The 124,677-nt window shown below is 33.8% G+C and overlaps 6 protein-coding genes, 2 long non-coding RNA genes, 1 other non-coding gene and 1 pseudogene across 9 annotated transcripts; 4 read left to right on the forward strand and 6 right to left on the reverse strand.

Moving 5' to 3' along the window:
• Positions 1–17,080: 17,080 nt before the first annotated feature.
• Positions 17,081–20,395, forward strand: LOC113771071. Its single transcript, XM_027315695.1, has 2 exons — positions 17,081–17,673; positions 19,903–20,395. Exons 1-2 carry the CDS (start codon positions 17,081–17,083, stop codon positions 20,393–20,395), a joined length of 1,086 nt encoding a protein of 361 aa, XP_027171496.1.
• A 9,621-nt stretch (positions 20,396–30,016) lies between these two features.
• LOC113771072 (putative disease resistance protein RGA3) lies at positions 30,017–32,386 on the reverse strand. The gene has a single exon (XM_027315696.1). It carries the CDS (start codon positions 32,384–32,386, stop codon positions 30,017–30,019), a length of 2,370 nt encoding a protein of 789 aa, XP_027171497.1.
• Positions 32,387–44,671: 12,285 nt separating this feature from the next.
• Positions 44,672–47,527, forward strand: LOC113772244. The gene is made up of 3 exons (XR_003468506.1): positions 44,672–44,978; positions 46,451–46,528; positions 47,259–47,527. It is a non-coding gene; the product is annotated as an uncharacterized LOC113772244 (long non-coding RNA).
• Positions 47,528–55,878: 8,351 nt separating this feature from the next.
• LOC113772643 lies at positions 55,879–55,986 on the reverse strand. Its single transcript, XR_003468609.1, has one exon. It is a non-coding gene; the product is annotated as a small nucleolar RNA R71 (small nucleolar RNA).
• A 3,639-nt stretch (positions 55,987–59,625) lies between these two features.
• On the forward strand, positions 59,626–70,378 carry LOC113771073 (annotated as a pseudogene).
• Positions 70,379–75,447: 5,069 nt separating this feature from the next.
• Positions 75,448–78,324, reverse strand: LOC113771074 (putative disease resistance protein RGA3). The gene has a single exon (XM_027315697.1). The coding sequence runs from the start codon at positions 78,322–78,324 to the stop codon at positions 75,448–75,450; it is 2,877 nt and encodes a 958-aa protein (XP_027171498.1).
• A 7,903-nt stretch (positions 78,325–86,227) lies between these two features.
• LOC113770975 lies at positions 86,228–90,260 on the reverse strand. The gene is made up of 9 exons (XR_003468446.1): positions 89,968–90,260; positions 89,763–89,836; positions 89,596–89,669; positions 89,167–89,451; positions 88,706–88,791; positions 88,544–88,606; positions 88,023–88,126; positions 86,763–87,822; positions 86,228–86,653 (listed from the first exon to the last, which is right to left on the reverse strand). It is a non-coding gene; the product is annotated as an uncharacterized LOC113770975 (long non-coding RNA).
• Positions 90,261–102,524: 12,264 nt separating this feature from the next.
• Positions 102,525–103,730, reverse strand: LOC113772546 (putative disease resistance protein RGA4). The gene is made up of 2 exons (XM_027317172.1): positions 103,012–103,730; positions 102,525–102,671 (listed from the first exon to the last, which is right to left on the reverse strand). Exon 1 carries the CDS (start codon positions 103,702–103,704, stop codon positions 103,021–103,023), a length of 684 nt encoding a protein of 227 aa, XP_027172973.1. The 5' UTR covers positions 103,705–103,730; the 3' UTR covers positions 102,525–102,671; positions 103,012–103,020.
• A 60-nt stretch (positions 103,731–103,790) lies between these two features.
• On the reverse strand, positions 103,791–105,906 carry LOC113771075 (putative disease resistance protein RGA3). Its single transcript, XM_027315698.1, has 2 exons — positions 103,916–105,906; positions 103,791–103,830 (listed from the first exon to the last, which is right to left on the reverse strand). The coding sequence occupies exons 1-2, from the start codon at positions 105,904–105,906 to the stop codon at positions 103,791–103,793; spliced, it is 2,031 nt and encodes a 676-aa protein (XP_027171499.1).
• Positions 105,907–115,214: 9,308 nt separating this feature from the next.
• Positions 115,215–116,838, forward strand: LOC113772317 (xyloglucan galactosyltransferase XLT2-like). The gene has a single exon (XM_027316910.1). It carries the CDS (start codon positions 115,241–115,243, stop codon positions 116,723–116,725), a length of 1,485 nt encoding a protein of 494 aa, XP_027172711.1. The 5' UTR covers positions 115,215–115,240; the 3' UTR covers positions 116,726–116,838.
• Positions 116,839–124,677: the final 7,839 nt, after the last annotated feature.

Raw genomic sequence — 124,677 nt, forward strand, 5'->3', positions numbered from 1 at the left:
CTTCATCAATCATTAGCCCTTAGCATCCAACAATTATTTCTCATAGTAATTAAAGCTATCATTTTTGGACTCAACATTCGCCACAAGAAATCTGGAAAATTCCTTTACTACTTCTATCAATTCAACTTGGAAATTTTCCAGGTTTACTCTTCCACATTCTTAGTTCAAACTTCCATCATATCAAATGATTCATGGTTAAACGACTTATGCAGCTCAAAACACATATTTCTGGTGCATTTCAAAACCATGACACTCTAAGGAAAAATCCAGAAACAAATTAAAATTCCAAAAAGAGCAAACTGGAATTTCTGTTCAAGCCTCTCGGCTATCCAGAATTTTTTTCCAACACTTAGGTGTTTAGAAATCCATTTTTTTTCCTCGGTTAAAACATGGTTCTAAGTCCTTAAATTTTCCATACATCAACTTATCCGACCAATTAACATTTCCCAGTTCAAAATGGAGTTCAAACAACAGTCATAAACTTCATAATTTCCAGGTTCAAACCTTGCGGCAGTTCACAAAATTTTCCAGTAATAAGATGTTCTTAAACCAGCTTTTTCCTTGGCTAAAACAGCGTGTTAAGGGCTCAAATTCAATATGCCATCACTTAGCTAGCTAATTAATATTTCTGGTTCATAATCAGCTTCGAATAACAACTACATACATCCCAAAAATCCAGAAATTTGTCCAGCTAGTCACTGATGAGCATGCATGAAGAAATTTTCTGTTTTCATATTATTTTCTTGGTTAGCCGGGTTACTTAGCCTCATGCAAGACTTAATTACTTTCTTATTAGTGAGGTAATCACCTTCATCAGATCAAATTTGTTACCAAGTGAACAGTTTAGTGCTGCATTTCAACTCAGCTACTCGGCAGTCCAATTCCTTCCAAATCAAGGTTTCTTATGCTTCTAATTTAATCATTCAAACGCACAACTCAACATGCAAGGCCTTAATTGTATAAATCATCCAAGTTTCAATTAACTAATCATAATCTCGGTTGCTGATCATCACAACAAAGCAGATTACCTCATGCAATTCTTAAATCAATTTTCGGCCGACCATTTTCTTATCAAAACAGAATTTTCTTAAGCCTTAACACCATCATCCGAATCTAGCTTCCACATGCAACACCCTAATCAACTTAATCATTCACTTTTTATTTAACTAATCATGACCTCAACCTCGGATCATTAGAACTGGACGGATTAGAAACTGCATTACTTTATTAACCTCTCGGCCGAACCATTTAGCCATCCAGTCAGATTTTCTTTTTCTAATGTCTCATCCGATGGTTTAAAATTCAACATGCAAAGCTTAATCCTCTAGTCCTGAGATAAGTAATCATATGTCTGAGCTCAAATTACCACAAATGGGCGAGATTAAGGCTGCATTTCCAATTCAGTTTCTCGGCAGAGACATTTAATCAAAACAGATTTTTCTGAAACTTTGATTTCCTCATCCGACTGCACAACCAATACATGCATGCCCCTAGATGGCTCAATCTACCTCTGATCAACCTAAAATAGTCCAGAAAATTACCTCAGAATAGCTCAGCTCACGTACAGGAAATCTGGAAGAAAATTTCTATTCTCCCTCTCGGCTCTCAGCTCGCTCGTGACTGGAGATTGGTTTGGATTTCAGTGGTTGCGACTGGTGGAGGTTGAAGCTGGATTGCAGCTGGTTGATGATGCGGAACTGGATGGAGGTTGAAGCTGGATTGCAGCTGGTTGATGATGCGGAACTGGATGGAGCTCGCTCACGGCTTCTCCCTGGTTTCACTCTAGCTCGCAGACAGAAATTTGGAAGAGTTGCAGCTCGCGGTTTTCTCCTCCCTTGCTCTCGGATGCAGCTCACTCTCTCTACTCAATCGATACTCACGAGGTAAGTCTCTCTCTCTCGTTTGTTCTTGGACCGAAACAGAATGGAGTTGTGGAGTGGTGTTGTGGTTTTGAGGGAGGTTGAGTGTATGAGGTGATTGAGTGTGGTGGTAGTGAAGGTGCGGGTTGGCCGAATGGAGAGGTTGGCTATTATGATGTCCGGAAATGTTTTGGGTTTGCATGGTGGTTTTGTGATATTGTAAAGGGTAGTTTGGACATTTCACATTGCCCTACTAATGACCACTTAAGACCCCAATTCCAATATAACTCCAAAAATTATTCCGAACGTAAATTAAATTCCTAATGTTGCACTAATCTTGCAAGGATTTTGGTTATTGACATTCTTACGTCCTCAGAATACTTAGGGTACTTATATCATTTTTGTCTGAAATTTTATCGATTGCACATTCATTCCAAGGGTTCTATTTACTCTTAACCTTATTCGGAAATAAAGCTAGCTATCGAAATTTAAGGGATTTATTTTAAGATAGTAAAATTAATCCACTCAGGTGATATTACTCTAGCAAAATAAAACTAAGTACTTTAGTATTTTTATGTTGAGGTGCTAAAAATTATTCTATCTCTAAAAGTATTAATCTAGTCTAGCAAAACCGAGAAATTTCACGTCTTAGAAAAATTATATTATTCCTTTCATGAAAAGTGTTTTTACGCACTTATTTTGAAACAAGTGAAGGTAGTACTAGTATTTACTAATGAATTAAGAGTGCAAATGAAATATGATATGATATTTGTATTTATATTTTCGGGGTTCTCACAATAGATTTTTGTATTTATTTTAATACATAAAAAGTAGTGGGTTATAACCAACCCTATCACCAATTAAATTTAAAATTTAAAACATTCCCACTATCTACTTCATAAACGGTTTATACTTTGTTATTTATACTTTAAATTCTTTTTACTCCTTAATTAAAGACAAATGTTCATTCGTATGCTATTTTAATACGATGTTACATTTTTGTAATTAAGAAATGTTTTCCCCAAACTAACCCTATAACCACCCCTACAAATGAGTTTTGCAAATTACAATCACATTTCAAAAAAATCACAAATGTGTAACTAAATGTAAAGTTGAGGGGGTAAAGTGCAGCTAAATATAAAGTTAAGGGGTTTACTATATTTAACCCTAAAAAAAATTTCAAGAACGGAACAAGTAATGAGTTATAGATTTTTGTCTAGATTTTTGTATTTATTTTAATACATAAAAAGTAGTGGGTTATAACCAACCCTATCACCAATCAAATTTAAAATTTAAAACATTCCCACTATCTACTTCATAAACCGTTTATACTTTGTTATTTATATTTTAAATCATTTTTACTCCTTAATTAAAAACAAATGCTCATTTCGTATGCTATTTTAATACAATGTTACATTTTTATAATTAAAAAAATATTTATCCCCAAACTAACCCTATAACCACCCCTTCAAATGAGTTTTGCAAATTACAATCATGTTTCAAAAAATCACAAATTGAGAGTCCCTGCATTTCCCCTATTTTTCCACTCCAATTAAGGGTCTTCCAATTTAAGAATTCCACTCCAATTAAAATTCCTCCAAAACATAGAATTCTCATTCAACTTTCTTGTGTGCTCATTCCAATTAAAAGAACTTTCTTGCATTTTTCCCAAGAACTTATTATCTCATTTAATTTTTTTATGGTATCCATCTTAACCCTTAACATAATTTAACTATGAAACATGCCTGCCTACAAGCATTTCAACGGCAACTAAATTTCAAACTCGCAAGATTACAAAGGAGGAAACATTTGTTTAGAAAATGAAACGTACACCGCAACGATTTCACACAACAGCTCAAAAAGTTTCAGCAACTTTGCGTTGACGAAAGGAAAATCTCACATCAAATTCGACTTAGTTTGTTTGCAACTTAGTTTGGATTCTTGGATTTCGATAACTATGTATAGTATTTGATATTGTCATGATGATGGTTTCTGTATCTTTAGGCCAAAAGAGTTAATGTTTCTTATCACAAAAAGATAGTCATTATCTGATTCTTTGTCACTTTGGTCTGCATTGTAATAACATGATCGACACTGTTGTTAGGTAATTAATTTCATGTACTTTTAATTTCAACATATTTTTCTGTATTGTATATAACATTTTATTTGTCAAACAGGTACAATGTTGACATACAAATCAGAGATTCCAATGGTAACATGCATCTTAATCTACAAGACAGACATGCACGATTCGTATTTGGTCGTGATGCTTCTTATCTCAAAGAAGGTAGGTAGAATTTCTTGATATATATTTGTTTTTTATAATGCTATTTATAAACTATGTAAAAAAATACACTAATTTTGAATTTCGTACGTACTTAATTCTCAGAAAAATGGTGATAGGTTGTTCAACCAACAAATCAATTCATGCAAAGATCGTGTATTTTCATTTGTAGTACGCACTCCACAAAATTCAACTGAATTAATTAAATCACCAATTTTGGCTTTTGTACTAAAAGTTAATTTGTGTGAAGAATGTTCGCACCTTCATGCAAGATTATCAAATCGAATGCATAATATTTGTAAGTATTTCATTTTAACAACATTCAATTACATTCATTTTTGTTAATATATCATTCATTTTCTAAAATAAATTTTTATTATTTTTTTAGGACCTATCTTCTGAAAAAAGGCAGTTCTTGAATGATATGCATATTCTATCATATTTCAAACTATTGTTAGACAAATATTACATTTTAATTGTGTTGGTACAATTTTTAAACCTTTTTTATTCACCATTTTATTTTTACTTTTTCAATAATGCCAGCACCGTGCGTAGCACGGGTATTCACACTAGTGTGACCAGTAAACCTGGCAACCGTTCATTGTTTCTTTACAGAAAAAATAAAGAAATGGAAAAAAAGTTAGGTAGTGGCTAAGCAGATGAATTCTTTGTGTCAAGGGAAAAAAAAAAGGTTGGCTCTTGGCTTCTACTGATATGATTAACAAAACAAAACAATTAAAATTTTGGATCTATAGTAGGCAATGTAATTTTAATGTAGTATACAATTAAGGTTTGTTAAAAAGCTTTGGTTGGTAGGTGTCAATTCCACGGTTCAAACAAAATGTAAATGAAAATATAAAAAGTGAAAGTACAAGTTTCAATAGCCAATACCTTAGAAAATATTAAAGTACATTTTTTAATGATTGTTGTAATCCAAATAATTGCATTATTTTAACGATAATAATTTGTTGAGACAAAAATTGTTGAATTAATTGAATACTAATTTATTTATTTGATTTACAGACAGGCTCTTCAATGGAATAGAGAATTGTAGTAGATGAACATGTATTGCTCTCAGCAGAGTTTTGTTTCTCATGTGTGCAGGGTTGCTTTTGCATCCGTGGTGGAGCAGGAACCGGAAGGTGTTTAATAAACTACTGTATCCTCCTACTGATCATATGGTTCATATCATACTTAGGGATATTCGTCGCCTAGCAAGGCTCAAATTGCAGGACACTTATGTGGTATCACTAATTTACCCCCGCAGCCGGCAAGTCCACCACAACTTATTTAAATTTCATCTTCTTGACTCACTACAGCCAATACTTACCAGTGCCTAATTACCCAAAAAAAAAAGTACTTATTTTTTTAGAGAAAATTCTTTAAAAGAATCTGATTAGAAGTCCAGCAAGGTTTAAGGTATCTTTTCAAAATTACCTGCACCCAAATTCCAATTTCCAATTTAATCAGAAATTTAAGCAACAAATCTAATAATTCCATTGTGGTTTTTTAGCAATAGACCTGATATTTCATTTCAAAATTACCTGCCTGAGAAGTGTGCCACAGAGGATTTGATGCCTTTTTATTTTTATTTTTATTTTTTTTGGTCCGATTACTCTTCGAGTAATTAGAATAATAAATTGTTCGACCTAATCTATCGATTCATTCTAAATTGTTCAACATGGAGTCTGTAGAAAAACCACTTATACATGTTTAACAATTAATCTTTCATTTGCTAATGAAGTCATTAAGGACGTCAAGTTTTATCAAAACGTGGGCTAACCCTTTCCAAAGATAACTTCAAGTTAATCAGAATATATTTGATGTTTTATTTTTCTAACCCATTTTTCCCCTTAAACTGAAACAAACAAGTTTTTTGTGCTCAAGGTTTCCAGCTTCAAAATACAAAAGAGTTATAACCAGACTTTTCTTGGTAATCCGAAAGACAGATGACTAAATGACCAAATTTTTGTACAAACGGATGAAAATATTTCTTGCAGTTCTTGCTAGTAAAAAAAAGGAACCAAAAAAAAAAAAAAAAGCTAAAGGAAAGAGAAAATTAGATGATAAAATGTACTAATTAGGTATTTATTATATTGTTTGTTTAGTGATTGACTTTTATTAGATAAGTAGATTAATGGTGCGTTTGATAAAATTAAAAAATTTGAAATTTGAAATTTGAAATATGAAATCTGAATCCATTAATTTATTGAATTATTAAAATATTAAATTTAATACATTTGAGTTTATATCATATTTAGCGATAAGTGAATAACTTATTATTTAATTTTGGGAGTAAGTTTTGTTCAGAAAATTCAATGTTATTTAATTAATTCAGACATTCAATTTTTTTGTTATCAATGATTTGAATATGTTAAAATCTGAATCCAATAAATTTAATTGATGAATTGAGTTATCAAATAGGATTTAAAACTTGTTAAAATTCCCAAATTCCAGGCTCCAAAGCCCAAAGCCCGAAATCCTTTCCCAACATACCTATTAAACAAAGCCACCAAATTCACCAGTTTATTTTGCATCAAAAACTCATCTTTTCTCCTAAAAACCCACAACCTAGTCTTCAACGTCGTCATCATCATTGTCAAATTTGAAGCTTGAAATCAGAAGCTGCTGCTGCTGCTGCTGCTTCTTCTTCTTCTTCTGGTGAAAATTCACGTGATTGTGGGACGCATGTTTGCCGTAAAAGCTTCCACTCTTCTCAGGAGGGTTAAGACCGAGAGCAGAAATGGAAAGTAAGGTTCCCCTCTCTTTCTTTTTTCCTTTTTTTCCCACTTCGGCACCGTCCTCGGGTTAAGGGTGAGCCCTTGAAACCCTGGTGGCGCTTTTGGAGGGGCTCTCCAGGATTCAAACCCTGATGACGCTTGTGGGTTCTGTGCTGACGATGAATACAAGTTTTAAATTGGTTCAGTTTATAAGTGCTTGGGTAAGAGCCATATTGATAATTCACCGTATTAATACACTAAAACCTTTACAAGCTGTTCAATTGCTGTACACTGAAACAGAACTAATTGCTTACAATTGCTGTATAGCTTTCTTTCAATGTGGTGCAGTTGTATAGTTGTGTACAATAGAAATTTTGCATTTGCATGTGGTGTCGAAATGCAGAATTGGTATGCCCTTGTTTGTGTATATCAAATCTCAGTGGTCAGCAATGAGCTATATTATGCTTACTGAACAATGACCACATATTTTATTCCCGAATTTTGATGTCATGTTACTTTATAATAACTTATCCTATATTATAGTAATTCTTGTTTATATTCTATTTGTCCTTTTTCTGTGAGTTAAAAAAAGGCCTCAGGACCTCTAGGTATTAAGTTCAATCTGAGCCCCTTAACTTTCACCCTTCTCCTGTTAGGAAAAAATAAATTTATTTAGTCAATATTGAAATAAAAATAAATTGGTACTGATTAACTTAAATTAAATAATGAAAAATCAACTAACATTTCGGCCTACAAGTTGCACCAATTTTATGTGGGTCTTAAATCATATTAAAGGTGCAATGCCCATTTATTTAAAAATGGATTAATTGATCGACTCATAATGAATTATTTGGACTAGCACATTTGTTGAAGTTTGTTTTTAAGTGGATTTCTTGAGTTACAAACTGCTCGAGTTGAACAGGAAAATCTAAAGAATTTCTTTGAAACCCAACATATTTCACATTTTTGCACTTCGGGATGGTTTGCCAAAGAAGCTTCTGTTTGGATTGTAAGTTATTTGGGATTATTTGGGATATTTTTACTGTAGCACTTTTTGTGATATGATGTATGTGAGATAAAAAGATATTGGGAAGATAAAAAGGTGTATTGAAAATTGTAAAAATGATGTAAGCAAATAAAATTGGGGAAATATGAAGCAATCCAAACAATGGTGATTCTGTATTTTTGCACTTTTAGATGGTTTGCCAAAGACACTAGATACCTTGGCAAGGGATTCTGGCCACTGGACTAAATTCAAGTTTCAAGTTGAATCTTAAAGATTGAAGATTAACTGTTTGAGGTGACGTCATCAGACTAAATGCTTTTAATGCTCGAATTGAAGAGAACGCTTTTTTAATTGAAGAGCAAACTTTTGACCACTCGTTAGATTCTCTCTTAAAGAGAAGAATGTCAGGATTATTTTCTTAATATTTATTTATAGATTGAAACAATTTTCTCGTTAATCAATATATTGGTTTAAAAAAAAAAAACTCTCTTATGCTTGGGTGATTGGATGTGTTAACTCTCTATAGGTTGCAAACTTGCAATTTAGCCCTTACGGTTTTGAATTAAAGTGAAACATTAAATTTTCAATTATAGTTAAAAGATTAAATTGGTAAATTAATTATTGAAAAATGACATATGAAAAAAGAAATGTCTAACCACTCTCCTTCTTGATTGATACCAATAGCATGCCAAATCTACTATGTCTTTGTAATTTTTCCCATTGCCTTCCTCTGCCTTTTCTTTTACTCTTCTTCCACTGCCTCCTACTCCACTAGAGTCGGAAACCTATTGTTCCTAGGAAAAAAACCTTTAGAGAGTAGAAAAAAAAACCTTTAGTCGAAGAGAGAAGAAGAGGAATAATTAGTGGTTAATGAACATACGAAAATCAAGAAGAATATATGTAGTTGATTGATTGAGAGTATTCTAGACATTTGAAGAAAATTCATTCTAACAGAAATATTATTTGCTCCTTTTATTAAACAAAAATACACTTAAACCACTTTATTTACTTCATTAAAAACCGTCACCTTAAAACAATCTTAAGTACTACCACCACATCACAAAAGCATAACTCCTAAAAATATAAATTTCAAAAATAAAAAGATACTTGTAAATAAATACATTAGCACCAATTCAAATTTATATGATCAAAAACCAATTTTTTATGAACTCCATTTTTTTTCCAATATCTTCTCAACTCATGACCCAAGCCTTTAAGTTGTAGTAAATCATTATAAAAATGAAATCAAAATAACCAAAGAAATTGTACCTAACACTAATACAATCACACAAGAAAAAAAAGATAAGCAAAATTCACTTTACCGTAATTTACGGAAAAAATCGCATAGTCACCCAAAAATAGACAAGATAGAAAGTTGAAGAAAGCGGAAAGAGATAAAAGTGACTTTTATTTCTTTTTCTTTAATTTTTTAAGTTCCATTTATTTGGTATATCTGTTATATATGAAGTGATATAGTCATTTTGAAGCTATCAAGGGAGGGAAATGATATTTTTAAAATCTTAGAAGTACTAAGCGCTCTTAAGAGGAACCTTAAGGGAAGTTTTTGATATTATCCATATCCACACACACATATATATATAATGAAATTTAAATTTAAAATTTGAATTTGATTCTCCACACTCCACTTGTCTTCCCGTGTGCCTGTTGATACGCGGGACACTAGTCTATTTTCCCATGCGGCCGAAGCCCACCGGCCACATTGGCATGCGGAACCCACATGTCTAAAAAGATCAGATATTAGGTTAGAGAAGTATATATACATACATATATATATATATACGCGCGCGTACACATATATATAACCTCAAATTCTAGTAGTTGAGGTTGAGACCTCCCCACTTATTGAATCCTATTCCTTTTTTGGTAGAAAAAAGTTTTAAAAAAAGGATGTCCTCAAATCTTAATTTAGCTAGTAGGTACAATAGGCGGTAATTTGTCACTTTGTTAACTTTTAATCATTAGAATAGTACCATATATTTGGTGTGCCATTAATAGATTGCCAATACTACACCATAAAGATAAACACGATGTACACAATTCTTCTTTATTAAATCTACACTAACTTATAGACAACAGGACAATAATAACCTGAAGAAATAAGGGGTGGTTGTGTAACCACTAACCACTTGAAAGTCAGTTTGGTAATTGTTAAAGTTACAAACATTTTTAACAAATGATTCTAAACAAAGCATGTGGATGTGGCTCTTCAACCTTATTCACAATTATTTGAAATTTTACATGCACCTAAGTGACAAGTTGACCTAGAGATTGATCCCCCAATGCCTTTTGCCATAGTTTCAATTTGATTCATCAATGAGTATTGCCTGGGAAACAAAGGAAAAAGGCGGGAAAAAAAAGACAAGATATAAATGGGATTCCAAACTCAAGAATTTACAGTTGGGTATTGTTAGAAATTTGATGCTGTATTTGCTAGTTAATGACTTACATTTTCTCGACAAAAAAATACCCACTCTAAACTATCAATGAATATTTCCACCAATCTTACTAGTTAATGACTTCTATCTAAACCACTGTATGATCTGGAGAACCAATTCTTACTAACTTGAAATACTAAATGCATGAATTCAGCCCTAGGGAAAATAGTTGTTATAGAGCTATGGTAGATTTGATTGTAGTAACGAGATATCCAATAGCTTAGTTAAACAAGTTTTGTTAAGAAAGGAATCAACAGATTGGTTGCTGTGTATACTACTGATCCGTAGATGGTAGCTATGATGGAAATTTTTGCCTAGTTGACAGATGGCTTTTGCGTTAAAAGCACACATCTTTTGTTGTTGAAAGATGTTCGTGGTTTATTGCTACTTAGAACCACTTTGAAATTGTCTGACTCGTAATAAGTACGCTGCATAGTGGGTGTACCTGTTTTTTCCATTTTCTGCTCATAGACACAGAAGCAGAGGTTCTTATGTTCTCAAATGTCAGAAGATGAGAAATCGTTTAGTGTAGGAGCTTACGGATACATTCCTCATAAAAGATACTTGAGATGTATAGGAATCATCAACTTGCTTTGTTTTGTACACACCTATAACTTCATTTTTGTGTTTCAAATGCAGACAATTCTATCCATGGAATGCAGTCTCAAAACATTTACAGTGGCTTGATGGTGAAATATTTAATTTTCCTTTCAATGAACTCCAGGTGTTCATGTTATCATTTGGAAAAAAAAAAGAACTCCAGGTGTTCATGTTATCATTTGGAAAAAAAAAAAGAAGAACTCCAGGTGTTCCATGCATATTTGGTGTTTTGACCTGTGATGACATGGAGTAGGTAAATTCATGAAATTTCTCTTTTTCTTAATACAACTCATTGAAAACTCGTGGTTGACCTTTCTCATCTCCTATACTTTTTTTTAGGAGAGTTATTGCATCGAAAATCATAAAATAATTCATCATATAATTGTCATGTTGCTGTGTATGATTATCATCCTATTGCTAATTTTTCGTAAAATGTCTTTGCTGATGGAAATTGCCGCCCTGATCTTTATCAGTATTCTACAAGTTTCCCCATTGGTACCCCATTTCTTGAAGTTACATTATGATAAATGCAGGCTCTCAATCGACCTGGTGGTAAGTCCGGAAATAAAGGTGCTGAAGCAGCGGTGACAGCTGTAAGTCAATTTCATTTTGTTGAGTTGCTTTCTTGTCTCTTCATTTTCTTCTCTTTTTACTCCATGGAGTATTTATTTGCTGTCTGGCAAATTGTTTGCTTTGTGAATAGTATCTGGTTTGTGTTCGTTTAAATCAAATGTCATCAATAAAGAATCTTTTATGTTTTTCCTTTTGGTTTGGTTACATTGGAAAGGGGTGATTTGATGAATTTCTCCATCGCTGCTGGGTTTTGCCCTTGTAATTGGCCTTCTCTCAATATAATTTAGTATTATGCAGCCAATAGGTATGCTTGGAAAGGGCCTTCTTACTTAAGCAGTGAGGTATCGATCATCCAAAATAAATTACTTTTTGAGTTAAAAATGGGAGTTAGAAGTAGGCTTGTCAATCGGGCCTAATGAACTGGGCTTTCATAAGCTCAAGCTCAGCTCATTTAATTTGGAACATTTTCGGGTTTCGAGCTATGAGTTTCGGGTTCATAAATGTGAAACTCATACTCAACTCAAATAATCTTCGGATTGTGAACCTTAATCGGGCTTAGTTCAAACTCATTTATTACTTCTTAATTTCCTTAATATAATTACTATAACTATTAAGTTGTAAAACTAATTTAACATTTACAAAACTATAATATTAAAACTAAACATGAACAAATAATAGTTCTTAAAAAGTATATAAACCAAAACTTTTTCAACAATATTTATATTTAATTCGTTCAAAATATATGAAAAATAGTAATAAAATATGCGATCATAAGCCAATAAATCTTTAAAAGTTGAAATTTTTTTTATAATCTTGTGATTTGAATCCAAACATGCTTGATGAGTTGTGTTTGTAGATCAAAAAGAAATCAACCAATATTATGCTAACACAAAAATTTATTCAACCAATAAGAAAAGTTAGAGATTCAGTTATGCGTAACTAATATTGGCTTTCAAGAAATCTCATGGAAGAGTCTTTAGATGTATTTTTATATTTTGTAATATATATATATTTAGTATTTAATAATAATATATTTGGATATATAATTATACTTAATATCAAAATATAAATATTATATATATAATTAAAGGGCTGAGCCTATATCGAGTTTGAGCCTAATAGGGTCCAAGTTCGGCTCATATTTAATTCGGGCTTAATTTTTAGGCTTAAATTTAGATCGGCTCACTAAAATGTCGGGCTCCTCAGGCTTTTTATCGGGTCGAATGATCCGAACTCGAGTTGGCCCAACCTCATTGACAATCCTAGTTAGAAGGCAAATAAGGGGTTGAACTCCATAACGACCATTGGTGAGTCTCTCTGCGATGGTGGTGGTTTCCCAACCAGAGTCTCTCTCTGTGAAATATCTAACTTTTATTAGTTCCGAGTTGTATCTAGTTTATGACAGTGCATGTAGTTATCCGTAGGTTTCTAAATCAAATTCTGATTCATCGTTGCTCATAATATTGTCCTTCTTTAGGTCATGATCTTATGAGTAAGAAACTCTCGTGGGAAGAGTCTGTTTTTGCTTTCATAGCATATCTAATGGTATGCTGTTCATTATGTGTCCTAGCTCTGACAAAATAATGAGTTGTACTATATTTTAGAAATAAATGTTCCTGATCTGCATTTTCCTCTCGAATAATGTCTATTCATGATCCGGTACCAATGATGAATTTGTTTCCTTGTTTGAGTTGTATTGCAGATTGAAATGGCTTCTTTGTTTGAACACCATCTGAAATTCTAGGAAGCAGACGCTGTCCGCCAACACTAGAGCTTTGTACTGTTGTAATTCTCAGCAGGTAATAGTGAGACAATTGTGCATTTTATTTGATGGTATTTGATCTCAATTTTGACCACTTATTATGCAAAGTAATAGGCTTCTGCTCATAATTGGTATTTGTGTCAGTTGCAGGCGATTGGTGTCGAAAGTGGTGAAAAGAGGCTAAATTCCAGAAGACTATTTATTTCAGAGCATGCCCATGTCAGAAAACACAGAGTTATGTCCAAAAGACGGACTGCAGGATTTATCCCTAGAAGCCGCCACTATTTTTGGCAGACATGTTCTGAAGTTACGTGGGATCAGGAGACATTTTCAGAGAATCTTTTGGCAACAAGTCAAGGAGAAAAATAAGGAAAGCTATCCTTTATAGAAACAAAGACTCGAATGGCTAAAGGGGCGGCACAAACACTTTAAAGAGGACAGCAATAGACTTGGAGTTTTCATCTTTGGCCTTTGATCTCTTTCTTCCCTTCTTAACAAGAATTAGAGACTAGCAGTTGTACTGCTTTTACTTCTTTTCAAATCAACAAATTTCCAAAAAGCTTTCAATTTGCATCATCATTATGAGGGAAAGCTAGATTCTTTTATCTAGTTGAGGAATAATCAAGACCCGGTGCACGGACAATTGTGAGATGTTTTTAATTGTTCTGCTCTATTCTAAATTCTGCATTTGTGGATAGTTAATTATTCTTTATTTGAATAGACTATTATTGTTTAGATTTATTAGATTAATGTGACCAGTTGTTCAATTGTCCAAATAGTATACTACCAATTAGGATAGGAGTGCGTATCACTTGATTGTCTTAAAATTAGTGACAAACGGCACAATTAATTGCCTCGCAAGTAATTTAATCTGTGTTGTACGAATAGTTAATCTGGTTTAAATGAGCTCGCACGTGTGTTTGTTAACTAAAATTTGGTCTCTCTAATTTTTAAAACTGTGAATAGATTAAATCATTCGAGCGTCTCTGAAGTTATCTATTTTACAAGGGGGTAGTTTAAGAGCGTCTATGGACTACCATATAATTAAGGAAAGATTGGTAGTTTGGAGGTTGTCAAATTGCTAGAACCAATTTATTTGCACCGCATGAATTACTATAGGTATCTATGATCAATTGCGTGAGCCGGTGCCGATATTATCTCCTTTACTACAGGGTGTCAATTAATTATTTATTATATTCTTTAGCTACTGGATTTCTTGAGATTGAAAATTCAATAACCTTACATTGTTAATTTATTCTTTTTATCTCCCTTCCAAAAATCTCCCAAATTCTCAGTGTGTAATAAATCTACCAGTTCTCTGAGAAGACGACCCTACTCACCACTATACTCGTTCAATTTTGGGAGTAGGTCTTGATATAAATTTTATTTTTGGTAGTTTGACAGTCACCAAATTTTGACGCCGTTGCCGGGGATCTAGCGTTTGAAGTTATTGATTGCACAGGCTTTATTTAGCCTACGTTTTATGCATCGATCATCCCGTATAGAAAGACTCGAATTTGATCAAGAGATTGAGAAAATAGCAAAGAGGTTGACGAAGGAGACTAAGTTGCAAAAGCAACAATCTTCAGCGGCAATACCCCGGACTGGAACAAAATTCTGACTTAAGTGATTCATCAGTTGAACTGGAAATAAAGTTGCCTGGACCTAACGAATTAATGGCAGCCCAAAGGATTTTGAGAGAGTTTGCAATCTCGAATGTTAACCAACAGCCTCTGTGCATTACGTATCCTGACACTAGGGCTGCAAACGAGCCGAGTCGAGTCGAGTTTTGGCCTAATCGAGCCGAGTCTCGACAGAATTTCATTGAACTCGAACTCGAGCTCGAGCTCGATGAGCTGACAATTCAAACTCGAGCTCGAGCTTGAAAAAAATAAAAAATAATTATTTTATTTTTTAAAAAATAAATAAAATAATATTTTTTCTTAATAAATAATAAAATATTAAGGATATATATAATTTTACTATTAAAATTAAAAAAATATAAAATATATATACTTAAAATAAAAAATAAAAAATATATATATACTTAAAATAAAAAATAAAAAATATATATATACTTAAAATAAAATATATATATATATATATACTCGAGCTCACGAGCCGCTCGTGAGCTAACGAACTTAATATTTTGAGCTCGAGTTCGAGCTCGATTTTGACTCGAGCCAGCTCGAACTCGACTCGAGCTCAATATTGATCGAGCTCGAGTCGAGCATGACTCAAGCCGCTCGCGAGTTGCTCGATTCGTTTGCAGCCCTACCTGACACTGAGGAGGCTTTTGAATTAAAATCTAGGTTGATTCACTTATTGCCTACTTTTCGTGATATTGCAGGTGAGAATCTTCACAAGCACTTAAAGAAATTTCATGTAATATATTCAACCATGAAACCTCTGGGAGTTACTGAAGAACAAATCAAGCTACGTGCATTTCCTTTTTCCATAGCAGACAGGGCTAAGGACTAGTTGTTATACTTGCCATCAGGATCCATCGCTACATGGGAAGGATTGAAACGGCAATTCCTTGAGAAGTTTTTCCCAATCTCTAGGGCCGCCAACATAAGAAAGGAAATATGTGGAGTTCGGCAGGCCAATGGAGAAATTCTTTACGAATACTGGGAGCAATTCAAACAGCTGTGTGCTAGTTACCCGCACCATTAGATCCCTGACCAACTGTTGATCCAGTATTTTTATGAGGGATTGTTACCCATGGATAGAAGCATGGTAGATGCAGCGAGTGGCGGTGCTTTAGTAAATAAGACAACAAATGAAGCCAAATGGCTTATCTCGAACATGGCTGAGAACTCTCAATAGTTTGGAGTCAGATCTGAGGGAGTGACTAGAAGGGTCAATGAGGTAAATCATTCGTACCTTGCAAATAGATTAACGGAGCTGACTACATTGGTTCGTCAAATGGCTATAGGGCAAGTATAGGCAGCTAAAGCATGTGGGATATGTGCTGCTTCTGAGCATGTGACCGTTACATGCCCAACCCTTCAAGAAGACTCTCACGAGCAAGCCAACATCACGAGAGGTCTATCTGGACTACCCTAAAGGAGAAATGACCCATATAAGCCCACATACAATCCAGGGTGGCAGAACCACCCCAACTTCAGCTATGCTCCAAAACCCTCGGGTTTTCAACAATCATTCCAACAGAGATCACCAGTACAGCAACCATCCGCATATAATTCGGGGATGTCCCTTGAAGATATGGTCAAATCTCTAGCTAATAGCACTTATCAAATTCAACAGGACTCGCGGAGATTTCAACAAGAGACTCGCGCCAGTATTCGAAATTTGGAGGCGCAAATGTCACAACGGGCATCGTCAATGAGCAACTTTGAGAATGGTGAAGGGAAGCTACCATCTCAGGTAATTCCCAATCCCAAGGAGAATGCAAGTGCAATACTTTTACGAAGTGGCAAGGAGGTGTAGTCCTCAAAATCAGAAGTAGCAGCTGGTGTGGAAGATGAACAAGTGTATGGGGAGATTGAGAAGGAAAAAGTAAGCACCCTATCAGATGTTCCTAAGACCGTTGAAATTAACCTATCTTTTCCTGGCAAGTTAGCTAAAGCCAAGAAAGAGGAGTCAGAGAAGGAGATTTTGGACACCTTTCGGAAAGTGAAAATCAACATCCCTTTGCTTGATATGATTCGGCAATTACCAAAATATACTAAGTTTCTGAAGGGGCTGTGCACTAACCGGAACAAGTTGAATGTTCGAGATAAAATAAAGGTTGGCCAGAATGTGTCAGCAGTCCTTCAAAAGAAGTTGTCACAAATGCAATAATCCAAGTATGTTCATGATACCATGCATCATAGGCCAGAAGAGGATAGACAGAGATAAGCTTGATTTAGGGGCATCTATTAATATTATGCCTTTGTCCATATTTAGGGCCTTAAACTTAGGACCTCTAAAGGACACAAGGGTAATAATTCAACTAACCAATAGGTCAAATGTTTACCCAAAGGGTGGAGTTGAAGATGTCCTAGTGAAAGTTAATGAGTTTATCTTTTATGCTGATTTCTATACTGTTGGCATGAATGATAATAACTCAGCTAATTCAGCTATACTTCTACTGGGTAGACCATTCATAAGTACGGCTAGGACCAAGATATATGTGCATGAAGGTACCCTATCTGTAGAATTTGACGGGGAGACATTTACTTTTAACATTTTTAATGCGATAAAATACCCGGATGATACTGAATCTGTTAATTATGTTTGTGTCATTAATTTCATTGTGCAAGATCATTTTGAGCAGAATCTTATGGAAAACAAGATGAAATTTGTGTTACAACAGAGTAAAACGAATGAGGAAGTGGAAAGTGTGGATGATGAGGATATTGTAGAAGCAATTATGTCACTTCATTCACTGCTTGCATTTCCTGATAGGTCAGTAGACTTATTTTTACCATTGCCTACTTCTAATAAGAGAATTTTGCCCTTTGTTGAACAGGCACCGGAGTTCAAATTGAAAGAATTGTCAAAGCATTTAAAATATGCTTTCCTGGGAGATCATGGGACTCTGCCGATCATCATTACAAGTGATCTGACCCTAGTATAAGAAAAAAACTCTTACCAGTATTGCGAGAGTTTAAACCTGGAATTGGATAGACATTGGTAGATATCAAAGGTATAAATCCATCCATTTGCATGCATCATATTCTACTTGAGCCAGATGCAAGGCCCCTGAGGGAACGTCAGAGAAAGCTTAACCCAGCCATGAAAATAGTGGTAATGAAGGAGATTCTTAAACTATTGGAATTAAGAATAATTTTTCCTATTTCTAATAGTAAGTGGGCAGGCCTCGTGCATGTCGTACCTAAAAAGACTGGAATTACACTTGTGCGGAATGAGAAGAATGAGTTGGTGCCAATGAGACTCCAAAATTGGTGGAGAATGTGTATCGAGTTCAGGAAGTTGAATGTGGCCACAAGAAAAGATCATTTTCCATTACCGTTCATTGATGAGATGCTTGAGCGATTGGCAGGTAAGCGTTTCTTTTGCTTTCTTTATGTCTACTCTGAGTATTACCAAATTATTGTTACCCAAGAGGACCAGCTCAAAATCATTTTCACTTGTTCGTTTGGCACGTTTGCTTACTACCGTATGCCTTTTGGGTTGTGTAATGTCCCAGGAACGTTTCGAAGATGCATGATGAGAATGTTTTCTGATGTGATTGAAAACTGCATTGAAATATGCATTGATGATTTCACAGTTTACGGTGATTCTTTTGATTAATTTTTGCATCATCTAACAAAACTTTTGCAGCGGTGCATTGAAACTAATTTGGTCCTTAATTATGAAAAGTGTCATTTTATGATGAAGGAGGGTATTGTTTTGGATCATGTTGTTTCATCTAGGGGTATCGAAGTCGATAAAGTAAAAGTTGATTTGATTACTAGCTTGTCTTACCCCACTAATGTCAAGGAGATTCGTAATTTTCTTGGCCATGCAGGTTTCTACAGATGATTCATCAAGAATTTCTCTTGAATTGCACTGCTATTATCCCGGCTACTTCAAAAGGAGGTACCATTCGATTTTGGAGATGTGTGTAAAGTGTCCTTTGATATACTAAAGAGTATGTTGGCCACGGCACCGATCATTCAACCTCCGAATTGAAGCCTGTCGTTCGATCTTATGTGTGATGCCAGTCAGTATGCGGTAGGAGCTGTGCTCGGTCAGAAAAGCGGAAAGTGTAGCCATGTCATTTACTATGCATCAAAAACGTTGTCGCCGGCTCAATGCAACTACACCACTATCGAAAAGGAGGTTTTAGCAATTATTTTTGCTTTTGAGAAATTTAGATCGTATTTATTGGGATCGAAAATAACGATTTTCTCTGATCATGCAGCCTTGAAATACATTTTGGCAAAGAAGGAGTCCAAACCAAGACTCATTCATTGGATACTCCTGCTGCAAGAATATAATTGAAGATCAAAGATCGAAAAGGGGTGGACAATTCAGTGGCAGACCATTTGAGCCGATTGATTCGAGAAGAAGAGGGAATGCCCATATCCGAGGTATTTTCAGACGAATAATTTTTTCAGCTTAAAGGTGATGAATCCTGGTATGCTGATATTATTAACTTTCTGGTCAGTCACAAATTTCTAAGTGATATGAGTAAGAATAAGAAGGATAAAATAATACAGGACTCTCGATATTACATTTGGGATGAGCTCTATTTGTGAAAAATAGGCCCTGACCAAATCATTCGTCGATGTGTTCCCAATGAAGAAATTCCCTCTGTACTTGTTCATTGTCATGTTATGCCTGTGGTGGTCACTTTGGTCCTAAGAGAATTGCTCGAAAAATATTTGATTGTGGCTTTTATTGGCAAACCTTGTTTCGTGATGCTTACTTGTTCTGTAAAAGATGTGACAAATGTCAAAAGTTTGGGAATTTATCTCATCGGAATGAAATGCCTCAGGTTTCTATGTTATTCTGTGAAATCTTTGATATCTGGGGTATAGATTTCATGGGACCGTTTTGTAATTCTTTTGGTTGTCTTTATATTCTTTTAGCCGTAGACTATGTGTCAAAATGAGTAGAAGCAAAAGCTACCCGAACTAATAATTCACGAGTTATTGCAAGATTTCTTAAGTCCAACATTTTTAGTAGGTTTGATGTGCCAAGAACAATCGTTAGTGACCAAAGTACTCATTTCTGCAATCACACCATTGAAGCACTGGTACGTAAGTATGGAGTTCACCAGCGAGTGGATACTACCTACTATCCGCAGACCAACGGGCAAGTTGAGGTCTCTAATCGCGAGATTAAGAGTATTTTGGAGAAAACGGTCAATCCAAATCGCAAGAATTGGCATATCCGATTGGATGATGCATTGTGGGCATATCGCACGGCGTATAAAACGTCAACCAAAATGTCTCCATACAGGTTGATTTATGGTAAGATGTGTAATTCATCTGTTGCAATTGAGTATCGCGCGTTTTTGACAGTTAAGCAGTGCAATTTGAATGCGGATAGAAATGACAAGGAAAGGAAGCTCCAACTTCAAGAGTTGGAAGAAATTCGCTTGGAGGCTTACGACAATGCACGACTTTACAAAGAACGCACAAAATCCATCCATGACAAACTATTGCGTAATAAGTAATTTTCTATAGGTCAAAAGATACTTCTGTTCAACTCTCAGTTGACATTCATGTCAGGTAAGTTGCGGTCCCAATGAATTGGATCATATGTTATTGTCAACGTTTTTCCAAATGGTGTAGCTGAAATTAGAAGTTTAGAGACTCACAAAAGTTTTAAGGTTAATGGTCATCGTCTCAAGCCGTTTTTAGACTGTGGAGAAGGTCCATTTGCTCGACCCCGGTTTTAATTAATTTGTTAAATTCATAGTTATTAAACCTGGCCCGGCCCGGTCCGGCGATTGAACCGGTCAAACCGGTGGCTCGGGCATGAAACCGGGCCGGGTTACTAGTTAGATCGGAGTTGCAAAGAACCTGCTTGGACCCGCTCGACCCGGACGGTTTAATCAGGAAACCGCTAGAATCGGCGGTTATTGATAAACCCGGTGGGTTTTGGCAATTTTTTTGAAGTTACCGTTTTACCCAATTCTTTTATTTTGAGTCATTTTTGACCATTCATATTACATGGGCATTATTGTCTTTTCGCTACATTTTTAGCCAATCAGAAGAGAAAATCAGAAAAATTGAAGAGGGATTCGGTCATTCAGGCATTCGACCGTCATTGGGTATTTAGGGATTCTTTTCTTCTTTGTTTCTCTGAGAAAGTGAGAAGTGAGAACAAATTGATAAACCCAGTGAGCATTTAGGGATTAGGCAAGCAATTTTTCAATTTTTCGCCTTTCAATTTTTCACGGATTCGGCTTTCAATTTTTATTTCCTGTGCTTTGCTAGTTGCTCTGAGAGTCTGAGGCAAGCAATTGGAAGTTCGAAGCTGCCGTAGCCGCTGCCAGAATTCTTCCAGGAAGCTGCCACTGCCACCGAAGCTGCCGTTGAAGGCTTGAAGTTGAAGCTTTGTTGCCGGTAAGCCAGTGAAGCCTTGCAGCTAGGCACACACCACGGCACCTCGGGAGTTCGAAGTTGCCGCAGCCGTTGCCAGAATTCTTCCAGGAAGTTGCCGCTGCCACCGAAGCTGCCATTGAAGGCTTGAAGTTGAAGCTTTGTTGTTGGTAAGCCAGTGAAGCTTTGTTCAAATAAACTCCAATTTGATGTCTTCTATAATAACCAGAAAAGCAAGAGAATTGGGAGTTGTTTTGAAATCAGTAAATTATCTAGTGTAGAGCAGCATAATAAATCTAGATGATGTAAAAGGCCAATAATGAGTTATGTGTGGTCTAAATTGATGAAGTTATCAAGTTGAGCATTTTCAAAGTGATTCATTGGAGCTTTTTTACACGGCCGAAAATTAATGCTTGCAAAATGATTGTCCAGCAGTAACATCAAGTGACCAATAATTCGATGGCTTCTTTGGTAACTTTTCCACCAAGTGATGAAACTAATCACCTGATTGAAAGATTCTGACTGATAATTCGAAAAAGTGAGTGTGTATATTAATTCGAAAAAGTCTAGCAATATAGGAGTACAGTAAACGTGAGTGTGTGTATTTAAATATTAGTAATTTAGGTATGATTTAAAAATATTAATGAGTCCCCAATTGCCCATCTTTTAAAATAAGGTAAACTACATAGTATTTACTGCCATGTAGTATAAAAAAAATGATATGATTGTATACGAAGTCACGCGGGATTTAAGTGGATATTTTAATTTAAACAATTTCTTTATTTCATATTTTCCATGTATTTTTTAAGAACATCTAGTTCAATTTCCGTAAAGCTTTTCAGATTGGGATGTATTTAAGTAGAAACTTATAATAGAAGCATGAATTATAGTTGCACTGTGGATCTGTATTTATTAGCTTATTCAAGAAAGTAAATTGAACCTCTTACTAGCCTAGGCAGGTTGAATTCGGTAACTGAAAATAGGAGCTAAAGGAATAAAAGATCTGTTAGGATATGAAGATCTAGAGGGTAGAAAGATTTCAAATGACCCAAAAAATGCTCTTTTTCGTTTTTGAATTAGAAAGCAGATATAAGTGTCATTTTCCTAGCTACAAATGTCTTTTTTTAAATAAAAGGTATGTTTTATTACTTTTTAGATATTTGTAATGGATTCTATTGGAGAAACACCATCTCAAACACCCCTAGTACAGAACCAACACTTGTTAAGATTTAAGAATTTCTGTACTTATATTATAATTTATATGTTTATTTAATTATATTATATATTTTTTTATTATATATTGTGATCCGATGGTTCAACCCGTGACCCACCGGTTGAACCACTGACCCGTCAACCCGGTCCTCTTGCCGGGTTGGTTTTAATAACTATGGTTAAATTACTTTTGGTCTGGCCATAGATGTTAAATAGAGGAGCTACTTGGAAGGCAATTCAAGAGTTTCAATTTTTAGTCATTTTTAAGTTTTTATTTCATATTTGTGTGTTCATGATCAGGGTGTTTGGGTTCCTATTGACAGAAATTCTTTATTGCGGTCATGGATGTATTTTGTGCAGTTTTATTTTGGGATTAGAGGCATAATTTTGGGGGCAAGAGACTTTCCGTTACAAGGCGTACCTACGCTTTACAGGGATGCCCCAGGAGAGCTATACAAAAACGGGTGAACAGATGACCAGGGGTTATAAGGCGTGCCAGCGTCTTCTGTTAAATGCACATGGGCATTTTTAAAGAATAATGAACAGAAGACTTATGCTTTCAAGGCGTGCCTAGGCCGCACAGCGAATCGCATCAATCCTGTTACAACGAGGGAGGCAGATGACTTCAGCTTCCAAGGCTTGCCCGCGTTTTCCTACCATTGCGGCACCAAAAGTAAAAAGTGACCGGACCCACTCTAACCCTACTTTTCTACTTTTCTTTTTTCTTGTCTTTTCTTGTCTTTTCTCTTTTCATCTTCATCCCTCTTGGTCGCAATTCCATCGTCGCCATTGCTCAACTGCCCCTTCCATGCACACCACTGTCGCCGCCGCTCTCTCCAAGCCCCGCGATGCTCAGCCACAGCCATCCGCCAGTACCAGCCGTCGTGGCTTCTGCTTCGCTTCCTCCTCGACGCGCACCGCCACGACAGTCGCATTCAACGTAACCTAAGTTGCAGTCCTGGTTGAGGTCGTCGCCGCTGCCGTTACTGTCTGCTCGTCTCTCTCTCTCTCTCTCTCTCTCTCTCTCTCTCTCTCTCTCATGCCTATCACCACCACCACTGCTGTCGCCTCGCCATCTACAGCCCACCCGCGGCCATCCGCCACTACAGACCCTCGCATCGTCACCTCCCTTCTTGGATTCCACTCACCTTGGCTGCCCCCGCAGAGTCGAACAGTGGTACCCCTATCTACTCTCCTTTTTACCAATTGGTGACTCGAATTTCGAGTTTCTCCTATTTAATTTCATTCTTTTGTTGGGCTTGGGATATTTGTTGGTTGTGCTTGGGTGCATTTGATTGTTGACTGCGTTTCGGGAGGTCCCGTGTCTGCCTTTTATTACTTTTATTTGCCTTAGTGACGCCAGTGGGGTATCTTTGTTTTTGCACCATCAATTGTTTGTTGACTGTTGACTGTGGGTGTTGTTATTTGTGGTCCCTTGTCTCCATTTTGAGTTTTCTTGTCGGCTCTGTGCCTTTGGAATTGACATCTTTGACCCTATATGGCTCTGAAAAAGACCACTCCATCTGAGGCATCGGGTTCCAACCCTCGTAAGAGGCGGGCCCCGATTCAACCCCCCACTAGGTCTCGATTAGGTCTTTCTAGGAGTACTCTGTCTCTTGGGGTATGGGAGGAACCTATAAAGGACCTCACACCTGAGCAAAAGGAATGATTGAGCTCCTTGATGGTGCGCCCATTCGTCCTGTGCAAGTGTTTTCATCCTCTGACTCTCGACCAGTTGAATATTGTTAGGGAAGTAGAACAGTTGTTTTCTGCCATTGGGTGGGGTCAATATCTAGTTATTGACTATCTTTCGTACAAGAAGCTCTGCTATGAATTCTACGCCACCTTCCAATTTGAGAAATCTGATTCTCTAGCCTTAGACTCACCGGGGGTAATCAAGTATAGGCTGCGGGGTACCCCACAGGCACATTTCATTAATGAGTTCAACCTGATGTCGGGGTTTGTGAGTGAGGACACCATCTCCTCCGACACGTATATCAATAGTGCTTGTGACTTCACCCAACCCTTTGCGAGCAATTATATCGAGATCTGGAGGGAGTGATCCATGGACACTCAACTCTACGATCCGAGTCAATCTAGGGTCTCGTTCCTTAAGGATCTAGTGCTAAAAGTCATTCACCGATTTCTAGCCTATAACTTCTTAGGCCGGAAGGATTTCTGCGGTATTCTCGCCAAAACTGAATTCTATTTCCTCTGGTGTATGCGTAATAAGATGCAGGTCAACTTTAGCTGTGGTAGCCTCTCAGTTGCAGTCCGTCCTCCGCAAGCGCTATAAGCCCTTGAGTATGGGCTTACTTATCACACACTTAGCCATCTGCTTGGGAGTGCTTGACCTTGATAATGAGCATAAGCTCACCATGGCTCGCGAGCTTGAGCCTTTGGACCTGCGCAGTTTAGAACGGATGGGCGTCATTCTCAAGGTGAGGGATGCCTATCAGTTCACACCTTCTGGAGAGGGTGTGCCCCAACCTCGAGTTCCCTCTACTACACCCACCTCAGAGGCTGATCAGGCGAGTCCTTCCTTCTCCGCGGTTCTATCTTCTTGGGACACCCAATTCTGTACTCTACCGGACTCCATTCATGAGTTGGGCGGTCGAGTTGAGCGTCTGGATGACCGCTTCACAGTCTTACAGGTCCATTCTGCCATTCAGACAGAAAATCTGGTAGCTTTTTTTGCACACATTGGCTTTCAGCTGCCTCATTCTCCTCCCTCATAGTGCTTTCATGTACCCGTTTGGCTTTCAGGGGAACTCTAGTTCCTCTCTTTTTTATTTCTGTTTTTCTTTGCTCCATTGAGGATAATGTAGGTTTCTGGTGTGAGGAGGCATAGTTCTAGTTTTTTTTCTTTTTGTTTGATAGCTCTTTAGTTCTAGCTCTTTTGTTTGATAGGAAAAAGACAGAGGAAAAAGAAAATCCAAAAATATGTATGTGATGAATTCATTTGGCTACAGTTGAAAATGTCTAGAACTTGATGCTATTTATGATGATTGCAATTACTCTACAAGCATGAGCAGTGATATTATGTGGTTAAATGTCTTGTCTTCTTGACAATAGAATTGAATGATGAAATTTGCAAGACTTGGCTATTAATATCCTGTTGTGAGCTGTCGAGCCAATGAACGTTGCATTGATAACTACTCTATTTTCTTCCATTGAGTGATATCACATATGATTTAATTGTTCTAGAACTTGCTTTGTTATGTATGTCAAGACCACATTCCTGAATTTGATGTATTAAAATGACAAGGGCACTCAGGTTAACCATTTTTGGCTTTCTAAAGGCCGACCCTAATCAGATCTTCCCTAGTTGACCATGGTTGAGTTTAGACATTTTCTTTGTTTAATAGCTCATTTTGTCACCCCTAAACCCCTTGTATTCGAACCCTCTTTGTTTCTATCCAGTGTCAAAGGAATGCCTTGATTTCAGTGCATGATGATTTCGAATTGGGAGATATGGGAATGATTGAAGTTAGCGAGTGTGTCTATATCCCCATGTAGTTGGGCGTATTTGAAACAAAACAAAACAAGAAAAAAAAAGAAGAGAAAGAGAGAGAGAGATGGGAGAAAGAGAAGAAAAGGAGCACACAAAGAAAGAAAAAATCAAAGAAAAGAAAAACTAAAAAAGAGGTATGAAGTGCTTTTGTCCATATGTGTTCTGTTGAGATAATTGGGTGAAGTCCTTGGTTGTGCTTGTATTTGCTAATTTTTGGGAAAATTTATGGGTATGCTTTGGAATGATCATTGGAATGAAGAAGGGAATTGGAATTCATGCAGTGGGTCAACGGTATTTTCTTTGATATAATGAGCCTAAATTACCTGTTTGATCCAACCTGTGCCTGAGCTCCATTACAACCCGCATCAAAATCCTTTGATTTTTGCATTATATTTGGTTTCAGTGGTGGCGATGTGATATATTAGCAAGCATATTTATTGTGTAGTGAGAGTGACCCTTTGTGCTTCATGTCGGAGTGAGAAGTAATCATATTCCATTCTATAAGAGAGGGTTAAGTCTTGAAATTTCTGAATTTGATGACATTATTAGGAAGATGGGACACTTGAGCTCACATGACTGAACTGCTTCGTGTGTGTAGCTGTAATTGTATCTCTGAGCTGTGAGATGCTTGAAGACAAGCATTGTCTTGGTGTGAGTGGATTTGATAGTGAGATAATTGTGCATTTTATTTAATGGTATTTGGTCTCAATTTTGGCCACTTATTATGCAAAGTAATGGGTTTCTGCTCATAATTGGTATTTGTGTCAGTTGCAAGCGATTGGTGTCGAAAGTGGTGAAAAGAAACTAAATTCCAGAAGACCGTTCATTCTAGAGCATGCCCACATCAGAAAACACAGTTACGTCCAAAAGACGGACCGCAGGACTTATCCCTAGAAGCCACCACTATTTTTTGGAGACATGTTCTGAAGTTGCGTTGGATTAGGAGACATTTTCAGAGAATCTTTTGGCAACAAGTCAAGGAGAAAAATAAGGGAAGCTATCCTTTATAGAAACAAAGACTCGATTGGCTAAAGGGGTGGCGGCGCAAACACTTTAAAGAGGACAGCAATAGACTAGGAGTTTTTATCTTTGATCTTTTATCTCTTTCTTCCCTTCTTAACGTGAATTAGAGACTAGTGACTATACCGCTTTTTACTTCTTTTCAAATCAACAAAATTTCAAAAAGCTTTCTGTTTGCATCATCGTTATGAGGTAAGGCTAGATTCTGTTATCTAGTTGAGAAATAATCAAGACCCGGTGCACGGATAATTGTGAGATCTTTTTAAGTGTTCTACTCTATTCTAAATTCTGCATTCGTGGGTATTTAATTATTCTTTGTTTCAATAGGCTATTATTGTTTGGATTTATTGGATTAATGTGGCCAGTTGTTCAATTGTCCGAATAGTATACTGCCAATTAGGACAGGGGTGCGTATCACTTGATTGTCTTAAAATTAGTGATAAACGGCACAATTTAATTACCTCGCAAGTAATTTAATCTGTGTTGGGTCTCTCTAATTGGTTTAAATGAGCCCGCATGTGTGTTTGTTAACTAGAATTGGGTCTCTCTAATTCCTAAAGTTGTGAATAGATTAAATCCTTCGAGCGTCTCTAGGGTTATCTATTTTACAAAGGGGTAGATTAAGAGCGTCTCTAGACTACCATATAATTAAGCAGAGATTGGTAGTTTGGCGATTGTTAAATTGTTAGAACCAAATTATTTGCAACGTGTGAATTACTCCAGGTATCTATGATCAATTGCGTGAGCCGGTGCCAATATTATCTCCTTTACTACGTGGTGTCAATCAATTGTTTATTATATTCTACTGCACTTCTTGCGTTTGAAAATTCAGTAACCTTACATTGTTAATTTATTCTTTTTATCTCCCTTCCAAAAATCCCTCAAATTCTTTGTGTGTAATAAATCTACTAGTTCCCTGAGAAGATGACCCTACTCAACACTATACTCGATCAGTTTTGGGAGTAGGTCTTGATATAAATTTTATTTTTGGAAGTTTGACAGCCACCAGCAGGCAGAATAGGTCCATCCTATAACAATTGTAATGATTTATTCCTTGCAACATTGGGTTACATGGAGTATTTGTTCGGTTTTTTATAAACCTTATAAACATTTTCTTCTTTACTCTTATGCACTACTTTGGTTTCTACTTTGATGTTTGTGGGGATTTTTTGTTAATTTGTAAACAAACTTGTGGGTGAAATTAGTGCCAGTTTCTTGTCAAGCGTGGTAATTTAAGTAGCAATCTAGTAGCATTGGGCAAGGTTCTATTGTTTCTTTGGGAATTCTTTCATATTTCGATTTTCTAGAAGCTGAACAGGAAGTACCAATTTTGCTTCTTCAGAGATGAATTTTTGATCAGGTAATGTCTACTTGAGAGATGTGACTTCAATTATGAAAGTCATTGGGCTAGGACTGCCCAATTTCATAGTTAAAATGTGAGTTTTATGGATTAAAAAATTTAACAGCCTTTATAGAAAGAATTAAAACATAACTAACTGTTGGAGTTGAATATAAATACAATGAACGTTGATGTGTCAAAGTCTATTTTATCTTCAATCAACTTGAAGATAACTAATTGCATGTCTAAAATTTTCAATTTTAAAAATTGTTTCTATTAGGAAGGGCTATGATTAGGAAGCAGGGATGGGGAGGGCATATTTTCAACTAAGTATTGAACACGTATAATAGTGAATAAACAAAGGATGATATATTCAATTCTGGAATATGGATAGTTTGTTAAACTGGTTCACATACGTGAAGTATGCAAATAATTGATTTCCTGTGATATGTCTTACAAACTTTCAAGTTCAAAATTCTGCTAGTAGTAACTTTTGTCTTTTGAATGAAATTGTCAAGATTTATTATGATATTTTGTTCTAGTCACCTTATTCCCTCCCTGTTTCTTAAATCTCATTCCTTCCCTTCTTAAAAAAAGTGAAAAGGAAGGTAATTAGTCCATTCACTTTTAGAAGAAAGTATTATTAACAAATAATTGTCATTACTACTACTAGAACTACCACTGCTACTACTACTATAAAAGTATCATGAGTTTTGGTGCCTTTAAGTGCACATGCATTTTTGTAGTCCGAGTTTCTCCAATTATCTATGTAAACATTTTTTTTAAAGAAAGGAAACAGGATAAAGAATAATTTGTCAACTTGTTAACTTTTAACCATTAGAATAAAGATTAACTTTTTATGCACTCACAGTGTAGTGATTTCTTTTTATTACTAACAGTTTTGGATGTATGCCACATGTGTATTATTTGAATTTAAAATTTGAATTCATGTTATTCTTAGAATAATTCCATAAAATAGGTATGCTAATAATAGATTGTCAATAATACACTATATAGATAAGCACAATGTACAAGCATTCTTCTTTATTAAATCTATACAAACTTACATACAATAGGACAATAATAATTTGACAAAGTAAAGACTAGTTGTGTAACCACTTGAAATTCAATCTGGAAATTTGGTAAGGTTACAGATGCTTTCAACAAATGATTTTGAACAAGGCAAGTGGGTGTGCCTCTTCAACCATATTTACAATTATTTGAAATTTTACATGAACTCAAGTGAAACGTTGACGTAGAGGTTGATCCCCCAATGCCTTCTGCTGTAGCTTCATTTTGAGCCATCAATGAGCATTATCTGGAAAACAAAGGACAAAAGCAAAAAAAAAAAAGGATAAAAAGACAAGACATAAATGGAATTCCAAACTCAAGAGTTTACGATTAGATATTGTTAGAAATTTAGTGTTATATTTACTAGTTAATGACTCGCATCTTCTCAATAAAAACAACCATTCTAAATTATTAATGAATATTTCATATTTTCATTATACGTATGGCTCTGTTAACACTTGATTCATTATTAAGCACATGTCATATTCTACAAAGCAGGCCTTTGTTTGTTGTAATTCTATAAGTAGTAAATTATTTGACTTCAAAGATGAGTAGATACATAAAAAAATGTGTGAATAACCATACCTGAGCATATTAACATTTATCAGATATGTGAACTCGAGGAATGTATGATATCTTTATCCAGTCATCTCCTGTTTTGTCAGAATAACGATCCCTCAACTTGGAGCAACGTCGAATATCCAAAATTTTGAGAGATGGTATCTTTCTGAGGATGCGATGTGGCAGCATTTTAAGCTTTTCACTGTTCCAAATTTTTAGCTCCTCCAGGCATGGCATGATAGATACAGCAACTTTTTCATCATCTTCACTTAAGTCTTCCCAATTTGTCCAATTTAGGACGTGACGAAAATGTAATTTTCTCAAATTCGGAAATGCTACTGCTTCAGATGAGAATGATGACTCGGAGTTTGACAACGTGTCAAGAGCATCACGACTATTCTCATGCAGTGCTTTTGAAACTCCGAAGAATTCCTTGCCCAAATATTCCAGCTCTTCCACTCTGTAGAGGATAAGCTTTTCTAGGGATGATAGCTTCCACAAGGCACGCAAGGATGAGATATTGCGGGGCCTGTCGATAATTAGCTTCGTCAAGTTATTGGCGTGAGATTTCGTCACAAGCCAACTTGGTAACTGAGTTCCTGGATAGCCAATTAGTGCAAGTCGTTCCAAGTGTGGAGGTGGTTCCACGCTTTCAATGCAACTTGGAGTTTCTATAAAGTGGGCCTCGAAGCTAAAGAACAAAGACATTTTACGTATGTTGATTTTCTTTCCGAGCTCCGCACTCCCAAAATCTACTTCTCCTTCAATTACAATGTGCAATCTTTCCAGTTGGTTCAGATCCTTTAAAATTGCCAAATCATCAGAGTTGCTCCTGACAATGAACCGAGTCAAACTACAAAGTGACGTCAGCTTCCAGAGTCCTTGTGGAATTTGACGTAATTCATCGGCCACATGGTTGAAAAGGTGCCTCAGGTGCACAAGGCCTTCAATCCTTTGAGGAAGGCACGAAAGCTTTTTACAATGATTGATATCCAAAGTTTCCAAATAATATAGATCACATATAGCTTCTGGCAGTGTCACGAAAGGATTCATACTTAAGTCCAAGTGCCGAAGATGAATCAATCTTCCGATTTCGGCTGGGATTTCAACTAGCTCACAATTACATAAAACCAGAGTCCTCGCGCACTTCAAACTGCAGAACAGATTTTGGGGAACTACTACTCTTTCAAATAGAAAAGCTAAAAAGCTCCTGAGCCTTCCAAAATCAACGACTCGAGAGCTAAACATCTCCTCCTCAGTGCCTTTCAAAATTGTTAGATGACGGGCTCTTTCACTCGATGAATTCCTTCCAACTCCACCAAGTGCACGACATTCATTTTTTGTGAGAAATTGTGCAAAATCATGCACTATGTCATGCATCTTGCACTTCAGATATTCATGAAACCCATCGTAATCTTCAACATTTTGTATTTCTTGAAAAAAGGAACGCATTGCCAAATTGTTGAAGTATTCAAGGCCCACCAGCTCCAAGTGCTCCCCTCTTCGATTTGGGCGAACATAACCTTGCGCTATCCACAGCCTAATAAGCTCTTCTTCTACATCTATCTCATGATCTTTGGGAAAGACAGCACAATATGAGAAGCAACGTTTCAGCTCCGGGGACAACTCGTTATAGCTTAAATACAAATGAGGGAAAAGGTCCACAGCTGCTTCCTCCAATTGCCATATCTCACTATCCAAAACATTCTGCCACTGTTGTTCAGTATCTTTGAACCGTAACAAGCTTCCCATAGTCTTTGCAGCAAGTGGCAACCCCTTGCACTTTTCTGCAATTTTCTGCCCAATTCTTTCCACCTTCTTGCACAAGTCCCCTGATTGTTTAGCAAATGCTATCCTTTGCATTATTAGCCAACAATCAGAGTGAGAGATCATGCCTAGGCCGTGAGTATCAGTCGATCCCACCACTGTGGCCACTCTATGACTCCTTGTTGTCACCAAAATTACACTTCTAGGAGCCCCGTCCTTGAGAGCGTATTGGAAAGGCTTCCACTTTGAGTCGTCCTCTGTCCAGACATCATCTAGGACAAGCAGGAATCTCTTACCGGAAAAAGTTTCTTTCAACAGTTGGAGCAGTGGTTCCAACTCTGACAAATCAGAACTCTTTCCTGGACTCTCAAGGATTGCTCTGGCGATCCTTTTCTCATCGAAAGGATCTGATACGCAAACCCATTTTTTAAGTTCAAAATGGTTCTTCACTCTATCATCATTGAAGAGCAGCTGAGCAAGTGTGGTCTTTCCGCTACCCCCAGCCCCTACTACAGAGATAACTTGAACCTCATATCTTCCTTGACTACTACTCTCAGATAATACTTGGTTAAGTAAGGCTTCCTTATCAGATTCTCGACCATAAACCTCTGATTCGTCTATGATTGAGGTAGTCATAATTCGTTGAAAATCATGAGAATTAGGAATACCCCCACTTGTAATAAACTTGAATTGATCTGCCTCTTTCAAAGTTAATTCTAGCCGTTCATTTATTTTCTTTATTTTCTGAGCTATACCACTACGCACAGGAACTTGTTTGAGACAAGAACAAAGGGATGGGATAAAGGAACGAACCTTGTTCCGCAGTGTAGGCTGCATTCAGGCATTCTGATTAGTTCGCTCATTCTTTGCTCTGTGAATCTTGAAGTTCCATTCGTCCAGCACATCATCCATCTCATATGTTGTGTCCTCAAGCTTTTCTAGCCAAATTCCAACGCTTCTGTCCTTCAGCCTTCGTCTCTCTGCATCATGCAGCACTTTTTCAATGGTTGTCAACTTAGAGGAGATATTTGACACCTCCTCTTCAACCCCCATCACCAGGTTGACCTTCTCCCCAAACTGCTTCACGGCCACATCACCCAATACATCTATTATCTTTGGAACAAACAATTCAGCCATTGCTTCTTTTTTTTTTTTTTTTTTTTGGTACAAGGAGTATTGGCAATAAAATGTTGCGAGGATAGAATACTACTTATATGATTTGGAAAGGATATTTGGTTGCAAATAGAAGGTTGATACAAAGGCGGACAACCAGATTGGTTACTTAGGGCCACTCCTACTTGTTTATATACTACTTGTTTTCTTGACGGCTTACTTTGTGAACAGAGTCAAAGACATCCATTTGCTCAGATGGACGGCATAAACTTGTCCGTTGCGAAAACGGTTACCAAAGAAAGTTTAATGCTTATAATCACAATTATTTTCCAATCTTCTTGCATTTAGAAGAATTTGGATTAATTTTACATTTTTCAAAATCAAAGACGCGGGAACTGATTAACCAGTCCTTATAATCACAATTATATTTTCCAATCTTCTTGCATTTAGAAGAATTTGGATTAATTTTACCTTTTTCAAAATCACAGACGTGGGAAAGTCTTATTAAATATTTAATAATTGTTTTACCTTTTTATTATTATTTTTTCATAAAATATCAAGTGTAGGATTTATTTTCCCCTATCCACCGGTGACTCTTTGATCCCCGCTGTATATCACTAGTAATTTATATTAATGCGGTAAAACTTTACAACGTGTGGACAAATGTTGAAAAGATTATAAAAAGTATGCACTAAAGCATCAAGGAATAAACGAATCTATTCCTCATCATGACATGCATTTAAAGTATCAAGAAATTTGTCTAGGTCATGGTATTCGTAAACATGCTTCACAATAAAATTTTGAACACGTTAATCTACTATCTATTTATCTCACGAATTTATTTATTAATAAAGGTGCTAAAATGTAATAGTTTTCAGAAAAGCCGTGAAAACAATTATTTAAATCGAATTCTCTTTTTTTTTTCTGCAAAAATATGCACCATTTAGGCGATGTCTGATAATTTTAAGCTTTCATGTTCAGCTCACCCCCTTTCTTGATAGGATTATCTTGTGGGGAACAGATTGGAAAAACCATAAAGTATTATTATTTATCATTTGTCAAGAATTACAAATGGGACACTAATTGTTGAGTGGTCTTTAGGAGTTGGAAACATCATTAAGAAAAGATTTTCTGTATCTCTCCGTTGTGTTCTTTTGTAACTTTGCACATGGGCCTTATCTTCTTCTGAAATTCTTGGCTCCACAAAACTTATAAATGAAGTGCACTTTCTGCACTTCTAACTTGACAATGCATTTCAGTCCTTTTTTTAAAAAAAAAATTTGTTGCATTTTTTTCCAGCAAAAAGAAATGAAAAGGTTGGGAATTTTGTTTGCCTCATTAACTTCCCTCGTCAGTTTACACCTTATGCGCACCTCAAATGCCAATCGTTTACACCTTATGCCCACCTCAAATGCCATTCACTGCATGCTATGATTGAGAAGCTTAAGCAGCAACCCTTTACCTTTAATCATTCTTTAATTCACTTTTGAATTGTTTATTCAAAAAGATGGATTATCACTTTAAGATGGGTCACTGACCAATTTAGCAGATAGACCAAACATTAGAGACTAAAACTGCAACTCTCTCTGTAAATTATAAGATTGTAACACAAAATCACAAAAAAATTTCTTTGGTTTACTAATGCTTGTGCATCTTCCAAAAATTTTTTCTATGGATTTCCACGTATTGAATTTGCAGAGTCTTAATTTCTTCAATTTTTCCTATGTCCTTAATTCTTCCTAACATTTTTATCGTCAACTTGTTTGGGAATTTCTAATGAAGAAAAGTGTTGGCAAACTAAACCAAATCTAAAAGTGTTTATTTATTAGTTTTATTGGAGTTAGGTTTTAATACTTGTGCAATTTAGGAATTTATGTTTTATTTGGTAATTTCTTATGCAAGTGGTTTCTTTCCAAACAAATCTGGTAGATTATAAATAGGACATTATTTAGGGTGTTTTCTAGAGAGAATCTAGTAGAGTTTGCCACATTTTCTATTATGGGGTAACTTTCTTCAGTGTTTGAAATTTCAATAATATTGTGAGTTGATTATTTTCTTCTCTCCCACATATATTTTGAGTGTTTGTTTTATCCCTTCAATTCTATAACCTTGCACATATTGATTATTATTAGAATCTTAAAATTTTGGGTTCTACAATTGGTATTAGAGCTAGATTATGAGGTTAGTCATGGGCATTTCTACTATCAGAGAATTAGGACATAAAGTTGTCGAAAAGTATTTAGTTAATGGAATTAGACCACAAATTTAGCTCTGAAATGTGTAGTTGGTGAAGGATTTGATCATAAGATTGGCCTGAAAATTGTTAGATTGTTGCGAGTGTGAAAATAGATATCGGAGAGGAATCTTGTCAAATTTGTTGATTGCTACGGGTTGTCAGATTGAAGGATTTCATTGGTCAATCAACCAAGAAGGCCAGAAAAACTTGACAGAAGAGAGAGAAAAATTTATTCATGTATATGAATTGTTAAATAATGACAGAATATTAGAAAGATATTTGATTGATGGTCACAATTTTGCCATATTGACTCCTATAAGCACAAAGAGACATATATACATTTTGGTTGGGTTTTAGCAGTAGACAAATATCTTAAACAATGTAATTTGGATGATATTCTTTGTTGGGTTGATGCAAGTGAGTTGCCTAATATATATAAGTAATAAAAGACCTTCTAACAACTATCCTATTAAGCAAACTTATGGAAAAATCCCTTCTAATTAAGCCAGCCTACGGAAAAGCACTCTATGGTTATATTTTGCTTTTATTTATTTATTTTGTGCATAGGAATAAGGTAAGTTGTATTTGAAAGTTTTTATTTATTTATTTTGTGTATAAAAACAAGGTGAGTTTTAATGGGAAACTTTTTTTATTTATTTTATGTATAGAAATAAGGTGAGTCGTATTTGGGAGTTTTGGATTGTTTTTGAAAATTTTATGAGTTCTAAGGGGTTTAATTGGTATATTAGCTAAAAAATTTGATTTAAAAAATTATTTTCCATGTCAAGAAACCTCGAACTCTTTAATTTAAATGATTTTTGTCGATTTTTCATACTAGTTCAAACCATGAGATACTGGGTTGTATGATTTGAAATTATAAGGGACTTTTTCTATAGATTTGCTTAACCGCATGGGGTTTTTTTGTATAACAACTCTAAGGGTATAATAGGTACATCAACTAAAAATTTATTTATTTCTGAGACAAATACTCGTAAAAGAAGCGTGTATTTCAAACCCATTAATTTTGATGATTTTCATTGCTTTTTTAAATTAGTTCAAACCATAAGGTACCGGAATGTATATTTTAAAACTATAGGTGACTTTTTTGTATATTCACTTAACCTTAAGGGGCTTTTCTATATTTTATCCAAATAAAAAATCTCGTGGTCACGTGCAAAACACATGCTCCGTTACTGGCATGTAACCATAATCATATTGGAATGAGCCCAGAAAGCACTAAATTACTTTCACATCTGACACCTAATCTGCACTAAACTACGATTGCTGCATACCTTATGCTAGCTGCACCACATTGTCATCTTCTCCTGCAGTTGTATAAAATGTTTTCTTACCAATCAACTTTATTTATTATTCTTGAATTACAACCGCAAAGTCTCACCGAACTCCACCACTTGCAGATTTCCATCTCTAAAAAATGGTGTACTATTGTGTACTAATTGGCTTTCCCCGTAAGTCCACAGCAGCTTCCTCAAGTATGTCAAATTAGCCGGCTCATGTCTTTTTCCATCAAGTATCAAAAGCAACCTTATGGTTAATTTAATCTCCCTCGTTTTGATTTTAGCTCCTTAACTTGTCACAAGGGATGATGCAGATTTTCTACCTACCATTGACATCGACTGGGTGTACCTTGTTACAATCACGCTACCTAAAATCGTTAGTACTAAAATAAAACTCATCCTGTTCTCAATTCAAATCATATTTATCCGCCATGGAGAATTCTAGAAGTGAAGCCCACCGCCTATTTTATTTTATATTGAGAGCTAAATAATCTCACAACTGAAAATGGCAGAAATAGAATCTAAAGTCCTTGGAAAAAAGATATAACAAAAAGAATTAAATTAAGTAGCTCTACTCCAAAGGGCATTCAAATTGTAGTAAGATATTATTTTATGACAATTGATATCTCAAAAAAAAAAAAGAAACTAACTAAAAAAAATTCTAAATCTTTCCAAGACTCTTCCAACTTTTCTCAATCAGAGATTCATATTCTATTTCCTTCCGCAACTCTTCTATGAAGGTAATTAAATTAAAACATATTTATTTGGAAGAGAAAAAGAAAGATGCCTACCTAGTGTCCTATGCAATACCTAAGCCCAAAAACGAAAAAGCCAATGAATGAATTGAAAATCGAAAGTACTAATTACTACATCATAACTATGCCTGTAAAGTGTAAATTGTAGCCTCAAAAATCCATCAACTATCTGAAATGAATTGAACTAAATTCCTCAAAAATTCTGATGCTGGATTCTTCTCAACACTCTTTCCACAGCATCGAAAGTACTAATTACTACATCATAACTATGCCTGTAAAGTGTAAATTGTAGCCTCAAAAATCCATCAACTATCTGAAATGAATTGAACTAAATTCCTCAAAAATTCTGATGCTGGATTCTTCTCAACACTCTTTCCACAGCATCGAAAGTCTTTAATATCATTCCCCCGAACCTTTACTTGATGTTGCATATGACCAGACCATGTGAGATTTGCTTTGATGAGAGATTTGGACTGGTCTAATGACTCTTGAGCGGGGTAACGACTTCAAAGCTAAACTACTCATCCTTTCCTTTCGTTGTATGTGGGATGGATCTCTCAATGTCAGTTATTAATTCAACTTTAGCTCGCTTTGGGAATCATGTCCAATTCAATTAATTTTGACCCTAGTCATTCTAGCATGACTGGATGCTTGCTTATAAGTTTATTGGAATTGGACTGGTCTCATGAACCTTAAGCGAAGTCACGAGCTTACGCCCAAACTACTCATCCTTTACTTTTGTCCCATGTGGGACGGATCTGACGAATCTAGTTATTAACTCAACTTTAGCTTGCTTTGGAAATTATGTCCAATTTAATTAATATTGGCCTTAGTCATATTGGCATGATTGGATTATTGTTTGCAAGTTGATTGGATTTGGACTGGTCTAATGACTCTTGAGCGGAGTCACGAGTTCAAACCCAAACTATTCATCTTTTCCTTTCATCCTATGGAACGGATCTCACAATACTAGTTATTAACTCAACTTCACCTTGGGAATCATGTCCAATTCAGTTAATATTAACCTTAGTCATACAGAAATGATTGGATTCTTGCTTGTAAGTTGACTGGCAAACTAGGTAACTAGCCCAATTAAATTGCGCACCTTACATTGGTTATAAGTCAATCAAGTGAAAACACTTATAAGGTGTGTTGGGTTCTCTTTGGAGACTTAGAATTGGAATTGGAACCCAATTCCATAATATGCAGTTTGGACACTATCAATGCTAGAGAATTAGAATTTAATTCGAATTTTCTGGGCCTTCAATTCGACAGATTCAATTCTTTAGTAAGATCTAAGAATTACAATTCTAATTCCACAATTCACCCCCTAATTGGGTTCGTACGTGGATCCTAGATGAATTAAATTTGTAAAACAGGTCTCTATACAATCAATGAAGAATGAAACGAAAAAATATAAGTCCTCTCTCTCTTAGCACAGACCTACCACCATTTCTCTGCCTCTTTCTCCTCCACATCTTCCTCCTCCGCCTCCTCCCATACTTCCTCCTCTGCCTCCCCCTATATTCCCATCGCTGACTCCTCATCTCTCCTCTTACTCATCTTTCTCCTCCGCCTTTTGCCACCATTAAACATCTACTCTCATTTACGCATGTTTAGTCTTCTCAGCATTAGACGTTTGGGGCATCCCTTGTATGTAGATTCTCCATTATTGGCCTTGTCGATTTGAGTGTACTTTCTTATCATTGACGCTCTATATGTTGTGCTCAAATATTTGTATTTTTTGCCTTCCTTTGAAAGTGAAATGGTACGCTTGTGGTATTAATTTAAATATTAATTAATTGCCTGGTTGGTTTATCATCCCATGTAAAATGTCTAGATGTTTGCATCATGGTCTTTATTTCCATAAGCATGAGCCATCGTTGATTGGGTTTCTTGATGTCAACTAGTAACTATATATCCTAAATAATTTTGATGGAAGTCATAAATTTATGGTTGGAGTACAAGGAATGAGGAAGATGGATTCCTAGGTGAAGTTCTTTTACATATTGTTATGTTCTATTAACTTGAATTCCGGTAAAAAAAAAAATTGAATTTCGTTGTTATTCTAATCCTAGCCCATTTGACTCATATTTGTTTGTAGTTTTTGTTATAAGAATGTTGCTTCTACATTAGCCATAGCTCCAACCATAATTTGGGTGTCTAAATATTGATCATTCTAACTAATTCAGAGAAAGATGAAAGATAAATTGTAGTCCTTCTTTAATCTGATTAATACACTAAAGGTTGGCTCTGCAGCGGTACGTGTGCCATCTGTATAAGAATTGCATTATTTTGCTAACTTGATCTTAAATATTGCCACCTTTCCTTTGCTAATTAATGAAACGTTAGAATACTGATTTAGTTTTTTTTCTTCCAATTACTGGTTTGAGATTCTTGTCTTGTGCTTATGAAACAATAATTATGAGATAACCTAACTAATGATAGAATTTTTGAAGTTCAGTATGAATGAGCTAGTGATGAACACTTTTGGTAAGAGATCTTGAGATGGAGAGAGATAGATTGTCAGATTCTATTTATATTTGGAGTTTTATGTTAATTGTAGGGCGTTGGAGTAAAAAGTAATAAAAAGAGGTGATTTTCCAAGAATTGCTGTCAAGTCTAGAGACATGGTATTCGTGCATGCATGGCAGTTTTCCAATTCAAGTCAAAGTCCTAAAGGGCATGTTTCCAAATTGTATTGGGAGACAAATTAGATTATTAGGGAATATCTTTTTCTAGCTGGTTTTCAAGCTTGTTTGTGACATGATTGGAAGGTTTTCTTATTTTCAAAACTACAAAATAGGAAGGAAGTTGCGGTTACTAGGAGTACTTGTGAAACTACGATTTGGCCATCTCGTAGTCTATTTAGGGGATTGATTAGTTTCGGCAAAAGGGGAGGAAGGACGGCCGCTTGGCTAGTCTCTTCATTTTCTTTCTTTCGTTATTCCGTATTGTCAAATACTTGTACGAATTGCTTCAAGGGAATTTCATGGTTTATTCTCAATAATGAGTAGCTAAATCTTTTTTTCAAGTCGAAGGTCAACTTAAAAATGTGGTGCCAAACATCCGTGAGATCAAATTATTTTATTTATTTCTTTTATTCATTAGTATTCGTACTTTTTCTGGTTTACCTTCTTATGATTATTTTGTTATTTGAATGTCAAGGGTCTGATATTCGAATTAACCTAATAATCTACTATTAGATTAATTGATTAAATTCGTAATTGTTTAATCGATTAATACCAGTAGCGACTAACGTGATTGGTCTCATGTTAGGAAAATGTATGATCTAATTTAAACGAACCCTCATAGCGTGTTTGTTGGTTAGGGTTGGACTTTTCTAATTCTTAATGCAATTGAGAAATTGAATCCTATGGTCGTACCTAGGGTTATTTCTTAATTAGGCAAATAGTTAACGGTCGTACCTTGACTATAAAAAAAGCAAGGAAGAGTTGGTTGTTTATCGCGTGTATGACAACTATAACCAATCTATTAATGAATAATTGAATTTTCTTTGCATCACAAATTGAATTTTTTTATCTCACAAATTCATTTATTAATAAAGGTGCTAAAATATAATAGTTTTCAGAAAAGCCTTGAAAACAATTAGTATTTAAATCGACTTCCCATTTTTTCTTCAAAAACATACACTATTTAGGCAATGGGTGATAATTTTAAGCTTTCACGTTCAGCTCACCTCCTTCTCGATAGGATTATCTTGTGGGGAACAAATTGAAAAAACCATAAAGTATTATTATTTATCATTTATCAAGAATTACAACTGGGACACTAATTGTTGAGCTGTCTCTAGGAGTTAGAAACATCATTAAGAAAAGATTCAATTTCTGTATCTTTCCATTGTGTTCTTTCGTAACTTTGTTACATTTATTTTGACTACAACCTTGTCTATGGGCCTTATATTCTTCTGAAATTCTTGACTCCACAAAATTTTATAAATGAAGTGCATTTTTTGCTCTTTCAACTTGACATGCATTACAGTTTTGGGGGGAAAAAATTTGTTGCATTTTTTCATATAACGTTAATTCTACTTTTCACCTTTTACCTATGGTCGGATTTTTATTTTGGTTCCTAAACTTTAAAATGAGACATTTTAGTCCTTAAAATATAAATTTTGTCCCACTTAGATAAAATTAATGACGAAAGCGAGACAAATTTTATATTTAAGTGAGACAAATATTGTTCTTTAGGGATTAAAGTGGGATAGATTTTATTATTTAGAAATTAAAATAGGACAGATTTTGTACATTAAAAGACGAAAGTGAGACAAATATTATATTTTAAGAAAGTAATTTAAAGTTCAGTAGTTAAAGTAGGAATTCAGGCTTAATTGAGCGGTGTAAAGTGGAATTAATCCTTGAAATATGTAGAATAGAAAACAGCTGATACTATTTAATTTTTGGTTGAAATAAAAGGACAAAAGTGTGCAGTGTTGGAAACCAAAAGGATTACAGATTCTCAGCAACTTCTTAATCAAGTAGTGCTGGATTCTGTGATACATTACTCAACTAAGTATTGAATCTGATGTCTACCGTCTTTTTCCACTTTGCAATCTCTCTCCCACAGTGGCATTACTATAGTAGTATTTTTTGAGATGGAAATATTTGATACTCGCTCTATCCCAATAGTTTAGTAATATTTGGAATTTTTTTTTAAAAAAAATAGTGATTTGATTGTGATAGTTGCGTTTTTTTTTTAAATTTTACTCGTAAAAATTCAAATTTTAAATTTGAATGGTAACATGTATATAATTAGAAAAAAAGGATATATTGAAAAGAAAGATTAAAAGATACTTTGACTTTTCTAATATGACAAATATTTTGAAACATGCTAAAATAAAAAATATGACACTTTCAATGGTACGGAGGAAATATTTAATAGTCAAGTGCCTCTTCAGTGGATGCCGAGGGCAAACTACTTCACATGGAACTTCATTAGCCTCATAAACATTTGCTTAACTTGTTAAATTGTTGCAAATGCGGATGTCCGCTGGAAAAACATGCATAGACTGCTCTACCTGCTACTCAAGATTTTAGTTCGTCTATTGAATGGTGAATCTATTGTTTGAAATATTTGAGGAAGCTCCTCCGAACTTTCAGAGGAAGACAATAATTAGTACACTATAATCCACCATTTTCTAGATATGGAAACCTGCAAGTGGTGGAGTAGTTTAGTGAGACTTCGCTGTTGCAATCGTAGAATATCTCAGAAAGTTGTAACTTTTCTATTTCTCATAACTTCAAGATAAACCACAGTCAAAAGACATCCATTTCCTCGCAAGGGGTGTCAGACTCTCAGCTTGTCCCTAGCAAAAACGCATTACTTATGGCACTTAGTGCCTAGAAATTGTATGTGGATATTTTTGGAGAGAAATGCCTTGTGGACGCAAGCCGGAAAGTCTTATTATATATTTAATAATTGTTTTACCTCTTTTTTTTTTTTGCTTTTTTCTTTTTCTTTCAAAAAAGATCAAGTGGGGTATTTCACCTATTTATCGATGACTCAAATCGCAGATGTAGATGACTAGTAAAATATCATACGAATTAAATTGAATCTCTTTGTCATATCCGTTTTATATATTTTTTTCTTTTCAAAATGGCAAGTTATATTGATATGATAAGGCTTAATAATACATGAACAAAGGTCAAAAAGACTGTACAAAGCGTATACACTAAAGCACAAAGGAACAGAATGAATCTATTATTTCTCGTCACGACATGTGCCTCAAGTATAAAAAGTAAAATGATGTAAATCCTCACAATGTTTTTCCATTAAATCATATTTGTTTTATTTCAGAATTAAGATTTGTTTATATGTACAACGATGAAGTCTGCATAGGATCTACGAATATTTGTTAACTTCCCTCGTCAGTTTACACCTTATGCCCGCCTCAAATGCCAATCACTGCATGCTATGATTGAGAAGCTTAAGCAGCAACCCTTTACCCTTAATCATTCTTTAATTCACTTTTGAATTGTTTATTCAAAAAGATGGATTATCACTTTAAGATGGGTCCTTGACTCCACCTACGACAAAGGCTTCTTTGAATTTGTTGTAAACTTGTAATGGGTTTAGGGCGTGCAAGGAAATGAGAGCCACCTAAAACGACATTTTGGTCCTTATTGTTTCACATGGAAAATAGAGTACTAGTCTTTGAATTCAGAAAGGAAGAGTTGCAATTTTGGTGCTCAGTAATTAAGATGTGGGTTAAAATGATTTTTTTTTCTTTCACGCAAAAAAAATAAAATTTAGCCCCTAGTATTTAGAAAATTAATCACTATGGTCATTGAAATTCTATGACCATATTACTATGTTAACTAATGCTAGGATAGATAAAGGAGAGCGGAGACATTAATGCAGGATTTGGAGGCAATTATAAGCATCCCACTATCATTTTATTTATTTAATTGTAAGACAAAATTCTAATATATTAACCATGGTGCATGAAAAATCCAAACTTAAGTAAACCACTAAATAGATGAGCTATAATTCAATTGTTGTCAATAATATTAGAAACATGAATTTCTTTCAGAATGGTGCCTAAACATCACATTGTTTTTTCTATTGCAAATAATGGATTTCCGCGACAACATTAAAATTTTAAATGTTATTATAATGCACGAAATTAGGCAATTTTTAGCACCTCTAAAAAGCTATTCAATGATCACCTTTAAATAAAAAAATATTATAAGGGAATTTATTTTACCATAAATGGTGAAAATTGCAAAATATTTAGTTGGGTACAATATTAAAAAGCCCATTGTGATTAAGTGAATCTTCAATTTAGTTTTGTTGAAATTATATGGGAGCGACATTGGATCATTTTCGAGTAAAAGGGATTAAATTTGTTTTTGGTAGAACAAAAGGATCATTTTGGTCCACTGCCCAAAACCATACCACAAAGAGAGAATTGGGACTTCAAAAACAAAGAAAAAGAATTGGGATGTCATGAACCCTTGAATGGTAAAGGTTTAATGTACAAAACAAATGAAATATATTTTGTTTGAAATGATATGCCAGTAAAACTTGTGAGGACCCATAATTTTATTATTTCAAAATATTGTTAAATTGGTCATTTTAAAAATATTTCATACTCGAGTTACCCAAAAAAAAGAAATAATAATAAAATAAAATATACTAAAGTACATGAATTTCTCGAAAATAAATTTTTCCGATTGGTTCTTTACGCGCATATTATTTTAATGCCCAAAATTATTCAAGATGAATTGCTTATCGTGATTTTTATTGTTATATATATATACTTGGATTATCATATTTTAGAGTTTTAGAATCGAATAAGTTGAATTTCCAAGTTCAAACGAGAAAACCCTTAAGTTTGACCTTTATACGCGCGCGTGCCGAAAAGGCCCCGACAGGCACATTAATTTGATTAATTGGAGATTTTAAGAACATGATATTAGACTACTAGTAATGTACTAGGGAAATTACCTCAGAGGTTTAGTGCACAAAAGTTGCAAACGAGCGCGAAAATTGGACACGCAAAGACCCTAAACGGACCTAGCATGAGTTGACACTTAGACTTAACCATTAAGTCACCAATTCTCTCCACTTTCATTACAATACCTGATTTCACTCTCTCTCCTCTCGTCACTCTCTAGTTGGCCGAAGATGGGAAGAAAAAAATCTAGCCAAAATCCTCACAAACTTGCTTCAATCCACTTCCAAATTTCATCATCCATTAGAGGGCTTTGATCCTAGCTTGGAAGAGGGGGCTGTTCATCGGTTTTCTTGGAGGAATTTCGGTCAAGATTTCTGCCCTAAAGCTGTCCAACTAAGTTCTTGAGGTAACTCACTCACCCACACTTCAATCTTGCAAAATTATAGCTCAAATGGAGCAAAGGTAGCATGGGTTTGCAACCTATGGTAGAATTTGGGTTGATTGGTTGAGTAATTATGTTCTTGCAATTCCATGACATGCTCGAGGGTTTGAGGGTGTTTATTGGTGACTGATGTGATGAATTAGCATGTTGTGGTTGCTGATATTGTGCTATGTTACATGTATATAGAATGATTGATGGAATGAAGTTGGAAGAAAGTTAGAAATTTGGAGAAGGTACTGTCTGAAATTTCTGACTTGCTGCCGACTTTCTTGTTTGCTGCTGCCCTGTAATTTCGAAAATTTTCTGGTGCTAATTGAGCTTCCAAATTGGTGTAGATATGTTGTGCTATGTGTATTGTGGTTTTCTACCAAAAATCAACCCAAATGGTTGGTTAAATTTTGAGTTACAAGTAAAGAAGCAAAACTGGAACAAGCTCCAGAATTTTCTGACCAGCAACATTTGTGTAGCTATAAAGTTTTGCTCGTTAATCGAAATTGAGTGCCGTTTGCGGCATTTGAAAGTACACTCTTAGAGATTTAAAATGGTACCAAGCTCATTTTCTAGTTCGTCCCGAACGATTCGTGACGAGTTTTGAAAGTTGGCTGCCTGTTTATTACTGTTCATCCGAGACTGTCCAGAAAATCCATTTTGTTGCTTGATTTTGAACCGCTTATGTCTGGATTTTGGAAATGATTTCTTATGCATAAATGTATCCTTGTGAACCTAGTTTCTAACACCACCAACCTTTTTCAATTTCACTGAGAATCGAGTGAGATACAGCCTAATTAGCGAAGTGCATTAAATCTGGAAAATAGGCCAACAGTCCAGGAATTTTAGCGAACTTCAACTTTTTATTTCTTGAGCTAGGAACATCGGAATCGAGTTTCGTTTTTTTCATTTGAAACCTGGATTGGAACTTTACATGCATATCAAATTTCAAAGGCTGGTTTTGATTCTATGATTTTTAACGAAATTCCAAAATTATTGGAAAAACTTGGACTGTTTTGACCTATCTTCAATGAATAGTAAACTTTCTTGGAGAAATTGACTTGTTTCTGATTTGATTCTTGGAAAGTGACCTTCTACAAAGTTGTTATGCTTCGAATGAAGTTTTTGACGGTGTAAAATTTTCTATTTTAGACTTTCCGAACTTCCGGACTGATTTTTCCACGAATGACTCGAAAAGTGAAAATTTCCAATTTGGACCTAAATGTTCTTTTAAGGGCCTAGGTTACATTTTTACAACTCTTAGAGCATTTCAAACCTATTTTCATGAGTTCACCTATCACTTGAGACCTCATTTGAAAGTCGGTTCCTTATGAACTGAAATACTTTGGAAACTTGAATTGTGGAGTCAAAATTGACTATTTCTTTTCTTTACACGAATACTGTATGGCCTGGAATTTGAGATACAATGCATTATTGCATACTTTCAGGATCTCAAGAGGACTTCGAGGGAACTCCCGGCGAAGCGTCTTAGAGCTAATTTCTCAAACTTTGACTTTTGATACTTGGTGAGTATCAAGTGCATGTGAAGTGTTTAAATGAAATGATTCTTGTACTTGCTAGATAATGAGGCTAGGGCGTACTTTATCGCCCTTGTCCTCTCTTTCATGAAATTGCTTGCTTGATAAGTGATACGTGTTACATGTGAATGCAAATGAAAGTGTTTTTCGTGAGCATTGAGCGGCAGAATGTATCATGCCCTTTTAGGGTAGGAGGTACCGCTCATCCCGTCTCAATGCTATGACCAAATCTTGTCGATTGGAGCTTTGTCTCATCGACCTAAAAGTGAATGGGGGGGACGCCCCAACCCATTGGCTAGCCTTGTAACTCGAGCCGGCAAGGGCTTGGTCGAGAAACTTGGTGAACCTTGGGAAGTGTTGTAGCTTGATCCAAATAAGGGATCTTGCTAGGTATACTTGTTAAGTGATACCACCTACATGCTTGTTTGGTTACGGATCCAAGAGGGTGTCATGGTGGCTGGAGGTAGTAAGTGGAGTTCTACATGGATAACTGTGAAAGTTGACGGAGGGTCAACTACCTGAGCTTGGATCACGCGTGGATTAGCTCCTGAGAGCTTCCGTATCCTTTTATTGTGATTAAATTCCCTAGTTGCTTAACGTTTCGTAGTTACTTGTTACTCGAGTTATTGCTTTATATTGTGTCTTTGCTAGCATGCTTGCATGTTTTTCCCTTGGCCTCACTGAGCATTAGCTCACCCCAATTTGTTTTCCTTAACAGGCTTGGAAGTGGAAGTTCTGAGGCTTAATTAGTGACCCCCAAAAATAATTTTTTCCTACAGGGCTCGAGGCCAAAGAAAGCGCTTGTATTGAGTTACTAGTGCCTGAAGGAATATCTCATATATAATTTGAATTCGATTCACTTGATAAGTATTTGATGTCATTATTTGAGAACTGAGGACTTTTGTCTTATTCGGGGAATGATACCCTTACTTGAGATTTGTAATGTATCTTATCTCGTTCTAAGTTTGAAAAATTTTATTTCGTTTATTCTTGAGGTTGTACCCTATGTTATTGGATGTGAGTGATGTATTTTAATTGAGAACTGTAGTGAGTTCCGGCGAGAGTTGGGCAAGCGGTCCGCCGAGCCCTTTGGTTCACCTTAGGAGGAGGTGGGGCTGTCACAAAACTCAACTTCTTTTCCTTTTCTGGGTTTCGATCCATAGAAGAAGCTTAAAAATTTTTCAGTTTATTTTTGTTTTGGCAAAAAGGATTGGCTTAAACTTTCTTTCTGATGCATTTTATGGAAGGATTTGAAAGTAGTCTGAAACACTTTTTTTTTTTTTTTAATTCTTCCAATAGATTGCACCAAACTATATGTTATCACTTGCTCCACTATCTTTTTTTTTTTTTTTCTACTCGAGAGTGCGCACAAGCAAGCCCTATGCAATGGACAGATGTTCCAGGAGAGGTTCGAATTCGGGTTGATAGAAAGATATGATACCAACGTTACCATCTCTGCCAATTTAAGCAATTATTGAAATATTTTTTAGAGTAATAATAAAAAAGACAATGTGGATTATTTTATATTTTGAATCCTACTACAACTAACTTTTTCTTTTTCTTTTCTTTCATTTTTGGACATCACTTGCTGTTAACATCTTTTTCTTAGGCTGGGACAAAGTATGAAAACAACAAATTTCCAATGTGACATCACTCACTCTATTGATATTGATGGCAACACGACTTAGACAGCCAATGTGAGCCAACAGTCTTGGATTGTTGGTGCCACCAAAAACTTTAAGTTGTGGTGAGGATGGTTAAACCTTGTCTCTCAACTTGTCACTTAATTGTGGCTTCTTTCGATAAAAATATTTTATTGGCTCTCCCTCCTCTTAAATCAGTGTTTTGAAAATCGGATATGATCTGCCGGTTAGACCGGTTAAATCGCGAATCGGTCATGACACTGATCCGGTTCTATATTAGGGTTGATTTTATCAAAAAACCGGTCAAAACCATTAAAATCGGTGAATCGGATTGAATGGTGGTTTCCAATTTTCAACTTTGCCCTCTTTTCTTTTTTCTTTTTTTAAGTTTTGTAAAATACAGCTACCAAGATTCATATTCAAAGACCTTTGTGATAGAAGACTAATGTAGTAACCATTGCACCATTACATCATATTAGCCTTTATTGATAATTTATTTATATAAAACAAACATTTATCTTTCTTTTCTCAATTTTTCTTACAAAATCTCATCCTCTCATCACTCTTTCTTTTTAATCTTCAACTCTTTCTCTCCTCTTTTCTTTTGTCACTCCCTTTTTAATCAAACCTCTTTAGTTTTAATTTATTGATGTCTTCTTCTATCTTTTAATTTTGTTTTTGTCCATTAAATTGAAAAAATTAAAAGAATATTTTTTAACCCTAAAGACTAATTATTAAATGCCACAATCACTCTCTTTTATCTCATTTTTTGTTTCTTATCAAGTTTACATTTCTATTTTTGATTCTCTTGACTTCCTTTAAACTCCAAACTTTCTTTTTTTTTTTAATTGCAATCTCTAAATCCCAAAAACGTAAATTAAAATTTAAACTTACAATGTCTAAATTCTCATAGGCGTGAATTTTGTATAATTTCAAAATATTGTGGTATTTTTGTGTTGGATTTAAGATTATTTTTTGGTAGATATAATTGAAATCGAAATAAAATTTATTTGTTTCAACTTATAATTTAAAAAATTTAATTTTGAAAATCCGAGTTATTCAAAAATAGTAAACTTTTCATCATATAAAGTTTTAAATTAATACATTGCATGCTTTATTTTGTGCACATATATTTATATAAATTATTTTTTAAAAAATTCATTGAACCAGGGTTGAACATGTCCGACCGGTTGAACCTTGACTCGAACACTTTGCCGGTTTAATTAGCGGTTCGAGTTTTAAAATATTGCCTTAAATTAGGTTAGAGTAGGTTATACAAAAATGTTATCATTGCGACAAAAAAAAAAAAGACTTAGAAAGCCAATGTAACTTTATTTATATCCTCCAAAAGGAAAACCAATAAGAGTATATGATCATAAATTTAAAGATCTCAAATTAAAAAAAAAATTACCTAAAAAAAATACTAAATCTTTCCAAGACTCTTCCGACTTTTCTCAATCAGAGATTCATATTCTATTTCCTTACGCAACTCTTCTGTGAAGCATAATTAAATTACAACATATTTATTCGGAAGAGAAAAAGAAAGAAGTCTACCGAGTGTCCTATACAATATCTAAGCGGCCCCACCCCCAGCCCACCCCCCCCCCCCAACGATGAATTGAAAATCGAAAGTACTAATTACTACAACATAACTGTGCATGTAAAGCGTAAATTGTAGCCTAAAAAATCCATCAACTGTCTGAAATGAATTGAACTAAATTCCTCAAAAATTCTGAAGCTGGATTCTTCTCAATACTCTTTCCACAGCATCAAAAGTATCGTTAATATCATTCCCCCGAACCTTTACTTGATGCTCTTTCCATAGCTTTTGATGCTTCTTCAATGTCATTCCCCAAACTTTTACTTGATGTTGCATACGACTTGATCATGTGAAATTTGCTCTAATGTGAGATTTGGACTGGTCTAATGACTTTTGAGCAGAGTCACGAGTTCAAGGCCAAACTATTCATCCTTTCCTTTCGTCCTATGTGGGATGAATCTTACAATGCTAGGTGTTAACTTTAACTTCAGCTTGGTTTCGGAATCATGTCCAATTCTGTTAATATTAACCTTAGTCATACTGGCATGATTGGATTCCTGCTTGTAAGTTGACCAGCAAACTAGGTAACTGTCCAATTAAATGATGCACTGACAGCCTGTGCAATAATAAAAACCTGCTCAGCTAAAATTAATTTTTGTAGATAGTGGTAAGCAGGGTCGAATCCACAGGGATTGGGAGTAATTATTTCTTTTCAAGTTCACAGTGACAAGGGGGTGTTTTTGTGCAGAATGTGACAATCAAAGAAATTCAACTAAAATCTAAAAAGCTACTAAAAATTAAATAACAAATTACTAAAATCAAATGAGTGATAATTAAGGATCTAGCCAAGGAATAACTTCAGCAAAGGTGCACCTAATTAATCATCGAAGCAAAGGCAATCCCAATTATTTATCAATAAATAGGTTATAACTACCAAACAAGCGATGGCAGTCAACCCCTCCTTACTGTGTCGGTGATCAAGGTACGCCGTTAATCACTGCTCTAATTGAGAAATAATCCTAGGTACGCCCGTAGAATTTAATTCTCCAATTGCCTTACGTATTAGAGGAGCCCTATTCTAATCAAATAACGCACTACCAGGGTTATTTTAGATTAGCCCGTGTATTCCCCTGACACAAACCCAATCATGCCAGTTATCACTATTTTGAGACAATTAAACAATTACGGATTTAACGTCCCAATTGATAATAGATTATCAAATTAACTAATTATCCGGATCCAAGACAATCAATTAATTTAAACAATCATAAGCACTGTAACCAGGGAATAAGCAAATACCAATAAATAAAAGGAAAAGATAAAATTAAATCGATCTCACAAGTGTAGGCGAACCAAAGCCTCCGTTGTCCCTTGACTAGAATGAGAAACTTAATTCATATTGGGTGAACAAAATCCACCGGAAATTGGAGAAATAACTGCGGCCATTGTCCTAAGAAAAATTCTAACGGAAAGCTACAGGGAAAACATGGTTCAATTCGTCACCTGCTGCAGACGAAAACCACCAAAAGGAAACAAACAGAAGGAAAAAGTCAAAGCTCTCCAGTTCCTATCATGCGTGACTAAGAAAACAAGAAAAGAACAAGAAGAAAAGTTCTACAAAGGAAAAGTCAAAAAGCCAAGCTAAAGGACAAAAAAAACTAAGAAGAGAGTCAGTGCTCTTCCTCTGCAATTCCCATATTTCCTATCTAAGTGCTTCCTCTCCTGAGCGGCGTCCGCCGCACCAGAGAAAGAAGACCCTGAGGTTTGCTTTCTTTTCCCTTTTTCTAGTTGCTGTCTTCGGTCAAAATTATCAAAAAGGTCTTGCATCTCCTTGTTCCAAAAATACCCCCAGACGTCTGTCCTTTGAGCTCTTTTCTGATAATCATCAAATTGGCTCTTATTATGGTATTTTCGATCTACTCCCTGAAATAAATACAAATTACGAAAAGTGAGTAGAATCTAATAATTAATCCATATCAAGTCAGGTAATAGGGGAAATTAATAATAAAATAAATGACAAAATTGCAACCTATCATGCACCTTACATTGATTATAAGTCAATTAGTCATATTGGTATGATCGAATTTTTGCTTCTAAGTTGACTAGCAAACTGGGTAACTAGCCCAACTAAATGGCGCAACTTACACTGATTACAAGCTGTGAAAGAACTGGAGACTTAGAATTGGAATTGGAACCCAATGCCAAATCTGCGATTTGGACACTATCAATGCTAGAGAATTAGAATTCGAAGAATTCAATTCAAATTCTGTGGGCATTTAATTCTACAGATTCAAATCCTTTAATAAGACCTAAGAATTACAATTCTAATTCCACAATTCACCCCCTAATCTGGTTAGTACGTGGATCCTAGATGAACTAAATTAGTAAAACGGACCTCTATATAATCAAAGAAAAATGAAATGAAAAAAAAATGTAAGCCACCCACTTCCCTGCATCTTTCTCCTCCACCTCCTCCCAAACTCACTTCTCTGCCTCCACCTATACTCCTATTGCCGACTCCTCATCTCTCCTCTTACTCATCTTCCTCCTCTGCATTTTCCCACCATTGAACAACTCTCATTTATGCATGTTATGAGTGAAATTGTAAGGCTTCTTTTCGTGGTTGACATTGAAATTGGACCAAATGCAGTAAATCCAATCACTGCAGTCGAAGATGGCCACCGGAGATAGTCTCCTCAGCATTACGCATTGTGGGCATCCCTTGTACATGGATTCTTCATTATTGGCCTCACCGATTTGAGAGTACTTTCTTATCAGTGACGCACTATACCTTGTGCTCAAATATTTGTATTTTCTGCTTTCTTCTGAAAGTGAAATGGTATACTCGTGGCATTAATTTAAATATTAATTAATTTCTTGGTTAATTTATCATCCCATGTAAAATGTCTAGATGTTTGCATCATGGCCTTTATTTCTATAAGCATCCGCTATTGTTGATTAGGCTTCTTGATGTCAACTAGTAACTATATATCCTGAATAATTTTAATGGGAAGTCATAAATTTATTGTTGGAGTACAAGGAATGAGGAAGATGGATTCCTAAATGAAATTCTTTTACATTGTTGTGTTCTATTAACTTGAATTCCGACAAAAAAAATAAACTTGAATTCCGTTATTATTCCAATCCCAGGCCATTTGACTCACATTTGTTTGTAGTTTTTGTTATAAGAATGTTGCTTATACATTAGCCATAGAACCAACCACCACAGTTTGGATGTGTAAATATTGATCATTCAGAGAAAGATAAAAGATAAATTGTGATCCTTCTTTACTCTGATAATATACTAAAGGGTGGCTCTGCAGCTGTACACGTGCCATCTATATAAGAATTGCATTATTTTGCTAACTTGATCTTAAAAATTGCTACCTTTCCTTTGCTAATTAATGAAACAATGGTATTCTGATTTATTTTTTCTTCAATTACTGGTTTGAGATTCTTGTCTTGTGATTATGAAACAATGATTATGAGATAACCTAACTAATGATAGAACTTTTGAAGTTCAGGATGAACGAGCAAGTGATGAACACTTTTGGTTAGAGATTTGAGAGAGCTTGCGATGGAGAGAGATAGATTGGGATATTGATGCGTTAATATTTGGCTTACCTGGATTGTTTGTTTATAACTTTTGTTTCTAATCATGCTAACGTTCTTTCTTTCCCTACGTGTCTTTCTCATAACTAAGCTGCCTTAGTTTTGCGTACATAACAGATGCAATTATAGGTCAAGATTTCACTAATAAAGTTGTTATAGTTGACATTTTCACATCGATTCTGGTTGTGTATAGTTACATTCATTTAAGTTGCCTATGCTGCCTTTGATCCTTCGTTGATGACAATCTAACATTTTTGTTCATGTTCTTTTACCTGGAAATGTTGTCAACGTGACATTGTCTTGCATGGAATTCTGTGTGCTTGAGGATGTTTGCCATGTTAGCTCATGTTCTTAACCATGTTGAAGCTAAGAGGTAGATCTATATTTGATATGAAGACATTGAAATCCAGTTCAGTCCTTTTCATTGTCAAAAAGTTAAAATACAGAAGCTCATTTGTACGGTTGAGAGGTGAAATAGAGGATTGATCAGTCGAGGCTATTTTGGTCATTTCTCAGTTCACAGAACTCCAAATTGGATGATTCTTGAAGTATTGAAAATCTAACTCAAAGGGATACAACTTTCTTGCACAAGATCTAGTTCGGCCTTCATCATGGAGAAAATAACAGTTGAAATGAAGCTAAATACACAGAAGTGAATACGTGACACTTGAAAATGCGACATGTAGTCGCATATTTCTTAATCGCATATTGTAGCCTAATTTCTGCAATTTACTCAGTTACTTGCTCTATTTGCACACTACTTTTCAGCTAAATTTCAGAAAAGAATTTGGGATGCATATGCTTCAGACTCCAAAAGGAAGAGAAGAGAAGTTTTATGTCTTATTCAAAAATCACTTTTTGACTATCTTAACAATTAGAGATGTTAGAATCATTAGAAAAGAAAGAGTAGAGGATATTATAGAGCAGATTATCATATTTTATCATTAGAACTTAGTAGTGAGTCTTGTCTTGTTCTCTCTAATTAGAACTTTTGTGGGAACAATTGGAGACTTCATTGTACACTCATTTTGTTGAAGAAATTGAGGATCATTAGAAGCTTCTTCATTATTTTGGCTAAACTTTCTTTATCTATTTTTTACTTGTGATTCAATATGTGTTCATACAATGAAACCATGTTCTTTCTTGTTATATCTTATATGAGTAGCTAAATTTCTAGATCTAGGGAGTAGATGAACCTTATGACTACTTGATATGAAATGAATGTGATTTATACTTATTACATCTTGTATTAACTTGTTTATTTGTGTATGCTTATCACTTGTTATTACTTGATCACTAATAACAAACTTATAGTTATTATTATTTAATGAACGTTGGATATAATGATGGAATAACATAAATAGAGCTTAATTTGTAGACTCATGAGATTAGAAATACACTTAAATAGATTAAACTTACATTTCATGAAGTAAACAAGAGTAGAATTATTTATTCACCCTGGGAATAGGGAAAACTAGTCTAATCTAGGACATTTCATCATGAGAATGAGATTTCGTAATATTGGAAACGAATCCCTAGTTAAATAAGAGTTGTAATAAGAGGTAAATCTATTTATTTGTATTTTTGATGCCATAAGTGGAATCTATGTCCCCAAACTCAAGTATTTAGTGAATTTTCTCCATTATTACCTTGCAAATATCTTGTTAGTATTAGTTAGATAGTAATAATTATAACTTCTCTTTCTTAAGTTGATTATTAGTTTAAATAATAGAGTAAGTAAGGGGGTATACCCTAAACTACTAGCTGGACTTATATGCTTGCAGTAAAACGGGTGTAATTCGGAACTAAACTTGTATTTATATAAAAAAATTCATCAAATTTTTGGTGTCGTTGCCAGAGAGCAGTAATATTAGGGTCTAATAAGCTTGATTAATTTAGACATCTCTATATTAGTTAGTTAAATTTTGTTTCTAGTTAAGTAAGAATTTTTATTAGTTTTTGTGAATTAATTACTACATAATTTCTTTTATTTTTTTTGTAGTATATGTACCGGGTTTTCTGGGTAGTCGCACCTTTTGATCTGGAAATTGAAAGGACACTATATAGACAAAGATGGCATACATCACAAGAAGAAGAAGAAGAGATTCGACAACAAATAGAGGGAATCATGATAGAGCTACCTTTTGAAGAAGAAATGATAGAAAACGAAGCAAATAGGCGAGCTCTTATGAATTTTGCTCTACCAGAAACCCAAGGATCTCAAACAAGTGTAGTATGGCCGACTGTAAATGCTAAAAATTTTAAAATTAAACCATCATTAATCCAAATGGTGTAACAATCTCAATTTGGAGATAATGTCGTAGAGGATCCTAACACATATTTAGCCACATTTTTGGAGATTTGCGACACTATTAAAATGAATGAAGTTAGTGAGGATGTAATAAGGCTAAGATTGTTTCCATTTTCATTAAGGGATAAGACTAAAATTTGACTACATTCTCATGCCCCCTAATACTTTCACCACTTGGGATAATTTGTCTAGAACATTTTTGAATAAGTATTTTTTACCGGGCAAAACGGCTAAGTTTAAAATGGATATTACTAATTTTAGTCAATTGGATGGTGAATTATTATATGAAGTATGGGAAAGTTTTAGAGATTTGTTTCAGAAATATCCATACCATTGACTTCCCGATTCGCTAATCGTACAAAACTTCTATAATGATTTATCCTTTTCTACTAAAATGACCATTGATGCAGCTACAGGTGGAGTCTTGATGGCAAAATCACCCCAAAAAACTCAAAGTTTAATTAAAGAAATGGCAGTCAATAATTATCAATGGGCCAATGAAAGAGGTAATCCAAGACACCAAGCAGGTATGATTAAAATGGATACCATAAACATGCTTAGTGCTCAAATGAGTAATATGATGAAGGTGTTAAATAAACAAACTGGATATGATCCAAGTTCTTCTTCTAATGTACATGTTACTAGTTGTTCTTTATGTGGAGGAGAACTTGATAATAATAGTGTGTTGATCTTGAGCAGGCTTAATTTGTTAATAATTATAATAGGAATGTTCAAAACAACCTATACTCAAATACATACAATCCGAGTTGGAGAAATCATCCAAAATTTGAGTGAAAAGAGCAAGGCAACTCTCAAAGGCTGACCAATCCGCCTGGATTCCAATCAAGGCAACCTCAGGCGAATATTAAACCGGATTGGGAGATAGCGGTAGAGAAGTTAGCGAAGGGTACTTCGGAGAGATTTGAATGAATTGAGGGGCGGTTGGAACAATTAACTGGAATGTATAGAAATATGAAGATTCAAATTGGTTAAATTGTCAATTCAATCAACAACAGAAACCCTGGAGAATTGTTGAATAAAACTGAAGTCAACTCGAGAGAGCATGTTAATGCTATCACTCTTAAAAGTGGTAAAGTGGTTGAGGGACCTAACTTTGGCAATTCAAGTAGTGAAAAAGATAAGGAGCACGCAATTGAAAGAAAGAGAGAAAGCCAAAATGATCATGTTGTCATTGATATTCATGTACCTCCTCCTAATTTAAATTCTAATGCGATTCCTTTTCCTCACAGGTTGAAGAAAAATGGAAAGGATCGGGAGTTTGACAAGTTTTTCAAAATTTTTAAACAATTGCACATTAATATTCTTTCCATTGATGCTATTACACATATTTCTTCTTATGCTCGTTTCTTGAAAGATATCATGTCAAAGAAGAGAAAAATTATGAATAATGAAATGATAACGTTAACGAAGGAATGTAGTGCATTGATTACGAACAAACTCCCTCATAAATTGAAAGATCCTAGAAGCTTTTTTGTATCTTGCACTAATGGTCAGTTACATTTTTCTAATGTGTGATTTAGGTACAAGTGTGTCCCTTATGCCGCTATCTGTTGCCCGAAGGTTGGAACTTCAAGAGTTGAAACCTACCAATATTACATTGTAGTTGGCGGATCGGTCAATTACATATCCAATTGGTATTTTAGAAAATGTACTCATAAGTGTAAGGCAATATATTATACCTGCAGATTTGATTGTCTTAGATATGGAGAAAGATGTGAAAATGCCAATTATTCTAGGAAGACCATTTTTAGCCATTGCACGAACTATAATTGATGTAGAAAAAGGTAAGCTTATATTTAGGGTTAATGGTGAGGAATTGGAATTTAATTTGATCAATAAAGATGGAAGTATAGAGCCTATTGGTCTTGTTTCTGATATGCCACGTAATGAAAGGGTGAACCAGGAAATGAATAAAGAAGTCAAATCTATAAATTTTCTTGGTACTAATTTTTATGGTATAAGAGCAAGAGAAGCAAGGTTAAGGACTGAAGTTGACTTAATAAGTTCACCATTCCATGAAAGAATAGGTGAAAAGTTGAGCCAACTCGAAAAGGGCGAGCAAATTCTACTTCAAGGTGCAGTTGAACCTTTATATGACAAGTTTAATACTCCTCCTCGGCATTTGAGGAAGTTGGATGATGAAGATAAATGCATGGCTCATCACACAGTGGAATGGCTCGAGAGTTTTGACCCGTGGGGAGAAAATGACTTCCCAATGTCCTAAAAAAAGCAAAATCTTTTGAGTTGAACCAACGACTATAAATAAAAGCGCTAATTGGGAGGCAACCTAATGTTTATGTTACATATGTTAATTTAGTATGATTTTGTATTTAAAACATGTAGTTAACTTAATTTGTTGTTTTTGTATTATAGGTTCAGCCGAAGAAAGCAAAGGTGACCATTTGAGGTGGAAAATGTGAAGTTTGATCGAGAAATTCAACCCTTCGATTTGTGTTAAAGGTGTTCTGGATCCATTAAAAGGGATAAAATGAGTGTTTCGATCATTTTACATGTGCATGCGAAGATAAATTTGGCAAAAGAATGATCTAGACTACATTGGAAGTATTTGGGGTTGAATGCATAATTTTGGAAACTTGACATTTCTGCAAAAATTGCAGAATAATATGCACGAATTAGAAAAATGCGACTATATGTTGTGTATGCCATTAACCGCGTATTCGTTTCTGCACGTTTCTTGCATAAAATGTGACTTGAAATATGTGGCTCAAAATCGCGTTTTCTCTAAAGTCGCTTATTCATGTCTATAAAATCATACAACAAAATGTGACTACAATACGCAACATGTAGTCGCATATTGATGAAGTCACGTCCTGCAACAATTGTGAAGAAAACGCGATTAGGAAAATGCGACATGTAGTCGCGTATTGTGTAGTTGTGTTTTCTTCCATCGTTCTAAACCCTATACGCGTTTATTCTTCTTCTTCTTCTTCCCACAGTCACGTTTTCCTCAAGTCACACACACACACCAATTCACAAATCTTCACTTTTACTTCATTTTGTTGCTAGAAAACATCAACCTAACACCTTTTGATCATCTTATAGCCTTTCTAACCAATTGAAATTCAAGAAAAATAACTAAAAATCGATTTTTAAGAGATTTGGGGTTAGGGTTCTTAATTTGCAATTTCTTCAATTGGAAGTCAATTGGAGTGAATTTTATAGGGCTTTTTGCATAGTCGTCATCTCCAAATATCCTTCTATGTGATTGAGGTATATCTCTTCATCAATTCTTTGAATTTTAGATGTTGATATTTTTCAATTTCTTGAATTTTTTGACATCTTCTAATTTCGAATTTTTGATGAATATTATGGACGTTTTTAGTTTCCAATATGTTTATTATGATTGTCTAAGCATGTTTACATGTTAAATTATAACAATTGATGGATTATTAATTGTTTAAATTTGTAAATTGCTATATTTGAAAAAAATTGAAAAAGTTGCTTAGATTGTTATTGAACCCGTGTTGATGGATGATTATGGTTACAAATGGTTGAGTGATGATGTTTTTGCATGTGCATTGTGTATAGGGAGTAATTTTAATGAATTTTGTGAATTATTCGGATAATTTTTTGCTTAACCATGTTTATAGCTAGTTGTGCATTATTATCGTTAATTAACGATTGCTATAATCATGATTAGTACTAATTTTGTTAATTGGGGCATATCTGTTACCTATTTTAATAAATTGGTGATTTTGACAATTTTTGGCACTTGCCTAGGTCACATCTTATATGTCATAATTGTGATTTTTGATGTCTATTTATTTAATTTCTTATGACATAGGGATATGTATGTGTGGTTATTTGAGCCAATTGTGGTTATTTACGGTTATTTGAGCCAATATGTGTTAGTACATGTGAATAATTGAATCTCTTTTCTTAAGATACTATTGCACGGGGGAAGCAAGTTGTCTATTCGTCTTTTAGTAGTGACGAAATGGAGGTGAGTGAGGATATTGAAGAAAGCAAAGAAGAGAGATCTCCTTCTCCTCAACCGATGAGGAGACAACAAGGGGAGGGCACCTCTCGTAGTGCCCATATTGCCGTCTTTGATAGTGCCAAGTTCACAAGTCTTAGGAATCAAGAATGGCACGAAGCGCATGCTAATTGACAAGGGTTTATTTTACGTATTTTTAGTGTGTTTTATTAGTTAATTTTGGTTTGATTATTTAGTTTTATAACTAAAATAACTAAGGTTTTGGTAAAAAACTACATTTTATGTTAAAGTGGCTAAATATTGCATTTTATGGATTTTTATGGGAAAAACTTCATATTTTGTAGGTTTAATGATTCAATCATCAAATGAAGTGCATTGAGAAGATATTTGGATGATTGAAGATGGATTAAAGTGAGGAAAATAAAATATGAAGTGTAAAAGGAAGAAATGCAATTTGAGGACAAAAATCAAGAAAAGTCAGCTTTCACAACTCAAACACATTTTCGTATTTTGACTATATCAGGAGCTACAATGATCGGATCAAGGTGATCTTGGTACCATTTTGAAGCTAAGAGATATATCTACATTTGGTATGAAGACATCAAAGTCCAATTCAGCCGTTTTCTTGGTCAAAAGGTCGAAACACAGAAACTTATCTGGATGGTCGAAAGCTGAAGCCCAGAATTGACCAGTCTATGGTATTTTGACCATATCTCCGTCCACCGATCTCCAAATTAGATGATTCTTGAAGCATTGGAACTCTAATTCAAAGGGCTACAACTTTTGTGTTTTGCACAAAAGCCAGTTCGGCCTTCATCATGGAGAAAAATGCAGTTGAAGTGAGGTCAAAAGTAAAAACGTGTATGGCAGCCGAATTTCTGTAATTTGCTCAGCCATTTTTCTCATCTTCACACTACTTTCCAGCTAGAGTTGGAGAGAAAACGTAGGTTGCACATGCTTCAGAAGACATAAGGAAGAGATATAGCCAAGGTTCCAAGTCAAAAGCCATTATTTTTGACTCCCTTAACAAATCCAGATTTGGAGAATCAAAGTGGAGAGTCATAGCAGAAATTTATGACTGGTAAGGGAAGGACTTTTCATCAGCTTATATGTAGAGACATTTGAGGTCTATGAAGGGAAAAATATACGGGAGAAGCTTGGAGTCTGCAAAAATGTAGCTTTTCCATTCTCTTATTGTTAGATTAGTTTAGTATAGAGTAGTAGTTCATCCTTCTTGTTTATTAGCTAGGCAAAGATGAAGAAGGAGATGAAGAAGGCAAGGAAAGAGCTCATGTGACAAGGGTTATTTTTCCTTTCCAACTCTTTATCTTTTGTATTTGATTCCAAGTTTAGCTAATATACAAGTTCTGGATTTTATATTTAATATGTGTTTTAAAGTTTATACCTTGGGTTTGGTTGAACTTTCTATATTTTGTTAATGATGTTTATTTGGTTATTTGGTCATATTATTTTGAGCAAGCTATTTATCACTTTTGGTTATCTAATCATGATTAACTGGCCATTAATTATGATAATCTTAAGGTGTTAAGTTTGCAATGAAAATTGGAATTTAACACTAGTTCAAAGAAGTGATAAGCCTAGGGAGTACACTCACGAAAGTAGAGGTGCACCTATGCGGCTTAAGTGACTTGTTTCATGTAATTTCATAGAAGAAATGAACTTGTAGTTAATTTCATAACCACGAGAGTAGGTATGACTTAATTACAAGTATAGTTGGTTCACTACGAAAGTAGGTTTCACATACATTAGGAAATTACGCCATAACTAATCAAGATAATAGCATTCACTTAACCGATAATCTCATTTGCAAGAGTAGTAAGGAATTCCATATCTCTAGGAGCTTTCTAGTGTTATTTTCTTAAATTTTATATTTGTGGTAGTCTAAATAATAAAGGAGTTTGAAAACATCGGTAATTCCATTCTTCCCTGTGGGATCGACCCTTAATACCCTATACTCGCTCACGATTCGTATACTTGCGATAAATCGCGTGTGGGGTATTTAGGAATTTATAAATGTAAAACTTGATTGGGATGAGTTTAATATTATATGTATACCCCGCGCACGTCACTAATTTCGAGTTTCTCTTCGAAATGCATGTAAGTCTGGAAATCGAAGTGGTCTATTATATTAAAGAAGCATTTAACCAACTTGGTTGGATGCCTATTCTCACACTGTCGACTCACTATTATCCGAACTTGGTGCGTGAGTTTTATGCCAACATTGAAAACAAGGCACGTCACAGTGGCGAGTTATTGGAGTCATGGGTGCGAGGACGACACATTGTTTTATCACGGGAATGCCTAGTTGCTATTTTTGGATGTAGCAACCAAGGTCGAGCGATCGATCTGAAGAAGGGTTTCATCACACCAAATAGGCGGTGGAATCCATCGCATGCCATGAATAGATTTGGTCTTGAGTACCAACCTTTTCGGTCTTTAAGGAAAGAGACAATGGTAGCCAGTGTCCTTGAACCTCGCCATTGTCTCATCATTTATATAATGACGTACAATGTCATACCCAAAAAGACTGGTCATAGGGAGGTCCGAAAGAGTGATATCTATTTTCTTGATTATATGTTTCATAATCAAGAGTTCTTCTACGCTCGAATTCCATTGCCGAACATCATCATTAGCTATATAAGATCTACGGCGAGGCGGCGGACCACTTCATTCAAGTTAGCATTTCCTCGTCTTCTTTCTTTGGCGTTCAAGCATCAAGATGTTAACTTGCAATGTGCAACCCACGAATTTGTCACGCCGACAACCGATTATTAGTTTCTTCATTTCGGTGTATGAGTATTGGCAAGGAGAACATCCCTCAACCTACTCGAGAAAGGAAACAAAAGGCACATCATGACTAGGATGAAGCCGAACTTTCTACTGCTCCACCTCTTTCTCCACCTCAATAATCAAATTGGCAACGGTTTTTTACTCGGTTGGACGATATCGAATATCGGTTGGGATGGATGGACACTCGTTTGGAGTGGACTGAGTATTATCTAGGCATTTCTCCACCTCATGACGGCAATGATGAAGAAGAAGACGATGATTGAAACTGCACCTTTGGATGGCTCTTCTTTGTGTTTCCTAATTTTATTTATTTTTAATCTTTTGTTTGTAAGATGTTTAACTTGCACTTTTTCTTTTATATTTTATCTTTTGGATAGTGTTAGTAGGTGTTATGTCTTATGGCGAAAGTTTGTGATTCATGGTTGATTTGGATCTCAGCCATCGCATTGAGCGGTACTTCTTTCTATCTTTTATTGTTTTCCTTTCCCCACACATTGAGGACAATGTGTATTTTAAATGTGAGAGAGGAAATGTGTGGTAATTGTAGTATTTTTGTGTTTATTACTTGGACTTGATAATTCAAATATAAATTGCACTTGAATGTTGTTAATCTTGGTTTTGCCAGCAGGGAGTTTCGTTCAGTTTTAAGGGGAAACTCTGTCAAAATTTTTCTAAAATCTTGTCCAAATTTGCAAAATTACCCAAAAAAATGTCAATTTTTTCAATTTTATCCAAAGGGTAACAAGTACCATACCATTAGTAACTCAAATTCTCTTACTTTTGATGTAAATATATGTGACTTGATAATTTCCTTTCTCAATTGACTTGGAAATGGCTATTATGTGATTGTAATTTTTGCATTTATAGGAAAGTATATCTAGTAAAGTGGAGAAAATTATGCCTATATTTTGCATGTTTGATGAAATTTCTTCTGTTTACTTGATTTTGTAAGTTAAGTGATAAATATGGTCAATAAATGTAATACTCTTCTCATGATTATGCTTTTGAGGGAATGTTAATTATCTTTACTATGGAAAAAGGGAAAAAAAGTAGAAAAAAGAGGGAAAAGTCTAAAAAGAGAAAAAAAGAATAGAATAAGAGTTATTCTACTCTAATGGTTCTTGTACTTAGTAATCGGGAGTTTTCATCTAAAAATGTCAACTTACGCGTAAAACGGCACTTGAATTAAGAGTATGCAAAATAACTTGAGTATGTGAAATATTGAGTAACCCGCAATCTTTATCTAAAAATGTCAATTTTCGCGTCAAAAAGCACTTTCATAACTTAAGTCATATTTAACTAAGTGATATGAATAAACGCCTCTTGAAGTGGAATAAGAAGATGATCATGGGTTTAGGAAGCATTTTATTGACCATATGAATTGCTTGTTTGTGAAATGAAATAAGGATAAGAAATTGACTTGAACAAGTTAAAATTCTGGTATATTTGACTCTCCTTTACTCGATATACGAGTACTTGAGGTTAATTGAATGATTACATAATAGTTATTTATCTCGTTTTGAGAAAATGAAGTTTGACTTGAGCACATCTATTTATTTTCAAAGTTTTAGATCATTGTTGGTTTATATTTCTAATTGCTTGAGGACAAGCAATGGTTCAAGTGTGGAGGAGTTTGATAAGTGTATTTTTATGTGTTTTTAGTGTGTTTTATTAGTTAGTTTTTGGTATGTTTTAACGAGTTTTATAGCTCATTAGTTAGGGTTTTAGTAAAAATATGTATTTTATGGTTGAAGTGGCAAAAGTTGCATTTCTATGGATTTTAATGGTAAAAATTTCATGTTTTTATAGGTTTTATGATTCAAGCATCAAATGGCATGAATGAGAAGACAATTGGATGATTATTGATGATTTGAAGGGGTTAAAAGAAGACATGAAGTGCAAAACATTCAAAGGAAGAAATACAAGTAAAGGCAGCTTTGACACCTTATCGTATTTCAGCAATGTCTTGAGTTACATGCTTTGGATTGAGGACACTCTTACCATTTTGAAACTAATAGATAGATCTACATTTGGTATGAAACATCGAAATCCAGTTCAATCGTTTTCATTGTCAAAAAAGTCGAAATACAGAAGCTCATTTGCACGGTCGAGAACTGAAATAGGGATTGACTAGTCAAGGGTATTTTGGTTATTTTACAGTACACAGAGCTCAAAATTGGATGATTCTTAAAGCATTGGAAAGCTAACTCAAAGAACTATAAATTTCATGTTTTGTACAAGATCTGGTTTGGCCTTCATCATGGAGAAAATAATAGTTGAAATGAAGCTAAATACACATAAGTGAATATGCGACACTTGAAAACGCGACATATAGTCGCATATTTCTTAGTCGTGTATTGTAACCTGATTTTTGCAACTTACTCAGCCACTTGCTCTATTTTCACACTACTTTCCAGCTATATTCCAGACAAGAATTTTGGCTGCATATGCTTCAGACTCCAAAAGGAAGAGAAAATGAGCTTTATGTCTTGTCAAAAAATCACTTTTTGACTCTCTTAACAATTAGAGATGTTAGAATCTTTAGAAAATAAAGAGTAGAGGACATCATAGAGGAGATTATCAGATTTTATCATTAGAACTTAGTAGTGAATCTTGTCTTGTTCTCTCTAGCTAGAATTTTTGTGAGAACAGTTGGAGACTTCATTGTACACTTATTTTGTTGAAGAAATTGAAGATCATTGGGAGCTTCTTCATTATTTTGGCTAAGCTTTCTTTATCTATCTTTTACTTGTGATTCAGGGTGTATTCATGCAATGAAACCATGTTCTTTCTTATTATATCTTATATGAGTAGCTAAATTTCTAGATCTAATAAGTAGATGAAACGTATGGCTACTTGATATGAAGTGAATATGATTTACTTTTATTACATCTTGTATTAAATTGTTTATTTGTGCATGCTTATCACTTGTTATTGCGTGATCACTTGATATGAAGTGAATATGATTTACACTTGTTACATCTTATATTAAATTATTTATTTGCATATACTTATCACTTGTTATTACTTGATCACCAATAACAAGCTTATAGTTGTTATTATTCAATGACAGTTGGATATAATGATGAAACAACATAAATAGAGCTTAAGTAGTAGACTCATGAGAATAGAGATACACTTAAGTGGATTAAACTTGCATTTCATGAAGTAAATAAGAGTAGACTTAGTTGTTCTCCATGGAAATAGGGAAAACTAGTCTAGGCTAGGCCATTTCATCATGCCAATGAGATTTAGTAATATTGGAGATGAATCCCTAGTTAAACAAGGGTTGTAACAAGCAGTAAATCTATTTATTTGTATCTTTGATGCCATAAGTGGAATCTATATCCCTAGACTCAAGTATTTAGTGAATTTTCTCCATTGTTACCTTGCAAATATCTAGTTAGGACTAGTTAGATAGTAATAATTATAACTTCTCTTGCTTAAGTTGATTATTAGTCTAAATAATAGAGTAAGTAAGGTCTTAGTACTTGCAAAATTGCTCCCTATGGGGTCGACCCGATATATACCATAAACTACTAGTTTGACCTCTATGCTTGCAGTAAAACAGGTATAATTCGGAATTAAACTTGTACTTATATCAAAAATCCATCAGAATGAAGTTTGAATTTCAAGAGACAAGCATGAATGATTCATATATAACCGCTCTTGAGGATTGTGTTAAAAGTGTAAATTCTAAAGTTATTATAACCCAAAACAGGCAAGCGAATGTTCCTTTGGTGAGCACTCAAGTGATGCACATTCAAGGTAATGTCTATGAATCATTTGAGTTAGGCAAGCCTTTTCCACCTCTCATATTATTAGAACAAGTGGCTTTTGATATCAAATCACCATTTATTGATTCACCATGTCCTCTAATAGTGGATTATTCATTGACAAGCCCTTCTTATAAAATGAGGTTATATAGTTAAACCAACGACTATAAATAAAAATGCTAATTAGGAGGTAACCTAGTGTTTTGGCAATTTATGTTAATTTGGTATGATTTTATATTTAAATTATGTGTTTAAATTGATTTGTTATTTTTCTTTTGAAGGTTTGGGAAATAGAAACTAAGATGACTAAATAAGGTGAAAAAAGTGAAATTCGATCAAGAAACTTCACCTCTTGATTTGAGTAATTGTTGTTTTTATTATTAAAGAAAGGTAGAATGCATATTTTGATTAATTTACATATGCATGCATTGATTATCTTGACAAAAAAGTGATCTAGAATACAATTTTGAACAATTGGGGTAAAGAGTGCAATTTTTATAAAGTTCATAAATTTCTGTAGAAAATTACTGCAAGAAAACGCGGGCTCAATAAAACGTGGCTTCAACCCATGTTTTCAGAGGTCTCATTTTCCTTTCTACAACAATTACACTGAAAACACAAGGTCCAAAACGCGACCTTAGGTCCCGTTTTCTCAGCCCGCAGAAAATGTGACCTAGAAAACTCAGGCTCAAGGCCATGATTTCTGCTCATATTTTTTGGCATGGTTTTAAAAAGAAACAAAACGCGGGCTTGTTCCCTTCTTCTTCTTTTCTTTCACCTCATTTATTTTCTCACACTCACACACTTTCATGAAATCTCACTTTTCCGCAATTTCTTTGCAAGAAATCATCAACGTACCAAACATCATTTGACCTCATAGAACCTTTTTAATCGATTGAAATCCAAGAAAAATACCTCAAAAATCGGTTTTAAAGAGGATTAAGGTTAGGGTTCTTCATTTCTAAATCCATCAATTGGAGGTCAATTGGGATGATTTTCATAGAGTTTTTTACATCATTTACATCACCAAACATCACTCTACCAATTTGAGACAAATTTCTTGAACTTAACTTGATATTTTAAAATTCACCATTTGCATATTTTTTAAGTTTATTGACACACTTTGAACCGTGAATTTGTGATGATATTTGTTGATTCATATAGGTTCTATTATAACATTTTTAAGCGTGTTTAGATGATCAAATGTGGAAATGTGATGATCTATACAATGTTTAATTTTATGCATATTCTTATTTTATGGTCAATGTGGTACTTGGCCTTGGAATGTTATTAAGTATAATTGAATAGTTCAAATTGTTAAAATGTTACTTGTTTATGATGTTTGCATATATACATTCATTATATAATGAATTTTAGCGAATTTGAATTTGTAAGCTTTAGAGAATGGCTAGTTTATCTAATTAAAGGAAAATGATGCATTTAAATGGAAATTTATTGCTTAGTCTTCATATAAAGCATGATTGGATGAAGAATTTTGAATATGTGAAGGGCAAAATGCGTGAAGTGAAGTATTTCATTGTAGCTTGAGTAGTTTCTTGTGTATTTTATATGGGTATAACAACAAAATAGAGGCGTAGAGTTATGAATTACAGTTATGTATTGCCATTTTATATTTATTAATGCCTTTGTTATCACTTTTGTTTCTCATTTTCAATTCTTAGGTTTCTATTACTAATGGTTACAAATGAAACTCATGAGGTTTCCTTTTTGTAGAATTGCAGCAAATGGATCATACACTTTATGACATTTTTTGAAAATTCATATTTGCACACTTCAATCACATCAATAGGAGAGTATTCCTTTCTTCATCTTGGTTTTCCTTTTTATACATTGAAAACAATATGCATATTAAGTATGGGGGAGATGGGAGAATTGAGATTATATGTACAGTATGTAATTGATTTGTTGGTTGAAAATATGGGACTTATGCTTGGAAATGTTATTGTACTAAGAAATTTTTCAAATTTGGGTTTGTTGGCGCGGAGTTTCATCCATTTATAAAGGGAAACTCTGCCAAATTTTTTTTTGAAAATCTTGTTCAAAATTGTAAAATTACCCCAAAAGGTTTCAAATTATTTCAATATTATCTAAAGACAACAAGTTCCATGCCATTAGTAACTCAAATTTCTTTTACTTTTGAGATAAATGTGTGTGGTTTGAAAATTTCTTTTCTCATTTAACTTGAAGATGACTATTATGTGATTATAATTTATGTATTTATAGAAAAGCATACCATGTAAAGTGGAGAAAATTATGCCTAAATTTTACAATTTTGATGAAATTTCTTCTTTTTATTTGATTTTACATAGTGAAGTGATAAATATAGTCAATAAGTACAATACGCTTCTCATATTATTCTTTCGAGAGTAGTTAAATGATAAATATGGTCAATAAGTGCAATACTCTTCTCATATTATTCTTTCGAGGGAATGATATTAGTTTTATCTTGTTTATTGAAAAATAAAAAAAGAATAAAATTTGTTCTACTCTAATGGTTCTTTTATTTAGTAATTGGGAGTTTTCATTTACAAATGTCGATTTTTGCATAAAACGATACTAAAATTAATAGTATGTAAGGCAACTTGAGAATGTGAAGTGTTGATTAACCGGCGATGTTCATCTAAAAATATCAATATTCAAACCAAAAGGCACTTTCACAACTTGAATAGATATTTAGCTATGTTATATGAATATAATCCCTCTCTGAACTTGAGAAATGAGGTGATCATGGGTTTAGAAAGTATTTTTATTGACTTTAGGAAGTATATGCTTGTGAAATTGGAAAAGGAAGAGAAATTGAATTGAACTAGTTAAAATTGTGATTATATTCTCTTTCACTTGATATTATGAGTACTTGAACTTAATTGAATGATTGCATAATGGTTATTTACCTTATTTTGAGAAAATGAAATCGAATTTTGCACACATGTTTAATTTCAAATATTGGATTCTAATTCTTAATTGCTTGAGGACAAGTAATAGTTTAAGTGTAAGGAAATTTGATAAATGCATATTTTATGTGTTTTTAGTGTGTTTTATTATTTAGTTTTGGTATGTCTTATTTACTTTTATAGTTAAAGTTTCTAGTGAAATTATGCATTTTATGGTTTAAGTGTCAAAAATTGCATTTCTATAGATTTTAATGGTGAAAATTTCATATTTTTATAGGTTTAATAATTCAATCATCAAAAGGAGTTCAAAAACCATCAGTAATTGACATTCTTTTCTGTGGGTTCAACTCTTAATACCCGATACTCAATCACGACTTGTATACCTGCGAAAAATCGCGTGTGGGGTATTTAGGATTTTTTAAGTGTAAAATTTGGTCGTGGAATTAGCTTAATTATTATATAGATACCCAGCGCTCGTCAAAGAACAAGGGAAGTAGAGTTGTTCTTGTGGTCAAATTAAATCATCGTTGATGACATTCCCCATTTTCAGGCCAATACTAGAGAGATTGCCTTTCAGTTGGATGAGAGTTTGAAGGATCTCTGTTTTTCAGGAAGAGTACTGGAAGCTGTTCGGATATTATGCCACACAGGGGTTCAAGTAGAATCAGAAATTTATTCTCTTTTTTTGCAAGACTGTATCTTCAGGAAAGATTATAGTTTGGGGGAAAAAATCCACTGGCAAATGATAATCATTGGATGTTTTCCCAATGAATATCTAAATATTAAATTGTTGATTTTATATGCAAAGGCAGGAGATCTTAATGTAGACCATATTCTTTTTGGTAAGTTACAAATGAAAAGCTTGGTCTCATGGAATTCGATGATTGCAGGCTATGTGCAGAAAGGTTTGGAAGAGGTGGGTTCAAGCATGTTCCATAAGATGAGAAAAAACAGTTTGATGCCAGACCACTATACCTTTGCATCAGTCTTTAGGGCTTGTGCTTCTTTAGGAATCCTAGAACAGGGCAGGCAAGCCCATGCTCTGTGGATCAAGTGCCAAATTGGTGAAAACCTTGTAGTTAATAGTGCTCTCATGGATACGTATTTCAAGTGCAGTAGTCTCTCTGAAGGGCATCTTGTATTTGAGAAGTTCTTAGATAGAAATGTTGTTACTTGGTGTGCTTGATATCTGGATATGGACAACATGGATTTGGCGGATGCTTTCCCTTTCTTATGGATTCGGGTATTATTTAAACATGTTGAAATTTGATTTTCTGATGGTTTGAAGTTTCATCCTTTGCTGACCTCCCCTCTTTTGTTGTTCAGGAGAAGTTTTGGGTCCGTGCTTCAAGTTGTACCCCTTGCGGACTCTGTAACCAAGTTAAATGCTCGGTGTGAGCTCTGTGGTAGACAAGCTTTCTTTACATTGAGAAAGACAAGAGGAGACTGAAACAGAACTAATCGCTGGGGCTGAAGTGTACGTAGGACCTTTAGCATAGTTTTCCTTTTGACCTTTCCCTTGAGTCTTGGGTGGATTTCTCCTGCGCATGTCAGGAGCAATTGAAGGTCTTGGTCACTTTCTGTATTCTTCCATCAACTGAGCGAACTGAGCTCCCTTGGTCAAGGACAATGGCTGCGGCTTCCTCTCCAACTTTGCGTGGGATTTGTTCACCAGGAATGAACTAATTTTTCTTTTCTAGTCAAGGAACAACGGAGGTCTTGGTTGGCCTAAATTTGTGAGATCGATTTAATTTTATCTTTTTCTTTTATTTATTGGTATTCGCATATTTCCTGGTTACAGTGCTTATGATTGTTTAATTAATTGATTGTCTTGGATCCGGATAATTAGTTAATTCGGTAATCTATTGTCAACTGGGACGTTAAATCCGTAATTGTTTAATTGTCTCAAAATAGTGACGACTGGCATGATTGGGTTCGTGTCAGGGGAATACGCGGGCTAATCTAAAATAACCCTGGTAGTGCGTTATTTGATTAGAATAGGGCTCCTCTAATACGTAAGGCAATTGGGGAATTAAATTCTATGGGCGTACCTAGGATTATTTCTCAATTAGAGCAGTGATTAACGGGCGTACCTTAATCATCGACACAGTAAGGAGGGGTTGACTGTCATCGCTTGTTTGGCAGTTATAACCTATTTATTGATAAATAATTGGAATTGCCTTTGCTTGTCGATGATCAATTAGGTGAACCATTGCTGAAGTTATTTCTTGGCTAGATCCTTAATTATCACTCGTTTGATTTTAGTAATTTGTTATTTAATTTTTAGTAGTTTCTTAGATTTTATTTGGATTTCTTTGAGTGTCACCTTCTACACAAAAACACCCCCCTTTGTCACTGTGAATTTGAAAAGAAACAATTACTCCCAGTCCCTGTGGATTCGACCCTGCTTACCGCTATCTACAGAAATTACTTTTAGTTTGAGCAGGTTTTATTATTGCACAGGCTGACACCCTGTCAGCCCGTGTGTCGAAAACATTATGTGACAGGACAAATGGTCAAAGAAGCTGCAAAGACAGTGTTAGAATCTCAAAAGGGTTCAATGTGATGCAGTTGTATAGTTGTGTATGATGAAGCATTGAATCTGGCTTCTCATATCTCAGGCCATAAAGCTGGCACTTGCGTGTGGTGTCTAATTGCAGAATTGATATACCCTTGTCTGAGTATGTCAAAGTTCAGTGGTCTTACAAAGCAATAGCTAGATTTAAATAGGTGATTTTTGCTCCTCAGATGTCTCTATTTTTATAAGGACATGTACCTTGTCTAAGTTACTAATGAATTGTATTAATGCATGATTTTACCTTTTCTTTTTGTGTGCTGTGAATGTTGAAATCCGGAAATGAGGCTTCTTGTGATGGATAATAATCAAAGACTTGGATTCATTTTTCTCAAGTTACTTAAAAAAGAAATGCTCATTTAATAGTGACTACATATTTTATTTCTGAATTTAATGATTAAGACTTCAAAAACCAAAAAAAACATTATATACGTACGCGCGCATACACACACATGAAGGTATCCATGCTTATGCTGCATACAATTCATGACTTTTAACCAAATTATTCATATATACAAGTACTCACATCTATAAAGTTATTCACCTAGTATGATAGAATTAAAAACTTAAGAGCCCTACTCGAATTTATTGTCAATTGTCAAGAATAATATGGTTAAAAAAAGAAAAAGAAAATGAAAAATGATATAACAATACCAAATACGACTTCCAAGAAGAAATTCACTACAATTGATATTGAACTCCGAATGATACCTGAGCAGTAAAGCACTCAATGCTAAATGACACGAAGACAACGTTAATTAGTTTAGGAATTAACTTAACGTGACAATAAGAACCAAGGGAGGTTTTAAATATTCAATTTGTATGAAGTAGAACCACATGAAACGAAGAACACTCAAATATGATCCTTCCACACTAACTCTAGAAATGATTTGCCACATTATGACAATGAAACGTCAAATCATTTACTCCCTATACAAAAAAAAAAAACATTTTCTTCCATTTCTGTGAGGCTCCTATCCCACATCAGATGTGCAAAAAGGAAAGGAATGGTTTATAACTTGGACCCATAGGCTACCGAATAATTAATATTATAGCGAATCTCATGCGGTCTCTATGGAATGAGGCTAGATCGCACAGGGTGAGTCTAGACTAGTGTGTTGTGATTTTGATTATGTAAAAAAGTCTTTACTGTAATATATATATATATATATATATATAGGGAGTCTTTACTGTTAAATCAGCATAGAAGGAGGCCTTGCAGAGAGCCAATATAAATGTGCCTTAATCTAAAGTTATTTGGTTTTAAGGATTTAATCCTTGTTTTGCTTAAGTTAGTTGGTTAATTAAAAAAGTCTCTTTGCGTCTTGTTAGTGACAGTTCTTTTGTATTAGTAGGCTTAGATATACCACAAATATGTAAAAGGGGAAATTCAAATCCTTTAAAGTTTTTACTTTCAATTCTTCCTCTTTGAATACTAATGTCGGGTAAAACTAAAACACTCCATTTGTAAGGAAACTAGTAACTCAATAAGAGTACAATAGGATTTGCAAAAAATATAATTTTTCAAACGCCTGCTAATTCTTCCCTAATAAAATATCTAAGAAAAATGGTAATTTCCTAATCTTCCTCTAAAGATGTCTATATTTGACTCTAACTAGAAGATCTTCGTACGCGATAAATTCTTGAATCTTTTGGATTTGGATGTAAGTCCTGAATGTGCCACCACCAAATTAGCTGGAAATTACCCCTTTTAATCATGTTTTAGTTATTTTCCTACAATTAGCATTATTAATCAAATATAAGTAGAATCTATCAATTAATACAATATTTGGCTAAAATAAATGGGAAAATAATCATAAATTGAATGACAATTTCACACCCTATCATTGACTCATGGAAGCTTGGTTGCAAAGTTCACAAGCTTTGTTTGTATATATTTTTTTAAATTAGCTGATTTTGTGAGAAATTTCACTTTTGCCCAGTCCACGCCTCCACCTTTCAGTTTGCTAAGGATTGAATGGAATGGAGTATAAACTCAGTGCCTAAAGCCTTTTGGAAAGACTGAGATTAATGCCCAAAAAATTATATTGCCTTGAAATGAATCTTGACCTTGGATCAAAACTAAAGTTATCTATTTAAATAATGGAAACATAGCTCTCCAACAAAATAAGGATTGTTATTAGTGCATTACAAAGATAAAACACATTAAATTTATATTTTTGTTGTTTTTTCAAATTTATTTAGTGATAATATTTTTTGTTTCTATCTTCCTTATCAGTTTGGTCAAGATGGAGAAAGCGATGACTTTAGCTCTTCTTTCAACTATTGGTGACTGTTTTTAGTGGGTTTTTAGATCTTTCTCTATTACGCTGGCCTTTTATATATGTATCCTTTCACAAATTTTGTTGTAGTACTTACACCATTTTGACGCAGCCAAATTGATTTTTGCAACTATGTCAGAACGATTAATGTATCTTTTCATGGACTTTGGGTCATTAAATTTGAAGTAGTTCTCAGTATTTTCAGTGAATGAGTATTATTGTATGTACTTTTATATATATTTAAAAAACCAAAAGAAATGACAATAATATTCATGGGTGGATAAAATACAAATATTAACAATAGAACAAAGGACATATTTGATAGTAAGTTTAAATAGATGTCCACAAGTCCAAGTAGCAGAGGTTTATTTTTCAAGATTTAAAGGTTTTAAATTCAAATTTCTTATTTTCCTCCTTATTTTTTAAATCCTATCCCCCTGCTGCTAGGAGAAAAAAATGTCCACAAATCCTAATTTAACTGGTAAAGACATCAAGTGATTATGAGGTCCTTGCTTTGAAACTTAAATCATTTTCTTAATTTAATTGGTAGGAACATTAGTCACGTAATTTTGAGGTCCTTGCTTCTAAACTTAAACCCTCTTCTTTTCTTTTTTAAGATTCGAAGTCTTCAGTTGAGCTACATAAAAATAAAGAAGTACAAAAAAAAACATCTCACTCTCAATGCTGGAAGTGGAGGCCAGTGAATTTTTTAGACTTAATAATTTCAAGAAATAAGAGCTGAGAAATTGTTGAAAAAAAGTTACATATGCTTTCAACAAATGATTCTAAACAAAGCATGTGGATGTGACTTTTCAACTTATTCACATCGCCTAACTACAAGTTGATATAGAGATTGATTCCCCAATGCCTTCTGCTGTAGCTTCAGTTCGAGCCATCAATGAGTATTGCCTGGAAAATAAAGGACAAAACCCAAAATGAAAAGGATAAAAATTAAAAAGACAAGATATAAATGGAGTTCCAAATTCAAGAATTTAGAATTGGATATTGTTAGAAATTTAGTGCTATATTTACTAGTTAATGTCATACATCCTCTCAATAAGAAAAAATCCACTCTAAACTATTAATGAATATTTCCACTTGATTTATATGCAAATTATTTATTACTTTTTTTTGAAGCAAAAGAAAGTTAGGGCTACTATTCTACTGAATTTTTCAGGTGGGCCAAAGTTTTGATGAAATTTTGCAAAAGTCAATTTTTTCTTGTATGCGTTAACATTACATCAGAAGTTGTGCATCTCAAATCATATTCAGTTAAACAGGCCATTTTCTCAGATGCAGCATCATTTCATATTTTCATTATATATATGAACACTTGATTTGTTATTAAGTACACGTCATTCCACAAAGTAGGCCTTAGTTTGTTGTAATCTATAAGCAGTAATTATTTAACTTCAAAGATGATAGATACATAAAAAAATGTGTGAATAATTATACTTGAGCAAATATTAGGATATGTCAACTTGAGAAATGTGCGATATTTTCATCCAATCGTCTCCTATTTTATCGGAGTAACAATCCCTCAACTTGTTACAACCCAGAACTTTCAAACTTTTGAAAGATGATATCTTTTCAAGGATGCGATGTGGCAAAGCTTCAAACTTTTGACAGTATTCAATATGTAGCTCCTCCAAGTGTGGCATTATAGAGAGAGCAACTTTTTCATTATCTTCACTTAAGTCTTCCCAATTTGTCCAATTTGGGCAGCATTGAAAATGTAATTTTCTCAAATTGGGAAATGCTGCTGCTTCAGCTGAAGATGATGTCTCGGAGTTTGACAATGTACCAAAGTTATTATGACTATTCTCATGCAGTGCTATTATGATTCCAAAGAATTCCTTGCCCAAGCATTCCAGCTTTTCCACTCTAATGAGCCTAAGCTCTTCTAGGGACGACAGCTTCCACAAGTCAGTCAAGGATGAGACATTGCACGGCCCATTGATAATTAGCTTCGTCAAGTTATTGACGAGAGACTTCGTCACAAGCCAACTTGGTAACTGGTTTCCTGGATACATATCTAGCACAAGTTGTTGCAAGTTTGGAGGCAATTCCATTCTTTCAATGCAACTTGGAGTTTCCATAAAGTGGACTCCAGGGTTAAACCACAAATACATTTCATGCAGGTAAATTTTCTTTCCAAGTTCTGCACTCCCAAAATCTACTTCTCCATAAATATCAATGCGCAATCTTTCCAGTTGGTTCAGGTACTTCAGAATTGCCAAATCATCAGAGTTGCTCCTGGCGTTGAACTGAGTCAACGTACAAAGTGAAGTCAGCTTCCCGAGTCCTTGTGGAATTTGAAGTAATTTAAGAGTCCCAAGATTGAAAAGGTGCCTCAAGTGTACAAGGCCTTCAATCCTTTGGGGAAGGCACGAAAGATCTCCACAGTTACTGATATCAAAAGTTTCCAAATAATATAGATCACATACAGCTTCTGGCAGTGTCTCAAAAAGATTCCAACTTAAGTCCAAGTGCCGGAGATGATTCAAACTTCCAATCTCGGCTGGAACTTCATGTAGCCCACAACAACTTAAAGTCAGAGTCCTCACACAATTCAAACTACAAAACAGATGACGTGCTGAGCCTTGGGGAGCTACTCTTCCATGTGAAAAAGCGAAAAAGCTCCTGAGCCTTCCAAAATCAATGACTAGAGAACTAAACGCCCTCTCAGTGCCTAGCCATGTTAGATGACGGGCTCTTTCAGTCGATAAATTTCTTCCAGTGCCTTGTTCATAATCAATTCCATGAAGTACATGACATTCATTTTTTGTGAGAAATTGTGCAAAATCATGCACTATGTCATGCATCTTGCACTTCATATATTCATGAAACCCATAGTACCCCTCAACTTCTTGTAATTCTTGAAAAAAGGAACGCATTGCCAAATTGTTGAAGTACTCAAGGCCCACCAGCTCCAAGCGCTCACCTCTTCGATTTGGACGAACATAACCTTGTGCTATCCACAGCCTAATAAGCTCTTCTACATTTATCTCAAAATCTTTGGGAAAGACAGCACAATATGAGAAGCAACGTTTCAGCTCTGGGGGTAATTCATTGTAACTTAAGTACAAATGAGGAAAAAGGCTCACAGCTGCTTCCTTCAATTGCCATATCTCACTGTCCAAAACATTCTGCCATTGTTGTACGGTATCTTTGAACCGTAACAGGCTTCCCATAGTCTTTGCAGCAAGTGGCAACCCTTTGCATTTTTCTGCAATTTTTAACCCAATTCTTTCCACTTTCTTGCATAAGTCCCCTGATTTTCTAGCAAATGCTATCCTTTGCATTATTAGCCAACAATCAGAGTCAGACATTCGGCTCATTTGGTGAGTATGAGTTGTTCCCACCACTGTGGCCACTCTATGACTCCTTGTTGTCACCAATATTACACTTCCGGGAGCCCCATCCTTGAGAGAGTCTTGGAAAGGTTTCCACTTTGAGTCATCCTCTGTCCAGACATCATCTAGGACAAGCAGGAATCTCTTACCAGAAAAAGTTTCTTTTATAAGTCGGATCAACGAATCCAACTCTAACATGAAATGAGAACCTCTTCCGGCACTCTCAAGGATAGCTTTTGCGATCCTTTTTTGGTCGAAAGGATCCGATACGCAGATCCAATTTCTAAAATCAAAGTGATTCTTCACTTCATCATTATTGAAGAGCAGCTGGGCAAGTGTGGTCTTTCCACTACCCCCGGCCCCTACTACAGAGATAATTTGAACTCCATCTCTTCCTTGACTACTACTAGTCTCAGACAATACTTGGTCAAGTAAAGCATCCTTATCAGATTCTCGACCATAGATCCCTGATTCATCTATGATTGAGGTAGTCATAATTCGCTGAAAATCTTGAGAATCAGGAATCCCCCCACTTGAAAAAAATTCGAACTGGCGCGCCTTTTCCAAAGTTAATTCTAGCTTTCCATTTATTTTCTTTATCTTCGAAGCAATATCACTACGCACAGGAAGTTGTTTAAGACATGAACAACAGGATGGGATAAAGGAACGAACCTTGTTCCGCAATGTAGGCTGCTTCTGATGAGTTCCCTCATATTTTGGTTTCTGAATCTTGATGTTCCATTCGTCCAGGACATCATCCATCTCATATGTTATGTCTTCAAGCTCTTCTAGCCACTTTGCGACCGGTTTCTCCTTCTGCCTTCGTCTCTCTGCATCATGCAGCGCATTTTGAATCGTTTCTAACTTTCTTTTGATATTTGCCACCTCCTCTTCAACCCCCATCACCAGGTTAATCTTCTCCCCGAGCTGGTTCACGACAACATCACCCAATTCATCTATTATCTTTGGAACAAACAATTCAGCCATTGTTTTTGTTTTGAGGTACAAGGAGTATTGGAAATAAAATGGTGCAAGGATAGAATACAATAATATTAATGAGAAGGACTTGGAAAGGATTTTTTTTTCTTTAAACTTAGGGGAACGGGAATGCTTGCTTAGTACTACTCCTACTGGGTCTTGACTCTTTGAGCTTGATTTACAGTTTTTGACGACTTACTTTACATCTTTTATTGTAGTCGACATCTTTTACACAATTATTGCTAGATATTTAGAGACGGTATACAGATAAAAGGATCCATTCCACACAGCTCCACTTTTTGCCTCACATTTCAATTGACCAACACGATAGACCCCAAATGTTTCTTGCATTAAGTATTTAAAGTTTTATCCTTCAAAAAAAACTATTTAAAGTTTAAGGGATATTTGGTAAGTAGGTTTTATCCTACGAGTTTTAAATTCAATCTCGTTTGGATTCCTATTTTCTAGAGCATTTTATAGAAAAATTACTGTAACTATTTGATGTATGTGAGGTAAAAAGGCGATTAAAAAATGTGATCACGGAAAACGTAACAATTTTTTTTTCAAAAAATTTGCAATCCAAACATGTAAATCTAAATAAATATGATATACACTTATTCTTTGGATTTTGTAATTGATTATTTTTTTAATAGGGATTTAAAGTTTACTTATTTATTTGCCTCGTATCTTAAATTAAGAGTAAGAAAGCTAAAAAATACTAGAGGAAATGGAGAGAGTCAAACTGATTTTTAGTTGCCAAACACTATATGGGTTTCAAATCCATTACTATTAATTAATTAATTATAATAATAGTGATTATCATTCAAGCTCTTGACTTAGAATCTTCCTCTATTAAGAAAAATATTCAATTTGGAACTTGACAAGTAGCTCCTTAGGAATGCAAAAGTATTTGTAAAAGGTTACTTTTTTCAAATGGGTCCGTTTAATAGGTGCCCATTGGATATCATTAAATATATTTCTGGTACCATATTTTTTAAAATGTAACATTAATTAGTAAAAATAAATAAATATAAGAGAGGACATGTAAAATTAAATAAGAGAAGTATATAAATGTAAAGGGGGATAATAATAGCTAGCATGTGAATATACATGGTATATTAGGTGAATTTTAGACGTGCGAACGAGTGTCCAATAATGGGTACCCATTACAAAAATCCTTTTCAAATGAGAAAAATTAGCAAGTTGCTATTATTATATGTTAGCCTTTGAAGTGTTGCTTCTTTGTTAGGACAAGATTAAAAGGTGAAAACACGAGACTAATGTACTTAATAGATACCTGTGTGAAAAATAAAGGCTGGTGGTGGCAACTTATTACGTGGTGGCTCATGTCAGTGGCTAACACCTCTTTCTTTGACATTTGCAAGTGTCATAATTGATAAAACTAATGATGCTTCTAATTATCAATAAAGTTACTCATTGGGACGCTTGAAAGTGTCGTTATTACATACCCTAATGTTAGAATGAATCACGTTTTCAATAAATCACTAGAGTAGAAACGTCATCAAATGGACGTGTAATGACAGCTCGAGCTGCCATAACAGCAAATGTTTCTAGTGGTGTGGATGTGGCCTCACCAATTTCTATTTCAAACAAGTTTGTCTTTGAGTATAAATGAGTTGGAATATGAATCATATTATATGATGTAAGTTGCTATATAAATAAATTATAATATGGTGTCAAAAAAATTGAAATAATCATTTTATCTTAAAATGGAGTGAAATAGAACTTGTTAGGTCTCGAATTTCTATTAGGTGTAATAGCTATATATGTAGTGGCTAGAGTTAGAATTGTTTTTCCAGTGAATTGGAACAGTTAATAAAAAATTCTTTTCAAGTCTTCAGCTACACTTTGAATTTATGTTATTCACATAGCAAATATACCCCACATCACACTCGGCAGTTTTGAAAAATACTTGTTGACATTGTTGACCGGTGTGCTCTCTGGTTTGAAACTTTGAATGAGCTCCAACCTGCAAAACACCGCTTGAGAAGTCCACAATTAGACTGTACACATGAAGTATTCTTTTGGACATTGCATTCAACTTTTGATCTTTTAGCATTCTGATAATAATATATTTTTTATCTTTTGTCGGAATGCTAAAGGATCTATTAGTGTAACAGCCTTGAAGAATATGCATCTCACCCATTCATCTTTTTCTCAATACTTAAATTTCTGTAAGTAATATCAGAAGCATGAATTTCTTTCAGAATGGTGCCTAAACATCATCATATTGTTTATCTTCTGTTAAATAATGGATTTCCACAATAACATTAAATTTTTAAATGTTATTATAATGCATGAAATCAGGCAATTTTTTAGCACCTCTAAAAATCTGGTCAACAATCAACTTTATAAAAAATAAAGATTATAAGGTAAGTCTTTTTTTGTTATCGACGGTGAAAAATTGTAAAGTATTTAGTTGGGTTAAATGCTACAAAGCCCATAGTGGTTTAGTGAATGTTCGATTTAGTTTTGCTGAAAATGTAAGGGAGAGCAAAATTGGATCATTTTCCTGTAAAAGGGATTAAATTTGTTTCTCGCAAAACAAAATGGTCATTTTTGGTCCACTGCCCAAAACCATACCACAAAGAGAGAATTGGGACATAAAAATCACATAAAAAGAATTGAGACGTAATGAACCCTTGAAAGCTGTAAAGTTTTAACATGCAGAACAGATGAAATATATTTTGTTTGAAATAGCCTTCCATTTTGTAACCAAAAGATAGCCTTCCTATCATTCTATGCCAGCAAAACTCAACCTCTTTTCCCTTTTTTTTTTCCCGCTTTTGGGTTTCAATCCATGGAAGAAGCTTAAAAATTTTTGAGTTTATTATTGTTCTAGCAAAAATAATTGGCTTAAACTTTCGTTCTAATGAATTTTGTAGTCAAATTGTAATTGGTGACTCATTCAATTTTATTTTAAGTTTCACAAAAAAAAATATTGCTACAATTGAAGTAAGTTGAAGGATTTAAGACCTTTTAGGATTCTGCACAAGATTAATTTATAGATTGCACCAAACCAAACTATGTAAATCATTCTGGATGACTAAAGCTAGAATTATTCTTTCCAATAGACTACACTGAATATATGTTATCACTTGCTTCATGTCATTGTAGGGCAAATGATGTTGCCAGAGCAATTATCTTTGTTCGAGAGCTTTTTTTGCTCAAATATCAAAATTATCTTCAATCAATCAACTTTATACATGTTGATTGATTTTCCTAGATCCATTATGAAATAATTACTCCTCTTTTCTCCCTCTAATTAAGTGTTTTCAGTTAGGTTCGCTTACTCTTTTTCCTATTATTCTCATTTCTCTCTTTCTCACTCACACGCTAATAGATCTATTATTTTATAAGTAAATAATGTAGTTTTTGCCTTAATCTTTTCTTACATCTTTTTAGTTCTATGTACTCTTGCTTTTTTATTCGATTCTAAAACTTTCATTTATTCATTGTTTGCAAATAGAATTTCATTTAACTCTAACAAATTTCATTTCAACTGTAAATAATTATTATAATGATGTCATTGTAACTCAATACTTTAGCATCAAATTTTTTTGACATGCAACATGCATTATTTTGCTTACACTATTAAAAAATGCATTTTTTTTCTTTGAATTCTTCTTGTTTATCATGCCTATAAGCAACTAATAATGTTAAAAATTTTACCATCTTTTTCTCTTTTATACTTGTCATGTAAATCTTAACTTTTATCTTTTATCAAGTATTCATATTTGTCATGTGAGACTTGATTTCTATCAAGTATTCATATTGTCTAAAAATTAGATGAAAGTAATTTTAAATTACATTACTTTATATATCCCATGAATATTGAAGGGAAAGTAAAGTTATTTTTGAGATTATTTTCAAGTTAAACTATTATTTACTTTGGCTTAAATTACGCTGTGTTTGAAAAAGAACATTTTGGGTATCAATTTAAAAATGCAAAAAATATAAGAGCATGTAGAATTAGTATATGAGAAACTATTAAAGTCAAGACCAATTTCGTAAATCATGAATATAATTGATGAATTAAAGTCAGAGAGAAAGAGAAGAAGAAGAGAAGTAATTGAGAGAAATTACAGTTGATTGATTGAGGATAATCTTAGCATTTGAGAAAAATTTGCTCCGAAATATCGCCAACCCATGTTATGATTGTATGATATAATTATTATAAGAGACTACATGTAACCCGTAACTACTCAAATAATATTTGTAGTGCTAATAAAAAAGACATTGTGGATTAATTTATATTCTGAATTCTACTACAACTAAACTTTTTCTTTTCCTTTTCTGTCATTTTTGGACATCATCTGCTATCAACATCCTTTTCGTATGCTGGGACAAAGTATGAAAACAAGAAAATTCCCATTGAATACATATGGAAAAGTCAATAGTCAATTCCTTGATTCCGCAGCCTTGCACATTTCCACCCCAATAGTCAATTACATTACGAGTGCGTTTGGAATCAAATGGCCAACGTCTCTTTCCATTTTCCAATATCTCTCCTGCGCTGGCATTGCTATAGTATTTGTCGAGATGGAAACATTTAATACTTAATAGTCAAGTGCCTCTTCCGTGGATGATGCGGAGGGCAACATTTTCTTTAGGAAAGAAAAGAAGCTCTGCCTGCCAACTTTGTCATAAACATTTTCTTTAGGAAAGAAAAGATGCTCTACCTGCTAACTTTGTCAAAGAGTGCCCTACGTGCTACTTAAGATTTTACTTCGTCCATTGAATGGTGAATCTATTGTTTGAAATATTTGATGAAGCTCCTCTAAAACACCTAGCAAATATAGTGGCTTAAGTAATTTTGAAGAAATCTCTCAAAGAGAAAACTTAAAAAGAATAAACCATTCAATTTCTTGTCACACATCGGTAAAAGTTAGAAAAACACTATGGAATAACATAAAACATGTAGGATAAGCTGAAAGCTATATTTATTTCTACTTGAAAAATTACTAACCAATATATGATGATAGTTGAGGACATAATTATCCAAGAAATTATCTAATACCATTACTAGGACAGTGACTGGTGACAAATTCAATATTTAAACGCTGCCTGATTTGACGAATACCAAGCTTAATCCCATCTAGAAAAAAACAAAACTTGAAAGGAAACTAAAAGTGTAGACCAAGACCTATAAGCATTTACTTCAAGTTTACATCAATGATCTCGATGTCCTTGGAGTCTAAGCTGTTGAAAAGTCAGAAACCCATTCGTCACAGACACATAAACTTTGAACTAAGTTTACCCTTTCAAAATTTAAAGACATGGGGACTGGATAACCGTGCCTGCTGGCCAGCGGTTGGACAAAGTCTTATTGAACATTTAATAATTGTTTTGTCTTTTCATTTTATTTTCGTTCTTTTTCTTTCCCCCTGGAGAGGATCAAGTGTGGGATTTCAACTATCCATTGGTGACTCAAATTTGAGGTGCAAATGACATGTAAAGCATCTTAAGAATTAAGTTGCACTTACTGTCATATGTGTTTTACTTCAAAATTAAGTTATGTTTACATATATGATAAAGAAATACAGTTTCCTTGGTAAGATGCACCACTAGTAAGTGATAAATTTTGGGTTTGAGCTACCAAGCGTATTGGTGGAGTCCCATTCTCGATCCTCTTAAGAGAAAAAGGAAAAATGTTTTTGTATAAACTTTGAAAAATTTAACTGTGTAGTTAATTTAGGAACATTAAAGAGAGCAATTTTGACTCGTTCCTCTCTTGAAGTAAGATTTCTTGTCCTAACAACACATCCTCGATAAATATATTGGGCCCTTTATTACTTCTATTTTCATTGTTTATTTTTATTTGTTGCATTTGACTATTTTGGACAGAAAGATTTTTTGTTGATAGAAAAATAAATAGTCAATAAGTTCAGTTATTTGATGGCACGAAAGAAATGCTTCACTGTGAAAATTTTCAAAGCTAATGATCGAGCGAGGCTGCGGCTCGTTTTTCGTTACAAAAAGCAAGAAGACAAGACCCTGTAGGAAATTGGAGGCGACTTCTACATCTTACGATGACATAACAGTCTTTGCGATTGAAGTAAGTGAAAATTTTCAAAGCTAATGATCGATCGAGTCTGCGGCCCTTTTTCGTTACAAAGAGCAAGAAGACAAGACCCTGTACTTTCTTGGGAAATTGGAGGCGACTTCTACGTCTTACAATGACATAACAGTCTTTGCTATTGAAGCAAGTGAAAATTTTCAAAGCTAATGATCGATCGAGGCTGCGGCTCTTTCTCGTTACAAAAAGCAAGAAGACAAGACCCTGGACTTTCTTGCGAAATTGGAGGCGACTTCTGGACAGGGGCAGGAAGTTCCTGAAGGTTATATGCATTTTGCATATGAATTTTATTTATATATGGTATAATTTATTTTCAATAATTTGTAATTTTAAAACAAAATTTTGTGGATTCAACACATATTATTAAAAATAAGATACAAGATAAGATTTGGACCGTACAATTTTTTTTTTACCAAATCTTAACCGTGAACTGTTCAGAAACTATCCACCTGATGACCGTCCCTACCCAAATCAGCGACTTCTACATCTTACAATGACAAGACACAAGACTTCTAATTCTAGTATTACTAACATTGTGGAATTTGATCCCATGTACCAACAAAACTAGCCAATAAACAAATGACATGTGGCCAATAAACAAACCTAACCAATCAATCGTAGCTTTGTTTATATTTCTACGGGAGGCATCTTATTATATATGCTTCGAGTCAGGATTCCGAATTTGACATAAAATGTGCAAACATATCCGTAAATTGATTTATTACAAAGTTCAAGAAATCCTAAAATATAGGAACAATATTGATAAATTTTTAGATTATTCTCTACTATGAATTGTTGTTTCGTTTTGGTGCCGAATTTGGTCTTGGTATTTCTCCGTTCTTATACTGAAATGGATGAAAGAGCAACAAAAGTCCAAATTCAGTATGAACTAGAGTTTAACAACTACACTAATGCTCGGCAAAGACAATAAAAGAAATAGTCAGAGTGGTATTTTCGTATTTTATTAGTTATATAATTAAAAAATTTGTTTAACTTGAACCAATTTTGTAGCTCGGTTGGCTAGGTGGTCAATCACCCTTCAAGTACTCCCTTTGCCAAGGTCATGAATTTGAATCCTAGCCTTGGCAAGTACATAGTATTCTTATCACAGAAAAAATGATTTACTTTGAATTACAAATTATCTTTCCATATGTATTTGATTATTATGAAAGTAGTGCCATTTTTTTGTCAATTATCTGTGCCACGTAATAAAGGAAATAAATTGATTGGAAAACTGGCGTTGACATAAAGCACATATACAAGATGTGTCTCCAAATACTTGCACTGGGAGGAAATTTCACAAGCCCTGAGCCTTAAAATGGTGTATTTGGACTAGATCCACTAATATCATAAGCTGGACAACAGGGCGACGGACAACTGTAGATCCTATCTTATTTTAATGCTTATAGTCACAATAATTTTCAATCGTCTTGCATTGTGAAGGATTTGAATTAACTTTACCTTCTCGAAAATCAAAGGCGTGGGAATCGGTTAATCGGTCCTTTTGGGCACTAGTCAGAAAGTCTCATTAAATACCCAACAATTGTTCTACCTTTTATTTTGTCTTTTAAACTAGGAGGCATGAACCGCGCCCTGCGCGGTGATAATTTATTATGGATGCCCATAAAACATATGTAGCAGGTATATAATTTTGAAAATAAAAAGGACATTGACTTTATTAGATGTAATAAGTTGGAATAACAAAAGTAACAGCTAGGACAGAAGGAATGTTTGTTGCTTAAAACTCCAAAGGCTAAAGAACTATACAAAGATCTAAGGTTTTAGATACGCAGAAACAAAACAAAGTCTAGTAATTATCTAATAAATGAATCGTCTATGTAACAAACATGTGGTCTATAGTCTACATATCACTATTCCAAATACTACTGCTGCCTAAGAGCTCAGCCCAAGAAGAAAGGCTCTGAGCTGGCAGCATAACAGAGCATCCCAAAGAAAATTTTTTAAAAAGAACAGAACCACTAAATGCTATTAGTATCAATAGCATATAAGCCTCAAAACTAATACCGACGCCACTACAAGCTCAAAGAAGTTCATGAGCTGACAAGATAGCACAAGAAACAAGCATCCAAAAAAACAACCTCTCTAAACTGGGTAGCAAGCAACAACAGCGTATTTAGTGCACGTCACTTTGTTGATCACATCGGATGAACGCTTAAAATAGCATAGGAGCCTGGTCAGTTCAATTCGACAAGCCACACGATGGTACAACTTAAAGGTCTGCAGAAAGGTTGAATCGAAATAAAGTGGCAATTCAAGAATCCATGTAGACAAATCAAACCATTGAAATTGCATAAAAGAAAGTTCATTAATGACAAATCCAAATGACCTGGCTACATAGTTGAACAATCTCCAAGTTCAGCTATCTATGCATGAGAATAGAGCAACACATAACCTCATCGTCAGCAGCCTCAAACATGTCAAGCACGCTAACACCAATCAGCTTCTCAGCTTCGACATCTAATGCAATAACATTTACACACCCAGTATCATCATGAAAAGTGAGCCGGAACCATGCTCTATAACAAAAATAACATTAACCACCAAAAAAAAGGAAACCAAGGAATACATAGGGTTTTTAAAAACTAATAACTAATAACAAATCCACGATGCACCTAGGGAAATCATACATTCCCTGACCTCAAGCAAGGTAAACAAATAGTCTTATATGTTGACAAGACACCCTCAATTGATTTTAGTTTTCTCACGTGGCACGACACCGTTGGGGTAAAAAATTGGAGGCACAAACAAAAGTGACACGAAAAATCAAGAAACATAATTTCTTTTCACAAAAAATCAAGATGCAGAGGGGAATGCAATATTGGCCATACATCTTTAACAAGAGCTCTGTGTTATTGTAGCAATCAAACTTCCAGAAAAGAGTTTTGGAGCCACGAAAACAGGCAATTTCGCATTTCAGACACATGCAAACGTTTAATTCTTGTTTATCAATGAAGGAACATTATTACAGTTGCAATGTACATTTTTTGTGTGCTAAAATGTCTAGAATTAAAAAGTTTCATCTTCCATTTGCAAAGCCTTCTATTGCATGATACAGTTCCTGCCAAAATCCAGTTGCAGCAGTGATTTGATACTACAAACAACTTAACTAAGAGAAACAGCTCCTTAGCAATATCAAGAACAACTGAACATTCAGTAGTCATGCCAGACTGCAGATTTACCAAAATGATCTCATAGCATTATACCTGATCAATATTGAACAAGCTAAACGTTTAAAAAAGTTTCCTCGTCTAATGTAGCTCAGGACATAGAAAACAATGCATGCAATAAATCTTATAGAATAATCAGTGGGTAGAAGCAACCTTTTTTGTAGACAAATCCTTTTTTTTTTGCACTGGCTTCTTCACGGTCGACCCAAACACTTCATACTTAATAAAAAGAAAAATGTTTAACAATCAAAAGCTGTCCCATTCCATTGCCAGTAGCAAAAAAATTAAAAATAATTGCCTAGTTTATGGAGTAAATCTTGCACCTGAGTACATGAACTATTAACCCAATGCAGGAAAGGTCAACTGCACATTAATTAAAGTACTGTAATTCAAATAGAACTAACATGAAACGGGGATACCTCTAATCAAATGCATAGGGATCATCTGCATAAGGATTCAGAGATCCTTCTGAAAACAGATCACCTATATTAGATGAATTTGTATGAACTTGTCCCTTTGTTCCCTATCGTGAAATTCCAATCACAAATGTCAGCACACATAACATAAAATTATATGTGATCGTAATCACAAGGCATCTTGCAGTGTACAGAGACAAACTTCATCCCATACAGTTAAATTTCTCCTTGTTTCTACTTTACCTTGCTCAGGTTAACCAATTGCTCTGTTTCATTGCATTAATCTATTAGTAATCACAACTTAATTCTAAATGATATGAATAAGAGTAATACCATATCAAGGTAAGAGAATTTTGTGAGCACGATTATTGTCTGTCTAGTACACCCTATTCATCAAAAATAGGCAAAAATCCTACTTCTTGTTGGGTGAGACATGACTGACACTCCACAAAAGATCAAAAGCTAAAACAACCAGCATGATGACAGTGAGAAGGAAAATTTATCCTAGTTCATTGTTTAATTACCTTAGTAACAGCTCTAGGTGTAACAGTTTTTGGTGTCTCTAGCTTTTTATGTCTGCTTGGGTCCTGTAGTAATAGAGACAATTACACATAACCAAGAAATATACACATAAAGAATCGTTCCCCTACGACAATGCATACTGATCAGAAATCAAAATTACATACCGCAAACATTACAGTACTTTTGGTTTTCCTTTTTTTGTAATTGTTCTTCCATTCGCTGTTTCGACTTCATATTCATGATGAGTGACCTGCTTAAGCAAGGAAAGGAGGTTAGACAAACGGGTACAAAGAGTTGGGCTGAATTTTCTACGAACACAGAGAGCTGATCAATGATATTCAGAAGCATGCACTGAATTTTCCATGTCTTTCGTGAGATATAGATTAAATTGACAAAAAAGAAAAAAAAGGAGAGCGAGGGATAGGAAAACTGATACGGGTCATGGATTTCTTTTTCATTGTAAAAATATAGACTGGCAGGCTTTCCTTTTTTTTTATTAGTGCTCACTTCCCTGCTCTTTTTACCTTCAAAGTTAAAGGTTCCTAGCTTTCTAATTGATTAAATATTTGAGAGAACACCTTAGCATACTACCGTTTATTTTCATGATACAAAGATAGATGCTCACCTTCCTACTATGCTTGGGAAGACTCATGACACTTCCTGTATTCCCCTTTTCCGCTTTCTTAGCAAGTTGGACACGGGTGTTTGAGTTGCTGTCAGATAAGGTGAATCCGGCAGAGACATTAGTAGGTTTAAGAATGTCATTTGCTGTAAGCAGTATAGACAAAGGTTACAATTTTGCACTCTGTCTGGAGTTGCTTGAACTTCTTGACCCTTTTCTTCACTGTCTTCTTCGAAAGCAAAGGCACCGCCATCGCTGCTGATTCTTCTTATGGTTTCCCTACTTAACCTGCACATTTCACACACAAATCACAATCAGATTATAAATCACCATGTTAGTCTTATATGTTGATAACATGAGATTATAAATCACCATCCGTAAATCAGTCTCAATCTAAAGAAGCGTAAACTCATTACATTATCCCATAACAACCTGAACCATTTCCAATAAATTGATGAGACAAACGTGTAAGGGAAAAGAACCAAAGAAATGTCCAATTGCAGCACCTGCGCATGAAATTGATAAAAATACTAAAAGAGTAAAGGAGAAAAGGATAAGATAAGAAAGGAGGAAAAAAACCCAAAGAGGTTTGGCCATACCACTATAAAAGAAAACCCAAAAAATTGATGAGATCAGATACTGAGAAATCCACGAGCAGCATCCCACTGGTCATCTCTGTTTTAAAAGAAAGCATGGAAAAAATATATTTTTAGAGAAAATACTGATTTGGCAACTTCTAAGTTCAATATGGAGTTGCTAATGAAAATGATGGAACTAAGCCTATTTAATATCGAACTGGAGCACCTGCCAATAGAAAAAAGCCAGAACTTGCCAAGCGAACAGATGACCACTACAAGCAAAAGAGGAATGAGAAACTCTGAGGAGAAACTGCTGGAAAACGAGCAGAGAAGGAAAAACAAATCAGAGTTATGCAACGAATTCTTGATGAGAGGAAAGCCGAAATGGCATCTGCAAATGGGAATGATGCTGAAGAGAAAGGTTTCTAAAATCTTCTGATGATACAGTAAGGGAAGGAGGAAAGGGAGTAATGGAGGGATACAGATAGGGCAAGGGAGAGGAAAGGGGAAAGAAGGAAGAGACGGGAAGTTTGTGGAAGAGCGGTGGGAGATAAGAGACGGCTCTGTCTTTAAGGTTAGAAATTAGGAAAAAGAAAAGGCAGAGGAAAGGAAGGGCGGCGGTGGCTTAGTGCCTGTTTGATAACATAAAAAAGTGTTGAAACTGAATTCATTCAGACATTCAGATGTTGTGGGTGTTTGATAAATAAAAATTCACCTGCTGAACTTATTAAGTGGTGCTGAATTTGTATGTATTTTTTTGCAGCACAAGAATCGTAGCTGAATGCTTAATTTGATAAGAATCAAGAGATTTACTTCAACTACTTTATCTTATCTACCAAATATATCCCTGTTTGTTAATTACATTCAAAATCCTTATCTAATTAAACAACCTAATATTCCCTATTCAAAATCCTTATCTAATTAAATAAAACAACCTGATATTCTCTATTCAAAAATTTTTTTTAACAATAGTATTTTTTTGCAATAATTTTCATCCACAAACATTTATATTTTGATATATATTTTTTGTGCAAATAAATATTATTTATGTGATGCAGCTTATCCACACACATGTGGCTTTATGACACCATATCGAAATATTAGATATTGGTTGTCTAATTTTCGAAATGCTTCTCGTCCAAGATCAAAAGGAGAACGCTTTAACCAAGCACATGCAATATTGAGAAATGTAATTGAACGTGCTTTTAGAGTATTAAAAGCTCGCTTTCGCATTCTCAAAACGATGAAACCATACCCTTTTCTCACACAAAGAAACATTGTCATTGTATGCATTGCTCTTCACAATCATTGTCATTTTCATACCTAACAATTTTAAGTTAATTAAATCATAGGTTCTATTTTCTTTTTGGATTAAAAGATAGAAGGGCAAAATTGTACAATTTAGATTATTAAGCATTAAGTTATGAATATTTATCAAACAGTATAAATAGATTCAGTATTAAGATTCAGACATTCATATATCTCTTTTTAGTGCTTAAAATTCAGCAAATTAATTATTTCAGTATTCAGAATTCAGATTCAGTGTTATCAAACGGAGCCTTAGGGTTGGAAAAACAAAAGGGAGAGGATCCCCCGCAACGCGCGGAAAGGATGAGGGGCCACCAATCACAAGCGCGGCACGTGAGAGGACGACGAAAACTCCAGGTCATCACAGCTCTTCGGCTCTTTATCTACTTATGTTGAAAAGATTAAGTGCAAGGTTTCACCTATCTATTGGTGGCTCAAATGTCAGATGTAGACGACTGGTAAAGCATCATACGAATTAAATTGAATTCCATTATCATATTATTTTTTTTTACACCTTTCCAAAACAGTAAATTATATTGATGTGATAAAACCTTATGATGTGTGGACAAAGGCCGAAATGATATACATAGTGTGCACTGAAGCACCACGAAGGAATAGGATGAATCTATTCCCCGTCATAACATGTGCCTAAATTATAGTGCAAAATTTGTCTAACCGTGTTATTCGTAAACATGTTCCACAAAACATTTTAAACTCGCTCATCAACCATCTTTTTATTTCACAGATTCATTCAATAATAATTTTTTAGAAAAACCTTGAAAAATAATTATTTGAATAGACTACTCTTTTTTTTTTTATTTTGAAAAAATATACAATGTTTTGGCCATGGGTGATAATTTTATACTTTCACGCTCTGCTCACCCCTTTTCTTGATATGACTATCTTGTGGGGATATATTGAAAGAAACCATAAAGTTTCTTTCTTTTCTTTTTGTTTTTCCTTTTTCAATACAAATTTCTAAACCGTTTATGGTATTAGCCTGTTTGATATAGAATTTGGCCAATTGCTAGTACTCTTTTTGGATAAGAATTGCATAGTACTGTATCAAAGCAAATCATCGTAACCTTCATAAAAAAGAAATGAAAAAGCTATTCAATAAACTTTAAACATGAAGTAAATTAGGATTAATCTTTACATGAGCGGGTTTGGATGCGTGCCATGGCCACATATACATAGGTAGAATTTGAAAATTGGATAAACATTATGTCATGCAATTACATTTTTCCTAAAAGTACAAAATAAGTTAATTGAATAAACACTGTATTTAATTAGCAGTACTTTAAGAGGACTTCAAAGCGTAAGTATTTTGAGCAAGTGAAGTTAAACGTTGGCATTGTCTTGAGTGCACGGTGTCAACAAACAAATGTATGCGTCAATGTAAAGTTCATAAGTCAAGTTCTCTCTTTTCTGGTGTCTCGCATTCTAAAGTTCTAGATTCCTTCCAGTACGAATATATCATTGGTGGTTTGTAAAACAGATTCTTTATTGTCTGAATTCCTGATTTAAGTTGGGTGACTGTCTTTTTATCTTCAATTTATAGGGCATGGCTTAATCGAGGCTTGGTAGGTGTTCTGAAACTATTATCTGATTCGTTGCTGGAACGATATGAAGAGGAAATCGGCATGTTCTATTGATCTCTTGAAAAGACGAAAAAGAAAATTCCTTAACCCTCCGTTTGATTATTGTCCATATAAGAGAATATTGAAATACACATGATGGAAATTGAACCAAGCTTCAACCAAGTAAAGAAATTCTAAATTTTGGTCACCTTTAGTTGTTTTGGGGTTTTTACTCAGTTGTCTTTTGGGCGTATTTAGTTTATTCCTTTTGGTATTTTGCTAGCAGCCTTGGCATGAAGGTTGGCTTCTGAAGATCATGTTTTCAATTACTATAATGATGTCCAAGGATCTCCTTCACACAAAACTGTTTTGGGAAATAGATTAGAACTTGATACTGATTTAGTACATTTGACATTGCTATTCATCCTGCTTGAACTGTAACTTCTTGATGGAATGGATACTTGGTTGATGTAAACATTGCCTGTCTTTCTCTTTCTTTTCTAATTGGTCTTTTTGCAGCAGTGTTGCAATTATAAAATCAAATAAGGACACTGGATATGCATTGGATTGAATTGTTACACATGATGGAGAAAAATTGCCATTATGGCCGTTGGCAAATCTTAAATCATTCAGACAAAAGCTAGGTACTGAGGCATATGAGAAGGTATGCTCCGTTGAAATTGACCTTGTACTTGAGAAATAGAGCTGCGTCTTGGTCTGGTTTCAACTGCCTGAACACGCATATGATATTTGGTTTGCCATATACTACTTTGCAAGAATGCTAAATGACGACATTTTGCTTGTCAACCAAGGTGGATTCAACATATTTTGAAAGGAGCAAATAACTTGAAATAATTTTTCATCGAATTGTTATATGACAGTCCTATTTTCTAGTAATTCAAAATGAATTACTTTTTGAGTTAAAAATGGGAGTAATTTGAAGAAATCTACACAAACTTACATACAATAGGACAACAAAAATTTGAAGAAATAAAGACTGGTTGTGTAACACTTAAAGTCAATCTGGAAATTATTAAGGATACAAACGCAAGAACAATCAAGAAAAACCGATATAGATGCAAAGAAATTCTTTATTGATGAAAACCAAGCAGCGACGCAAAATAAAGAAAATACACTGGACAAAGAATTCTCACTATAATGTCTTTATGCAGCTGTACAATGATATATCAAATGCAAACAGCCAGACTTAGTACTTATATTCTATACAAAAACTTCTACTACTACTAATAAAGAATTCATACCTCCATGGCCCACCTTAACAAAACCAACCAATCACACTATAGCCACATGGCAACATAAATAAATAGCAAAACTTTGGCTTATATTTCTACATTGCCTGGATTAAACCAAATTCTTCTAATTTGAATATGCTCAATATTTTCTTCAACTTGACAAAAGTCTCTGTTTTCAATGCCTTAGTGAAAATGTCAGCCACTTGCTCTTCAGTTCTGCAATAACCAACTTCAATTTCCCTTTTCGAGCTAACTCGCATATGAAGTGATATTTGATGTCAATATGTTTGTTATGCCCATGGAGTACTGGATTCTTGTACAAGTCAATCGCTGGTAGGATGAACTTGCTTGTGTTGTAGTACACCAAGCATGCAACGCAACCATAAAGCTTGAGTTGCATTGTTAATTGCTGCAATATACTCTGCTTCCGCTGTAAACAATGCAATCATTTGTTGCTTCTTCAAACTCCAGGAAAACATGCAAGAACCAATAAAAAAAATGCATACCTTGAAGTACTCTTCATCTTTACTATATCACCTATTCAATTATTATCTGTGTAGCCAAACAGTTCAATTAGATCATTTTCTAAATAAAAAATGTCATTACTACAAGTACCTCCAATATATCTCAAAATCCTCTTAGTCGCCTGCAAATGTGATTGATGTAGATTTTTCATGAACCTGCAAATCAAACCAACAACAAAATTGATATCTGGCCTTGTAAATGTCAAATACCTCAAACTCCCTACCAAACTTTTAAAGTAGGCGAGATCCACATATCCACCAGTACCTTTCTTGGTTAATCTCAATTTTTCTTCAATTGGCATCATAATCAGCTTTGTTGTATCAATCTAGAATTTCTTCAAAATGTCACCTACATTTTTTTATATATATAAAAATCCCACTGTTAGACTGAAAGACTTCAATTCTTAAGAAATATGACATGAGTCCCATATCTATCATCTCAAATTGCTTAATCGTAGCCTCCATGAACTCTGCAATCAACTCTAGATTATTTCCTGTAAAAATTAAATCATCTCCGTAGAAGCATACAAGAAAAATATCACTATGGACAGAAGATTTAATATATAAAGTGTGCTCATACAAACACCTTTCAAAATCACGAGCCAGTAAATAAGAATCAATTCTTGTATGCCACGCTCTTGGGACTTGTTTCAATTCATATGAGGCTCTCTTCAATCTATACACCTTATTTTCCTAATCTTTTCTGACAAATCCTACTGTCTGTTCCATATACACTACTTCATTAGGAACTTTATTCAAGAAAGCTGACTTGACAACTATTTGATAAATTTTTCAGTTATTTTGGATAGCTAAAGAAATTATCATATAGACTGTGTCAAACCTGGCAATGGATACAAATATTTCAAAATAATCAATCTCATAGCTAAAGAAATTATCAAACTATTTGTACCAAAATAATCAATCTCGGATTTCTACTCGTATCCCTTCACCACTAATTTCACCTTGTATCTATCAACATATTCACTAGGTTTAAAATTTGTCTTGTATACCCACTTCACTTCAATAGTTTTCTTACGGGTTGGAAAGAAGTAAGCTCTCAGGTATCATTCTTTTCTATTGTATGAATTTCTTCCTCCATTACTTTCACCCAACGATCATCACTGGCTGTCTCCTCATACACAATTGGATCACAGTATGCAACACAAAGCAAAATTAACAATATTTTCATCAGAAGGAACATCATCTAGTATAATAACATAATCCTATAGATGAGCTGGCATCTGTCGCTGACGTTGTGGATGTCTAGTTAATTCAGTCTGTGGACCTTGAGCAACTAGTGATAGCTGAACATCATCATTAGGATCCTCTTATTGATAATTTAGAGTCACATATGCTATTTTAGGATCTCCAATAGACCAGTTCCAAGCACCTCTTTCGTTAAAAGTCACATCTATACTCACTATCACCTTTTTTATCACAAGATTATATGACCTATAAGTCCGAGAGATTTCACTATAACCAATAAATACGCATTTCTCTCCCTTATCATCAATTTTCTTTCTTAATTGATCAGGATTATAAAAATAAGCAATACACCCAAAATACTCTGAGATGACCAATAAATGTTCTTCTACCACCCCAAATTTCTTCTGAAGTTTTTTCGGGACCACTTCTAGTAGAACACCTGTTTAACAAATAAATTGCACAAGAAATCGTCTTTGCCAAAAAAAGACTTTGGCATCTTTTTCAATTTTAATATACTCCTCACCATATCTATAACTATCCTATTTTTCATTTCTGTCACTCCATTTTATTGGAGAATGTATCTAATAGGCAACTGATGTTGTATCTCATTTTTCTTAAGAAAATCATCACACACTAAATATTTCTGACCCCTATCTATTATCAAAATTTTATTCTGACAGCCATTTTGCCTTTTAACAAAAGTTTTAAAAATTTAGAAGTGCCGCAGGCATCAGATTTTTGTTTTAAAAATACATCCAGGCTTTTTTTTTACTAAAATCATTAATAAAGGTAATAAAATACCTGCAACCATCATTAGTAAAAACCTCCACGGTGTATAAATTTGAATGAATAATTTCTAATGATTTTCTGACCCTCCATGATTTACCAGTCTGAAAAACATCACTGTGGTGCTTTCCCAAAATATACATATCACACACTCTACCAGAATTTTTAATACTAGGCAGCCCAACAATCAATCTTTTGCTGGAAAAAAATCCAAAACTATCAAAATTCAAATGACAAAATCGCATATGCCATAACCAATTATTTATCATCTATCACCATACTCAAACAAAAAAATTTGGCAGAATTCAAATTCAGTGAAAATAAATAATTTGAAGTCATTGGTACACAGGCAATCATTCCAATATTTTTATCAAAAATTATACAAGTACCATTCTTGATACGAATATCATATTTTTTTTTCTCAAACAATGGCCCATACTCAACAAATTATGATGCAATTCAAGAACATAGAAAACATTAGAAATAAAATTATAAACCTATTTTTTAGGCTAATAGGAATTTTTTCTTTGCCAAACACTGGTAAAAGAGTGTTATTTCCAAATTTAATTTCACCACAGATAGATTTCAAATTCAACAAATAATTCTTTCTTGCCAGACATATGATTACTGCAACCCGTATCCAAATACCATTTATTTTTATCAACCACATCAATAATATTACAGCCTAATAATAAAGTCTTAAATTTTTTATTATTATTCTGCACTCAATTTTCGACAACATTTATCTGAAAATTTCTGTCTTTTTTTTTTCAAATCACATTCAAATTGTCTATGGCCAATTTTTCACATTTATAACATTGGATTCTCTATCCAAAATTATTGTAATTAAATTTATTTCTTGTGCCAAAATTACCACCTCTACTTCTACCAGAACCACCTCTAAAATTAAAATTATTATCTCTATCGTGTCCAAGATTTGATGTACCTCCTTTGCCTCTATTATTGTTACCTCGACCATTTTTGTTATTGTAACCACCTCTGTTCCTCTGGCTGGATTCACCTTGTTCTCTAACATTATTATTGTCTCTCAAATTCAGCTGTGTTTGCAACGCCTTCTCTACTATATCCTTCTTCAGAGTATCCTCTAACTTCCCATTAATTCTTTGTTCATGTAGAATTAATGTCCCAGGCAAATTTTCAATACTCAGATCTTTCAAATCTTTCATTTCCTGGATTACAGCTACCACATGATCAAACTTTTAATATCTGACAAACGATAAAAATATGATTAAATAGATTATGACTTCTCCATCGTCACAAGTTCAAATTTCTTTTTCAACATCCTCAAATTATTTTATTGGACCTTGTCAATCCCTTTGCATGTTTTCTCCAATATATCCCAAATATCCTTTGTCGTATTAGCCGTAGCAATTTTTTTAAAAATTGGCATGTCAATTGTTTGATGAATCTGTGACAAAGTCAAGCTATCTTTTACTTTATCATTCTCACCAGCTTCCTAAGCAAGTGCAGATTCAATATATCGATGTAATTTACATGTTTTAAGATGAGCTATGATCTGTTTCTGCCAAAATTTGAATTCAGCCTTTGTTTTCAATTTTTGAACAGAACAAATAATATTGGGGTTAGAATTTGCCATACTTCAATCTATTGTAATTCTGGTGCCACTTTGATGGATCCAAATTAATAAATACACAAAAATCCATAAGAACAATCAAGAAAAACAGATATAGAGGCAAAGAAATTCTTTATTGATGAAAATCAAGCAACGACGCAAAACAAAGAAAAAACACCGAATAGAGGCTTCTCACTATAACATCTTTATGCGTGACAGGTGTCGAACTTGTGGAATAATAAATGTCTACTCAAATAAAATACAAATTTTTGTCTATAGCGGTGATCAGGGTCGAATCTACGGGGATTCGAAAAAATTAGTTTCTTCTAGAGGCTAGAGTACGAGGGTTTTTATAAAAATGAAAATAATTAAACAACTCGAATAAATATACTAAATGTCAACTTATTAAAATCAAATCAAGAACAAATAAACTCTAGCTACAAAATAACTTTGAAAATAGTTCAATTAATTGATCATTGATACAATAATAATTTCATTTACTCACTGATAAATAAGTTATAACTGCCAAACACGTGATGACAATCAACTTTTCCTTACTATATTGGTGGTCAAGGTACGGCCGTTAACCACTTTTCTAATTAAGAAATAACCCTAAATACGATCTTAAAGTTCAATTTTCTAATTACCTTAAGAATTAGAGAAGCCCTGTTCTAATCAATAATACACTAAGAGGGTTATTTTAAATTAGCGCATATGTCTCCCTGACACAAATTCAATCATGCCAGTTAAACCTGACAATTATGCCCAAAACCCAATAACCCATCCAACCCACCCAGTATTTTGAGAGGTTGGGTTGGGTAATTTGAGTATTGGGTCAATTTTGGGTTGGGTAATAAAAATCCAAATATATTTTGGGCGGTTTGAGTATTTGTGTTGAGCACCCATTACCCAACTTAAATTTAAAAAATAAATAAAGAAATTAAATTCAAGAAATACGACTCTTGTTTCCGGCGACTTCAGCGATAACTTTTGTTCTTCTGCCCGAATAAATCACCACCACCTCCTCCTTTGCCACTTGTACTCTTGAGCAAATTCACAAGTCTCCTTTCACAAATGGAACCACACCACCCTAGATATATATTCACATCTCTCCTTGATTTATATTCAACCACGCTTGGTGTTTGATATATTGCCCCAATTGGCCATTGTTTCTCAAAGTCTCTTATCGATGATATAGCTTGCTTGAGATTTCAGAAAACCATGCCACTAACAAATATTGTTTTAGAAAACCACGGAAAATATCGGCCACCACCTCTAGAAAGCATATCAGAAATGCAATTGCAATATAGAAACCTATCCAGATCATTGGCTGAGCATATTGTGCTAGTTCTTGTAAAGTCCGTTGGCATGCTTCATATCGTTTTTGGACTACTTCACAAATTGTGCTTTCATTGGAGCTTTTCAAATGAATTGGATAGTGATATTTGAACTAATTGATTGAGAATTGTCTCTCTCTCATCAAAATTTCACTTTAATTAAGGTGTGATTGGATTTTTGATGGGACTAGAAATAGTTTAAATAGTTAGTGCATGCGTATATTTGTGAAAGTCTATTAGTGTGTGTTTTAGTGTATAAAAATAATGTATTTCTAAAGAACTTAAGAAGCGAGTGTGTGCTTGTATATGTGAAAGTATTTTAGTGTGTGAAAATGTGTTTATGTGTGTGAAAATTTTTTTTGTATGTAAAAATATATTTAAAAGAATTTATGTATCAAAATCTATTAATTAATATATTGGGTCATATTTGAGTCATGGGTTTGAGATAGCCCAATATGACTCAACCCAAAATTAACCCAATCTAAAGTTGGGCGGGTTGGATATAACCTATTTAAATGAAAACCCAATATTAACCCGCCCAAAACCCGTCCAATCAGCTCAATTGCCGGGTATAATACCAGTTATCACCAATTTAGAACAATTAAACAATTAGAGATTTAATTGCTCTAACTGATTTTAAGTTATAAGATTAATTAACTATCAGGCGTTCTTAATATTCAAATAATATAATAATCATAAGAAATTAAATCAAAGGATATATGAATATAAGTGAATAAAAGAAATAAAAATAATCAATTCAATCTCACAATTTTAGATGAACCAAATCCTCCGTTGTTCCTTGACTAGAATAAAGTGTTTAGTTGATCGTCACGGAGAAAGTCATGAGCAAAATAGTTGAACTAGTTGCCGAGAGCATTCTTCTAAAATACGATGAAGCACCCGATAAGAAGAAAAGAAAACTTGCGTTCTACCACTACTAGTCTATTCGGCTGGAGAAAAGAAAAGCTAAGAAACGATGCTCCCTATTGTTCCGTTCTTCTTCTCCTACTCAACTACTTCTACTTCTAAGCGAAATCAAATTGACAACAAGTCAATGTCTCTTATCCGATAAAAAAGAAAAATACTATTCTCCCAGTAGGAGTAGAGAACTCTCCATGCGGTAAAACATCTGACTCGTGCAACTTCAATTGAATTTTGGAGATCAAGTGTCAAATTCCGAACTTCCCGGACGTACAGAATTTAGACTTTGACATGCCTATGCAGAACAGCAGAGTCACGGCTTTAATTTCCGTTTCATTCCGAATCCCTACAACCAGTGCCAATTACCAAAAATTAGTAGAATCTACCCATTAACGCAATATTTGGTAAAATAAAAGAGAGAAACAATCACAAAATTAATACTCCCTTCGTCCCGATAAGTTTGTCGCACTTGGGAAGCTGTGATTTTTATTAACAGTGCATCGAAGCTTGCAACTTTTGTTTCACTTTACACGTTTGCCCTCCAATGTGTAATGCATACAAAGAAAGTTATGTTGGAAATTTATTGGTGTGGGGCCTATCTATTTTGTTTAGCTCAAAAATCCATGACCAAAAAGCACGTATCAACGAACGCATGGCACACATTTTGGGGTGTCTTTCACGCACCAAATTGTGGTGCTTCCTTTTTACATTGACTTTTAAGTTAAAGTTGTAGGACCCATATTTTAAGAGGGTAAATGTTGAAATTGGATGTAAACAAACTTTCTATTTTGGGTATGTGACAATTATTTGGGGACAGATAAAAAAGAAAAGTATGACAAGAACGGAGTAATAAAAATGCAACCTATCTATGCGCCTGTACAATAATATATCAAACACAAACAGCCAGACTTGGTACTTATATCTTATACAAAAACTTCTACTAATACTAATAAAGAATTCATACCCACATGGGCCATCTTAATAAAACCAACCAATCACACTAAAACCACATGGCAACATAAATAAATAGCAAAAGTTTGGTTTATATTTCTACAAGAACCACTTTGAAATTGTCTGACTCGTAATAGGTACACTATATAGTAGTTGTACCTGTTTTCGCATTTTTGACTCATAGACACAAGCAGAGGTTCCCATGTTCTCCAATGTCGCAAGATGAGAAAATCGTTTAGCATAGGAACTTATGGATACATACCTCAACAGGTACATGAGGTGTTTAGGAATCATCAGCTTGCTTTGTTGTGTGTTCACCTATAACTTCATTTTTGTGTTTCAGGTGCAAACAATTCTTTCCATGGAATGCGGTCTCAAAACATTTACAGTAGTTTAATGGTGAAATATTTAATTTTTCTTTCAGTGAATTTCAGGTGTTCCATGCATTTTTTGTTGTTTTGACCTCTGATGACATGGAGCAGGTAAATTCATGAAATTTCTCTTTTGCTTAATACAACTCATTGAAAAACTCTTGGTTGACCTTTCTGATCTCCCATACCCTTTTCATGGGAGTTATTGCATAGAAAATCATAAAATAGTTCATCATACAATTGTCATGTTGCTGTATATGATGATCACCATGTGGGTGTTTTTTGGAAAAATGTCTATGCTAATGGAAATTGTCGCCCAGATCCTTGCCAATATTCTATAAATTCTCCCATTGGTACCCCATTTCTTAAAGTTACATTATGATAAATGCAGGCTCTCAATCGAGCTGGTGGTAAATCCGAAAATAAAGGTGCTAAAGCAACGCTTACAGCTAAAAGCCAATTTCCTTTTGTTGACTTGCTTTCTTCTTGTCTCTTCATTTTCTTGTCATTTTACTCCATAGAATATTTATTTGCAATCTGGCGAATTGTTTGCTTTGTGGATAGTATCTGGTTTGTGTTCCGTTTAAATCAAATGTCATCAATAAAGAACCTTTACTGTTTTTCTTTTTGGTTTGGATCCATTTGAAAGGGGTGATTTGACGAATTTCTCTGTCTCTACTAGGTTTGGCCCCTGTAAGAAGCCTTCTCTCAATGTAATTTAGTATAATACAGACAATAGTAATGCTTGGAAAGGGGCTTCTTACTTAAGCAGTGAGGTATCAATCATTCAAAATGAATTACCTTTTGAGTTAAAAATGGGAGTAATTTAAAGAAATCTACACAAACTTGCATACAATAGGACAATAATAATTTGAAGAAACAAAGACTGGTTATGTCACACTTGAAAGTCAATCTGGAAATTGTTAAGGATACAAACGGTTTCAACAAATGATTCTAAACAAAGCATATGGATGTGGCTCTTCAACCATATTTGCAATTATTTGAATTTTAAATGCACCTAAGTGAAAAGTTGCCGTAGGGATTGATCCTCCAATGCCTCCTGCTGTAGCTTCAATTTTGGGCCATCAACGAGTATTATCTAGAAAACAAAGGACAAAAGCAAAAAAAAAAAAAAAGGATAAAAAAGACATAAATGGAATTCCAAACTCAAGAGGCTATAGTTAGATATTGTTAGAAATTTAAAGTTACATTTACTAGTTAATGACTTACATCTTCTCAATAAAAAAACCCACTCTAAACTATTAATGAATATTTCATATTTTCATTATACCTATGGCTACGTTAACACTTGATTCATTATTAAGCACATGTCATATTCTACAAAGTAGGCCTTAGTTTGTTGTAATTCTAGAAGTAGTAATTATTTGACTTGAAAGATGAATAGATACATCAAAAAAAAAATGTGTGAATAACCATACCTGAGCGGATTAATATTCATCAGATATGTCAACTCGAGGAATGTGTGATATCTTTATCCAGTCATCTCCTGTTTTACTAGAGTAACGATCACTCAACTTGAAGCAATTCCGAATATCCAATGTTTTGAGAGATGATATCCTTCCGAGGATGCGATGTGGCAAAATTTCAACCTTTTCACAATCATAAATTTTTAGCTCCTCCAGATGTGGCATGATAGAGATAGCAAGTTCTTCATCATCTTCACTTAAGTCTTCCCAATTTGTCCAATTTTGGAAGTAAGAAAATCGTAATTTTCTCAAATTCGGAAATGCTACTGCTTCAGTTAAGGATGATGGCTCAGAGTTTGACAATGCATCAAAAGTTTCATGACTATTCTCATGCACTGCTTTTGTAATTCCAAAGAATGCCTTACTCAAACATTCTAGCTTTCCCACTCCAATGAGCCCAAGTTCTTCTAGGGACGACAACTTCCACAAGGCAGGCAAGGATGAGATATTGTAGGCCTCATTGATAATTAGCTTCGTCAAGTTATTGACAAGAGACGTCGTCACAAGCCAACTTGGTAACTCGTTTCCTGGACAGCGAGTTAGCGCAAGTTGTTGCAAGTTTGGAGGTGGTTCCACGCTTTCAATGCAACTTGGAGTTTCTATAAAGTGGACCCTATTGCTAAACAACAAAGACATTTCACGCATGTTTTTTTTCTTTCCAAGTTCAGCACTCCCAAAATCTACTTCTCCATGAATATGAATGATCAATCTTTCCCGTTGGTTCAAGTCCTTCAAAATTGCCAAATCATCAGAGTTGCCCCTGGCGATGAACTGAGTCAAAGTACAAAGTGAAGTAAGCTTCCTAAGTCCTTGTGGAATTTGAAGTGATTCAGAGGTCCCAAAATTGAAAAGGTGCCTCAAGTGTACAAGGCCTTCAATCCTTTGAGAAAGGCATGAAAGCTTTCTACACATAGTGATGTCAAAAGTTTCCAAATAATATAGATCACATATAGCTTCTGGCAGTGTCACAAAAGGATTCCAACTTAAGTCCAAGTGCCGAAGATGAATCAAACTTCCGATCTCGGCTGGGATTTCAACTATCTCACAATCACATAAAGCCAGGGTCCTCACGCACTTCAAACTGCAGAACAAATCTTGGGGCACTACTCTTCCACGTGGAAGAGCAAAAAAGCTCCTGAGCCTTCCAAAATCAACAACTAGAGAACTAAACATCCTCTCAGTGCCAAGCCACGTTAGATGACGTGCTCTTTCACTAGATGAATTTCTTCCAATGCCTTGTTCATAATCAATTCCATCAAGTACATGACATAATTCATTTTTTCTGAGAAATTGTGCAAAATCATGTACTATGTCATGCATCTTGCACAATGTAAAATCATGAACTAGAAAGAACTCAACTTTTCGTAATTCTTGAAAAAAGGAACGCATTGCCAAATTGTCGAAGTACTCATGGCCCACCAGTTCCAAGCGCTCACCTCTTCGCCTTGGGCGAACATAACCTTCTGCTATCCACATCCCAATAAGCTCTTCTACAAATATCGAATGATCTTTGGGAAAGACAGCACAATAGGAGAAGCAATGTTTCAGCTCCGGGGACAACTCGTTATAGCTTAAATACAAAAGAGGGAAAAGTTCCATAGTTGCTTCCTCCAATTGCCATATCTCACTATCCAAAATATTCTGCCACTGCTGTACGGTATCTTTGAACCGTAACAGGCTTCCCATGGTCTTTGCAGCAAGTGGCAAGCCCTTGCACTTTTTCGCAATTTTTTCCCCAATGCTTTCCACTTTCTTACACCCCCAAATGCTATCCTTTGATCTTCCATCAAATGCTATCCTTTGCATTATTAGCCAACAATCGGAGTCAGAGATCAGGCTCAAGCGGTGAGTATCAGTCGATCCCATCACTCTGGCCACTCTTTGACTCCTGGTTGTCACCAAGATTACACTTCCGGAAGCCCCATCCTTAAGAGAGTCTTTGAAAGGTTTCAACTTTGAATCTTCCTCTGTCCAAACATCATCTAGGACAAGCAGGAATCTCTTGCCGGAAAAAGTTTCTTTTATACGTTGGATCAAAGGATCCAACTCTGATTCTTGAGAACTTTTTCCAGCATTCTCAAGGATAGCTTTCGCAATCCTTTTCTGGTCAAAAGGATCTGATACACAGATCCAATTTCTAAGTTCAAAGTGATTCTTCACTTTATCATTATTGAAAAGTAGCTGGGCAAGTGTGGTCTTTCCACTACCCCCGACCCCTACTATAGAGATAACTTGAACCCCCTTTCTTCCTTGACTACTACTCTTCGACAAAACTTGGTCAAGTAAAGCATTCTTATCAGCTTCTCGACCATATATCTCTGATTCGTCGATGATTGAGGTAGTCATAATTCGCTTAAAATCTTGAGAATCAGGGATCCCCCCACTTGAAATAAACTTGAATTGATCTGCCTCTTTCAAAGTTAATTCTAGCTGTTCATTTATTTTCTTTATTTTCTGGGCTATATCACTACGCACAGGAACTTGTTTGAGACAAGAACAAAGGGATGGGATGAGGGAACGAACCTTGATCCACAATGTTGGCTGAATTCTGGCATTCTGATGAGTTCCCTCATTCTTTGCTCTGTGAATCTTGAAGTTCCATTCGTCCAGCACATTGTCCATCTCATATGTTATGTCTTCCAGCTTTTCGAGCCAAATTCCCACAGGTTCCTCCTTCAGCCTTCGTCTCTCTGCATCATGCAGCACTTTTTCAATGGTTGCCAACTTAGAGGAGATATTTGCAACCTCCTCTTCAACCCCCATCACCAGGTTGACTTTCTCCCCAAACTGCTTCACGAGAACATCACTCAATTGATCAATTATCTTTGGAACAATCAATTCAGCCATTGTTTATGGTTGTTAGCTAGGAATTTGTGTATTTCGAAGTGGAAAACTGTTTGTTTGTTTAGAATTAGAAACAACAAATATGTTCAGGCATTTATAGATTGGATGGCATAAAAAATTCCTTACTTTGATGCGCAGTCAATTAAAGAATAAAGAATTCCTTATTCTAGTGTTTGGAATCAGAAAACATTGACGTTAACCTTGCACACAACATTAAAGAGAAAAGCAAAGCTGCGTATCCCTCTTTTGTGTTGTTGAATTAATTGAAAAGCGTAAAACATGTGAAAAAGTGTAAAACAAATTGTCAGGATTCTTATATTTACAAAACGAATTGCTAGTTTTTTGAATACAAATATTATTTAAGGGCAACAAGTATCAATTTTCCCAAATGAAATGAAATTCAATATGAGAAGTGACAAAAATGCAACGTGTGACCCTAGTTTCTTCTCGTATCTTTTTCTTTTTTTCTTTTGGATAATGTTATTTGTCATAAAGTATCTACTCTATACTTTTAGGTGATCTATATAAAAGGGTCATATAACAATAGTACGATATCTGTTAAAGGTTGTTTTTATTTGTTAAGGATTTATTTTTAAACATTTTAACAGGTGCTCATTGGATACTCTAACCTCTCATTTCATGTGCGAGAATGCTCATAATGGACGGATCTTTGCATCTGAAATGGTAGGGGAAAAATTATCGTTCTAGAGTGCCTAGTACACAAGTTAGAGTGGAATATTCATTCATTTTCTAGTATTTATTATAATCAATATTTAAATGTCAAAATAGAATATAATTAATAGAATTTTTACTTGGTTACCCATGATTAATTTATAGGGCATAATATGCTTTATTACTTCTGTTTTATTCATTATACTATATTTTATGTTGATTTACATAAAATTTTGACATTTTTGGAATAATTGAAGATTGATATTAATATTTTTCAATTGTAATACTTGATTCATTCTGCCATGTAAATTTTTTTTGCTAAAACTAACAATTGCTTAGGATTTCCATGTAGCAAAAGCAGCTTGAGGGTTATATATATATATTCTTTCTTAACGATTCCATGTCACTACTCACTACTAAACTTTTTTCTTTTTCCTTTTTTTCAATTTGAAGATAAAAAAATTAGAAGCTAACTTTGGATTACTTACTATGCTTTGCAGTAAAGCAATTCTTTGTCGACTTTGATACTGTGAATGAAACATGTAACTGACTTAGATGAATATTTCAACCGTGCATTCAAGGTTTCCCTCTTATATGAATTTGCTTGAACCACAATCTCAGAATCACTTGCATGATTTTCAAACAAAATTCTGAGCTATAGAAATGAGATGGAAACCATCCACCATTAAAGTATTCATTTCCTTTTGAACAATGAAGGGATCTTCTTCTAGCCTTCTTTTTACTATTCTTTTCTCCTTTACCATATCCACGTAAATTTCATTGTTGCGTGCAAGGCTAATAATCACATTTTACCCAGATATATGCTCATGAGGCCATTTTATCAGGTACTAAATTCTTCATACAAGTTTAATGATCAATATCATGTCATGATTAATATTTATTTAGGTTAATTTAGACTATATATTTCTAATTTTAATGATCATTAAAAAAAGAAGCCTTACTCACAATTTAATTTGCGAGACATTGGATGAAGTAGAATAAGTTCAGGTATTTATATATTAAACGGCACAAAAAATTTCTTACTTTGATGCACACTCAATTAACCAATACAGCATTCGTCTTGATCTATTTTAACAAAACAACTGATATTCATATTCCAGTGAATCCAGTTGTTGGGAATCAAGCAAAATTGGCGTAAACCTTGCACACAAAAATAAAGGCAAAAGTAAGGTCGCGTATTTCTTTGCAAACTGTATCCATGATTCTTCTTAATCTATCCCATTTTTTTGTATTTGAGTTAATTGAAAAGTGTAAAAATCTGATGAAAGTGAAAGCTGCTTCATTAATATGCAGTTACAAATTATCTTTTTTAAGCTAGTGGACTTATTTTGGAACTACATAAATATTTATTATTTTCTAAAATAAAGTCCATTTCTCATTATAATGTTAAATGACTTAAAACCATCTTATCTTTGGCATTTATAAACTTAGTCTTGTGAATAAGTATTACATTACCAAATTACATAATGATGTTTGATTAGACTCAACTAATTATGAATTATTTGAAATATGTGAATCTTATTCACTAATAAAAGATTAAGTTGATCTTTTATATGAAAAGTTTTAAAGAATTGTTAAAATTCATATTATAATATATGTGAGATATTAACAATTCATGTTAGAATTAATTATTTCTCATACTTTACTATTTATATTAATGACTACTCAAAAATGAATATGTGTGCTTTTTAAGTACAAGTAGGGGTGTAATCGAGCCGAGTCGAGCTCGAGTATTGCTATACTCGAGCTCGACTCGACTCATATACACCAAAGCTCGAGCTCAACTCGAGCTCGAACGAGCCCAAAAAATCGATACTCGAGACTCGACTCGAAAAATTTCCTTTAGGCTGGAGGCTTGACTCGATACTCGAGGCTCGAAAATTTTTTTCATTTTAGGTCTTTTTACAATTATGTTATTACTTTTTTGCCATTATAGGATTTTATTATAAAGAAGGATATATTGTAAATTTCATATAACTTATACCCATAATGGTCATTTTATAATTATAATACATATATATTATTTAAATTATAAATATATTATTTAAATAACTCCGGCTCGTCGAGCTACTCGACTCGACTCGAGCTGGGCTATTTCAACTCGAAACTCGACTCGATTTTCATTCGAGTTACTCGAAACTCGGCTCGAACTCGGTCAACCCGAGTTCGAGCGGAGTCGTTGACCGAGCTACTCGCGAGCTACTCGCGAGTAGCTCGGCTCGCGTACATCCCTAAGTACAAGTTCAATGTATTTGGGAAGTTAAGCGGTTTAAATAGAAAGTAGAGGAATAAATTAGTGAAATGTCAGAACACCTAAATATGATCGAGGTGAAAAATACCCAATCTAAGGTGAAGTATTGGAATACTAAAATTTGATCAAAATGGAGAATGCTTAGTTCAAGGGTTTCCAAATTATTTAAAAGCAATGAAATTCTCAAGTAAAATAATTCTTCTAAGATATCTCGATTATTATTGAGTAATCTAGAAAAGAAATTATTTCTTATGAGATAAGATGTCCCATGCAAGTTCACAAAAATAGTTTTGGAATTTGTCCTAGATAAAATTGCCTCTTGTACACTAAATTTTGGAGTTTTTCTTTAGAGGGCCTGGATTGGCTTTTGATTCAAATATTCACATAGCATGATGTAAGAAACAAGATTTAGTTAATTCATTATAAAATGCTATTCTGAGGCGATCCCAAGTTCTTTTTCTTTTCTTGTTTTTAGATCTTTCCTAGGGTATTTATGTTGGTCAAACTGCTGCCTTTTGCATTGACATATAATGGACAAAATTAAACACAACACTACTAATGATAGTAGAGTAAAATGGTCATTTTCAATAATGCACATATTGTGCACGTGACTAGCTCAATTATAAATTTTCAATTTTTCATTAGAGGTCCTAGATTGGCTTTTGATTCAAATATTTACATAGCATGATGTAAGAAACAAGATTCAATTAATTCATTATAGTTTGAACTGATACCAAGTTCTTTTTTATTATTGTTTTTAAATTTGTTTTTAGGGTATTTTTTTTTTGGTGGAGCTATTGCCCTTCACAGTGACATATAATGGATAAAATTAGACATGACTCCAATGATAATAGAGTAAAATGGTCATTTTTAATCGTGCGCATACTATGTGCGTGACTAGCTTTGTTAAAAATTTTTAAATTTTTTATTAGAGGCTCTAGATTGGCTTTTATTGAAATATTTACATAGTATAACGTAAGAAACAAGATTCCAGGAAGCTGGATCAAATCTAGATTCAAGCATCTTTATCGTCAGTCCTCACCCTATATTTACCATTTTTCATGTAAAAACAAATAACCAAATTCCTCTTACTCTAAACAGAAATTGGATTTGGGGTACAATTAATTACAATGGCGACAAGAAGGACTATGAAGTGCATTATCCACTGTATAACCACATATTCACAATTTCACAGTTGGACGCCAAAAAAAAAAAAAAAAAAAACTCACCAAAGTACTACCCACAGCAACAAAAATTAGATTCTTGGGTCGAACAAAATGGCAATGGTAAGGGAGAAAATATTTGAGTCAAATAAATTGGCAAATATTAGGGAAAAAAATCCCTACCGCAAAAGCCTTAGCATCTAAATTGGAAAACAACATTCACTCAAAAATTTGAATTAATGAAGGGAAAAACATGCACTATTAATGAAGGGAAAGGCATGCCTCACTAATGTGAGTTGTCATCGATGATTTGTATTGTCGTTTTTATTCACTTTTGTCCTTTGCTCATAGATACTAAAAGATTCCATTCAAGTACCCTTCTCTCAATCAGGATGAGACTTCAACTGCTTGATTTAAGTAATGAATGAATTTATTGTAGTTCTTAATCATTTTTGTCCTTTGCTCAAAGATACTAGTAAAAGATTCCATTCAATTATCCTTCACACAATCAGAATAAGACTTCTATTTTATTTAACATAACTAATGGTGATAAAAGAATTTTAGGTATATTTCAAAGATGTCAATGTTGATTAAAGTTTAATAGACTGCGTATATAGAAAACAAGATGCACAAATTTTTCTCTAGTGAAGAATAACCAATCGTGTGTGCTTTTGTGTTCTTCAAAAATCGCCTCCGCTTGGATTAGCTGTTTTTGGAGGTTTTTTTTAAAAACTTTACTGTAACTTTGTATATGAAAAACTTTTACTGTAGATGTTTGTGGATTGTTTTTAGAGATATTTTTAAAATATATTTTTGAATATTTTTATAATTTAGAATTTTGTTGAGATTCTTTTTAAATATATACTGGCTTTGTTTCTATATATTAATGTTTATTTATTTATATATATAATATTTTTATTCAATTTTGTTTGTTAATATGTATATTATTATATATTTAATATACATATACAAATATATATATTAATATACATATTATAAAACATAATTGATATGTATATATTTATATATTTATATAAATATATATATAAATATATTTTAAACAAATATTAATATTTATATATAAATACATATATTTATTTCAATTGATATAATATATATAATATACATATTAATATGCATAATTTAAATTACATATTAATATTAATATAATTTATATATATAATAAAATATACATAATTGAAATATACAAATTGAAATATACATATTATAAAACAAAGTTGAAATAAATATATTTACATATTTATATAAATATATAAATATATAAATAAATATATTTACATATTTACATATTTATATAAATATATAAATATATAAATAAATATATTTATATTTTTATATAATATATATTTATATTTATATTTAAATAAATATATATATAAATATATTTTAAAAAAAATATTTATATTTATATATAAAAATATAATATTTATTTCAATTGATATAATGTATATTATACATATTAATATACATAATTGAAATATATTAATATTACAATAATTTATATATATCTTATATTCATAATTGAAATATAAATATCAAAATATACATATTAATATATATATTAATTTACATATTATAAAAATATTTGAAATAAATATATTTATAAATATATTACTTATATAAATATATAATTAAATATATTTAGATATTTAAATAAATAAATATAAATATATTTAATTATATATATTTATATTTTGTATTAATATTTATATTTAAATATATATTTATTAAACAAAATATATTTTTGTATATAATATATATATATTTATATATATAAATATTTTTGCATATTAATTTTTGTATTAATATTTATATATGTATTTATATATTTATTAAATAAAATATATTTTTTGTATATAATATTTATATATTAATATATTTTTTGTATATTTGGAGTTGTTTTTAAAATATTTGTTTGGATATGATATTTTTGAAGTTGTTTTTGTAAAATTTTTACTGTAACATTGTAGATGAAAAACAAGTTTTTGAAAAACTCTCAAATCCAAACAGAGTTTGGATTGCAACTTTTCAAGTCATAAGATTTCTGTAGAATAAGTATTATTTATTTTAACAACCTTTAGTAAAAAAATGCCTTGATTTCAACTTATTTTGTGAAACAATGGATGAAGCAGGATACATTGGTGAAATCATATTTTGTCACCTCAAATTTTGGACTTTCAATAGATCTCTAGGGTTGGCCTGATCTCTCCCCATCTCGTCCTACAACGATATAGGGGTTGGACTTTCATTATGTATGGGCTGGGTTGGTTGTTGGCTTAAAAATAAGCCCAAAATTGAAATGAACTCAGCTTGGAGAACTACAACTTCAGCCTGATATAAGTCCAACTCAGCTAACCCTTTTTGGGACTAAAGCCCAATAAAGAAGGAACAAGTTGGGACTGTAATATTTCTGACCCAAATAGGGCAGCTGCGAGCCCTTTAACTATGTGAGCTTATCAAAACCTAGGCCTAAAGCCTAATCGACAGTACTCTTTGAACTAAAACCTTAAAATTACCTCATTATAGTCCAATCACTATTTTTTTTTTTGTCAAAAATAAATATTATCACTAATATAATCCACAAAACAAATGGTCTAGTTACTACTCTTAGTTACCTTATAACTAAAATTAGAATATCCTGTTACCACCTTACTTGAGAGTGATAACTGACAATTAGATTACAATAGAACGAATTTAGATTTAAGGGAGCAAAGTGTCCAAACTTTGGCTCAAGGTATAGCTGTCAAACAAACCCATTTAACTAAGTTTACCCATATCCGTCCATGAATAGATGGGTATGGATATCTTAAATTTTTGTATATGGGTATAAATGAGTTACCCAATAATACCCATTTATTAAATGGGTATTATTGGGTAACCCATCAAATCCAATTAACACATATAGAATTGTCTTCCCCCAAACCTTTTCTCTTCCCCCACCCATTTTTTTTTTCAAATTTTTCATTTTGTCATGATGTTAACTACTTTTGTTTCATTATTATTATTAGTTTTTGGTTTTATCTTATCATTTTATTTTCTTTTAGTTTGTTAACTTGCTCATTTTTCAATATTACCAATTTATGACAAGTTTTAGTCTCTTTTCTTACTTTTCCAAAATGAAAATTTGAATTTACACACGAAAAAATACTAGATATTCAAAATTTTTGGATTAAATTTTTATGTTAACTTTTATAGTCCTTAGTTATGGAGAGACTTTTATAAATTGATAACTTAGTTTGTAAAAATGAATATAGATGAATTTACAAAAAAATTAAAATAAATGGGTTATAAATGGATAATTGGGTTACCCAATTCATTTTTTGACTTACTCATTTGTACCCATCTAATTAAATTGGGTATAAATGGGTTGACTCACTTATATCCATTATCCATTTTACCCAAGCCAAACCCTCCCAAATTATCCATTTTGACATCTCTAGTTCAAGGTTGCAAAATAGAATTAATCCCAAGATACATTGGAAACATCAAATGGGATCGAGTTGGGAATGGTGAGAGCTATTGAGCTAATTATGTTTGAAAACCCACTTCCTTCATAATTTTATTATAATCTTTAAAGATTTTTAATGTGTTCTATGTCAAATTACTTTATATTTCAAAATTCTAATCTAATTTGAATAGTAGTTTTGTGTCAGCATTAATATTCTCCTTGTAGTTTTTTGTTTTATTTTTTAAAGATTTTTTTCTTTGGCATTTTTTTATCTTACAAATCAAATGTGGTCAATAAGAATGAAGTGACAGAATTGTAGGCAAAAATCTACATATACGAAAAACACAGGAAACTCAAAAATTGGATCCGAATGGGTGAGTTGATTTGAGCTTATTTTTGTTTATGATTTTACCAACCAAAACGGTGCGTTTCAGGGTCCATGAAGGAAACTTGTTACTTCAAGTTCGTTAATTAATTGTACTATGAGATATGGTAATAGGCTTTTTTTTCCATGGATGCGAGTCATTAGGGCATAAACGCACAATTAAATTCAAACATTATCATCTACCTTTTAATTAAGTAAACTTTTGCCCACCAAATTTAAATTTTTGCAAACAAATAAACATTGGTCTCACCACTTAATACTCTTTTCTAAAAGTAGAATAGAAAAGGCTATGGTAAAAGATATCCCAATTCATTTATTATTTACCTTTTCTTAATGTTAAATCGTATCCACTATTGATACCAAGTGCAGCTTGCCTTTTCAATTCTTCTTCTTCTTTTATTATTATTATTATTATTTTTGCCCTCCTTAGTTTTCACGACTAAAAGTGTGGGATTAAAGAGCAGGTTAGATCATGGAGTCATATATTTGTTTTTTTTATTTAGAAGCTGGTCCTAAATCCAAGTTAAAAATAGCTCTCAATCACTATTAAAGAGAGCTTAGATGTCTCAATGGCTGAATTAATTGCACTTTGCACCCTTGAGCTTTCGTCATTAACCACTCTGTCATCTAATCTATCAATTGCATCACTACAATGTCTCAAAATTTTAAAATTTTTACAAAGCAGCACAATTATAACTTGAATACTAACCAATTTTAAGCAATAAGCATCGTTTCACCCTGGAACTATCCAGATTATACTTTAAGAATAGCAGAAGCATCTATGGATACATTTTCTCTTTCTAATTTCGATAACTTCTCTGTATTTCTCTATTGAGAGATAAATATCGAATTTAAATAAGACAAAATTACATTAGCAATTACATGGCTGTCAAAAGGATTCAAGTTATTCAACCACTTTAGAAGTTTGAGGCACTAAACTGCTACACCTGATAGTTTAGAGGGCAAATCATTAAACCTCCAATAGCTCAATGGTGCACATCACAATTAAGCCTTGATATATTTTACAATTTTGGCATTGTTCAATATATGTCAGTATCCATTAACAGCTACAGTATAAAGTTCTCTTTTGTTATTTTTTTTTTCCTTTTTGACAACCTACTGTATACGAATGGAATCAATGTTCCAAAACTCCAGTTCTTTGTCCGCGACTTGCGCGTAAATCCTCTCTTTCTACTCTTTTTTCTTCTACTGTCCTTTGATCAAACATAGACTCCACCTTTCATGCTACCCATCTATATCATAGCCGGCTGCATAATTAAATCTTGAACTTTCACTCCCAAGCCCCCATTAGCCCGCATTTAACCACTCAATAAAGGTTTTCCTTAGTCAATACTCAATACTCCAAAAAAAAAGTCATGCCGCCTACTTTCTCTAGCCAGCGTTCTTCTTCTCCTCCTCCTCCTCCTCAGCATCACTACTCACCCAAGAAAACCAAGCCATCCCTCCTAAAAACCACCTTCAACTCCGTCAAATCTCAGCCGGGCTTCCGCCTGACCGGCTGGCTCGTCATTACACTGATTTTCCAAGCCTTGATTATCGTCTTCTTTCTCCGAGATTCCTCTTCTGCACCAGCGCCCTGGGATCTGCAGCGCTTTCAAGCGCCTACTGATAAAGAATGCAAATTCGGTAGAATCTATGTTTATGATCTTCCTCCTGAATTCAATGCTGATTTGTTGAAGAACTGCAATGACTTGGACCCGTGGAAGTCACGGTGCAATGCAGTCTCCAACGGTGGTTTCGGCCCAAAAGCCACCAATCTCGGCGGTGTTGTGCCCGAGAATCTCCTGCCCGCGTGGTACTGGACGGATATGTACATAGGGGAAGTGATATACCACGTTAGGGTGATGGATTACAAGTGTCGAACGCTCGATCCTTTGCAAGCTACAGCGTTTTATGTACCGTTTTATCCAGGACTTGCTGTTGGGAAGTACTTATGGTTCAACTACACATCCAAAGATCGCGATCGTCCCAGTGAAATGTTGCTGGATTGGCTTACCAAACAGCCCTATTGGAAGAAAAGCAATGGGGCGGATCATGTATTTGCATTTGGTAGATTAACGTGGGATTTTCGAAGGCAAACGGATAAGGATACTGATTGGGGCACTAGTTTTATTTACATGCCATTGATGAAGAATGTCATAAAGATTACAGTGGAAAGGAGTCCATGGGATGAGTTAGAATTCAGTGTTCCATATCCTACATCGTTCCATCCACGCTCCGAATCCGATATAGTCCAATGGCAAAGCTACATAAGATCAAGAACTCGCCACAGCCTGTTTACCTTCGTGGGCGCGACGCGTACAAAAATCAAGAATGATTTCAGGGGATTGTTGATGGACTACTGCAAGAGTGAGTCTGGATCATGTAGAGTAGTGGATTGTTCTGTGACAAGATGCTCAGACGGCGCAACGGCAATACTTGAGGCATTCTTGGATTCAGATTTCTGCTTGCAGCCGAAAGGTGATGGTTCCACAAGAAGGTCATTTTTTGACTGTATGTTGGCTGGTTCAATTCCTGTTTATTTCTGGGAGGGGAGTTTTCAGGGTCAGTATGAATGGCATTTGCCTATCAATGCAAAGACTTATTCAGTTTTCATAAGTCATAATGATGTGAGGAATGGAGAAAATGGTACTGTAAGAATTAGAAAGGTGCTTGAAGGGTACAGTAAAGATGAAGTGAAGAAGATGAGAGAGACAATTGTTGATCTTCTTCCAAGATTGTTGTATGCAGAATCAAGTAAAGGTTTGGGGAATAATACCAAAGATGCTTTTGATGTCACTATGGAAAGAGTGTTGAGAAGAATCCAGCTTCAGAATTTGAGGAAGAAGCAGAATTTTTGAGGAATTTCAATTTTTTTCTTCATGGATTTTTGAGGATACAATTTGCATTTTGCAGTGAAGGGGTACTTTTCATTTTCAATTTATTCATTTTTCCCCATTTTCATTGCCGTTTTTCCGGCTTATATATTGTATATGACACTTGGTAGAATTCTTTCTTTTTTACTTCTGAATAAACCTATTGTAATTTAATTATGTTTTATAGAGGAATTGGGGAAGAAAATAGAATATGAATCTCTAATTGAGAAAATTCGGATTACTCTTGGACATAATTAGTGTATTTTTAGTTAAATTTTGAGATTTTTAAATTTAAGGTCATATATTCTTATTGCTTTTTTTTTTTTTTGGAGGGTATCTAAGTCATGTTGCCATCAATAGTGAGTGGTGAAATTAAGGCCATTACAACAATATGCCAGCTTGGGAGAGAGATTGGAAAGTGGAAAAAGATGGTAGACACTTTGATTCCAAACGCACTAACAACGGAATTGACTATTGAGGTGGGAACGTGTAAAGGCTTTGGAATCAAGTGAAATTGATGAATGAATGGAATACAAAGCACTATTTGACCGTTTTCCCTATTGTCTTTTTTTTTTTTTCCGGAAATTTCTAGTTTTCATACTTTGTCACAATATATGAAAAGGATGTTAGCAAATGATGTCCAAAAATGAAAGAAAAGTTAAAAAAGAAAAAAAAAAAAGGGTTAGTTGTAGTAGAATTCAGAATATAAAGTTCACATTGCCTTTTTTATTAGTATTATAAAGATTATGTAAATCTTTTATGCGTTATAAGTGCATACATCTACGAGTTTAAATGCATGTTATAAATGTAAATTTTTGGGTTTAAATTTAGATTAAAAAATATATATATTCTATATACATTGACAGAATATTCCAATAGTGATGGGTTACGTGTAATCTCTTGTAAAAATTAGACATTGTACAGAATCCTAAAATGACGTGCAGCAAGTGATAACATATACTACTAGTTTGGTGGAATCAATTTTGGAAAGAATAATTCTGCTGCAATCCAGAACAATTTACATAGAGTTTGGTGCAATCTATAAATTAATCTTGTGCAGGCTCCTAAAATTATGGGCTACAGGTGATTTCAATCTAGCTTTAGTCGACAACGTTCTCCTACTTTTGAAAAATTGGTCTCCGCAATCAAAGTTGATTATGAAGCCGCCCGGTTAGGGTTATATTATATTATTCAGTAACTCTTCTTTCTAATGTTGAATTGACACTAATCTTTTTGGTCACCAACGCTGCTCACTTTTGACCTTTTATTTCAACCAAAATTATATAGTATTGGCATTCCCTTAAGTTCAATTTAGTTGTTTGCTATTCTACACACAATTGTGCTAGAATTCCTATTTTGATCCCTAAAACTTTAAACTTACTTCATTCATTAAAGTATGACATTTGTCTCACTTTAATTCCTAAAGTATAAAGTCTATTCCGCTTTAATTTTTACATTATAAAATATATCCCACTTTAATACTTAAAGAATAATATTTATACCATTTAAGTATAAAATTTGTCTCAGTTTTGTCATTAATTTTATCGAAGTGGAACAACATTTACGTTTTAAGGATTAAAATGTCTCATCTTAAAGTTTAGGAACCAAAGAAAAACTCCAACCATAGGTAAAAGTGAAAAGTGGAATAAACCCTATATGAGTTAGTGGAATGTGTTTTATTTTATTTTTTCAGGCGTGTTTTATTTTATATTATCAGAATGAAAGGAAAGCATTAAAATGTCTCATTTTAAAGTTTGGGACCAAAGAAAAAATCCAACCATAAGTGAAGGTGAAAATTGGAATTAACCCTATATGAATTTGTGGCATGTGTTTTATTTTACATTATCAGAATGGAAGTAAAACATTTTGTCGTGGCTGTTCAATGTACATTCATTTAGCTTACATTGTGTGCACTCGAGACAATGCCGCTGTTTAGCTGCACTTGTTCAAAATATAACACTTTGGAGCTCTCTTAAACTAGTGTTAATTAAACACAGTTAGACAATGTCTAGAAACTTGTAAATTAATCTTTGAGTAAGTTTTTTTTATATACTGTTAGTGGACAATTTTTCTTTTTTTTACATTAATAGATATGACTGCATGACATGGTGTTGATTTCAGTTTTGAAGTTCTATTTATATACATGTGGCATACGTCCAACTAGCATTCATATAAATATTAGAGTAAATCATTCCTACACTGACACTGTATACACTATTATCGTTGGATTCATGACATGTGTGTAAAAATTGAATTTCAAATTCAAAATTTTCGTTATTGTTATTTATCCAACGCTGATAGTTTATACACTATCACTGTAGAAAAGATTAATCCTAACTTTCTTCATGTTTAAAGTTTATTGAATAGCTTCTTCTTGTCTTTTGTATGAAGGTTATGATGATTTACTTTGACACAGTACTATGCAATTCTTACCCCAAAAGAGTACTAGGAATTGGCCAAATTATACATCGGACTGGCTAATTAACATAAACGATTTAGAAATTTGTATTCAAAAACAAAAAACAAAAAACAAAAAGAAAAGAAAGAAACAGCATCCAATGATCACTACCATGTCAAAACGCATTAAACAATAGTGAGGATTCTGGAAAGTGATTTTGCAGATCTGGAATATATGTTACAATATTCGCATTAAGTTGTTTTGTTCGTTGTCATGTGAAAAAAATCAAACTGTTTTTGGCAGTATTTAATCTGATAATCTCTTGTTTATATTAGTACCCAACAGTGATTGTCATTCAATTCTGACCACCCACTCTATACTTTTGTATTCGAGCTAAAGAACTCATAACAATATAGGCCAACAAAATTCCCAACCTATTGTCTTTTTTTTTTTTTGCTGGCAAAAAAATGCAACAATTTTTTCTTTTTCAAAATCGAAATGCATTGTCAAGTTGAAAGTGCAAAAAGTGCACTTCATTTATAAATTTTGGGAAACCAAGAATTTCAAAAGAAGATAAGGCCCATATATATGGTTGTGGTAAAAAAAAAAATTTGTAACCAAGTTACAAAAGAACACAATGGAAAGATACAGAAATAGAATCTTTTCTTGATGATAGCCCTCCTAGCTCCTAAAGACAGCTCAACAATGACTGTCTCATTTGTAATTCTTGATAAATGATAATAACACTTTATGGTTATTTCAATTTATTCCCCACAAGATAATTATATGGAGAAAAGGGGTGAGCTAAGCGTGAAAGTATAAAATGTATGTTTTTTCAGAAAAAAAAATAAGAAGTCTATTTAAATGATTATTTTTCAAGGCTTTTCAAAAAAAATTTATATTTTAGCTTCACACTAATAAATGAATCTGTGAGATAAAAAGACGGTTGGTTGATTAACGTATTTAAAATTTTTGTGAAGCATGTTTTATGAATAACATGACGGTACGAATATTTTCCCTACGCAACCACAGAACAGAATAACCGATGATATATTTCTCATCTATCACCATCTCCCCCCAAGCCTTATCTACTTAGCAAGAATATTTTAACCAGTTATGCGAGTGCAGCTCCTAGCTTTTATGTTTAATTTATCTTTCCTTTTTGCACTTAACAGAAGGGCTTTTTTGATCATATAATGGTGGACACTGTAGCAATTGGGTGACTAGATCTAAATGTTGAAGGAGCAATTCGAAACAAAATGGATTTAAAATGTTTAAATTTCAAAACCATTTGTTTGGATCAGATTACCTGGATATTAAAAATGTTTTTACCATATTTTGAATAGGTTATTTTAGATTAATAGAGGAATCTGATGTTGATTCTACTTAGAAATTTTACAATAACATGTAAGTTCTTAAAAAGAAAAAAAAATGAGGGAATGTGAGTGTCATTGTGTATATACATTCAAACTTTAGAGTAATAGCTCAAAAAAAAAAAAGATTTCAGAGTAAATCCTTTTTCTGAACACAATTTCTGGTCAGTTTTGATGACTAACTTTGCCAAAGATTTATTCCTTTTTAGAAGAGAAATCGCAAAACCCTTCAACTTACTTCAATTGTAACAATTTAATGTGAATTTCAAATAAAATAGAATGTTTGAGACAATGAATCACAAATTAAGAATTTGAATTTGACTACTTTCAAATCCTTCCATAAAGATGCATCATTTCGAAAGTTTAAGCTTATTCTTTTTGCCAACCAATATTAAGCTCAAAAAATTTTCAAGCTTCTTCTATGGATTGAAACCCAAAAAGGAAAAAACAAAAACATTCTATGTAAGAAAAAAAGGAAAATTGAGTTTTGTTGGCTCATAGTGACAGGAACGCAATTTTTTTTTTTTTTTGGTTACAAATAGGAAGGCTATTTCAAACCAAATATATTTCATCTATTCTACACGTTAAGCCTTTACCATTCAAGGGCTCATTACGTCCCAATTCTGTTTTTTTTTTCACTTCCCAATTCTCTCTTAAAATAGTTTTGTGTTATAGTTTTGGGAAGTGGACCAAAATGATTCTTTTATTTTTGCCCAAATCCAATTTGATCCATTTTAATTCGAAAACGATACAATTTGGCTCCCTTATAATTTCAACAAAAACTTGTAAATAGCACTTTACAATTTTTCACCATTTATTACAAACAATACTTACCTTATAATCTTTTTTTTTTAAGTTGACTGCCAACTGTCAAGTAGACTCTTAGAGGTGCTAAAACTTGCATAATTTTGTGCATTATAATAACGTTTATAAATTTAATTTTATTGTGGAAATTCACTATTGACAAAAGAAAATCAAGTATATATGATGCTTAGGCACCATTTTGAAAGAAAATCATGCTTCCTGTATTGTACACAGTAGTAATTTAGTTATAGTTCATTTATTTAGTGCCGAACTTAAATTTAAATTTTTTCATGCAACGTGGTTAAAATATTGGAATTTTCTTTTACAATAAAAGAAAATAATATTAGGATGCTTGTAAATGCCTCTAAAGCCTATTTTAATATCCACAATGTTCACTTTCTTTTAAACCAGCCTAATATTAGTTAAAATAGTAAAGGTCGTAGACTCAATATAATTTGCCTGAAATTACAAATGACCAAATTGATTAATTTTCTCAATATCAAGGACTAAATTTGCTTCCTTGAAACAAAAAGGACCATTTTCAACCCAAATCCTAATTATTGAGGACCAAAATTGCAATTCCTCCTTACTAAATCCTAATAAAAACAATTTCAGAAGACTATCATTTTCTTGCACAGTCGGACCAATTACAAGTTTCCATCAAAACACAAAAAAGTCTCTGTAGTAGGTGGTGTCAGTGACCCATCTTAAAGTGATAATTTATCTTTTTTAAAGAACAATTAAAAATGTGAATTAAAGAATGATTAATGGTACAAATCAGTCACTACCTCCCAGTAAAGACTGCACATTGTCATGTGAAAAGGATCTCCCGTTTATATTATAAATGTAATTAAAGGTAAAAGATTGCAGCTTAAAGCTTCTCAATCATAGCATGTAGTTATTAGCATTTAGCTGTACATGTGCCCTTCTCTAGTTACTTTGTTAGTCTTTTGAGGTGGACAAAAGGTGTAAACTAGCTTACTGAAACCTAACACTCTATAGTTTATAGTTCTTTATTAACTTGAAATTGCATCCAAGTTAACATTTTCATTTGTCAAATTGAACTCGAATGAGTATTAGATTTTAAATTTCATTTTTTTTTACACATGAATTTTATGTTTTTTTAATTAATCGAGTGAAAATTGAGTCGAAGTTAAAATTCTAATGAATATTAAATGCTATTAAAATTTGATTTGACTAATTGATAAATCAAACTCAAATATCGCATAACTTACTAAATTCAATTTGAGTATCATATGGATTCACTTACTTTTGTTAGCTCTAGGTGGATATTAGTTTATTATGCACGGTAATTATGTGGTAACACGCAAATTCTCTCTTTTGTTTTTTCCCAACATTCTTTTTAATTTTAATTCAATTATTTCAAGTCATCCCTACAATTCCCCAAAGTTTGATTTTTCCCGTTTAAGGCACTTGTCACATTAAATAATAGTACATAAAAGGTGGTTGTTGATCCTCTAAACACACGAACACCTGCATACATGTAGTTTAATTGAAATTAATTTACTAGTATACTTGTTTTTTAAAAAATACACTCAATTTTTGGGTAAATCTTGTTTACCAAAATACCCATTACCCTTGTGATACATATAATAATACTTGTATAAACTTCTCCAAATCTTCATTTCCACAACCATTGATCTGTTTGATTCCATGATTATTATAATAAGAATAATAAAAATGATATATGATTGCAGTTAAATGCACAAAGAATGCGTAAACAAATAAAGAACTATTATCTAAACTGACATGGGAAGTTAATTAAAATTCGTAGATACTATGCAAACTGCTCATGTTATGCAAGGAACATTTGTCAAATACTCCCTTCGTCCCACTTTGATAGTCCTATTTTTCTTTTTTGTCTATCCTAAATTGTAGTCCAGTTTCCAATTGAAGAATGTAGTTGTATTTTAATTTTTCTAAAATACCTTTATTCAATGTAAGTTGTTGTTACTATAAACATATCCCATTTAATGAGAGTTGATTCTTTTTTTACCATTAATTCAAGTTTCTATAAAGTTATACTCTAATTAATGTAAGGGTATTTTAGAAAAATAGCTACCTAAATTGATTGTTCCAATAAAATTAACTATTTTTTCTTAAACTGTGTGAAAAAACAATTAGAACTATCAAAGTGGGACGGAGGGAATACATCCTTCTACAAATGCTCGGTCTCATACAAGGAATCATCGGCTTTCTTTAAAATAAAGAAATTGTATTCTGAAAATAACGGTTACGAATTAAAAATAAATGAATTAGATTATAGAGAAATCTGGATCCAACATGGGATATAGCACCCCAATTATTAACCAAGTAGAATTAGGGCTGCATCATTGCAGATTCGGGTTCTTCTATTTAGTGCTCTTAGGGCATCGAATAAGAAGTGGATCCAATCTTTAAATATTTGCAAAAGTTTTCATTCCTAAGCTAAGCAGATAATAATGCTTGAAATTTATAAGCCACCCTTCCTATTTATAGAGCACAAAATATTTATAGAAAAATACTAATATCTAGTTCTCTCTTTTTTCTTTTTTTTTTTTTTGTCGATTTTGGTTATACAGATGAATTCTTTTGTTTTGTACTCTCAGGACACATGATAAGGGGCGAGTCTAGGCATTAATGTTGTTTGGAAAATTTTAAATTTCTTAAAATTCTTAAAATTTGCAGTGAGTCCACCCTTTATATTTGGTATGCTTATCTTAAGGCACAGAATATTAATAGAAAATTTACGACAATTTTTTGGATGTCTTTTTATTGCTCCAAAATTATGTTTTGTATATATATATATATATATATATATATATATGCATGTATATGTATGTGTGTATATCAAGCGCGGTATGACAACTGGCAATTAATGAATATTTCGAGTCTTAGTAAAGTTATTTATTAATTTTTCATGTTCCCCTCTTTTAACCATTATAAAGTACCTTTGGTATTAAACTTTTTATGCTGTATTCGGTTTATTGTGTCCTTATCATGGATGTATGCTAAATTATCTTTATTGGTCAAGACTAATAATTCTCTCCCTCAATTTTATTCTCAGTTCTGTACTCTACATTTTTTTTATTAAAATGGGGAGCTTTCAAACAAACTATTTATTTAACCCCAATGTTGAAGTCATGAAGCTTGCATGCAATTTCTTTTTTTTTTTTTGTAAAAATTGTTATTGAACTATTTATTTAAAAAAATAAATTTTATTGAACTAGTTTTTACAAAATTTAAAAGCTCCCCATTTTAAAATCTATTAAATAAACGGAAATACAGATTCTCACTCATATTTGTTGCACCCGTAAATATGGACACTTTCCTAAATTAATAAACACATTTACTAAAAAACG

The sequence above is a fragment of the Coffea eugenioides genome, chromosome 5 (assembly GCF_003713205.1).
Source record: "Coffea eugenioides isolate CCC68of chromosome 5, Ceug_1.0, whole genome shotgun sequence".
Taxonomy (NCBI): Eukaryota; Viridiplantae; Streptophyta; class Magnoliopsida; order Gentianales; family Rubiaceae; genus Coffea; species Coffea eugenioides.

Coding starts and splice junctions, on each gene's coding strand:
- LOC113772317 (XM_027316910.1), top strand. CDS start 115,241: ATGCCGCCTACTTTCTCTAGCCAGCGTTCTTCTTCTCCTCCTCCTCCT.
- LOC113771074 (XM_027315697.1), bottom strand. CDS start 78,324: ATGGCTGAATTGTTTGTTCCAAAGATAATAGATGAATTGGGTGATGTT.
- LOC113771072 (XM_027315696.1), bottom strand. CDS start 32,386: ATGACTACCTCAATCATAGACGAATCAGAGGTTTATGGTCGAGAATCT.
- LOC113772546 (XM_027317172.1), bottom strand. CDS start 103,704: ATGCGTGAAATGTCTTTGTTGTTTAGCAATAGGGTCCACTTTATAGAA.
- LOC113771075 (XM_027315698.1), bottom strand. CDS start 105,906: ATGGCTGAATTGATTGTTCCAAAGATAATTGATCAATTGAGTGATGTT. Junction 103,831..103,915: donor GAAGGCCTTGTACACTTGAG/GCACCTTTTCAA, acceptor ACTTTGACTCAG/TTCATCGCCAGGGGCAACTC.
- LOC113771071 (XM_027315695.1), top strand. CDS start 17,081: ATGATACCATGCATCATAGGCCAGAAGAGGATAGACAGAGATAAGCTT. Junction 17,674..19,902: donor CTGCTTGCATTTCCTGATAG/GTCAGTAGACTT, acceptor CATTTTTAGTAG/GTTTGATGTGCCAAGAACAA.